The sequence below is a fragment of the Panthera onca genome, chromosome E2 (assembly GCF_046562875.1).
Source record: "Panthera onca isolate mPanOnc1 chromosome E2, mPanOnc1 haplotype 2, whole genome shotgun sequence".
Taxonomy (NCBI): Eukaryota; Metazoa; Chordata; class Mammalia; order Carnivora; family Felidae; genus Panthera; species Panthera onca.
Window position 1 is genome coordinate 12,084,413 of NC_138353.1, and position 102,622 is coordinate 12,187,034.

Below are 102,622 nucleotides of genomic sequence, written 5' to 3' on the forward strand. Positions count from 1 at the left end.
AGTCAGCCTGAGAATCAGCCCAGCAGGTCCCTCCCCAAGAAAACCAGCACAAACAATTCCCTGGCACCAACTCTACTGATTATAGAGTGCTACAAAGCTTCAGCTCTAGGGGAAATAGGATCTAGCTTCCTGTTTACTTTTTTTTTTCATTTATTTTCTCATTTTTTTCACTTTCTTTTTAAATTTTATATATATATATATACATATATATATATGTATATATATATGTATATATATATATATATACATATATATATACATATACATATATATATAATATGTATTTGTTTATTTTAATTTTGTTTTATTTTATTTTTAGATCAAGATTATTTTAACAAGCAGACAGAAACACATCCATGATCTAGTTTTTGGGTTTTTGTGGTTGTTTTTGTGGTCTCCCTCTCTCCCTCCCCCTTTCCTTCCTTCCTTCCTCCTTTGTTCTTTTCTTTTTGGACAAAATGACAAGATGGAGAAATTCACCCCAAAAGAAGGAACTGGAAGTAGAATTCAAGGCCAGCGATTTAATCAATACAGATATAAGTAAGAGGACTGAAATAAAATTTAAAACAAAGATTATAAGGATACTAGATGGGCTTGAAAAAAGCATAGAAGATAACCTGAGAATTTCTTTCTGCAGAAATAAAAGAACTAAAATCTTATCAGGCCAAAGTTAAAAATGCTATAACTGAGATGCAAATTTGAATGGATGTCATGAAGGATGGATGAGGCAAAGGAGCGAATTAGCAATATAGAAAATAAAATTATAGAAAATAATGAAGCTGAAAAGAAGAGGAAAACAAAGGTTATGGATCACGAAGGCAGACTTAGGGAAATCAGCAACTTATTAAAACATATTAACATTTGTATCATAGGAGTTCCAGAAGATGAAGAGAAAGAGGGGCAGAAGGTTTATTTGAAAAAAATTATAGCCAAAAACTTTCCTAATTTGGGGAAGGACACAGATATCAAAGCACAGAGAAGCATAGAGAACTCCCATTAAATTCAACAAAGCCAACCATTGCCAAGGCACATCATAGTCAAATTCACAAAATACTCAGACAAGTAAAGAATCCTGAAAGAATCAAGGGGAAGATAGTCCTTACCCTACAAGGAAAGAGAGACCAGGTTTGCAGCAGCAGATCTGTCCACAGAAACTTGACTTAGCAGAAAGGAGTGGCAGGATATATTCAACGTGCTGAATCAGAAAAATATGCAGCCAAGAATTCTTTATCCAGCAAGGCTATCATTCAGAATAAAGGAGAGATAAAGACTTTCGTAGACAAACAAAAACTTAAAGGAGTTCATGATCACTAAACCAGTCCTATAAGAAATTTTAAGGGAGACTCATTGAGTGGAGGAAGAAAAAAAACAGAAAAGACCAAAAGCAACAGAGACTGGAAAGGACCAGACAACGTTACCAGAAACACCAACTCTACAGGCAACACAAACAAAATTCGTATCTTTCAATGATTATTCTGAATGTAAATGGACTAATTGCCTCCAATCAAAAGACAATAGAGTATTAGAATGGGTTAAAAAATAAAAACAAGACCCATCTATATGCTGCCTACAAGAGACTCATTTTAGACCTAAAGACATCTGCATACTGAAAGTGAAGAGATGAAGAACCATCTATCATGCCAATGGCGGTCAAAAGAAAGCTGGAGTATCCATACTTATATCAGACATACTAGACTTTAATATTTTTTAAATTTTTAAATGTTTATTTATTTTTGAGAGACAGATGGAGACAGAGCATGAGCAGGGAGGAGCAGAGACAGGGAGACACAGAATCTGAAGCAGGCTCTAGGCTCTGAGCTGTCAGCACAGAGCCCAATACGGGGCTTAAACCCATAAACCATGAGACCATGACCTGAGCCAAAGTCAGATGCTTAACTGTCTGAGGCACCCAGTTGCCCCAGACAAACTAGACTTTAAAACAATTGTAGACTATCACAAGAGATGAAGAAGGGCATTATATCATAATTAAGGTGTCTATCCATCAAGAAGATCTAACGATTGTAAATATTTATGCCCCCAACTTTAGAGCACCCAAATATAGAAATACATTAATCACAAACATAAAGCAACTCGATAATAATGCAGTAATAGAAGGGAACTTTAACACCCCACTTACAACAGTTGACAGATCATCTAATATCCCTGATGAAACCAAATGCAAAAATTCGCACCAGATATGAGCAAATCGAATTCAATAGTATATTTAAAAAATCATTCACCATGATCAAGTGGGATTTATTCCTGGGTTGCAGGCCTGTTTCAATATTCACGAATCAATCAATGAGATACACCACATTAATAAAAGAAAGGATAAGAACCATAGGATTCTGTCAAGATGTAGAAAAAGCATGTGACATGGGGCGCCTGGGTGGCTCAGTCGGTTAAGCGTCCAACTTCGGCTCAGGTCATGATCTCGTGGTCCATGGGTTTGAGCCCGGCGTCAGGCTCTGTGCTGACAGCTCAGAGCCTGGATCCTGTTTCAGATTCTGTGTCTCCCTCTTTCTCTGACCCTCCCCTATTCATGCTCTCTCTCTGTCTCAAAAATAAATAAATGTTAAAAAAAAATTTAAAAAAAAAAAGAAAAAGCATGTGACAAAAATACAGCATCCATTCTTTACAAAAATCCTCAAGAAAGTAGGAAAAGAAAGAACATACCTCAACATCATAAAGGCCATATACTAAACACCCACATCTAATATCATCCTCAATAGGGAAAAACTGAAAGCCTTTCCCTTATGGTCAGGAACAAGACAAGGATTCCCACTCTCATCATTACTATTTATAGTACTATTTATAGTACTGGAAGTCTTAGCTTCAGCAATCAGACAACAAAAAGAAATAAAGGACATACAAATCAGGAAGCAAGAAGTCAAACTTTTACTATTCGTAGATGGCATGATACTCTATGTAGAAAACCTGAAAGACTGCACAAAAACTGCTAGAATACAAGAATTCAGCAAAGTTGCAGGATACAAAATCAACACGCAGAACTTGGTTGCATTTCTATACACCCAATAACAATGCAAAAGACATGAACAGACACTTTTCCAAAGAAGACGTGCAGATGGCTGACAGACACAGGAAAAGATGTTCCACATCACCCATCAGGGAGATACCAATCAAAACCACAATGAGATATCACCCAACACCTTTCAGAATGGCTAAAATTAACACAAGAAACAACAGGTGTTGGCAAAGACGCAGAGAAAGGGGGAACCCTTTTGCACTGCTGGTGGGAATGCAAACTGGTGCAGCCACTCTGGATACCAGTATGGAGGTTTCTCAAGAAACTAAAAATAGAAGGGCACCTGGGTGGCTCAGTCATTTAAGCATCTGATTTTGGCTCAGGTCATGATTTCATAGTTTGTGAGTTTGAGCCCCATGTTGGAATCTGCTTGGGATTCTCTCTCTCTGTGTCTCTGCCCCTTCCCCCATTTCCTCTCTTTCTCAAAATGAATAAATTTCAAAAAAAAAAAAAAAAGAAAAAAACTAAAAAGAGAACTACACAATGATCCAGCAATTTCACTATTAGGTATTTACCCAAAGGATACAAAAATACAGATTTGATGGGGTACATGCACCCCAATATTTATAGCAGTATTATCAACAATAGCCACTTGGAGAGAGCCCAAATTTCCACCGACTGATGAATGGATAAAGATGTGGTGTAAATATATACAATGGAGTATTACTCAGCCATCAAAAAGAATGAAATCTTGCAATTTCCAATGATGTGGATGGAACTAGAATGTATTATGCTAAGTGAAATAAGCCAATCAGAGAAAGACAAATACCATATGATTTAACTCATATGTGGAATTTAGGAAACAAACCAAATGAACACATGGGAAGGGGTGAAAAAGAGAAGAGAGAGAAACAAACCACAAGAAACTCTTAATGATAGAGAACAAACTGAGTGTTGATGGGGGGAGGTGGGAGAGAGATGGGCTAGATGGGTGATGGGTATTAAAAAGGGCACTTATTGTGATAAGCACTGGGTGTTTTATGTAAGTGATGAATTCTACTCCTGACCAATATTGCACTGTGTGCTAAATAAAGTTTAAATGAAAATAAATAATACATAAACAAAAAATAAAATATAAAATGGCAAAATGTAGTCATACAGAAAAAAATTTAAAAGCAGCAAGAGAAAAGAAAACAGTTATATAAAAGGGAAACCCCAGAAGGCTATCAGGGGATTTCTAGCAGAAACTGCAGGGCAGAAGGGAGTAGCATGACATATTCAAAATGCTGAAAGAAAAAAATCCTGCAGCAAAGAGTACTCTAACCAGCAAGTCTATTATTCAGAATAGCGGAGAGAGAAAGGGTTTCCAGGCCAGCAAAAACTAAAAGAGTTTGTGACCACTAAACCAGCCCTGCAAGAAATATGAAAGGGGACTGTGCAGAGTCACAGAAGTGACCGTATGAAGGTAGGAAACACAAAAGCAGGATTGATAAATATTTCTGTAAAAATATCAGTCCAAGAACTCACAAAGAAAGGAATGTAAGTATGACTCCATAGACCTAAATGAGAGGAGTAGGAGAGTAAAGAATGGTTTCAAACTTAAACGACCATCTACTTAATATAGACAGCTATATGCAGATGTTATATGCAAACCTAATGGTAACCACAAATCAAATACCACTAATAAATATGCAAAGAACAAAGAGAAAGAAATCCAAATATATCATTAAAGAAAACCAGCAAACCATAAAGAAGGGAAAAAGGATCAGAGAAAAACTTCAGAAACAACCACAAACAAGCAATAAAATGGCAATAAACATACATCAATAATACTTTGAATGTAAATTGACTATATGCTCCAACCAAAAGACATTGGGTACAGAATGGATAAAATAACAAGACCCATGTATATGCTGTCTACAGAGACTCATTTTAGACCTAAAGATACCTGAAGATTGAAAGTGAAGGGATGGAGAAACACTTATCATGCAAATGGACGTCAAAAGAAAGGCAGAGTACCAAAACTTCTATTGGACAAACTAGACTTTAAAAAAAGACTGTAATAAAAGACAAAGGACACTATATAATAACAAGAGGGACAATTCAACAAGAGGATATAACAATTGTAAATATTTATGTATCCAATATAAGGGCACCAAAATGCATAAAACAGTTAATAACAAACATAAAGGAACCAAACAATAGCAATACAATAGTAGGGGACTTTAACATCCTACTTACGTCAATGGACAAATCATCCAATCAGAAATCAACAAGGAAACAATGGCTTTGAATGACACAATAGATCAGGTAGATTTTTTTTAATGTTTATTTATTTTTGAGAGAGACAGAGGCAGAATGCGAGTGGGTTAGGGGCAGAGAGAGAGTGAGACACAGAATCCAAAGCAGACTCCAGGCTCTGAGCCGTCAGCACAGAGCCCAACATGGGGCTCGAACTCATGAGCTGTGAGATCATGACCTGAGCAAAAGTCAGCCACTCAACCGACTGAGCCACTGAGGCGCCCCTAGATCAGGTAGATTTAACAGATATATTTAGAACATTCTGTTATAACACAGCAGAATACACATTCTTTTCAAGTACACGTGGAACATTCTCCAAAATAGATCACACTTTAGTCCCCAAGTCTCCACAAATTCAAAAAGATTGAAGTCATCCCATGCATCTTTTCTGACCACAATGCTATGAAACTAGAAATTAACCACAAGAAAAAATTTGGAAAGACAACATATACATGGAGGTTAAATAATAAGCTATCAAACAATTAATAGGTTAATCAAGAAATCAAAGAAGAAATCCAAAAGTACATGGAAACAGATGAAAATGAAAACATAATGGTCCACACTTTCTTACACCATACACAAAAATAAACTCAAAATGGATGAAAGACCTAAATGTAAGACAGAAAATCATCAAAATCCTTGAGGAGAAAGCAGGCAAAAACCTCTTTGACCTTGGCTGCAGCAACTTCTTACTCAACACGTCTCTGGAGGCAAGAGAAACCAAAACGAAAATCAACTATTGGGACCTCATCAAAATAAAAAGCTTCTGTACAGTGAAGGAAACAATCAGCAAAACTAAAAGGCAATGGACAGAATGGGAGAAGATATTTGCCAAGGACATATCAAATAAACGGTTAGTATCCAAAATCTATAAAGAACTTATCAAACTCAACACCCAAAAAACAAATAATCCAGTGAAGAAATGGGCAAAAGACGTGAATAGACACTTCTCCAAAGAAGACATCCAGATGGCCAACCAACACATGAAAAAAATGCTTAACATCACTTATCATCAGGGAAATACAAATCAAAATCACAATGATATACCACCTCACACCTGTCAGAATGGCTAACAATAACAACTCAGGCAACAACAGATGTTGGCAAGCATGCGAAGAAAGAGGATCTCTTTTGCACTGCTGGTGGGAATGCAAACTAGTGCAGTCACTCTGGAAAACAGTATGGAGGTTCCTCAAAAAAGTAAAAATAGAACTACCCTACAACGCAGCAATTGCACTACTGGGTATTTATTCAAGGATACAAGTATGCTGTTTTGAAGGGACACATGCACCCCAATGTTTATAGCAGCAATATCAACAATAGCCAAAGTATGGAAAAAGCCCAAATGTCCATCAATGGATGAATGGATAAAGAAGATGTGGTGTTTATATATACAATGGCGTATTACTCAGCAATCAAAAAGAATGAAATCTTGCCATTTGCAACTACATGGATGGAACTAGAGGGTATTATGCTAAGCAAAATTAGACAAAGATAAATATCATATGACTTCATTCATATGAAGACTTTCAGACACAGAACAGATGAACACAAGGGAAGGGAAGCAAAAATAATATAAAAACAGGGAGGGGGACAAAACATAAGTAACTCTTAAATATGGAGAACAAACAGAGGGTTACTGGAGGGGTTGTGGGAGGGAGTATGGGCTAAATGGGTAAGGGGCATTAAGGAATCTACTCCTGAAATCATTGTTGCACTATATGCTAATTAACTTGGATGTAAGTTAAAAAATAAATTTAAAAAAAAAGAAAAAAATTTAAACAAAAAAAAAAAAAAGAGAAAAGAAAAATATAAAAAACAAAAAACAAAGCAAAACAACAAAACATAACAGTCCAAAACCTTTGGGATGTAGCAAAAACAGTTCTAAGAGGTAAGTCTATAGCAATACAAGTCTACCTCAAGAAGCAAGAAAAAGTTCAAATGAACAACCTAACCTTACACCTAAAGGAGCTAGAGAAGAACAAAACCCCAAACCAGCAAAAGGAAGGAAATAATAAAGATTAGAACAGAAATAAATTATACAGATGATAAACAAACAGTAGAACAGATAAATGAAACCAGGAGCCAGTTCTTTGAGAAGAAAACAAAATTCATAAACTTCTAGCCACATTCACCAAAAAATAGAGAAAGGGCTCAAATAAAATTACAAATGTAAGAAGAGAAATAACAACCATCACAGAAATACAAACAATTGTGAGAGAATATTATGAAAAACCATATGCCAACAAATCGGAAAACCTAGAAGAATGAATAAATTCCTAGAAACACATAAAACTACCAAAACAAACAAGAAGAAATAGAAAATTTGAATATGCTGATTAACAGCAAGGAGATTGAATCAGTAATCAAAAATCTCCCAACAAACCAGAGTCCAAGACCAGATGCTTCACAGGTGAATTTTGCCAAACACTTAAAGAAGATTTAATGGTTTTTCTTCTCAAACTACTCCAAAAAATAGAAGAGAAAGGAAAACTTCCAAAATCATTCTGTAAGGCCAGCATTACCTAGATACCAAAACCAGATAAATACACCACAAAAGAGAGAGAGAGAGACAACTATATGCCAATATCTTTGATGAACATAGGTGCAAAAATTCTCAACAAAATGTTACCAAACTAAATCCAACAATGAATTTTTAAAAATCACTGCAATGAAGCAATCAAGTGGGATTTATTCCTGGGTTGCAAGTGTGCTTCAATATTTGTAAATCAAGCAACTGGATATATCACATCAATAAGAGAAAGGATAAAAAGCTGTATGGTCATTTCAATAGATGCAGAAAAAGTATTTGACAAAGTACAGCATACATTCATGATAAAAACCTTCAACAAAGTAGGTTTAGAGGGAACAAACCACAACATAATGAAGGCCATATATGAAAAACAGCTAACATCATCCTCAGTGGGGAAAAACTGAGAGCTTTCCCCCGAAGGTCAGGAACAAAACAAGGCTGTCCACACTCACCACTTTTATTCAACATTGTACTGGAAGTCCTAGCCACAGCAATTAGACAACCAAAAGGGAAAAAAAAGGCATCTAAATTGGTAAGGAAGAAGTAAAACTTCCATGATTTGCAGATGACATGATACTCTAAATAGAAAACCCTAAAGACTCCACCAAAAAACTATCTGAACTGATACATGAATTCAGCAAATGTCGGGATAAAAAAAATCAACATAGAGAAATCTGTTGCATATTTTTTTTTACATTTTTTAAACATTTATTCATTTTTGAGAGAGTGCGAATTGGGGGGAGGGGCGCAGAGAGAGAGGGAGACACAAAATCTGAAGCAGGCTCCAGGCTATCAACACAGAGCCCAACGTGGGGCTCAAACCCACCAACTGTGAGATCATGACCTGAGTTGAAGCCGGCTGCTTAACCAACTGAGCCAACCAGGCGCCCCTGAAATCTGTTGCATTCCTATACACTAACAATGAAATAGCAGAAAGAGGAATTAAGGAAAGAATTCCATTTACAGTTGCACCAAAAGTAATGAGATACTGGGCGCCTGGGAGGCTCAGTCGGTTAGGCGGCCAACTTTGGCTCAGGTCATGATTTCACAGTCCATGAGTTTGAGCCCCATGTCAGGCTCTGTGCTGACAGCTCAGAGCCTGAAGCCTGCTTCAGATTCTGTGTCTGCTTCTCTCTCTAGCCCTCCCCCGTTTGCACTCTTTCAAAAATGAATAAATTTTAAAAAATTTTTTTTAAATAATGAGATACCTAGGAATAAAGCTAATCAAAGAGGTGAAAGATCTGTACTCTGAAAACTATAAAACACTGATGAAATAAATTGAAGATGTCACAAAGAAATGGAAAGACATTCCATGCTCATGGATTGGAAGAACATATATTGTTAAAATGTCTATATTACCCAAAGAAATGTACACATTTAATTCAACTCCTATCAAAATACCAAAAGCGTTTTTCACAGAGCTAGAACGAACAATCCTAAAATTTGTAGGGAAACAAAAGACCCCAAATTGCTAAAGCAATTTCAAAGAAAAGCAAAGCTTGAGGCATCACAATTCCAGACTTCAAGTTAAATTACAAAGCTGCAGTAACCAAACCAGTATGGTACTGGCACAAAAATAGACATATAGATCAATAGAATAGAACAGAATAGAGGACCCAGAAGTAAACCCATAATTATATGGTTAATTAATCATCTACAAGGCAGAAAATATCCAATGGGAAAAAGACAGTCTTCTTCAACAAATGATTTTGGGAAAACTGGACAGCTACATGCAAGAGAATGAAACTGGACCACTTACACTATGCACAAAAATAAATTCAAAATGGATTAAAGACCTAAATGTGAGACCTGAAACCATGAAAAACCTAGAAGTGCACATAGGAAGTATTGTCTCTGACATTGGCTATAGCAACTTCTTTCTAGATAGATCTCCTGAGGCAAGGAAAACAAAAGCAAAAATGAACTATTGGGACTTCATCAAAATAAAAAGCTTCTGCCTGCACAGTGAAGGAAACAAGAAAACAAAAAGACAACTTACCAAATGGGAGAAGATTTTTATAAATGACATATCTGATAAAGGGTTAGTATCCACAATCTATAAAGAATTTATACAAATCAACACCCAAAAACCAAATAATCAAATTTTAAAATGGGCAGAAGACATGAACAGACATTTCTCCAAAGAAGATATACAGATGAACAACAGACACATGAAAAGATGCTCAACATCACTCATCATCAGGGAAATGCAAATCAAGTCTATAATGAGAGGATGGCTAAAACCAAATAAGTCAGAGAAAGACAAATATATGATTTTACATATGTGTGGAATTTAGGGAACAACATATGAACATAGGGGAAGGGAAGTAAAAATAAGATAAAGCAGAGAGAGAGGCAACTGTAAGAGACTCTTAAATACAGAGAACTAAGGGCTGCTGGAGGAGAGGTTGGGGGGGGGAATAAGCTAAATGGGTGATGGGCATTAAGGAGGGCACTTGTTCAGATGAGTACTGGGTGTTATATGGAAGTGATGAATCCCTGGATTCTAAACCTGAAACCAATACTACACTGTATGTTCTAACTTGGATTTAAACTAAAAAATCAAATAAAATGCAAGAAACAACAAGTGTTGGAGAGGATGTGGAGAAAAGGGAACTGTCGTGCCCCATTGGTGGGAATGCAAACCAGTAGGGCAACATGGAAAACAGTGTGGAGTTTGCTCAAAAAGTTAAGAACAGGGGCACCTGGGTGGCTCAGTCAGTTAAGCATCTGACTTGATTTCGGCTCAGGTTATGATCTCAAGGTTCATGAGCTCAAGCCCCATGTGGGACTCTGCACTGACCGTGTGAAGCCTGCTTAGGATTCTCTCTCTCCCTCTCTCTCTGCCCATCCCCAGGTCATACTCTATTTCTCTCGAAATTAACAAATAAACTTTTAAAAAAGCTAAAAACTACCTTACAATCCAGCAACTCCACTACTGGGTATTTATCCAAAGAATACATAAACACTAATTCAAAGAGATACATGCACCCCTGTGTTTATAGCAGCATTATTTGTATAATAGCCAAGATATGGAAGTAGCCCAAGTGTCCATCAACTGACAAAGAAGATGTGAAATACACGCGCGCGCGCGTGCGCGCGCACGCACACACACACACACAAACACAGTGTGATAGCTTTGAAGTAAGATTTGAAGGGATAATTGACTATTTGAAACATAAATAAAATTTCTGGAAGTTTATCACACACACAGTAAAATGTGTAATCATGGCAAAAGGATAGAAGGGAGGGATGAGAAGTGTACTGTTGTAATAATCTGACACTATACTTTAAACAGTATTGTATTATTTTGTAGATTATGATATTGCATATTAGAAACGCTAGTCTAAAAGCAAAACAAATGGTTATAATTAGTCAATAGAGATAAAGTAGAATCACAAAAAATAATCCAACAGAAAGTAGGAGAAAAGGAATAAAGAACATATGAAATATAAATATAGGAAGATGCTAGATTTAAATCCAGACCGGTCAATATTCACATTAAGTATAAATGGTCTAAACAACGAAATAAATAGGCAAATATTCTAATATTGTATTTTTTAAGTTTATTTATTTATTTTGAGAAAGAGAGAGATTGGGGGAGGGAGCAAGGGAGGGAGAGATAGGGAGAGAGAGAGAATCCCATACAGGGCTCAAACCCATGAACCATGAGATCATGACCTGAGCTGAAATCAAAATTTGGATGGATGGATGGATGGATGGATGGATGGAGAGATGGATGGATCGATAGATAGATATATAGATAGACAAATAAATAATTAGAGTTGCATGCTTAAATGAAAGAGTCACTTGGGTGCCCCTAATATTGTATTTTTTAAAAAGCAATACCCAACTATATGTTGTATACAAAAACATATTTTAAATACAAAGATGCAGATGGGAAAAATAACATAATGGAAAGAGATGCAAATACTCGTGGGGGAAAAAAGCTACAGTGTCTATATTATTATAAGAGTAAAGTTTAGAACAAAAAAATATTAACAGGTATAAATAGAGACATCCCACAATGATAAAGGAGCAAATTTATCAAGAAGACATAACCAATGTAAATGTGTATACATCTAATTAAGGTACTTAAAGATACATGAAGCAAAAGAAGATCTTGACACAGCCAGGATTAGAGTTAGAGACTTCCATTCCAACAGAATAAGTAAATAGATAATCTGTAAGGATTTAGAGAACCTAAACACTACTATCAACCAATTTGACATAACTGGCACTTGTAGATCACTGTGCCCAATAGCAGAAAAAGTTCCTTTAAGAAACAGTGCAACTTTCAAAAGAGTTGAAATCAGAAATAAGAGATGGGACAGAAAAGAAATCACAAAAATTAAAAGTAAAGTAAAATACAGGGGCCCCTGGGTGGCTCAGTCGGTTAAGTATCTGACTTCAGCTCAGGTCATGATCTCATGGCTTGTGGGTTTGAGCCCCACATCGAGCTCTGTGCTGACAGCTCAGAGCCTAGAGCCTGCTTCAGATTCTGTGTCTCCTTCTCTCTCTGCCCCTCCCCTGCTCATGCTCTGTCTCTCTCTCAAAAATAAACATTAAAAAAATTTTTTTAAGTAAAATAACAAAAACATTAAAGTAAAATACAAAAGTAACTTATGCAATTAAAGTGATGCAAGAATTTATAACATTAGGTGTTTATATTGCAATAGAAGAAATCAACCACCTAAGCTTTCACATGCAGATACTAGAAAAAGAAAAGTCAATTAAATCCCAAGTTTAATTTGGAAAAAAAAATAATAAAGTGGAAATCCATGAAACAAAAACCAGAAACACAATCGAGACAAATCAGTGAAACAAAAATCTGATTCTCAGGGCACCTGGATGGCTCAGTCAAACTTCCAACTCTTGATTTCAGCTCAGGTCATGATCTCATGGTTCATGAGAACTGAGCCCCCCATTGGACTCTGTGCTGACAGCACACAGCCTACTTTGGATTCTTTCTTTCCCTCTCTCTCTGCCCTTCCCCTGCTCATGTGCACACACTCTCTCAAAATAAATAAACATTTAAAATTTTTGTTATTCTTTGACAAGACCAATAAAGTCAAATCTCTAGCCAGTCTAATTAGGAAGAAAGAGACAAGACAAAAATTATCAACATCAGGAAGGAGAGTGGATATCACTTCAGATATTAAAGCCATTAAAAGATAAAATATTATTAATACCTTCGTACCCATAAAACCTAGATGAAAAAAAAATCCTTGAAAGATATAAAATGTCCGTAACAAATCCAAGAAAAAATAGAACAATGGAATAGCTCTATATTTTATTTTATTTTTTAATGTTTGTTTATTTTTGGGAGAAAGAGAGAGAAAGAGAAAGTGTGAGCAGGGGTGGGGGAGGGGCAGAGAAAGAGGGAGACACAGAATCTGAAGTGAGATCCAGGCCCTATGCTGTCAGCACAGACTGTGAGATCATGACCTGAGCTGAAGTCAGACACTCAACCAACTGAGCCACCCAGGCACCCCTCTATATTTTAAAAAAGGAATCTATAGTTAAATATATTCCTTAAAATAGAAAAAAACTAATAAAAATTTCAAGTCTCATATTGCTGGTGAATTCTACCAAAGAGTTAAATTAGTATGAATTCTATACAAAATCTTTTGGAGAATTGGAGGAAATTATTTTCCACTCATTTTATGAAGCCAGCATTTCTTTGATACCCAAACCAGGCAAATATATTACAAGAACAGCAAAATATTTTTTTTGTACAGCAAAGGAAACCATCAAAACAAAAAGACAGCCTACTGAATTGGAGAAGATATTTGCAAATGATATGTCTGATTAAAGGTTAATATCCAAAATATGTAAAGAACACATTACACTCAACACCAAAACCACAAAAAATCTGATTAAAATAGGCAGAAGACCTGAATAGACATTTTTCCAAAGAAGACTTACACATGGCTAATGGACACATGAAAAGATACTCAACATCACTCATCACCAGGGAAATGCAAATCAAAACCACAATGAGATATAGAGGTCAGAAGAAGTCGCACGTTTTCCAAGTGCTGGAAAAACAAACAAAACTCATCTTGAAATCCTATATCCAGCAAAACTATCCTTCAGGATGAAGGTAAAAGACATCCTTAGATGAAGGAAAGGAAAACTAAGAGAATTTGTTGCTAGCAGACCTATATTTAAAGAATGGCTGAAAATTTTTCAAACAGAAAGGAAATGGTACAAGAGGAACTCTTGGAACCTAAGAAGGAAGCACAACACAAGGAACAGAAATTTGGCTACAAAAAAAGACAATCCTCTTGAGTTTTATAGACATATTAGATGATTGAAACAAACACTATACCACCACCTGATACTCAAGACAATGATATTTAAAAGTGGGGAAGGTAAAGGAACATAAATGGAAGTAAGGCTTCCACACCTCAGAGTGGTAAAATGCCTGTGTCAGCAGACTGTTTTAAATCACATATGTATATTGTAAAATCCAGAGCAACCATTAAACATATAAAGAGATACCCTTAAAAACGCTGTAAATAAATTAAGATGAAATCCTAAAAGCCCTGTATATCTACTTGGGATTCTGCGCATCAGATAGCTAAGTGTATGTAAGAGTATAAAGTCATTCAGGGAACAAGGTAATATATGCTATTGGAGCATGGACTGTTTCCACTTAGAGGAATTATTCATTGCTTTCCCACCACTAGTGGGGGAACAGAAGCAACCAAGATGGAGTCAACCACTTACTGCTGTTTATTTAGCATTCTTCTGGGATCAACCTATATCAAATCTCTGAAACTAAAATTATGTGAAAACTGATCAATACCTTATCACAGTACAACAACTCAACATATTTTTACTTCTTCCTCAGCTCACCACTCTACCTATTTCATTCGCATAAATAGCCCAAAGGTAATTTATCTTCGGGAAGTGCTAGATCATATATGGATAGTTTGGTGTGTTAGACAAAGAAATGCATTTAAAACACAAGTATGAACTCACTATGTTTTATAAATAAGTATAGACAGGGGCGCCTGGGTGGCCCAGTTGATTAAGCATCCGACTTCAGCTCAGGTCATGATCTCACAGTCCGTGAGTTCAAGCCCTGCATCAGGCTCTGTACTAACAACTCAGAGCCTGGAGTCTGCTTCAGATCCTGTGTCTCCCTGTCTCTATGCCCCTACCCCACTCCCACTCTGTCTCTCGCTCTCTCAAAAATAAAATAAAAACAAAAAATTTTTAAAAAGTGTATGCTTGGCACTATGTATGCTTGGCACTATGTATGCTTGGCACTATGTATGCTTGGCACTATGTATGCTTGGCACAACAGGACACTATGTATGCTTGGCACACTATGTATGCTTGGCACTATGTATGCTTGGCACAATGTGAGGACACAGCAATAAGGCACCATCTCCAAGTCCAGCAGAGAGGCCTCAAAAGAAGCCAAACCTGCCCACATCTTGATCCTGGACTTCCAGCCTCCAGAGAAAATTAATTTCTGTTGTTCAAGCCACCCAGCCAGTAGTATTTTGTTATGCTAGCCATAGCAAACTAATAGTGCTGACTTTTATTATGTCTAAGTGTAATATTTTATGTGCTAAGTGAAGTTTTCTGTATTGCCTTCTGGCAGTTCCTACAGCCCTTAGAGATGCACCTGGAATACTAATTTCCTGAAGAGGATCAGAAGAACAGAGATTATCCACCCCTTTTAACCTGAATATTCAGGTAAGTTTTTAGGGGTAGTAGAAGTTATGCTCAGATGGGTCCCAAGAGAGTACACACCTTCAATCTGGTTTCCAGGCCTAGAGGATGGAAACAAGATCAAAAATTTATGTTTTCTGCTTAGATGATCTGTCCATTGCTGTAAGTGGGGTGTTGAAGATCCCTACTATTATGGTATTATTAACTATGTGCTTCTTTCTTTGTGATTAAGTGATTTATATATTAATAAGTCAATTGGGTGCTCCACGTTGGGGCATAAATATTTACAATTGTTAGACTTCCTTGGTGGATAGATCCCTGAATTATGATAGAATTCCTTTCTTCATCTCTTGTTACAGTCTTTATTTTAAAATCTAGATTGTGTGATAGAAGTATGGCTACTCTTTCTCTGGGCAACCATTAGCACGATAGATGGGTCTCCATCCCCTTACTTTCATTCTGAAGGTATCTTTAGGTCTAAAATGGGTCTCTTGTAAACAGCATATAGATGGATCTTATTTTCTTATACATGTCATTTTCTAGGTGTGAAAAAATAGTTTGGTCCTGATCTAGTTGCATTTCAGCGATGAGAGAAGCTGAGAACTTCCATGTTGCTCTGCCATCTTGGCTATCATTCAGTTTCTTAATTAAATTAGCATTCTGGGACCTGTCAGAAATATGAAAGTTTTATCAAATGCCTTTTTCCAAGAGCTAGCAATGCATCTTTGGGGAAGTGAAATGTGTGCCTTGGTAACTATCAGTAATTTCCAGAATTCTAAAGAGAAAAATGAGTATCCTGGCAAGGCCATATCTTATGGCTTTAGTATATGTAGAGATGTATAATTTGATTTCTACTTTGGATGGAAGAGATTACCAGAGTCCTTTATGCTAGGCAGGGACAATTTTTAGGCAAAGGTCCAATAGTTGGTGAGAAACATGAAGATGGGTCATTTATTGGTCTGGGCATCAGTGCTAAGATGACTTTCTCAGATTTGGCCAGGTGTGTTGATGCCTGGATCCCATTTTTCTTAATGTTTATTTTTGAGAGAGATGGCATGAGTAGGGGAGGGGCAGAGAGAGATGGGAACAGAAGATCGAAGTGGGTTCTGGGCTGACTGCAGAGAGCCCAATGCAGGGCTCAAACTCACGAACCACGAGATCATGACCTGAGCTGAAGTCGGATGCTCAACCAGCTGAGCCACCCAGTTGCCCCCTGGATCCCATCTTTTATCAAGGACATCCTGGCTAAGGGATGGAAAGCAGCAACATTCTATTGATCTCCATAGGGTAGTTCTTTTGAAAAAGCACGGAGTTAGAAGACTCACACTACCTAATTTCACAACTTACTCTGAAGCTAGAGCAATCAAGACAGGCTGCTATTAGCATGGAGGCAGATATACAGCTCATTGCAACAGAGAATCCATAATTAGTACCACACATATACTGTCAGTTAACTTTTGATAAAGGTACTAGGGTAATTCAATAGAGAAAGGGTAGTCTTTGAACCAATTTTACTGAAACACTTGAACAACCACATGTTAAAATATATGAATCTTCATCCTTTGTACCCTATTTATGAAATTACTCAGAATGCATCATAGGCCCACATTAAAACTGGAGATATGAAGCTTTTTTAAGAAAACATAGGAGAAAATATTTATAAACAGGTTATTCAAAGATTTATACTGGATACAGAAAGGATAAATCAGAAGAAAAACTTGATCAATTCACTTTCATTAAATTAAAGGCACTATTAACAGAATTTAAATGTTAGGCTACATAGTGAGAAATGATAGAAAGTGAACTGAAAGAACTTGCATCCAGAATTTACAAAGAAGTCTTAGAATTCAATGAGACAAATGATCGATTTTGTAAATGGAAAAAATGTGCTCAAACACTTTCAAAAGATAGAGGAATGGCCAATAATCACATGGAAATGCTCGGTATCATTGGTCCTAGGGAAATGCAAATTAAAACCACAATGAGATACTACCATACACGCATTAGAATGGACCGAATTAAGCAAAAAAAAAAAAAAAAAAAAAAAGGATAATACCAAGTTCTATTGAGGATACAGAATTGAAACTGTTGCACAAAATATAACAGCACTTTGAAAAGTAGTTTGACGCTTTGCTATACAAAGTTGACTAAGACTTGCCTCAAGACCCAGCAATCTCACTCCTAGGTAGTTACTCAAAAGAAATGATAACACATCCAAAAACTACAGTGCAGGTGTTTACAGCAGTTTTATTCATAAGTGACAAAGGCTGGAAATAAACGATTTGGAGAAACTGGAGCCGTCATACATTCCTGATGGTCCTCCCCCATTCATGCTCTGTCTCTCTCAAAAATAAACATCAAAAATTAAACACACACACACACACACACACACACACACACACACACAGAGGCCAGTCCTAAAGTACTACATGTTAGAGGTTTCCATTTTTAGGAGGGGTGGAGCAGGGAGCTAAATGGTACAAGGTTCCTTTCTGAGGTGATGAAAATGTTCTAAAATTATGGTGATGGTTACACATACCTGAATATACTAAAAACCACTGAATTTTTAAATAGGTGAATTGTAGGATATGTGAATTCTACCTCAAACTCGTTATAAAAATAGGGAAAGAAAGTACCTATAAAAATCATACTTTTTCTATTATTGCTACTGTAGTTATCAAGGTCTATTTTTATTTTTATTTTTTTTAACGTTTATTTATTTTTGAGAGAAAGAGAGTGTGAGGGGGGAAGAGACAGAGAGAGAGAGGGAGACACAGAATCGGAAGCAGGCTCCGGGCTCCAAGCTGTCAGCATAGAGACCAATGCGGGGCTCGAACTCACGAACCGTGAGATCATGACCTGAGCTGAAGTCAGACGCTCAACCGACTGAGCCACCCAGGCGCCCCTATCAAGGTCTATTTTTTAAAAAGCATTGAAAACAGCTGATTTGTAGGCAGAAGAGTAACACAGACATTTTTATTCACTTTCACACTATTTGTGAAACAACAGTGAGCAACAAAAAGTATAAATGAAATTCAGTCATAAAAAGCACATGTTCAACATATTACAAACACCAAATATTTGGGGGTCATCTTTTAGTCCTCATCAAATTGACAAAAGATGTGCCCGCTCATTGCCAAATGAGGGAAAAAAAAGCACAACTCACCTGGAACTTGGTCATTGCCTCCTCCTTTTTCTGGAGAAGGACAGAGTCCCAAGAAAACGCAACTAGATAAAGGAAAAGAAGTCATGAGAGAAAGGCCAGGAATTCTCCAGCCTGTTTGGCATCTTTGTGAAAACTGGAAAAAAAATAAAGAGCCCCCCGTACACGAAACAGACGCAGCCCCAAGTGCCCTGGTAAGCAGAGTATGGGCTGGGTTCCCGTTACCGCTAGTTTCCTCTGGGATGAGAACAGCGGGGTCTAATAATGCCAACCACCGTTCCTCAAAGCTCCCTCTCCCCCACCCCCCATCCATCCTCAGTTTGTTCTCAGTATTTAAGAGTTTCTGATGGTTTGCCTCCCTCCCTAACTTTTCCCCCTTTCCCCTCTCCCATGGTCTTCTGTTAAGTTTCTCAGGATCCACATATGAGTGAAAACATATGGTATCTTTCTCTGCCTGACTTATTTCGCTTAGCATAATACCCTCCAGTTTCATCCACGTTGCTGCAAATGGCAAGACTTCGTTCTTTCTCATTGCCGAGTAGTTGTGAGGTTTAAACATGGGGGTAGAAAGAAAGCTGTTATAATTCTGTTTGTGGGGGTTGGGGACCCCATCTCCTGCCAACTGCAGAGAACCAGAGGCTATATTCTCCATCAGAGAGCTATCCTTGCAAATGGGCTGAGAAGACACCAGAACACCAGGGAACTTCATCTTTGAAAAGTGTGAAATCTTGACTGGTGCCTTTACTTATTATTTGTTGCCTCGTAGGTGTTTTTTTTTTTTTTATGTTCATATTTGTTTCATAAAAAGGGATAATTCCTGGTGGGTTTTCTTCTGGAAGCCGCAAGAGGCTCAAAGGCACATTCTCTTCTTTGTTCCTGGACCAATGAAAGCTTTGAGTTTTATTCATCATATTAGCAAAAACTCTGAGTCCCTGTTTAACAATCCTTAAATAGCGACAATAAAACTCAACCCACAGAGATGTTGGGGGCTTTTTTGAGCTTATCTCTGTAAGGCCTGGCACGTTAGATACATTCTCAAAAAATAATGAGGATTTTGATGACTGTTGCTCCTGAGAGATAGGAAGACAGAGATTCAGTGAGAATAGGTCACCCAAGTCATAAAGCTGTCAAGTGGCAGTGGCTGGACCCAAATCTGGCTGAGTCTAGAACCTCTCTGCTCTTTGTCACTGGGCTGCTGTAAAGACAAAGAGGAGAGGGGGAATACTCACCGATTCAGTAAAAGGACAGTCCTGGAGTGGATTCGTTTCCTATGGAGGCTGTAATGAGCTAACTTTGTACTAATTTAAGGGAACATATATTTATTCTCTCACAGTTCTGGAGGTCAGAAGTCCAAAGTGAATCTTACAGGGCTAAAATCAAGATGTCAGCAAAGCTGACTCCTTCTGGAGGCCCCACGGGGAAAATCCGTTTCTTGCCCCCTCCAGTTCTAGAAGCTGCTTGTGGCAACTTCCTCCACCTTCAAAGCCAGTCGCATAGCATTTTTTCTTCCCTCCAATCACCTGCCTTCCCCTTCTAAGACCCTTGTATTACATTGGGTTCACCTGGATAATGCATGGTACTCTCCCCAAGACCCTTAACTTGATTACACCTGCTAAGTCCATAGAAGAGAACACATTCACAGGTTCTAGGGATTAGGACACGAACATCTTTGGGAGACACTATACCGCCCACTGCAAGGAATAAAGGACAAACACGGAAAAGAAAGAAAGCTCCTGCTGACAAATGCTCTTTCTTTTCTCTGCCAGATAATACAGAATAGGGAAGGGGGTGGCTTCTGGAGCCCTATCTTTGAGGCTCTACCACCAACCTGCTACCTGTCTGTGCCTTGTTGCCTCATCTGTGTAAAAGGAAGACAAGGTGTAACTTCCTCATAGGCCTGCGGGGAGGCATAATGCAGTAAATATACATCAAAACACACAGAACCGTGTAGGGCATGCAGGAGGAAGTCTTTGAGACATGCTACCTGCTATTGTTAGTTTCTCCTCCTACTTGGAGACATTCCTTCCCAAGTAACTTCCTCTGGCCGGCTCCAGGATCATTAGATGCCTTCTTCTCAGGCACTGGGAGTTGCATGGAGATCTGACTATCCCAGATGTGTAGGGGATAACTCTACAGGGGAAAAATGAGAGTGGGGAAAACTCTCCAGGCCAAATAAGGGCCTGGTGCACCGGGCTCAGTTTCATCCATGACGTCCATCAGGGTCTGTTTTCTAGACCCAGCTTTCCAGACATGACCTCTCCCAAGCCAAGTCCTTTCACCACTTTGCTCAGGATATTGGCTCCACCTGGGGGGCTCTCCTTCCCTTCACGTTTGCAGGGCAGGCATGAGACCTTGCACGTGCCCCTCAAAACCTACTCAGGTGATACCTTGATGAAGCTTCCCCTCACCCTCCAGGGATATTTTATTAATTAAGCTCCTGCACTGCCTGAGAGGCGATTAGTTCTTCCTGTTTCGTATCGACAGCCCCTCAAACACTTGAGGGGCGGACTGCACAATGAATGGCGGGACGGGGTGAACCCATAGTTGGACGGGGAAGGTGTGACTGTTGAGGTTCCCAGGTAAGGGGACTTGGAGAGCAGCAGCGTCACTTTCTGGGTGCTGCTTCTGGGTTTCTCCCCTTATCTACTGCTCTCAAGCACCTCGAGGACATCTTGGGATATCTTTGAAGACATGAAACATTTCCTGTGACACCCTGCTTTGGCCACCTACTCCTCCCCCACAAGGTGCCTGCTAGATCTTCTTACCCCACCTGAGAAAAGAAAAGCCCTTTTCTGTCTCCGTTTGAGACACTTTCAGATTTGGGAAATCGGAGCATTCGCCCTAATGAAAGTCCCTTTGAACGAAGTCTCTCCTCACTGAAGTCCAGATGTGTTTCTAGTTGACAGGTCCCATGAGCTAGGGATGCAATCAGTCTATTGACATCTAGTGTGGATCAGCGAGCACCTCAGTGTCACATGACTCCATCAGGAAATAAGCTTTTTTCTGGGGGTGTTTCTGTGCGATCCAGAGGGCCCAGCGGCACCCATAAAGGGTTTTCCACTTTTTAAAAATTTTTTTAATGTTTACTTATTTTTGAGAGAGAGAGAGCACGCGAGAGAGCAGGGGAGGGGCTGAAAGAGAGGGAGACACAGAATCCAAAGCAAGCTCCAGGCTCTGGGCTGACAGCACAGAGCCCGACTTGGGGCTTGAACCCACAAACCGTGAGATCATGACCTGAGCTGAAGTCAGGTGCTTAACCGACTGAGCCACCCAGGTGCCCCAGGGACTTATTTATCTACTAGCTGCCAGAGGTAGCCTTAACCAACATCTCTCCCATTACCCCACTCCTAGTCCCTGGTAACTGCCATTTTACTCTGCTTCTATGACTTTAGTTTTTTTGTTTTTTGGCTTTTTTTAGATCCCACATATAAAAATTATACAGTATTTGTCTTTCTCTGTCTGACTTATCACACTTAGTATAATGTGACTGATCCGTGTTGTCCCCAAATGGCAGAATTTCCTTTTTTCTCATGGCTGAATAGTAGTTCATATCTACATCATGTCTTCTTTATCCATTCACCTGTCGATGCCACTTAGGTCGCTGCCATAGTTTGGTTATTGTGAGTAATGCTGCAACATACACGGAGGTGCAGTACCTCTTTGGTGACCTGTGTTCATTTCCTTTGGATATATATACCCCGAAGCTGGAGTATCCATGATGTCACAATTTAGGGCCCCCCAGAGGGGTACACAGTGGCACAATCTGAGTCAGTTTCCTGAGTGGAGCGATCCCAACCCACTTCAATTCAACACAGTCCATGCTGGGGCTGGAACAGCTCGGGCGGACGGTATCAGATTTCAGCCCAGAGACGGTCCAGGCAATGAGGACCTGTGATTTCAGCATTCCAAAAAAGCCACCTGCTTCTCTCTGGCAGCAGCAAAGCTGAGACTATAGGGCAAGATGGCTGTGCCCAAGTCCAAATAAGGCCATCCTGAGCCCTTTCTACCTTGTTATTCTTAGAGTCCAAACTGACCTCTCAAAAATATGCACACCAGGCTGGAGAAGCATCTGCCTCTTGGGGTTAGACATCTGATTCTCCGAGAGCTCATTAGCAGCTAAAAACTGCTTTTGAAAACTCCAAAAGTGTATCTCCACAAGGAGATGGCCTCTCTTTTCATGTTGCCTCCTTTTTCCCAGAGGCTCCAACAGACAAGACTCATAGCAAAAATCATCAATTACAGAGACTTATTCTGTTCCCAAAATTCAAAGTTTAATTTTTTTTTAATTTTTAAATGCTTACTTATTTTTGACAGAGACAGAGTGTGAGTGGGGGAGGGGCAGAGAGAGAGGGAGTCAGGGAATCTGAAGCAGGCTTCAGGCTCTGAGCTGTCAGCACAGAGCCTGACGCAGGGCTCGAACCCATGAACCGTGAAATCGTGACCTGAGCCAAAAGTTGGACGCTTAACCGACTGAGCCACCCAGGCGCCCCCAAAGTTTAAATTTTAACCTGCTGACAGGAAGCAGGAAACAAGGGAGTTGTGGCCTCTGACACATCTTCTGCAGCTTTCTCTGACTGAGATGATCCCTCTAGCGTTTAGGTTATAATCTTAGAAACTTGCATCAATTTTTATCATACATCCTAGCCACAAAATACAAAGCCATGTCTTTCAAAGTCCCCTTTGTTTTACCCCCTCTTTGTAAGCTTACTCAAACCCCGGGCAGTAGGTCTCACATTTACAAGGTTAGCAATGGCTGGGGAGGAGGGTTGTGACAACACCATGAAAGTGTGTTCTCTGAGGGAACCTCAGTCTTTCCCTCCTCCATCCACCCTCTTTATTTCTCTGGTTTATCTAAAATTTTGTCTTGTGGGGTGAAGACACAATTTTCTAGAGAAAGAAAAAAAAACCAGTCCAAGCTTCCAAGAGTCCTCTCCATGTGGGTCAAACAAGACACTCTTGATTCCCCAGCAATGGACTGTCACAACACATGTGAAGTATGTCTACCAGGGGACACTCAGCACCATTAGACATTCAGTACCTGAGATTTAATTACAGGCTAGTCACATAGACACACTCTGCCTACAATGCATTCACATTCCTGACATCCAAAAGGAAAGCAAGTGTTCGGCCTACACCACATTGTTTGTACAGTTTAGGCCCAGTGAACCACTTTTTTATCACTTAAGGAATGGTGGAAAGCCTACAGAAATCCCAGGTCGCAGATGTCAGAGGTAATGAATATCTTTTACAATATCTGCCCTCTCATTGTTTCCTTATATTTGACACAGAGAAATGGGCAGTGCCTACTATTTGGTAATGGCATAGGGAAACAGGTTTCTCATGAGTCTTTTGTCAGAGTATATTGGCATAGCCTTTCTAGAAGACTCTCAGACAATGTGGATCAAAATATAAAATGTGGGGTGCTTGGGTGGTTCCATTGGTTAAGAATCAGACTCTTGATTTTGGCTTCGGTCATGATCTCACAGTCATGATATCAAGCCCCATGTCAGGCTCTGTGCTGGTCATGGAGCCTACTTAAGATTCTCTCTCTGGGTTCCTCCCCCACTCATGCACACTCATGCTTTCTCTCTCTCAAAAAAACATATAAAATGTGACAATGCTATGCTAGGAAGGGTATGAAGAAACTGAATCACTCATACATTGCTGCTGGGAATATAAAATATCAGATACTCTGGAAAATAGTTTGGGAATTTCTTTTAAAACAAAACATGCAGGGTGCCTGGGTGGCTCAGGCAGTTAAGTGTCTGGCTCTTGATTTTGGCTCAGGTCATGATCTCGGAGTTCGTGAAATTGAGCCCTGCATGGGGCTCCGTGGTGACAGCTCAGAGCCTGCTTTGGATCCTCTCTCTCCCTCTCTCTCTGCCCCTCCCCTGCTCACACTGTCTCTCTTTCTCAAAATAAATAAATAAACATTAAAAATAAATAAATAAAACAAAACATGCATTGGGAAGCCTGGCTGGATCAGTCAGTAGGCCGTGCAACTCTTGATCTCAGGGTTGTGAGTTCAAGCTCCAAACTGGATATAAAAATTACTCAAAAACTAAATCTTAAAAAAAAACAAAACAAAAAAAACTAGGCCCATCAGTTACACTTTTGAACATTTATCCCAGAGTAACAAAAATTTATGTTCATGCAAAAACCTGTGAGTGTTTACAGAAGCTCTATTCATCAGATCAAACAGGTCAGAAAAATGTTTTTAGATTTACTATGCAAATTTAGCAAGGTCAAGATACAAAAGCCAATTATATATCTATATTCTAGCAACAAACAGACACTGAATTTCAACAATAACAGCACTTAGAATAGCACCCCCTAAATGTCAATCCCTTAGAGATAAATTTATCAAATACATGTAAGAAACCCACATACTGAAAGCTGTGAAACATAGCTGAGGGAAATGAAATGACCCAAATAAGTGAAAGAAGATCTAAATGCTCATGGGTCAAAATGACTTGTATCCAGAATATTAAAAGAAGTATTACAATTCAATACACAATCGCTTCTCGGCCATTTGGCTAAGATCAAGTGTAAAATTCAATACAAAATAACAACTTAGCTTAAAAATTGAGCAAAAGAATTGAACCTTTCAAAAAGAAAATATGCAAATGCCCAAAAGGCCAAAAAAAAAAAAAAAAAAAAAAAGGTAGTCAACATCTAAGGCATCAGAAAATACGAATGAAAACCACAATAATATATCACAACACAACTGTCATTAGGATGACTAAAATTTAAAAGATTGAAAATATCAAATGTCAGAAAAAATGTAGAGTCAACTGGAACTCTAACATATTGCCAAAAGGAATATAAAGTATGCAACTACAAATGAAAAATTATTTGACATCTCTTAAAAAGCTAAGCATATGACCCAGAGATTAGATTCTCCTCCTAGTTATTTATCAAAAATGAGAAAGAAAAGAAAAGAAAAGAAAAGAAGAGAAGAGAAGAGAAGAGAGAAGAGAAGAGAAGAGAAGAGAAGAGAAGAGAAGAAAAGAAAAGAAAAGAAAAGAAAAGAAAAGAAAAGAAAAGAAAAGAGCTCAGAGCCTGGAGCCTGCTTCAGATTCTGTGTCTCCCTCTCCCTGACCCTCCCCCCTCTCAAAAAGAAAAAAATTTAAAAATAAAATAAAAAGGCTACTAACTTCACTAAACTTTTCAGAAAGGATATAGAGGTGGTGAAAAAAAAGCACACTAAAAAAAAAAAAAAAGCACATGACTCAACATCATTTATCATGAGGGAAATACAAATCACAATCACAGTGAAATGTCGATTCATTAGACTTTTATATTTGCTAACTTGTGATTGAGATTGGGACACTGTTAGTGTTATGCCCAGAATTCGTGATCCCCAAAGACCACCAGGGAGCCGAGTCCAATGCAAAAGCAAAGAGCCTTTATTCGAGCTAGCTCGAGCTCAATCCTCTACCTGCACTGACACAGCGGTGAGATGCTGGAGAGAGAGCGAGTTTCAAAAGCACAAAGGTTTTATAGGGATCTAGGGGCAGTTGGTGGGGTGATGGTCATGGCCTTAGCCGATTGGCTGGGGAAGGGTCAGAGTCCCTTTGCGCAGGTTGCCGGGCATGGTTTGAATGGGAAGTTTGAGCGGATGAGCGGGAAGTTACTCCAGGGGAGGAGGCGTGGTCTGAGGTTTGAGCGGGAATTTCTTTCTGCAGTTTTCCTGGAAAGGGGGCCATGTTGGGGACATAGTCACTCAAGATGGAGGACACAGAACAAAATGGAGTTGGCTGACCTAGGTCCAGGAGGGGTCTGCTGGCCGAACGTGGGTGTGATGGACCCAGGTCGCAATGCCGTCTACTTTGAGACCGGTGGGGGTTGTCAGCACCACGATGTAGGGTCCTTTTCAGCGCGGCTCGAGGGTCCCTCGGCAGTGCCTCTTGACGTAGACCCAGTCTCCCGGCCTGTACTGATGAGGTGTCAGGGTTGGGCCAGCCTTGTAGATGGCATGGAGGCACGGCCAATTGTCCTCATGTGCCTTCTGGAGCCCTCTCAAGGAAAGAAAAAGTTCTTGATCTTTAAACTCAGCAAGTTCAGCTCGAAGGTTGGGAATAATAGGGGGTGGCCTGCCAAACATGATCTCGTAGGGAGTAAAACCCAGGGTGTAAGGAGTGTTCCTAACCTGGTAAAGGATATACGGTAGGAGAGTCACCCAGTCCCCGCCAGTCTCCATGGTTAATTTGGTAAGGGTCTCTTTTAGGGTTCTATTCATTCTTTCTACCTGTCCTGAGCTCTGGGGCCTATTAGCACAATGCAATTTCCAGTTTGCCCCCATCACCTTGGCTACTGCCTGCGTTACCTGCGAGATAAAAGCTGGTCCACTGTCTGATCCTATCATGGCACAAAAACCATACCTAGGTAAGATGTCTTCTAGTAGCTTCTTAGCCACCGTCTGAGCCGTTTCATGCTTGGTTGGGTATGCCTCCACCAAGCCAGAGAAGGTGTCTGTAAATACTAAAAGATATTTATAACCATACTTTCCTGGTTTGACTTCAGTGAAATCGACTTCCCATTGGGCTCCCGGTCTGGTGCCTCTGAGCCTGGTTCCTTTTTTATTTGATGTGGCTCTCGCGTTGGTGAGTTGGCAGGTCTTGCAGACAGATACAACTTGCTCTATTTTGGTGTCCTGTTGGTGAATCTTGATTCTGGCATGTCGGATTAAGTCTTTTAATTTTCGGGCCCCCATGTGAGTAGACCGATGTATGTGTTCTAATATTGAGACTCCGAGCCGGTCTGGCAGCACAAGCTCCTTGTTAGGTGTATACCACCATCCCTTTATCTCCTGGGCCGTGGGGAGTTTATTGATCTGCTGTAACTCCTCCTGGGAGTATTTGGGCTGGTCTGGTAAAACCGGGCCTCCCGGGTCCGGTAGTTATATGGTCATGGTGGGGACTGAAGTAAGGGCTACTGCCTTGGCTGCCTGGTCAGCCTTTTGATTACCTCAAGCTACTGGGTTATCAGTTTTCTAGTGCCCTTGGCAGTGGATAATGGCCAGCTTGGCAGTAAGCCATAAGGCTGTAAGCAGGTCAAGTATCTCCTGGTTATTTTTTATAGTCAGTCCTTCTGCCGTCAGTAACCCCTTCTCCTGATAAATTGCCCCATGAATATGAGCTGTGGCAAATGCATAACGGCTGTCTGTGTAGATGTTAAGCCGTTTTCCAGCTCCCAGCATCAGCGCCTTGGTGAGGGCGATGAGCTCTGCTCATTGGTCTGATGTTCCAGAGGGTAGAGCCTCCACCCATACGGTGTCCGTTTCAGTGCCCACCCCTGCACCCGCATACCTGTGTCCATCCCGCACAAAGCTGCTGCCATCAGTGAACCAAGTAGCCTCAGCATCGGGGAGGGGCCGGTCGGTCAGATCCGTCTGGAATCCATGTACTTGCTCCAGGATCCCCACACAGTCACGTGGTAGAGCATCTAGGTCAGGGTCAGGCAGCAGGGTTGCAGGATTGAGGGCTGCACTGGGGCAGAACTGCACCCGTGGAGGGTTGAGTAGGAGGCTCTGGTAATGAGTCATACGTGTGTTGCTCATCTATCTATCAGGAGGCTGTTTCAGGACCCCTTCAATGGTGTGTGGGGTCGTGATCCAGATCTCCTGTCCTAGGGTCAGTTTGTCTGTGTCCTTGACTAGGAGTGCTGTCGCCGCAATAATTCTTAGGCATGGCGGCCAGCCGGCAGCCACTGGGTCTAGCTTTTTGGACAGGTAAGCCACGGGGCGGTTCCAGGGGCCTAAGGCTTGAGTTAGAACCCCTTTTGCTATTCCCTTGTGTTCATCTACAAAGAGGTGGAAGGGCTTCGTAATGTCTGGCAGGCCCAGGGCTGAGGCACCTAGGAGGGGCTTTTTTAACTGATTAAAGGCAGTTTCTTCTTTTTCAGTCCATTCAAATGTTTTCCCCTCTTTGGTAGCTTCATATAGGGGCCTGGCGATCTCAGCAAAACCCAGAACCCAGAGGCGGCAGTAGACGGCCGATCCTAGGAATTCCCTTACTTCCTTTCGGGAGGTGGGAGTAGGAATCTTCAGGACAGTTTCTTTTCTGGCATCTGATAACCGCCGCTGTCCGCCCTCCAGGATGTATCCCAGGTAACTTACCCTCTCCCTGCATATCTTAGCCTTTTTCGTGGATGCCCAGTACCCCAAGGCCCCCCAGGGTAGCCAGCAGATCCTGGGTCCCTCGCTCACAGTCCTCGGCCGTCTCAGCAGCAATCAGGATGTCATCTACGTACCGTAGAAGGGTGAGGCCAGGGTACTCCTTTCTGTACTCACGAGGACCCAGGTCCTCGTGTAGTGCCTCGTCGAAGATGGTGGGCGAATTTTTGAACCCCTGAGGCAGCCGTGTCCAGGTGAGTTGTCCGCTGTAGCACTCCTCTGGATCATGCCACTTGAAGGTGTACAAGGGTTGGCTTTGGGGTGCCAGCAGCAGACTGAAGAGGCATCCTTTAAATCTAGTACAATATACCAGGCCCTGGAGGGCACCAAGGAGCTCAAGAGAGTATATGGGTTGGGAACAGTTGGGTGTATGTCCGTGACCCTCTTATTTACTTCCCAGAGGTCTTGTACCAGTCGATAGTCATTTGTGTGAGGCTTTTTGACCGGCAGTAGGAGGGTGTTCCAGACTGGCAAGAACTAGTACCCCTAGGCTTCATAGTCTCCGGATGTGTGGCTGGATCCCCTTCCGGGCCTTCCGAGACATGAGGTATTGTTTGATCCTTACCGGACCTTCTCCTGGCTTGAGCTCTACCAGGACTGGGGTCCTGTGAGTGGCTAGTCCTATCCCCCAGTCTCTGCCCAAACCGAGGGGAATTCTTGTAGCCATCTGTCTATATTATCCTCTCTCGGGAGAGCCTCCTAGTGGAGGCGGTATTCATCCTCTAGTTTCATGGTCAGGACCTGGATGGGGTGGCCCTTGCCATCGGTGACCTGAGGCCCCCCCTTGTCTGAAAGTTATCTGAGCTCCAATCTTGGTAAGTCCTGTCCTAACAGCGGGTAGGGGTATTCTGGTATTACCATGAAGGAGTGGGATACCTGGCCCGTTCCCAAATCTACTGTTCTTCGGGTAGTCCATGAATACTGGCTCATACCAGTCACCCCTTGTACCCAGGACTTCTTGCTGGCTAGTTTTCCTTGTGGGGTGCAGAGGACCGAATGTTGCGTTCCAGTGTCAACAAGGAAGTCAACAGGGGTCCCCTCCACTTTAAGAGTTACCCTGGGCTCGGGGAGAGGGTCCGAACCCCGACTCCCCTAATCACTCAGCTCATCTAGCTCTAAGACTTTTACTTTATCAGTCTTGCTTCCCTTCCCGTTGGCCTTTTTCGGACAGTCTTGGGCCCAATGCCCCATCTCCTTGCAGTATGCGCACTGATCTTTCTGCAGCCTCTGCTTCCCCCCCTTGGTGGTTCCTTTACCTCCTTTTGAGTCGTCTTCCAGCTGCCAGAGACAGCGGTCTCGTTCCTCGGGGGAGTCAGCAGTGGTAGCTAGTAGTATTCTGGCCAGGTCTCGAGTCTGCTTACTGCTGGCAGCCGCCATGGCGTGAGCCTGCTTGTCCTCAGGAGGCTCCCGGTTATTATATACCTTTTCGGCTACCACCAGTAAGTCCTGCAGACTTTTTTCTCCTAGTCTATCTATTTTCTGTAATTTTTTCCTAATGTCTATGGCCAACTGGTTTACAAAGGCCATGATAACAGCTGCCTTGCTTTCCGGAGCCTCTGGATCCATGGGGGTATAGGTACGGAATGCCTCCATGATCCGTTCTAAAAAGGCAGCCAGAGATTCATCTTTTTCCTGTTGCACATTTCCTACCTTGGCCAAATTGGTTGGCTTCCTAGCAGCCATTCGGAGACCCCCCATTAGAGTCTGGCGGTAGACCCGGGGCCTCTCCTTAACTTCTGCCGTGTTGAAATCCCACTCGGGCCAAGTTAAGGGGAAGGAGGCATCTATCTGAGCCTGGTTGGTGGTGGGATTCCCGTCTGCGCCCGGAACTAGTTTTCAGGCCTTATTGAGGATTCTGTCTCTTTCCTCAGTCATGAACAGGACCTGCAAAAGCTGCCGGCAATCGTCCCATGTGGGCTGATGGGTAAAAACAACAGAGTCTAATAAATCAATAAGCCCTGCCGGTTTCTCGGAAAACTTAGGATTCTGAGCTTTCCAATTGTAGAGGTCACTAGTGGCGAAAGGCCAATAGTGATAGGGCTGATTCCCCTCCACGTCTGGGGGTCCGGTGGCTCGCAGAGGCAGAATAGTAGAGTCAGCAGCAGAGGCGGATTTCTCCCTCTGAGCCCTTTGTCTGGTAAAGGGCGGGCTTCCCACTGGAGCGTTTCCACCTCCCGCTCTCGGAACAGCATCTGCTTCCCCTGGAGGGGGAGGATGGTGTTCTTCCGGCATCCTAGAGGGGGTTATACAGGAGAGGAAAAATTAATTCTTCTTTAGTCCCCCCTTGTAGGACAGGGTAGAGGGGTGCTGAAGGCTGGATAAGACTTTTCTTGTTCTCCTTCTTCTCTGTCCCCTGCAAAGCAAGAATGGGTTTCGGCTCCAGAGGGGCGTGGGGCTAGGAAGGGCTTAAGCCAAGAGGGTAGGTCTTCTACAAGGTCCTGCCAAGTGGTAATGTAAGGGAGCTGATCAGGATGGCCCGTCTTAGGCCGAGAGATGGTACCCCTGACTCGGTGGATGGTAGGGAGGTCGAAGGTTCCCTCTGGCAGCCATCCGACATTGAAAGCTGGCCACTCGCTAGAACAAAAAACCTGCCACTGACCCTTTCGGACTTCCACACTGAGGTTGTTAGCTCTTCCCCTGACATCCTTAAAGTGATCAATCATAATACTTAGAGGAGTAGTCTGAGTCTGTCCCATAACGTCCGTCCAGTAAGTCCACAGAACAAAACAGAGAAACACAGAAACAGACAAACAGAGGGCCCCTAGAAACAGTCTTCCAACTCCATGGAAGCAAAACTGAAAGCTAGACGATGGCCTCACACTGACCGGCGGGAGCGACCCGCCTCGTCTCAGACCTTTGAGGGGAATCCACGTCCCTTCAGAAGGGAGGATCGGAATGTCTTCCAGAACTCCCGGCCCGTGGTCCTCCAGTGCATCCACTTAGACCGCACCAGGCACTACCAGAATTTCAGAAATGAGCTCACACAGAAGAGACAGGGAACGAACAGACACTAACCATGGCCAGTCAGGCTCTCCGGGTCGGGGGTCCCTCGGGGGTCTTGGGGATCCTGGACGAGCCCCCAAATGTTATGCCCAGAATTCGTGATTCCCCAAAGACCACCAGGGAGCCGAGTCCAATGCAAAAGCAAAGAGCCTTTATTCGAGCTAGCTCGAGCTCAATCCCCTACCTGCACCGACGCAGCGGTGAGATGCCGGAGAGAGAGCGAGTTTCAAAAGCACAAAGGTTTTATAGGGATCTAGTGGCAGTTGGTGGGGTGATGGTCATGGCCTTAGCCAGGCTGGGGAAAGGTCAGAGTCCCGTTGCGCAGGTTGCCGTGTGTGATTTGAACGGGAAGTTTGAACGGGTGAGCAGGAAGTTACTCCAGGGGAGTAGGCATGGTCTGAGGTTTGAGCGGGAATTTCTTTCTGTGGTTTTCCCGGAAAGGGGGCCACGTCGGGGACATAGTCACTCAAGATGGAGGACACAGAACAAAATGGAGTCGGCCGGCCTAGGTCCGCTCTTCCAGTTAGCAGGACGCTGGGGGTCACTTCTCCTCTGCACCCCTGAGAACTTGGGGCAGAGACAGGAAAGGAGGCTGGGAGAGATCACAATTTTGTCTCTGGTCCAGGATAAATCACGGAGGACAATCACAGGCCCGAGCTGGGAGTGAGGCCAGCCCTTCTTTTAAAAAGGGGGTGGGGTGGGGTAGTGAAGAGTCAAGAGGAATCCTAAAGGGCCCTGCTTCGTGCAGGCGTCAGAGAAGGGCCAGTGACGCTGCAGCGCTGAACTCACCCCGGGCTCACAAGCTTCCAGGAACCGAGCGCTTCTTGGAAATAAATCCTAGATTGGTAACCACCGGCCACCGTCCCTGTGCCAGGATCGCTTTCCAGCATTCTTACATCTACTTACTTCACGTGAACCCCACTACACTAGTGCCTACTAGAAAGGTACTACCCTTAATTCCACTTTACAGAGGACACATGGAGAAAGTAAACAAGTCCGCGAAATGTCGCTAGAAGGCGGCAGAGCGTGTAGGAGTGGGGGAGGCGAGAGAAACCGAGGTCGCGACCCCCGCCCGCCCGCAACGCCAAGGTGACACACCCCGCCGCCCCGGCCCTCAGCGGCTTCTATGCCTCTTCTATTCCCCGAGCGAGAGGGCGGCACTTGCGGGCTCCGCGCCCAGGCAAGCTTGGCAGAGACGCAGGGGCTCGGCACCGACTCACCTCCCAGAAGGTACCGATGAACGCGGCTTCGCCCTCCCAGGGCGGAAGTGCCCTGTCGGCCACCGTCCCTAGACTACTCTTCCCAGAACCCCCTGCGGTACAAAGGGCTTATAGCTTCTTTCCGTGGCAGTGGCTGAGACTCCCCCAGGCCTGGACTACACTTCCCAGAATCCTCCGTAATGCGGCTCTAAAGGTTGCCACTTTTCCCCCCCTTAAATGTCTAACAGTTGCAGTTAAGTCCGTTCTCAGGTGCTATTAGCGTTTGACCTTTCTTTTCTTTTTCTTTTCCTTCTTTACTTGTTTAAAAAAACCTTCATTAGGAACGCCTGTGGGTGGCTCAATGGGTTGAGCCTCCGACTCTTGATTTTGGCTCAGGTCATGATCTCAGGGTCTTGGGATTGAGCCCAGCTTCCGGCTCTGTGGCTCTGCGCTGAGCGTGAAGCGTACTTAACATTCTTTCTTTCTCCCTCCCCCCTCCCCCTCGGTCTCTCTGCCTGTCTCCCCCACTCGTTCTCTCTCTAAAAAAAAAAAAAAAAAAAAAAAAAAAAAAAATTATATATATATGTAAATATATATATTTTTTAATTACAGTACTAATAGGTGCGACTGTAAAGAAATGTAGCTGTATAGGAGAGAGAAGTGAAGCTAGGCTCTCAAGGCCGGTTTGATGCTAGTGTATGTGGAAGTGTCGAGATCTCTGACGACGTTTACCTGATATGAGGTTTTCTTTCCAATGATAATAATTTCCGCAAAAACAAAGAGTAACTTCTGATGGATCCAGACCACAAGACAAACAACTAAAGTTTCCCACTCCTCTCCGTTTAATTGGGCACTTGGAAATGAGGGTATTTTCTGATAAATGAAAAAAAAAATTGTAGTGGCAGGGAAGTAAAGGAAGTACCGCAGTTTGGAAAAGAAAAGCCTGAAATACATCTTGAAAATGTCTCTTTAGTTTGCTTTCAGCATATCACCTACTGTCCATTCTGCACTTGACATCATAAAATACAATAAGATGTTTTATTTTTCTACAGGGTGGTTGAAATCAATGAGCCATGATTATTCAAAATTAGGTGTGAAAGTGGGGGATCTTGATCCGATAATGGTAACAAATTCAACTTTTTTTCAGCTTCATTGAGATACGATTGAGAAAAAAGTTGTAATATATTTAAAATGTACGTGGTGAACTGACATGGGTTCATTGTGAAAGGATTTCCACGATGAATTCGCACATCCATCAACCTAACTCTGTTTGTTTTGGTGAGAACCTGTGAGTTCTACCCGCAGCAAATTTCAAGTATGCAATAGGGCACTATCAAATCCTCAGACCCTATTCATCTTATAACTGAAAGTTTATACCCTTTAAACCAACCTCTCCTCATTTTCCCCACCTTTCAACCTCAAGCAACTACCATCATTCTACTCCCTATTTCTATGAATTCAGCTTTTTATTTTCCCCCCTCCTAGATTCTATACGTAAGTGATAACAGGAAGTATTTGTCTTTCTCTGTCTGGCTTATTTCACTTAGCATAATGCCCTTCAGTTTTATTCATGTTATCACAAATATTTCTCCATACATTCCATATGCCAATGGTTAGAATTAGAGGTTCAATTTGATTCAGATTTTTTTTAAAGAAAGAATACTACATAGATGGTTCTGTTTGTATCTCTTATTACCCTTACTGGAAACTGCCAAGACACCCTAAAAGAGAACAAGATGGGAAGACATCCTTCCTTTACCAAATATCAAGACTCACTGCTAAGCTATGGTAACTAAACCAGTGTGTTACTGATGAAAGTATTGAAAAAATAGACCAAAGGCAATTGAGAATGAAGATATACATCTATATCCATATATGACTAAGATAGATAGATAGATAGATAGATAGATAGATAGATAGATAGATGATTGATACATAGAGAAAAAAGAAAGAGAAAGAAAGAAAGAGAAAGAAAGAAAGAAAGAAAGAAAGAAAGAAAGAAAGAAGAGAAAGAACGAAAAGAGGGAGAAAGAAAGAAAGAAAGAAAAAAGAAAGAAAGGAAAAAGAGGGTAGGGGGAGAAAGGAGGAAAGAAAGTTTATTCATTTGTAAAAAGTAAATTCTCTACCTATCCAGAGGTTTCAAGGAAAGGAAGTTCATGGCAACAAAGGTGGGGTTTCCCTGGACCTTTATTCATATGTGATTGTAATCACATTACATTTACATTTAGGTTAGTGCAGGACACTAGGCTCTTTGATTCTAAAGTGAGTCGCTTGTAGACAGCATATAGTTGGATCTTGTCTTACCCATTTTGCCAAACTCTACCTTTTAATTGGGAAGCTTAATTGACATCACATTAATAATCCATAATTTAATTCACATTTAAATTAATTCCTAAGAAGATTCCTTCTGCTATATTGCTACTTGTTTTACATACATCTTACCATTTTTGTTCCTCAGTTCCTCCATTAATGCCATATCTTGTGTTTGATTTTTTTGTATCGTTATGATTTCCTTCTCATTTTCTGCATGTCTTTTAGTTATTTTCTTAGCAGTTACTCTGAGGTTACAGTTAATCTCTTAAATGTATTACAACTTATTTTGAATTAATACCAACCTAGCTTCAATGGTATAAAAGACTCTGCTCCCATATATCTGTCTTCTTCTCTTTAGGTTATCACAAATTACATCTTTATACCTTGTATACCCCATTAATATAGGTTTATAATTGTCGTTTCATGTTTTTTTGTTTTAAATCATATAGGAGTTATCCATTGCCTTCTGGATTCCATGGTTTCTGATGAGAAATGGGTTGTGAGATAATAGAAATATATATTTGTTTCTGCCCCCCCCCCATTCCTCTCATAGAGCTCCTGAAACCCTTGTAATTTTCATCTTTTGTTCCAATATAGATGGAACAAAATCAAGCACATGGCATCAGTCCTTCAGGTAGCCCCCAGATGATTCTGAACAGACAAAACACAGTTCTTTGGGAACACAGTTAGCTCTGGTCCCTCTGAAGCCAACGATCTGGTTCCTACCAGATGTGAGTGTAGGCTGTCCCCGTCAAGACCATCGCTGAGTAGGGGAGGTGGGTGAAGCAAGGGCAAGTAAAATACCACAAAGCTCCCCTACCATATTCAAGTTGCTGTTTTCTCAATTCACCATTCACTGGGTGGTTGTACATCTTTAGCCATCTTCCAGGATCCCAGTGAAGTTGATTCTGAGCTTTTGACATTTTATTGTTGTTTCTGTGGAAGCTGGGCCCTTGGAACTACTTTCTCCATAATTTTTGCTGACATCACTCTGCAGTTCTTAAACAGTGCAACTTTAAGGGGTTAAAAATGGGAATATTTTCTTTTTCTTTTTTCTTTTAATTCCAGTATAGTTAACATTCAGTGTTATATTAGTTTCAGGTGATTCGTATAGTGATTCAACAATTCTATGCATTGCTCAGTGCTTATCATAAGTGAGACTCTAATCAAATAATTAAACTGTTCAAATGGAAACATGAGCTCCAATATTGCAATTTGGGGAGAATTTTTAAATTGAGTTTTTTCCTACACTTGGTAGTATGATCATATGGTTCATAAAAAATTATACAAATATACATTGAGAACTCTTATCCCATCCTGACCCCAGGTTTGCCTTTACCAAATGTCCATGCACTAAGTTTTGTTAGCTTTTGTGTGTGTGTGTTTCTAGTGGTTCTTCATGCAGATAACACAAATTCAAGAGGTATATATTCAAGTTAAAAATCAATTTTAAATATTCCATAATATATGACTATTCTTTGTGAAAGTGTAAGTTAATTTTTGGAACTAGTTCTTTGATTATGTATTAAAGTAAAAGGGTTTAAAAGTGAAGGACATTAGTGAGCTACAAAATATAACCAATGACAAAGTGTATACAAACAAGGCCTTCTAATGCTTTAAAAAATATATCCTTCGACATACAATGGAATGTTACAACATGGATGGACCTAGACAGTGTTATGCTAAGTGAAATAAGCTAGACTGAGAAAGTCAAATACCATATGATTTCACTCATAAGTTTAATCTTTAGGGGCTCCTGAGTGGCTCAGTCAGTTGAGCATTGGACTCTTGATTTTGGCTCAGGTCATGATCCCATGGCCATGGGATTGAGCCCTGTTTAAGATTCTCTCCCCACTCTCCTTGTGCCCCTCCCCCACTCATGTGCACGACTTCTCAAAAAATATATATAAATATATTAAAAAATTAAGTCTTTAAAAAAAATGAACAAACAAAAAGCAGAATCAGACCTATAAATATAGCAAACAAACTGATGGTTGCCAGCAGGGCAGGGGTGGGAAGTTGAGAAAAATGGGTGAAGGGGAATGAGAGATACAGACTTCCAGTTACAGAATGAATAAGTCATGGGAATAAAGGCCACTACATAAGGAATAAGAAGGGTAATAGCAATTTATCAGGACAGATTGTAGCTACACTTGTGGTGAACATAGCATGATGTATAAACTTGTCAAGTCACTATGTTGTAAACCTGAGATTAATGTAACATTGTGTGTCAACTATACTCAAATTTAAATACACACACACACACACACACACACACACACACACACACACACTTCAGTCCTTTCATTTATTACATGAAGTGTCTTACTGATAAGGGGTAAAAGAGTTTCTAGGTGAATGAGTATTTTTCTATGGGTTTTTCCTTCGTTTTTTTAATTAAAGGTTAAAATAAAAACACAGCTAGACACATTATATTGAAACTGCAAAATATACAAGATAAAGAGAAAATTTTGAAGATAGCCAGAGAGAGGGGGAAGGACACAACACACACTCACACACAAGGGACAAAGAGAGAGAGAATTACAGAACAATTCTTATCAGAAACTATGCAAACCAGAAGACAATACAATATAGAAAAAAAAAAATCTGTCAACCCCAAATGCCACACCCAGCAAAAATACCTTTCAAAAATGAAGTAGAAGGGGCATCTGGGTGGCTCAGTCGGCTAGCGTCTAACTTTGGCTCAGGTCACGATCTCACAGTTTGTGAGTCTGAGCCCTGCATCAGGCTCTGTGCTGACAGCTTGGAACCTGGAGCCTGCTTCAAATTCTGTGTCTTCCTCTCTCTCTTTCCCTTCCCTGCTCGCACTCTTTCTCTGTCTCAAAAATAAATAAATATTTTTAAATTTTTAATAAAAAAAATTTTTTAATGAATAAATACTTCTTTATTTATTTAAATACTTTATTTATTTAAATACTTTAAAGGAATAAATACTTCTTTTTTTTTTTTTTTTAATTTTTTTTTTCAACGTTTATTTTATTTTTGGGACAGAGAGAGACAGAGCATGAACGGGGGAGGGACAGAGAGAGAGGGAGACACAGAATCGGAAACAGGCTCCAGGCTCCGAGCCATCAGCCCAGAGCCCGACGCGGGGCTCGAACTCACGGACCGTGAGATCGTGACCTGGCTGAAGTCGGACGCTTAACCGACTGCGCCACCCAGGCGCCCCAGGAATAAATACTTCTTAAAACCAAAACAAACAAACAAAAAAACTGAGAATTCATTAGCAGACTAGCACTACTAGGAATCTTAAAGGAAGTTCTTCAGGCAGAAAAATAAGATAGTACACAGAAATTTGGTCCTACAAAGAAATAAAGATTGCCAGAAGCAGTTAAAATTTTAATTGGTATTTTTAATTGCTCTAAAAGATAATTGTCTAAATCAAAAACAGTAGCAATGTGTTATGGCTTTATAGCATGTGCAAAAGAAAAATATTTGACAAGTGCACAAAACCTTGGAGGAAGGAATTGTGGGTATATGGCTGTATAAGTAGAATACATTATTTGAAGGTAGACTGTGATTAATTAAAGACGTATATTGCAAGTCCTATGGTAATCACTAAAACAATTACAAAAAGTGATATAAATAATAGGTCAATATTGGACATTATATGAATTCACAAAAAAACTTCCAATTAACAAGAAAAGGAAGAAAAAACAGTAGGCAATGAAAATATAGATTTATATCCAAGCATATCAATAATTATATGAAATATAAATGGCACAGACACACCAATTAAATATAAATGGCATACACACAACAACAGAAATTGTCAGATTGGAATAGGATATACTATATGTAGTCATGCACTTTGTATTAATATATTAGAAATCTACAAATCTTTTTTGTACTTTTTATACTGTTGGATACTTATACTCAAAACTTTTACTAGGGGGGCCCCTGAGTGGCTCAGTCGGTTAAGTGTCCAACTTCAGCTCACGTCATGATCTTGCAGTCCGTGAGTTCAAGCCCCACACTGGGTTCTGTACTGACAGCTCAGAGTCTGGAGCCTGCTTCAGATTCTGTGTCTCCCTCTCTCTCTTCCCCTCCCCTGCTCATGGTGGGTGTGTGTGTGTGTGTGTGTGTGTGTGTGTGTGTGTGTCAAAGATAAATAAACATTTAAAAAAAACACTTTTACTAGGGTATTGAATAAACTTAGTCTTACTAAAAAAAAAAGAAATTGTCGGATTGGAGAATAAAGCAACAATAATCAAAAGAAAGCTGGAATGGCTATGTAATTTTAGGCAAACACTGATTTTTAAAAAGCAAGAGTGATTATATGATAATCAAAAAAGACATCAAGACACAGAATATTACCAAGGAAAAAAGGAACATTACATAATAATAAAGGGGTAATTGGACCAAAAAGGCATGAAACATGTATGCACAAAGAAATAGAGCTTCAAAATATATTAACAACTGAAAGGACTGGAAGGCTAAACAAATCCACAATCACAGAGACTCCACCACCCTCACCAATCAATAGGATAAACAGAAAGAAAATCAGTTAAGGAAACAGAAGAGCTCAACAACATTATTAATCAACGTCACTTAACTGACATTTATAGAATGCTCTACCCAACAATAGCAGAATACACATTCTTTTTTAAGGGCATATGGAACAGGCACCAGGATGGATCATATCCTGGACCATGTAACTAACTGCAATGAATTTAAAGGAAGTGAAGCCACATAAAGTACATTCTCAGACACAACAGAATTAAATGAGAATCAATCACAGAAAAAATTAGGAAAATCCCCCAAATCTTGAAATTAAATTAACCATGGGTCAAAAAAGGAATTACAAATGGAAATGGGAAATAAATTAAATCGAATAAAATCAAAATATAAAGACAATATATAAGAACTTGTGGAATGCAACTAAGGCATGCTTAGAGGGAAATTTTAGAGTATTGGGAGACAAAAGCAGAAGGAAGAAAATAATAAATGAAGCAGAAGTCAATGGAACTGAAAGGTGAAAAACACCAGAGAAAAAACAATAAACTTCGAAAAGAGGTTACAAGAAATTACCAATGGCAGGACTGCAAGACATTTTAATAGATCCTAAAGATATTAAAAGGATAATAAGGGAATTTTATGACAGCTTTGTGCCACAGGTGACAACTTGGATCAAATGGACAAATTCCTTAAAAAGACACAAATTACCTAAATCATTCAAGAAGAAATAGACAACTACAGTATTCCTGTATCTATTAATGACATTGAATTCAAGTTTTAAAAGCTTCTAAAACAATGAAACCAGCCCTAGACTGCTTATATACTACTAACCTTTAAGAAAACAAAACAATTCCTCAAAAAACTGAGCAAACAGAAGTGGAGAGGGGTGCCTGTGGTTCCATCAGTTAAGCATCCCACTCTTGATTTCAGCTCAGGTCATGATCTCACAGTTGTGGGATCGAGCTTTGCATTGGGCTCCATGGTGAGCATGGAGCCTGTTTGAGATTCTCTCTCTCCCTCTCTCTCTAACTCTCCCCAGCTTGTGCACATGTGCACACTGTTTCTCTCTTCTCTCTCTCTCAAAATAAATATTTTTTAAAAGGAAGAAATAAAATAGAAGTGGACAGAACACTTCTCAACTCATTTTATAAGGGCAACATTACCTTGTTACCAACGCAAGAAAAAAACATTACACGAAGAAAGACCATAGGCCAATATCCCTCATAAACATAGACGCACAATTCCTCAACAATTACTATTAACAAGCAGAAAACAACAACTTTTGAAAAGAGCAATACATCATGTCAGGCGGGTTTATCTCAGGAATGCAGTATCATTCCAACATTTGAAAACTAATGTAATTTACCATATTCATAGACTACAGAAGAAGTGTATGACATCTTAACAGATGCAGACAAAAAGCACTTGAGAAAATTTAACATCTGTTCATGATGAAAAAATTTCAGCAAACTGGGGATAGAAGGATTGTCCTTAACTTTATAAAAGACATCTACAGGGCGCCTGGGTGGCGCAGTCGGTTAAGCGTCCGACTTCAGCCAGGTCACGATCTCGCGGTCCGTGAGTTCGAGCCCCGCGTCAGGCTCTGGGCTGATGGCTCGGAGCCTGGAGCCTGTTTCCGATTCTGTGTCTCCCTCTCTCTCTGCCCTTCCCCCGTTCATGCTCTGTCTCTCTCTGTCCCAAAAATAAATAAAAAACGTTGAAAAAAAAAATTTAATAAAAAAAAAAGACATCTACAAAAACCTACAGTTAATGTACTACGTAAAGGACTAAATGCTTGAAGAGAAAGGCAAAGATGATTTCTCTCAACATTCCTATTCAACAGCACTCTGGAGGATCCAGACAGTACAAGGAAAATAACCAAACAGACACAAAACCAGATCGGATAAGAAATAACGTTGCAGACAACAGACAAATTAGAGGCTATAAAGAATGAAAAAAAAAAAAAATTCAGGAAGTACTTAAGTATAGGTCTAACAAAAACACAGGCAACATCTGTGTACTGAATAACAAAAAGTACTGATGAAATAAAAGATCCAAATAGAGCTATGCCACATCCACAGACTGGAAGATTTAAGATGTGAAATATTCCAACACACTTCCCTTGAAAGTCCCAGCAAATACTTTTTTAAAGAAATCAACAAGATACTTCTACAACTCAAAGCAAAAGAGCTAGAATAACTAAAGCAAATTTGAAAAAGCAAAGCTTCTCTACTTGATTGACAGGCTTATTATAAAGCTAGAGTAATTGGGAACAAGTGGTATTGATACAAGAATAAACACAAAGATCAATGTGACAGAACAGAGTCCAGGAAAAGAAAAAACCCATTCATATATGGTCAATCAGTTTTTGACAAAGATGGAAAACCCAATTCAATGGAGAAAGGATTGTCTCCTGAACAAAAGTGGTGTTGGAATAACTGAGCATCCACGTTTTAAAATGAACCTACATTTTGTACCATGTACAAGTATCACAATGAATGATCAAACATGATCAAAATGGATCAGAGACCTAAATGTAAAACCTAACTTATAAAACTTCTGGAAGAAAACATAGGAGAAAATCATAGGGACCTTGGATTAGGCAAAGATTTCTTCTGTATGACACCAAAAACATGATCTATAAAAGAACAATTTCAAAATTGACCTCATAAATATTTAAAATTTCCACTTGAGAACTTGGTGAAAATCTTTGCAAATCACATACCAGATAAAGGATTTGTACTCAGAATATACAAAGAATCTGCAAAACCGAAAATGGTGTTCAGTTTGGTTACAAGTGGCAAGTTAAAGCTTTCAACATGGCTGTTCTTTCTCAGTTTGAGTTAATTTTCAGAGTTGGCTCTTGAGTCACCAAAGAAAAATGTTAGAAAATTAATGGCATTAGTGAGGTCAGAAACAGTCAAGGAAATACAGAGTATAAAACGTATCCCTTAGGTTATTGATTTACGATAAACAAAAAAATAAAAGCCTGAGTAGAAATGTAACAAAGGCTTCCTAGATAAATCTGGTATTTTTCTATGGATTTTCCATTCTTACCTTCATGATTCATTCATGTGAGACAGGGAGAATGCTCTATAGAGCAATTTTAGGGGTTCTGGCCCTGCAACGTAATTCATGCAGATGGCAGTTAAAAGTAGCTTCAAAGTCTGTCAGAATGGAGTTCAAACTCTGGTCGTGCTATTTATTATCTACTGTCTTGGGGGAAATAACGTCTTAAAGCCTCAATGTTCTTACATGCAAAAATGGAGAAAGAAATAACGTGTATTCTTAGCACTGCAGGTTAATCAGACATTAATAATAGCATAATAGCATATTGCTTCTTCATATATGGCCAGAACCTTGTATTAAAAAAAAAGTTTTCTGATGTTGCTTTGGGCATTTTTTAGACTTCCTGAAGGTTTAAAGTGCTCAAAGTTTTAAATCCTGTGGTTTGAGAAGTGCTAAATTGAGCTAAAACTCTTCTGTATTATCACATATTATGTATATATCTCAGAAGAGTTTTTGAGAAACTGAAATTTGCTCAGACCAGACGATGGCAAACTTTTTATAAAGGCCCAGACAGTAAATGTTTGAGGCTTTATGGTCCATACTCTTTGCTTTCTCCTTACAATTCTTTACAAATGTGAAATTCCAAGGTCTCAGGCCATACAAAAATAGGATACAAGCTGGCTTTGGCCAAGAGCCTATAGTTTATTATTCTCTGGCTTAGAATTTAAGAATATAAATATATAGTAATACTTTCATCTGTCGAAGATAATACCTAAATACCTACAGCTCTTACTATTATAGTTTTAATCCCCATAACAGAAGAGCTATTACCCACACTGAACACACAAGCTGCAGAACAGAGAGGTTAAGCATCTTGTCTGCACTTACTCAACTAGCAAACAGCTCAACTGGACAAGTCTGGTTCCAGAATCTGCTTTTTAATTACAATATACTGCTTTGTAACCAACATTCTGGTTTGGTCTCTTTAACATTAGTTTCTCCTAAAATACTTTTTTTTTTTCAAGAAGCAATGGAGGAGTGTGGTCCTCAATGGCCTGAAAATTGTCAAGCTCCTTCTAAGTATAGGGGGGAATGGGAGGTGAATAGATGACTTAATGCAGGGCTGGTCAATGGCCAGAACTGCTCCCCAACTTACCCTTCAAAGGAACTATTCCTTTACATTCGCTATCCTAGTATCTGCAAGGGATCATTAACCGGGTGGGTTCTCATCTGGATATGCCCATCTTTGGATTAATGTTTCTATCAGATACTTTTCTTCATGGTCCAACAAGGATATTTTACTTGGTTTAGAGTTGGTGACCTGAGACTGGGAAAACTTATGGTAGAGACTATGCCATTCAAAAGTCACTTCTAGCTTTAGTTGTCCAATACTCCATTCTTTTCCCGTGAACAACAGAACCAAGTTGTAGCTGGGAGTGCATGTCCATACTCTTCAGTTAATATGTGGATGATACTGGGAGTAACATTTTTTATGCTTAGAGAAAGAAGATGCAATTTGTAATGGGGCAAGGCTAGAAAGAACACTATACTGCTGAATTAAGAATTGGTGGTTCGAACTCATGGTTCATTCTTTCTACCTGTGAACATCCTTATCTACCTATCATTTCCATCCCCACAGTAATGAGGGGCATATCTATTTCTCAGGCCTTAATTTCTAAATACCATTCCACACTGTGAAGAACAAGGTCTCCTAAAGAAATAACAGATTACATGGCTGGGGTGGGGGAGTACAAGATAAGTATGGGACATTATATTGTGCCAGAGTAAGGATGTGCTCAAATTTATGAAGAGTAAATAAGTAGGGGCACTGGCGGCTGGGGGTGGGGGGGGGGAATATGTCAGTTAAGTCTCACTCTTGATTTTGGCTCAGATCATGATCTCACAGTTCATGGGATCAAGACCCGCATCAGGTTCTATGGTGACAGTGCAAAGCCTGTTTGGGATCCTCTCCCTCTCTCTCTGTCCCCTATTCACCCGTACACTCTCTCTCAAAATAAATAAATAAACTTTAAAAAAATGAGCAAACAGTACAGATACTGGCTAACATATGTTGAGGGAATGATGATGGTAGAAAACCACTCTTTTGCAACCATCAGTAAGTCGATTTAGGCCACATTTAGCAACGGATGCTAAAACTAGTGGACGAAAATTTGTTGAAAAACAAGCTATTTACAGAACCAGAATATACCTCCCCACAAAGTACTAATTACAAAGGTAAAAATGGTAACTTTGCAGTGGAAAAACCCAGCTTACCTACCTTAATCGAGTTAACCAAGTTATCATCACCTATAATAGGACTAACATACCATGTTTCCTTATGTGATACACCAAGGACACATCACTTATGGAATCCTTATGCCAAAAAATGCATAATTTAAATCCAATAATGAGAAAACCTCACACTAATCCAAACTGTGTAACACTCAAAAATATCAAGGTCATTACAAATAAACAATAAGGCAGTGATCCAGATTAAAGGAGTCTAAATGAAATGTATAAACCTTGACTAGATTCTAAACCAGAAAGAATGTGATACATTATCAGGACAACTGATAAAATTTGAATAAGGTTTGTAAGTTAAATAGTGTTATGTATCAGTATTAAATTTTCCTGATCACTATACTTGTAGCTGTGTAAGTAAATTAAATATCCTTGTTCTTAGCACATACACTGATGTATTTAGCTGCAAGGGGCAAGAGGTCTGTAACATACTCATGGTTAAAAATTCTATGTGTACAGGGACACCTGGGTGGCTCAGTCAGTTGAGCAGTTAAGCATCTGACTTTGACTCAGGTCATGATCTCATGGTTTGTGAGTTCGAGCCCTGCATCGGACTCTGTGCTGACAGCTTGGAGCCTGGAGCCTGCTTTGAATTCTATGTCTCCCTCTCTCTCTGCCCCTTCCCCACTAGTACTCTGTCTCTCAAAAATAAATAAACGTTAAAAAAATTTTTTTAAGTTCTATGTGTACATACAGATATCAATATGTGTGTATATACACACATTTTTGGAAAGTTTGATATTATTTCAAAATAAGAAATTTAAAGAAATGCAAAAATACATATGAAACAAAATATCATCATTTAGCGATAACCAGAAATACCTATTCATCTATACCTTTTCTAATGAGATCACACAAAACCCCATGCCTTGTTTTTTTCAGGTTAATATATTCTGGACATCTTCCAATATCCCGAACTATAAATTTACCTTTTCCCATCTGATGTTTGCATAGTGTCCTACTGGATTAATAAATCATAAAATACTCTATCCAACTGATTGTTTCCTATTACAAACAATGATGCAATGACCATTCTTTTTTATACATCTGTAGCAAATACAAATTTACTTCTGAATATCAAAGCTTCATCCCAGGGGATCTATTCCTTAATTTTAATCCAATATGCCATATGAAATAAAGCAATCATAGTATGAATTCTTGGTTATAGGAAATTTAAGTCAGTAATTTTATTCACTTTTCACAGCTTTACAGCTTTAGTAAAAATAATGGTCACTGTAAATAAGTATAAAATATAAATTAAAGTAATCCAGAAACCTCCCTGACCACCTCCCCGCCCCCCCCCCCCCGCCAAAAAAACTAGCTAGTATATATATGGCAAATATCCTTTTCACACAGTATCTTTAGGCATGTATTTACTTTTAAAGACTATAGCAGATGGATCTTGCCAAGAGGGTTACAAGCTATTCCTCCCCCTTGATATTAGTTCCATTCCTGGTATTATGGTTCCACGTCATCATTTTAATGGATGTTAGAAAGATCCCATCTGAAGAAATCCCTTTCCACTCTCAATACTTGAGTTTATCACCCGCAACGACCCTCCAAAAATGTGACGACGTACGTCCTGACAGAAGCCATTAAGACATTCTTCACTTTCAACGATTCTTGCCAGTGTGGACTTTCTGATGGTACGTAAGACGTGAAGGGTGACTGAAGTCCTTACCACATACGTCACATTTGTATGGTTTCTCACCAGTGTGGACTCTCTGATGGGCCCGAAGACGCGAACTCTGGCTGAAGCTCTTACCACACTCTTCACACTTAAATAGTTTTTCCCTAATGTGAACGCTCAGATGGACTCTAAGATTTGAGGGGAGACTGAAGGCCTTTCCACACTCTTCACACCTATGGGGTTTCTCTCCTGTATGGACCCTCTGATGATGGCGAAGGTTCAAGCTCCTCCCAAAGCCTTTCCCACACTGCTCACATTTGTAAGGTTTTTCTCCAGTGTGGCCTCTCTGGTGGTATATAAACTGTGAACTGTATCTAAAACCCTTTCCGCAGACATCGCATTTGTATGGCTTCTCCCCAGTGTGGACCCTCTGATGGGACTGGAGACCAGAGGACTGACTGAAGCCCTTACCACATACACCACATTTGTATGGCTTCTCTCCAGTATGGACTCTCTGGTGTACCCGAAAGTCTATGGCCTGACTGAAGCTCTTGTCACACTCCTCGCATTTATAGGGTTTCTCTCCAGAGTGGACTCTCTGATGAGCATGAAGATTCGATCGCCAGCTGAAGCCCTTCCCGCACTCCTCACATTTATATGGTTTTTCTCCAGTGTGAATTACCTGGTGCAGTTTAAGATTTGAACTGTAACTGAAGTCCTTACCACACACATCACATTTGTACGGCTTCTCTCCAGTGTGGACTCTCTGATGGGTTTGAAGCTTTGAGGACTGGCTGAAGCCCTTCCCACACGTTTCACATTTGAATCGTTTCTCCCCAGTGTGGACGTTCTGATGGACTTGAAGATTAGAAGCCTGACTGAAGCCCTTCCCACACTCCTTACACTTGTAGGGTTTCTCTCCTGTGTGAACTCGGAAATGGATATGAAGATCTGTATTACGGGTAAAGCCCTTCCCACACGCCTCACATTTGTATGGTTTCTCTCCAGTGTGGACTCTCCGATGGCATATTAGCGGTGAATTATGACTGAAGCCCTTACCACAGACGTCACATTTGTAAGGCTTCTCCCCAGTGTGGACCCTCTGGTGTATGTGATAGTGTGCAGCCTGAGTGAAGCCCTTACCACACTCCTCACATTTGTAGGGTTTCTCACCCCTGTGGACCCTCTGATGAACACGAAGATTAACACTCCAGCCGAAGCCCTTACCACACTCTTCACACTTGTATGGTTTTTCTTCAGTGTGGACCCTCTGATGGCATTGAAAATTCGAACTCTGGCTAAAGCACTTACCGCACTCTTCACATTTGTAAGGTTTCTCTCCGGTGTGAGTCCTGTAATGAATGATAAGGCCTGTGCTGCTACTGAATCCCTTGCCACAACTGTCACATCTGTAGGACTTCTCCCCTGCGTGGTTAGACTGATGAGGATGAAAAGCGCTCTTACCGAAGCAATTGCCAGGTTCGTGACATTTATTGTGTTTCTCTCTTGGGCGAATTCTCTGAAGAGCCTGCAGGTGTGGACGCCGACTGGAGCATTTCTCTCCTGGGTGAGCGTTGTGAAGTGGAAGCACTGAGCTATAACCGAAACCCTTTCCACACTCACGACACGGAAAGAGATCCCCTCCTGGGGGTACATGTCGGCTGAAACCGCCGCAAATGCTTTTGCCGCATTCGTTGTACTTACAGGGTTTCTGTCCTGTGCCAGTGCTAATACGATCACTACGTGATTGCTTCACGAAGGCCTCACATACACTCAGGTTATTTTTCACATTAACTTGCTGACCTCTACTCTGCTCCGGTGACTCACGCGGGTAGGTATTCCCACAAGAATCCTGAGTCCTCAAAATAGATACACCTGCAGTGTAACTGGCGCTACCTGCTTCAGGATTCATTCCATTATTCTCGTTTTCAGAAACCTGAACAGAATCACCGTGGAGTAACTGGGAACGCTTCCTCTGAAGACAGCTGGTTAAATCACTTGCCACCTGCTTCCAGATCTGCCAGCAGGATAGTTCTTCGTGTGAAAGGTATTTCAATGCAACTTTTCGAAGAGTCTCCATCTCCTTTTGATTCTTGCTGCCTATAAGAAAAAGCAATATTCAGAGATAAGGACAAGTGAATGCTTAGGTACAGAAACGTCAGGATTTCACATGTAGGCCCTACGATAAGGCCTCCACAAACCATGGGGAGGGTCACGTCTATACAGGATCATGTAACCTTTTATGCGTTTCCATGCAAGTGGAAGCAAAAAATGGGGTCAACAGACTCTTAGCCACTAAGTGTAAATGTAACCCATTTTAGAACCATAAATTTCATAGATTAAAATGAGAGCTTTAAGTTTGAAATCAAATGACTGCAGGGCAACAAAGACAAGCCACATTCTATCCTACAATAACATCAATTAAAAGCGTACTCACCTTTGCCCTAGTAGGCTTATGGTAAGAGGCATCCTCCCCAGTAAGATTATAAAAGCTTATAGGCATTAGATAGTATTTTAGGTCCTGGCAGAAATCACACATAGTAAGGACACCACTGTATGGAATGCTTGTTTCAAAAAAAAAAAAAAGAAACAAAGAAAGAAATGCTTGTTTCAGTTCTAAACACACACCTAAATATTATATTTATGCTGGATAAAGATGTAAAATATCTGATCGAAGGTCATGGCTAAAAATGTATGGAAGCCACTGGCTTAAAATGTTTCAGTGGGGCTGGGTACCAAAAGTCCTTCATTAATTTGCTTAAGTGGAAAGTTACATTCTAATAACATAAGCTGAAAAATCTCAACAGGTATATATACATTTCTAGGTATGTTAAGTGAAGATGTCCATGCCCTAATCCCTGGAACCTGTATGTTCACGTATGTAGCAAAAGGGCTTTAGATCTGATTAAATTAAGGATCCTGAGATGGGGAAGTTATCCTGGATTATGTGGATGTGTCCAAAGTCATCCCAAGGGTCATTATCAGAGGGAGGTGGGAGGGAACTGTCCCGGGCCTCACCCTATGCATCTCTGCCTTTTGCTGGTTCGGATTTGTATTCTTTTCGGGGCACCTGGCTGGCTCAGTCGGTTGAGCACGTGACTCAATCTCGGGGTGTGAATTCAAGCTCCACGTTGGGTGTAGAGATTACCAAAAAAAGAAAATCTTTTAAAAAATAAATAAATAAATAAATAAAAAGGCTGAACCTCACTCCTGAGGCTAAGTCTGCAGGTGAAAACGAGACCCAGTGAAGGGAAGCAAGTATCCAACACCCTGAGCGCATCAACCATGAAGCGACATAGGAAGGGGAAAGGACAAAAGAAGGGGTACATCCATCACTCGCTCACAGAATTCATTGCCTTTGTATTCCTTTGGCTATAATGCAGTTATAATTGTAAGTACAGAGCTTTCCTGTGTTCTGTCATTCTAGTGAATGCCACCTGGGTCCTAAGAGGGTGGCCCTGGAGAGCCCAGCTGGTGTCTGACGTCTTGGTGGGTGGTCTCGTGGAGGTCTGTGCCCTTAACCTGTGACGCTGGAGCTAACTTCGGGTGTTTCGTATCAGGACTCACTACAGCATATCAAAAGGCTTCTCACATTGCTCTATCAGCTAGTTAATATCACTAGGATGCAAATTACACTGGAAAATTTAGAAAGTCTGTGATTTTCTTTCCTGTCAGGACCCTTCTCATGTCCACAGGTACATATACCAGTCTTCTGATGCCTGGAAATGTCCAATTTGAACCTACTGAACATCTACCATATATGCGTTCTGTGATCGTTTAGGTGTCAGCGAGAGGGGCAGGCGCTCAGCTGGGAAGCTGGTGGCTTCCATTCATATGTAGACAACCCGAGCCTCTTCCCTGAGAACTGATGAACTGAAATGCCTTGCGTCCTTGGCACTGATAATCTCTGATAGTTTAGTTATCCATTCTGATAACTGGGAATAGCTTTTATCTTCTAAGTTTACTCAGTATAAATCTTTACATATTCCAAGACATCTTAGAAATGAGAACTATGTTAGACATTCACTGGGAGACGATGTTCCAGAACAATCCATTAGTCACATTAGTGTGCTCTAAACCTATGAGCCACCTCTAGGAGCGACAGAGATGGGATGCCCACTTGTCTCCAGTATCCGTAAGCTTTTTGTTTTTAAGAATCTACAAAAATAAGCCCTTTAATTTGTCCTCTTGTGACCTGCAAAGAGCACTTTAGCACAGTTTTTGTATGTGGGGCATGGCTGCAAAATCCTGAAACATGCTGATGGTGAAGAGGTCAAAAAACCTTTGAGACAAGGTGACAGCAAATGCTACAAGATCTGTTAAAAGACAGACTTGGTCTATTATGCAAAACTGAGAAGTGACAATACTTAGGGTCGGCATTCCTGAGGGTGAGTCTGCACGTAAAAACGAGACCCAGTGAAGGGAAGCAAGTATCCAACACCCTGAGCGCATCAACCATGAAGCGACATAGGAAGGGAAAAGGACAAAAGAAGGGGTACACCCATCAATCACTCGCAGAAGTCATCGCCTAATTTATCACGTTTGCAGACAAGCTACTGTTTCATTTTCAGGCAGAGGGAGAGCCTATGAATTTACTTGATCTAGGAATATCTAATTTTTAACTTCTAAATGGGTAGAACTGAGAAATATGCCAATTAAAGACAAAGGGCACTAGGGGAGAGAAAGGAAAGGAGATCAAAGAGTGAAGTGAAAGGTGAAGGAGAGAGAGAGAGGGCAGGAGAAAGGAGGGCGGTAAAAGGCTGGGCGGGAAAGTAATCAGCCTGTCTGGGGACACGGACAAGGCATTCTTCCCATCCGGGAAAGGCTGCTATTGAAAGGCTGGTACTGTAGCTCACTTCTACAAGAACAGTAACTAGGTAATTGACTTACTCACTTAACAAGCACGTATGGGATCACCTTCTGTGCAGAAGGCCCACCCGAGGCTTTGAGTAGACACAGCAGATAAAACTGCCCAAACTCCTACTTCCTGGAGAGATAGAGGACGCACAAGTAAATAAAACTGTGTTACCAGGTCAGGAAGCGATTGGTGCTTAGACACAAAATAAGGCAGGGTGAGGGGACGGAGAAGGGAGAGGATGACACATTAAACAGCAGACGCAGAAGGCCTAGCTGATGTAGGTGAAACCCGAGCAAAGACCTGAGTAAGGGAGTGGCTGCGGACTCTATGCCCAGGCAGAGGGGGAGCCAGTCAAAGGCCCTGAAACACTCCAAGGGGGAGAGACGACACTCCAAGGGGGCCAGGACACCAGAGATGATGGAATCCAGGGTAAAAGCAAGGCTAATCATAGAGGAATCCGGTGAGGCATCCAGATGAGGTAGGGCCTTGCAGGCCACTGTGAGGACACGGAGAGAAATGGGAAGTCTCTGGAGGGTTTTCAGCAGGGGAACGGCGTGATCCCACTTGCTCCCTAAAGAATCACTCAGGTCCCATGTTGAGAACAGATGATAGGAGTGCAAGGGAGGAGGCAGGGAGACCAATGTGGAGGCTGCTTTCCCAGTCCAGGCAAGGGATGACAGTACTCGGACAAGAGTGGTAATCACGGGCGTGGTGAGAAGCAGATTAGCTGGTACCTGAAGGAACAGCCACATGGTTCTCACTGGAATATCCATTTCTTTGGGTTTCTCTTTCCATCATCCAAAGCTTTTCTTCTGCCTCCAACTGGGACATCATATCTGGCTTGAAGGGAACATGTCCTATGAAAAGGCAGATACATATTTTTAAGATGAACGCAAAGCTGTATTTTTGTCCAAATTCTACAATCCTTAGAACCTCTAAAGTGACAATTTAAGAACTTTTTTGATCACAAACCATAAGAAATGGATTGAGGTCATGACCTAGTCCGTGTCTAGACAGAGATAAAATTAGATCTAGCCAATGGCTGTTCTCATCCTATTTCCCACTCTCACACCACTCACTGCAAATGGTCAGTTTGTGCCTCAACGTGAGCATGTCTTCATAAGGAACTTTGATGGTTTCTGCCCTTATTCTTGTTTATTCTATTTCACTGAAAACTAAAACTCCAGTACAATGTATTAATTCCATGACCCACCAATGGGTCACAGCCATAATCTGAAAGATAAAGTATTTGAAAAACATAGAAGCCAATTTATAATTTATAATTCCCATTTATAGTTAATTTTTTTTAATTTTGTTTTTAATGTTTATTTATTTTTGAGACAGAGGCACAAAGCACGAGCAGGGGAGGGACAGAGAGAGAGGTAATACAGAATCTGAGGCAGGCTCCAGGCTCCGAGCCGTCAGCACAGAGCCCAATGCAGGGCTCAAACTCACGGACCATGAGATCATGACCTGAGCCGAAGTCGGCCGCCCAACTGACTGAGCCACCCAGGTGCCCCCCATTTATAGTTACTTTAAAGAGGATTTCTCAACTGCCCCACTATGAATATTGTGGACCGGCTACTTCTTTATGGTGGGGGTTGTCCTACACGCTGTAGGTTTAGAAGCACTGGCAGCCACTAGGTGGCAGTAGCACCCCTCCCCTCTAGTTGTGACAATCAAAACAGTCTCCAGACATTGCTGGGGGGGGGAGAGGGGGGGGTGGAATCATCCCTGGACAGAACTTTGCCTGAGCAGAAAGACCAGGAAAAACTATGCCTGCAGTCCCAGGGATTAGAAAAACTTGTGCTTTCAAGGTCAGGGAACCATTTTAAAAGGTCCAAAGCTTTGAAATGAGGACACGGGCTCTCAATAGGGGTGAGGTTCAGTGTCACAGTGCGCCTGTACTCACCCACTGAAAGCAGGTTCTCGAAGTTCTCCACCATCACATCTCGGTACAGCTTCCTCTGGGCAGAGTCCAGCAGTCCCAGCTCCTCTATAGTGAAGACCACAGCCACGTCCTTGAACGTCACTGCCTCCTACGACATCAAACACACACAACCTCGATCCCATAATCTCCACTGGAAAAAAGCCGGGATTGAAAAGGGTAAAAAGGATTACCAAAAATCTTGTTGCTGATTTGAAGGGAACCCAGGCAGATTTCAGTCCCAGAGCTGTCCCCCATTCACTGTCCCCTCCCGATCGCCCCATAAAGCTTGGATTCTGTCCCCGCAATTTTCACAGGCCTTTGGCAGTCCTCCAGGACAGGCACACGGCTTCCTGTGTTCAATGCACATGCCGTATCCACCTGCAGCATTCACAGCTGGTGAAGGCACAGACTGAGTTCAAATTTCAAAGTTTTAATTACAGGACCTTGGGGGAAATTCCATAACTTGCCACTATCTCAATTTCCTCTTTTCTTTAATGATGTCTAAACCACAAGGTGTTTGAAAACATTAGATAAGTAAGTGCATGTAAGCCACAGAGAGTGGTGCCTGGCACATCTCAAAGTGCTCAATAAATCTGAACAATTACTATTATACGGTCTCATTCCATTTTGCGACAAGAGACTCTAACATTCCTTAGAATTTATGATTTGTCTTTAATCAATACAAATCATGTATAATTAGTTCCAGATTTTTATTTTGTATTTATTTTTTCAGTTTATTTATTTTGAGAGAGGGAGAGCATGCACACCCGAGTTGGCAGAGGGGCAGAGACAGAAGGAAAGAGAATCTTAAGCAGGCGCCACACCCAACACGGAGCCCAACACAGAGCTCGATCTCACGACCATGAAATCATGACCCGAGCCAAAATCAAGAGTCAGTCGCCCAACCGACTGAGCCATCCAGGCGTCCCATAGTGACAGATTTTTAATTTTAATCAATGCTGCAAAGATCCTTTTACAGAGATTTTGGCTAAGAGCAGCAATTGCAAAGTCACAGAATAAACACTTCCAGATTTTTCAAAGAATAGCAGATTTCCCTCTCAAAAGGTTTTCCCAGTTCACCTTTCATGCAAGAGTACAAGTGTTCCTGAATCTCTAGACTCTGGCCAAAGAGGACAGAATTCCTGTTTAAAAAAATCTTCGACAACCTAAGTGATAAATACACAGAAAGACTTTGTTCACATCTGCATACGTTTACTTATGAGTGACCATTATTTTCTCCACAAATTTGCCTTTTTTAACACTCCATTTCTTTTACTCATATACCAATTAGGTTTTTCTTTATCATACTAGTCTTTTTTTTTTTAATGTTTATTTATTTTTGAGAGAGAGAGAGAGAGAAAGAAGAGCATGAGCAGAGGAGGGGCAGAGAGAGACAGAGACACAGAATCTGAAGCAGGCTTCAGGCTCTGAGCTGTCAGCACAGACCAGAGCCCGACACAGGGCTCAAACTCACGAACTGCAAGATCATGACCTGAGCTGAAGTCAGACGCTTAAACAACTTAGCCACTCAGGCGTCCCTCTTACTAATCTTAATAGAGTTATTAAGCCTTTCTTTAATGTATGTAAGTACAACTGACCCTTCAACAAGGGTTTGAACTGCATGGGTCCACCCTATACACAAATTTTTTACAGTACTGTAAATGTATCCTCTCTTAAAATTTTCTTAATAATGTTTTTTTTCTTCTAGCTTATTTTATTGTAAGAACATAGTATATAACATATACAAAATATGTACTAATCAACTGTTTATGTTATTGGTAAGGCCTCTGGTCGACAGTACGCTTAAAAGATAAGTTTCTGGAGAGTCAAAAGTTTATATGTGGATTTTCAACTGTGCAGGGGGTTCAGCATAGTTTGAGGGTCAACTGTAGATCCCACCAATGCCAATATTGCAAATACAAAGTTAAGAATGCAAGTGAAAAAGGAATGCGGGAAAGTGCAAAGAGCTGGTTTGTAAGCAAAGCAGGAGTGTACATTACTTTTGTCTATTTCAAATTGCTATTACTTTTTTCAGAGATCGTTTTGTGAAATAATAAAGATAAAACAGCACACACACATGCACACAGAATCTGGCCAGAACATGCACTCAAAATCTGTTGTTTTCCACTAACCTTTCCAAGGAAGAGAAAAAAGGATGTGCCTAATCTCTGAAAGGTAAAAACACACCTTGGGAGCCACAAAAGAATGCCTTATTTACCTGAAACTTGGTCATTTTCTCCTGCTCCTTCTCGGAAAGGTCAGAGTCCTGAGAAGGCATAACTGGGGAAGGACAAAGAAGCCATGAGATGCAGGCCAGGGCGGCCATGAGCCCATGTGGATCTTTGCAGAAATTACACGAGAGTTCTCCTACTTCCAGGCAGTTGCAGTCACATCCAGCATGGTAAGGAAAGCATGGAGTAGATTCCAATTACTAATAAGTTTGTTAGTCAGGGGCCACTGGACAGTCAATAGCCTGCAGAATCAAACGCAGTAAGCCTACTATAAGAATTTTCCATCCTGGGGACAGTAGGAAATGAAGGGCATTGTTAACAACATGTATAGGCTTAAAAAAAAAATGTGGTTCTAAGTCAAAGGCCTCAGTTTAAATCCTGGAAATGATACTTGCATCGATGTAATGTCAGGGGTGTTAAAGAAAAAACTCTGTGCCTCACTGTGGTCATCTGCACGTGAGGACAGGATACGAACTGCAAATCATACTCACCTCATAAGGTTTTCCCCGGATTAACAGCAGATGGAAAGTTCAAAGAGCCAGGAATCCTTTTTTCCTGCACCTGCAAAAAAGCAGAGGATACTTTGCATTATAAACTGTATTTGCACAGGTCTTTTCTCAAAGCAGCAAAAAAGACCAGAAAAGTACCTGGACTTCATAACGCTCTCCTATGAAACTCACCTTTCTTCTCTGAAAATCCTAATTCTGACTTAAAATTTTCTCTTACTTAACAATTCTTTCCCCGGGGGTGCCTGGTGGCTGGGTTGGTTAGACATCTGGCTCTTGGTTTCGGCTCAGGTCATGATCTCCTGGTTAGTGAGTTCTAGCCCTGTATCAGGCTCTGCGCTGACATGGCAGAGCCTGCTTGGAATTCTGTGCCTCCCTCTCTCTCTGCCTCTCCCCCACGCATGCTCTCTCTCTCAAAGAAAAAATAAAATAAACATTTAAAAAATAATAATTTGTTGCCCAGCTAGTAACATTTCATCGACACTGGTATTAGTTTTCTAAAAAGCATCATTTCGAGTCAATTTACTTCATGAAGTCAAAAAAAGGCTTATTGGTAAGAGCCTTTTAATCCTATGTGCATAGAGATAAAGAAAGATACAAAATAAAAATCAAGAAACACAGAAGACAGATTGAGAGGCTCCAACATTTGTCCAATAGGAGTATGAGGAAAAGAGAATGAAAGAAATGGCAGAGAGGTCTTACTTCAAAAGACAATTGTGAGTTCATACATAGAAATTCTGAACAGTATAAATAAAAATATTCTCTTAAATCATACTGAAACTCAAGAATGCAAAGAACTAAAAACTGTACGTAAATAAGAACTAAAAACAACAACAAAAATCCTTAAAGCTCCCAGAAAGAAAATACGGTTTACCTAATAGAAATGACCATTAGACTGACAGAATCAGGGAAACAGAATGGAGATCTGAAACAACTGAACGAGATCTCCAAAAGGAAGGAAAAAAAAAATAATGGTCAACCTTGAATTCTATGCTGGACAGAGTGACTACTGACACAAGGGAGGAAAAAAAAAATTTTTCAGCTGAACAAAGATGAAGAACATTTATAACTAAATGAGCCCTAAAGAAGCAATGGTAAAATAACAAAACAAAACAAAACAAAAAAACCCCAAAACAAACAAAAAGACCCTTGTAAGTATGTTGGTAAGGTCTTTGTGATTTAAAACAAACAAAAAGCCCAAGAAAGATCTGACCAATTTGGAGGGTAGTTAGAACAAAAATATAACCTACCCCACAGAACCTACCCTACAGTTTAAAAAAAAAAAAAAAAAAGGTGGTGGTGTGGGGGTGCGTGGGTGGCTCAGTCAGTTGAGCATCAGATTTCGGCTGGGGTCATGATCTCACAGTCTGGGTTCGAGCCCCACATCCGGCTCTGTGCTGACAGTGCAGAGCGTGGTTGGGATTCTCTTGCTCTTCCTCTCTCTCTGCCCCTTCCCTGCTTGCTCTCGCTCTCTCTCAAAAAAAAAAGAAAACATTAGTCTCAGAGACAGATAACCGTTTTTCATCCCAAAGCAGTTGCGAGTAAATAAAAGAGGAATAAGGAGAAAGGAGAGCAAAAGGAAGAAATGTAAAACGTGGTAAACTGAAAAATGAAGACATATTTAAAACACATGCGCGCGTGGTATAAAATCCACACTCACACCTACAAACGGGGAGATTAAACACCGGCAGGCTGATGCGACCAATATTTGCGCATTTTCCTACTGCGAATTTACTGACTGAAAGAAACCTGATGAACTGGAAACAGAGGACAGGACAAGAAAGTACCTTCGCTGGTACGTACCCGGGGCTATGCCGTGGGCGGCCAAGAAGTCCGTCCTTTCTCCCCTTTGCGACCCCAGGGACGCGGAAGAAAAGGACGCGGTGGGACGGCTCGGCTGGCTCTGTCTCCGGGATCAAGCGTAGCGGACATCCCCAGGCGCTAGCGCGGGGTGCCTCGGGGCTTCCTAAAAGACATCGATAGAGCTGGGGAAGACCTCGGTGCCCGGGACGACGACAGCAGGGCCACGCTGTCGATGCCCCTAGAGCCCTGAGCTCCCTGTCTTCACTGGGGCTTCCAGGCAAAGGGGCGCTGGTGACCGAATTACTCTATCACGAGCGAGAGCCAACCCGTCATCCCGTGCCCCGCCGTTCTAAGCTCTGGACACGTACTGTCTTCGTTCAGTTGGAATCACAACCCTACCCAGTAGTTTCTCGCTCGCTCGCTCGCTCGCTCGCTCGCTACCGTACGGAGGAGGAAAGTAGAGCGCAGAGAACAACTCGCCGGGTATTGTACCGATAGAAGTAGCAGCGCTGCTCGGTAAGTGGGGGAGGAGAGCTGAGGGAATCCAAACTTCTGCCCTCCGTCTCTCGGCCTCCGCCGGCGGCCGCGACTCCTCCATCCTAAAAAGGCCGCCTAGGTAGCGACTAGTCCCACGCTCAGGCCGAAAAGGCTCGGAGGGGTGGGGGGGAGCAAGGCTGACTCACCTCCCGACCGAAAAGATGGTGGCAGCCTCGCTTTTCCGGGGCGGAAGTGCCTCTGCCTACACGGCGCCCCAGAACTACACTTCCCGGAAGCCCCGGGGGGGAACAGGAGGCGCAGCGGCCCCTTGTTTCCGGAAAGAGTTAAGGACTACATTTCCCAGAAGCTCCAAGAGGAGGAAGAACTTTGCCCGCCCGCCTTAGGCCACTCCCTTCCCTCCCAGCAAATCTCCCAGCTGGTAATGCGAGGACTACAACGATCAGAAACCGCTTTATGGCTTCCCATTTTGCCGCCCTAAAGCTGTTCTGTGACGGCAGTGAAACTGAGTTTTTCCCACTGACGAACAAAACGTAATTAGCAAATATTTGAAGAGTCAGAGACTTTAAAACAGTTTGTAAGAAGATCACGTGATCCTTTAATAACGAAACTGTACCTACTACTAGACGAGAGAAAACGATAGCCTTTATTTTGCAGTTTCAGACACTTTTTAGATATAAAAACGAATGAAAGACCAAAAACAAAAAATGGAGGCAAAACGTATTGTAGATTTCAACTTTTGTGAATAGCACAAATAATTAAGAACTTGGCTACTGAGGACAGCCAGACATACTCAAGAGCAAAAAGACAAGCTTCAGCATATTTGTATGATCAATTTCCCAAACATTCCTCAGAGAAATTTCCGAATTCGAGGATGAATACATTATTACTTAATGTATTAATACATTAATACATTAATAATGTATTAATACATTATTAATTAGATTTTTATGCAACAGTCACTGTAAAACTCTTGTTTGCTGATATCTATGATAGAACAGATGTTTCAAAGAAATGAGGGTGGAGAGCAGAGAGGAATACCTAAAAATATCCACATATCCACTACAATATATGTTTGCATTTCTTATTTACTGAACATGTTAGGCAGGAAAATAGGCATGAGCGACAGGAGGATGGACCTTAGATGTCCTGACAGAGACCCCCAACCAAGGACCGCCCAGGGACCACCCCATTCCATCCACCTAGCAGTAGGTTTGCGTTACAACATCCCAGCAGAGGAAGAGTTAAGTTTGTTGCACTTGTGCAGAAAGCAGCCTGTTGTCCTTATTTAGCTTAGATCTCTAGAAATATGAATAGAAATAATGTTGCGGTTTCCTTCCCCTGCAAGCATTTCGAATACATACTGGGAAAGGACATGTGTAGCTAATTAGCATGTAATACAGGCCCGTCACTCAAATGTTGAGATCCAAGGACCCTCCAAAAGAAAAATTGATATAAGCACATAGCCCAGAGTTTCTGTGGGGCCATTCCTTCTGTTATACACCACTGTTTCTTGTGAAGTACTTTGTGCATGCTAGGGACTATTCCAAACACTTGAGACTCTGGGATTCTCCATTCACAACTGTCTTTTTGAGGTAAATACTATAATTTCCTCCATTTTACAGTTTAGGAGGCAGAGGCAGAGGAAGGGTAAGTACTTTGTCCACGTTACTAAATTAGTAAGTGCCAGCGCCAGGTTTCAAAATGTGGCATTTGGCACCCAGAGCCTGAGTGCTAACCACTGTTAGCCACATCTGGTATAACCAACACGAACAGATACTTAATTTCAATCAATTTTTTGGCCTCCCTGATGCCAAAGAGATAGAACATAACATGGAAATTCAGTTATCTTCACCTGCATTTCTATCCAGTGCCCTCAAGGCAAGTCACACAACCAGGAATCTTCTATGTCGTTTTCCTCTTCAAACCCGTCTTCCACTCATGTCCAGCCATAGTGAAAAACTTGTACTCTTACAAAAAGCCTCTTTGTATCTACTGTTCATTACGTCACACCCCACTGCTCTATTCCCTTCTAGGGCTTAGTCTTCATCTACAGCTTAAATCTTCCCTGTTCCCGTAAGACTTCTTGTGGGTTTTGTCTCATACATGAATAAAAGCCGTGTGTAATAACACAGACTACAGATTTGAAATCAAGCTGCCTGGGTTAAAATTCAGTTCTTCCACTTATTCTGTGAACTCTGTTCCATTTTTATTCACTTGCAAAATGGAAATAATACTATGACTGATATGATAAACAAATTAGTAACTACACTGAAGGGCACTGGAAACTCTACCTGACTCATAACCACCCTATAAAAAGCAAATATTATCCTCAGGTGACGGGAAACATGAATAAGGGATGAGTGGTTTAGCAACTTTGCTTTAAGATCATTAAAATTAAGAGCAGGGCGCCTGAGTGGCTCAGTTGGGCATCCAACTCTTTTTTTTTTTTTTTTTTTTGAGAGAGAGAGAGAGAGAGAGGGAGAGAGAGAGAGAATCCCAAGCAGGCTCTGCAGTAGTAGTGGGGGGCTCAACTCAAGAACTCAAGAACTCAGCTCAAGTTTGGGGGGCTCAAACTCAAGAATTGTAAGATCATGACCTAAGTCTAAATCAAGAGTCAGACGCTTAGCCAACTGAGCCACCCAGGCACCCCAAACTCTTTATTTCAGCCCAGGGCATGATCCCAGGGTCATGGGATCAAGACCCACATTGAGCTCCACGCTGATAATGAGCCTACTTAAGATTCTCTCTCTCCCTCTGCCCCTCTCCCTGGCTTGTTCTTTCTCGAAAGGAAAGGAAAGGAAAGGAAAGGAAAGAAAAAAGGAAAGGAAAGGAAAGGAAAAAGGAAAGGAAAGGAAAGAAAAGGAAAGGAAAGGAAAGGAAAGAAATTTTTAAAAAGAACTATTTCCTATGTTTGTTTGTTTTAATGTACAGCATTGAGATTAAAAACACAGACTTGAGGCTGTAACACCTTGGGCTCAAATGGCAGTTCTGTCTCTTAAAGCGTTAAGTTTTGGGCAAACAGTGTAAACTCACAAAGAGTAAATGAAAAAGAAAAAAAATAATTTTCCTTGTCCAAAAGATGCATTTTCTCTGCCCTTTTTCTTAGAGCATTTCCATAGGAAACCCAGTGCTTTTTGGATCTTTTTTCTGACTTTTAAATACATATGTAAATCTTGTTAGAGGCTAAGTAACTTCTTACCAAGTTTACAATCCAGAAGTGTTTTTCAAAGGTCTGGGCTTTGTCCCTTTTAAATGTAAATGTCCGGGCAAATAATCTAGTGTCCCTATCACTGTGGGAGTTTAACCAAGGTTTCTTTCTCTGCTAGCAGGGGAGATAAGATACATTTCATTATTCCCTCGGATAAGGTCAAATAACTACGAAAATTCCCAAGAAAAATTAGCATAAATTTATCAACGAATTTGCAGCAAACGGTGTAATCAAGCCCTCTTATAGGAAGACAAGATATCGTTAATCCTGAGAATACGTGTACCTAGTAGTTAAACATTTAACAGCATAAAAAGCTTGTAACTGCTTGCCTGTATACACAGGGCGAAGCTTCTTTATTTGTAATCTCTTCCCGCAAATTACCTACAATACAGTACTCTGAATATGAGTATTCAGTAATAAGCTTACTTTTCTACATTATGTAGCGAGAACTTTGTGTTAGTAGGAGGTTGTATTTCCAGCTACCTCTGCTGAAAAAATAAATAAAAGGCGAATAGCATTACCTGGCTCATAAGGCTGTTGAGGTCATTTCATAAATTAGTTCGTATAAAAATGATGAGGGACCACTATACCAATGACACTACTTGAGAGATGAGCATAATGAGACCAAGAGAGATTAGGCAACTCGCATAACGTTGTTCTGCTAGGAAGTGGCAGCGCTGACTGGGAGGTGAGGAAAGCCGGCTGGAGCGCCGGGAGACCTGCAGACCAGGCGACACGGAGACCTGGGCCGCCCCGACCCAGGGAAGCCAGAGGCGCTGCAGACGGGAGGCTTGGCAGAGGGGAACGCAGACCTCTTCCAACTCCACCCTCCGCTGCCTGGGGCAGCTCCGGGCTCGGGGAGCTCCCTGGGAGGGAAGACTCCTCTACTGGACAGGAAGGCGCGCACCAACCTCGCCCTCCTACCGCGAAAGCGGCTCTTTCCGACTAGAGGGAGCTCATGGACCACTTCCCAGAATTCCCTCGCCAGGCCTTCCAGAAGCGGAAGTGCTCCAGGCTACATGTAGCCCAGACTACATCTCCCAGAATGCCCGAGATAAACGACGCCCTCAGCTCCGCCTCCGAAAGCGGAAATACTTCCGGGTACCCTGAGCGGCTGGGTATTAACTCCTTTAATGCCAGAGTGAGTCTTGGCGGAATTGTGTCATTTTAGACTGCAAGGGTCTTCCACGGTGGCTCCTACAGCTTCTGTTGTTGAAAGCTGATCAGCACTTTAGTCGCGTTCAAGGCGCTCACAAGGAGGTCGGGGTAGGGCAGTGAAGAATCCCAAAAAGCTGCCCTGTAGGAGTAAAAATAAGAGGGAAATGGATTGTCTTTGGTAGAGACCTAAGACAAACTCCAAATCACCTCACTAATTGAAATTGGATTAGAGTGAAACGTTTGTTACTGTCTTCAGCCACCTAGCAAAAACAAATGAAAATCTTTTCTAGAGAAAGAGAGCATCATCCTAGGCTTCAAATTATTTCTATAATACTAAAATATATTAATAGTGGGCAAAATAGCCGTTGGAGATAAAACCATTATGAGGCATGGAAAGAAACACTTCATAAGTTTCAAATTATCAAGAATAACAGCTTTGCATGATCAAAAGCAAACTTTAAAAAGCAAAACTGACAGAATTATAGGGAGAAAAACATTCACAATTAGACTGGGAAGTTTTAACACATATTTAGGAAGAATGTAGAGTCTGGAGAGCATTTACTAAAACAGAAGAGAAGCTGAAAATTAAAATGGAAACATCCATCTCAGGAATTTAATAAACAGAAAACAAAAACTGTAGTAAGTAGATGGAATGAAATGATGAAAATAAATTCATGAAATAGAAAACAAAATAGACTGAAGTTTTTGTGAAGGGCCAAAAGACGATTCAATGAATAAACCAATAAAATTGACAACGTCCAGTAACAGTGGCTAAGAAAAAAAAAAAGACAGAAATGACATACTACCAATTTCAGTGATAAAAATGGAAACATCAATAAAGATATTACGAAAACATCGTGCAGAACATTACAATGATAAATTTGAAAATACATGTGAAATGGTTATCAACTCCTAGAAAACTCCAGCTTAAAACTAAAATCAGTTTCTACTCCTGAAACCAATATTACACTATATGTCAACTAACTTGAACTTTTTTTAATGTGGAAAGATACCTAAAATAAACGTATACAACAATTACACATAATACTTAGTGATAAAATGTTGACATTTTTATCTTTGAGAACAGAAAACAGAAGAGAATGCTAAATACCACCCCTTTCATCAAATTGTACTGGGCCTTGTATCCAGCAAACTGGTCAAATTTACTTGTCAATTCCAATAACTTTGTTGCAAATTATTTTAGACTTCCTAAATACATAAACACACCATTGGTAAATAATGACAATTTTGTTTCTTCTTTTTCAATCTTTACATTTCTTATCTATTTTTCTTTCATTTGTACGTTGAAAAGAACTCTTGTTCCTTTTAGCCTATTCACACTTTTTAAAAAGATTTTTGCGGGAGTATTTTAAAGCAAATTGCAGAACGTTTTTTCAGTAAAATTAAATTGAAATCCTGGACACATGTGATAAAATAATTTTGTATTTATTCCTTTCTTTTCCCCATCGAACACTTTCATTTGCTCCTCTGACCCATAGGATATTATTTCATCTGAAGTACAGTTGACTCGAACAACACAGGTTTGAACTGTGCAGGTAGACTTATATGTGGATTCTTTTTCAATAAATACAGTACAGTACTATAAATGTATTTTCTCTTACGATTTTCTTTAAAAAAATTTTTAAAGTTTATTTTTAATGAGACAGAGACAGCAGGAGAGGGGGAGAGGGAGAGAAAAAGGGGGACAGAAGATCCCAAGCAGGCTCTGCACTTCCAGGACAGAGCCTGACTTGGGGTTCGAATTCACGAAACCACGAGATCATGATCTGAGCCAAAACCAAGAGTCAGACACTTAAAGACTGAGCCACCCAGGAACGCTTCTCTTATGATTTTCTTAATAACATTTTTTTCTCTAGCTTACTTGAAAATACAGTGCAATATTCAAAATACATGTCACAACATATTTGTGGGGAATAAGCTTAGGAATCCCCTGGGCTTACACCAATGCGTTAACAAGGCATAAAGAATTACAAAGCGATATGATGCTCACACCCGAGTTTGGGTAAACAAGATTAGCAACCCAGAATAGGGAGGTGTAAAGGCACAAAGAATAGGGAGATGCAAAGGCACCCCAGAATAGAGAGGGGTGCAAAGGCTCCCAATACAAAGGTATATGAGGTAAGCAAGATTAGGCATTCAGGGCGAAAACGCCCCCCAATTTAGTGCTATAGCATAAAGCTGCTTTCGCAGGAGGGAAGGAACAAATTAGGTAAACAGGTAAATTGGGTTATAGACCACTGTGCTACGAGTGAAGTTGCCCAGAGTGGAGATGATTAACAAAAGAAAAGGTGCCTTGTTAACCTTGAGGTTATTTCCCCTATCTGTCTTATCCCCTAGGCTAGCTAAGATAAACATATACAGCACCTCCTGTCTGCCATTAACAACCATCTGCCAATCTTCCCGGCACCAGGATTTTGTTTTATATTGACCCAAGCCCCAAACACTGTGTATCTTCAAAACCCCCTTTTCCCCTCGTGCCCATGAGCTAATGTTCACCGATTCAATATCTCTTTGTGCACACCCATCGTGTTTGTAAGCCTTTTGATCTTAATAAATATGGGGCAAAGACACTTATTCGGGGCTCTTGTCTTTTCCTGGACATTAACCATCTCTCACTTTTTATCCTGCATCCTGCTCTCTTGCTAGACGAGAGAGAACTTTAGACCCAGAGTCTATGACAGATATTAATTGTTTATTGGTAATGCTCTGGTCAATAGTAGACTATTAAGTTTCGGGGAAGTCAAAAGTTATACACAGATTTTTTACTGGGTGGGTTAGTGTCCCTAACCCCTGTGTTGTTCAAGGGTCAGCTGTATTTCTTTTTGTGTGTCTTCTTATGCAGAATATGTGTGGTGTGTTTTTGTGTGAACATATTTTTAATTTATGTAAGTAGTATTGATGAGGGAGCCAAAGGCAAGCTGAGGGTAAAGCTAACACCATGCAACTCTCCCCTCTCCCCCGAGGTGGGATATGTGTAACATTTCTCAGGTACCCCTAGCTGCCCAAGAACAAAGGAAAGGGAAAAACAAATGGTTAAATGATGGAGATCACGATCATGCAGGGCACGAATCTCCATCAGTTTGCAACTGTCTTAATGATTTATAAGAAAAAAGGAAATCGCCAGAAACCTATAGACTCAGTTTCCTGGAGCCCCAACGTCATTCTCCCCTCCATAGTGATGTGGGTAACGAAGGCAAGAAGAAAATGTACACAAAATTAAATTTGTTTATAACCTGCAGCCCACTGACAAATACTTGAGATAGGCAGAGTAAAACATTCCTCCAAGAAACTCCCATCTTTCTTAATGTTAATGCCTTACTAGAGGGAAAAATAACTTTGGCTCAACCATAGCAAGATCTCCAGTATCTTGTGAGTCTTCTTTAGCATATGAAGATCCTTTTGGGAACTTCCCCTTGCCTTTACCCACCCCCTCAACTCCCAGGTATACAATCAGTCACTCCTCACAATCCCAGTGCAGCTCTTTCTACCCACTGATCATGTCCCCTTTATTTAGTAAAATCATCTTTTTGCACCAAAGACATCTAAAGAATTCTTTCTTGGTCGTTGGCTCTGGACCCCATCATCACTCCAAAAACACATCAGTATTGTGTTATAAAACTTAATTGATTTTTTTAACTTTCTTCATTCAGTATTATATCTTTAAGATTTGTCCATGTTTTTAGCATACATCTAATTTATTTTATAAAATTCACACACAACATCTTATCTATTTACTCTTCCATGAAAGATACCCAGTTTTCCATTGGCAATAATGATGTGATATGTCTCCATACTCCTATACAAATGTATGATAATTTACTTAGGACACATATCTAAGGAGTGCATTTGATGGTTCACAGCATATTCATATACTTATATTTATAAATAATAGCTAGTTTAATCTTTTTTATTTTCAAGAGAGAGAGAGAGAAAGCGTGTGTGAAGGGGAGAGGGAGGAAGAGAGAAAAAGAGGGAGAGGGAAAGAGAGAGAGAGAGAGAGAGAGAGAGAGAGAGAGAGAGAGAGAGAGAATCTTAACCAGGCTCCATGGCCAGTGCAGAGCCCAACATCAGGCTCCAAACAGGGCTCAGTGTGGGGTTTTGATCCAACCACCCTGGGATCATTACCTGAGCTGAAATCAAGGGTTGGATGCTCAACCAACGAAGCCACCGAGGCGCCCTGCTAATTTAACCTTTTGAAAAAGTGCTGGACTGATTTTCCAAAGCCTTTGCACATTCCAAAACATCTCCACTCACAGCGTATGGCAGTTTCAATTTCTCCACTTCCAATCATTTTATTATCAAGTTTTGTTTTGTTTTGTTTTGTTTTGTTTTGTTTTGTATATAGCCAATCTGATGAATGTGGAGTGCTATCTCATTATGGTTTTGATTTACATTTTCCTAATGTTGACCATCTTTTCATGTGCTCACGGGCCATTTGTATATCTTCTTTGGAAGAATGTCTATTCCCAAATGTTTTGGCACATGGTTTAATTGGGCCATCTGTCTTTTTATTGATGATGTGGGCTATTTGTCTTTTATTACCAAATTGTAAATGATCTTTATATATTCATTCCAGTTATAACTTCATTATAAGAGATACAACTTCATATATGATATGAAAACAAATATTTTTTTCTCCCATTCTGTGGATGTCTTTTCACTTTCCTGGTGGTATTTTTTGAGACACAAAAGTTTCTAATTCTGATGATGTCCTATAAATCTATCTTTTATTGTTGTTCCTTGTGCCTCCATGTCATATCAAGAAACCACTGACTAATGCTAAAAGTTTTATAATGTTTGGTTCTTACATTTAGGTCCTTGATCCATTTTGAGTTGGTTTTTGAAAATTGTGCGTGGTACGGGGTGCAACTTCATCTGCATGTGTATATCCATTGTCTCAGCGCCATTTGTTGAAGAGACTGTTCTTTTGCCATTGAGTTGTCTTGGCACCCTAACTGGATTTTTAAAATTCATTTATCGTGTCCTACATTGGATAAACAACCTTAATGATGAAGAAATCAATTTAACAAACTTTGTCTTAATTTCTGTGCTTTTGAAACTCCCAAGTTTCAAATTTTTAAAATCAACTTTATAATTTATCCTTTATATGTAGGGCCTTTAATCCTTTTGGAGCCTACCAATGCATGTGTTATTAGGTGAGGAACCACTTTGTTTTTCTGCATATACAAAAGAAATGCTTAAAAACGAGTAGTGCTATTTATGGATAGAAAATTCCATAATTTAAAATATGCTAAACTACTATAGTGATCTACAATATCAGTGCAAACCCAATAGAAATGCTGGCTTTATGGGGTACCTGGGGGTCTCAGTCTATTGAGCATCCAACTTTTGAGTTTTGTTCAGGTCATGATCCCAGGGTTGTAGAACTGAGCCCCATGTCAAGTTCTGCACTGAGCATGGAGCCTGATTAGATTCTCTTTCTCTCTTCCTCTGCCCCTCTCTTCCACTTGCATTTTATCTCTCTCAAAAAAAGAAATACTGGGGTGCCTGGGTGGCTCAGTCGGTTAAGCGTCTGACTTCAGCTCAGGTCATGATCTCACGGTCTGTGAGTTAGAGCCCCGCGTCGGGCTCTGTGCTGACAGCTCAGAGCCTGGAGCCTGCTTCAGATTCTGTGTCTCCCTCTCTCTCTGCCCCTCCCCTGCTCATACTCTGTCTCTCTCTGTCTCAAAAATTAAAAAAATTTTAAAAAAACATCAAAAAAAAAAAAAAAGAAATACTTTTTTTTCCTGGAAATTGATGCAGTAGTTATAAAAATTTTGTAAAGAAGCAAAGGGCTAAAAATAGTTAAGATAATGTTAAGACAACAAAATGGAAGCCTGATCAGATATTAAATAATATTATACAGCTAAGTATCTGAGACAGCGTGGTGTTTGCTTAAAGACGGCCAGATAAAAAAGGGAGGAGAATAGAGACCAGATCAAAGCAGACACTTTCACCTGATTCATGAAAAGGAGACATTGCAATAGAGGGAGAGAGAAGTATTTTTATGTATGTTCCTCCATCAATCGGACATCCATATGGAAAAGTATATTTACTTCTACTTCACAGAATCTACAAATATAACTTTCATAAGGACTGTAGATCTAATTTTGAGAAGTAAAATAATGAAGCTTTTAAGAATAAAACCTTAAAAAAAATTTTATGTTTATTTTTGAGAGCAAGAGAGACAGAGCTCAAGCAGGGGAGGGGCAGAGAGAGAGGGAGACATAGAATCCAAAGCAGGCTCCAGGCTCTGAGCTGTCAGAACAGAGCCCAAAGCAGGGCTCAAACCCACGGACCACGAGACCATGACCTGAGCCGAAGTCAGACGCTTAACCGACTGAGCCAGCCAGGCGCTCCTTAAGAATAAAACCTAAGAGAGAATGTTTGTTACCTTAGAATAGGGCAATAAAATTCTTAAACAAGTCCAAAAGCAAACTACTAAGTGTTGACAAGGATATGGCGCAACCATAACTCTATCACTTTGCATGTGAGAGTGTACATTAGTTCAGCGACTTGGAAAATGTTTGGCAGTGTCTGCTAGAATTAAATATATGCATCACCCATGACATGCAATTCCACTTCCAGCAAGCAGAAAAATAAACACACTACACACACATCCCAAAATATACGCAAGATTTGGCCCCTAGGATGTAGTTTGCCTACCCCTGCTCTACAGTAAACACGTAAACAATTGCTTATAAACAGCAACATGGCTCAAGCTCACAAACACGATGTTGAGCAAAACAAGCGGGGCACAAAAGAATATATGCAACGTAATCCCATTTATGTAAAGATAAACAAAAGGAAACGTAGTCAATAGTAATAGAAGTTAGGGAAGTGCACTTGAGGCGGGTGGGTAGTAACTGAAAAGGAGCAGCAGAAATGGTTTGTTGTGTCTGTTAGAGCCTACTGATGGTAATGGTCTTGGTTATGGATGCCTGAAGTACTGGCCCAGACTCTGTATTACTTGTATAGAGCCCCACAGACATTTCCCCAACTGGGGCCAATGTTGTGGCTGGACCAGCCCTTATTGGTTATTATGATCACAGGACACACTTCAGCAAAAAACCAGGAGTAAGATTTATAACTCCCATGTCCTGGAGGGTACATGGTATGCCAAAGGACCACACAGCGAGATCAGAGAGAAAGAGCAAGCTGAGACCTGGGGCTCTGCGTTTAATTGGGTCCAAGGGTGGGGTGTCTGGGGTTTCACAAGAGTTCACTTAATTATTTGAAACATACAAGTGGGATTAGGGGATGGGAGAGTAGAGACAGGGTCACCCAGGGTTTCTGAAAGGGAAGTTCATGAATGTGGGTGGCCTAGTTCCTTATCTGGTTGTTTTGCTAGAAACTGCCATATAGCTGGCAATATGTTTATTCAAAATGAGTATCTTTTTAAGCGGATGCCTCAGGAATCAATAGGCTAATGTCAGGCACTTACACTGCAGGGTTCAATATCACCCAGGGTTCAATCAGAAAAGTTGTGTCATTATGACTTTAGAGATAAGTGTATTTTAAAAAAGAAATTAGATTTGGGGCATTTGGGTGGCCCAGTCGGTTAAGCATCTGACTTCAGCTCAGGTCATGATCTCGCATTTCCTAAGTTCAAGCCCCACATCGGGCTCTGTGCTGACAGCTCAAGTCTGGAGACTGCTTCGGATTCTGTGTCTCCCTCTCTCTCTGTCTCAAAAAGAAATAAACATTAAAAAAAATAGGAATTAGACTTTACACAAATGTGGGAGGAGAAATCAGAGTTTAGGAATTCTGAGAAGCCCAGCTCATCCAGCTTCTGAAGCAGAATTGTTAATGGGGAACATCGTGTAAGATCAGTGAATCCTGTGAACATTAATTTTGCTACAATTCTTTTTTCTTTTTGTAAAATTCTTTGCCTGGTCACAAGCAATGGTGGATGGAATATCATGAGAGAGAATAAAGCAGTTTGTGAGGTCCACAGATGGTGTTTCTGGCAGAAGCACTGGACCGGGAAAGGCAGTTCCATATCTAAAAGCAACTTTTCTCCAGTGAAAACAAAATGCTGTCCCTTCCATGATGGAAGTGGTCTTGTGTAATCAAATTCCTAGCAGGGGCCTGGGTAGTTCTCTTTGGAGAACAGCACCAAAATGTTCCCTTCTCATTCAGCTGATCACAGACACCTCCTCATGAAGCCACAGGCATGGGTTGAAAGATGGGACTCACAGTAGCAAGAACTGGAGCTATGGAAACCTGAGTCACTCGTTCATGCAGCTTACTTGTGACTTCTGTTTAGGCCCAACCTCATATGGATCACTTCAACATCAGCACCAGTATAGCTGCTGGTATACTCAAATTTATGGCTTCATCACATGGTAATTTTATGGCCAGATAGTTTCAATTAGGGATTGAAAAACCCAGAAGTTGCTTTCTCAGGATTAATGCTATCAGCAGAGAATGGCTTAATTTTGTTCCCAAATCCTAAATATGTATGCTGTAAGCTCCGTGCAGTGACCCTACCTGTCAGACACTTCATACTTCATCAGATATATATCAGGGGTCACAAAATTACTGCAGTCAAGAACCAGATAGTAAATATTTTAGGCTTTGCAGACCACACAGATCTCTGTCACAACTACTCAACTCTGCCATCTTAGCATGAAAGCACTGTGGACAATATGCATAGAGTCGTCATGGCTATGTTTCAATAAAGTTTTATTTACAAAAAACAAGTGGCAGCCAGATTTGACCCATGGATTGTAGTTGGCCAATCCTTGGAACTAAACTATGAAGACTGGAAAGTCGGTGTAGCCCTGAGCTGGAGCTATGAGAGTGTATTGATGGCCCTACCAGATGAAACTCAACTTCTTTGAACGTTTACTAACATTCAAACAGGTATAGGAACAGGTATAGGGAAAAAAAAGAAAAAGAAAGCATGTTGGTGTAATGGCTGCATATCAGGTGCCAGCAGATGATTGACGTGCTCCAGCAATAAAACCTCATCTGACGCTACAAGTGATGTCAAGTCCTAATTAAATTTACAATAATCCCAGGTCATTCCCCCAAGATCCATCTGTCTTTTTGCACAGGTCAAATAAGTAAATTAGGGGCGCCTGGGTGGCTCAGTCAGTTGAGCATCCGACTCCAGCTCAGGTCATGATCTCACAGTTCGTGGGCTCAAGCCTTGCATCAGGCTCTGTGCTGACAGCCCGGAGCCTGGAGCCTGCTTTGGATTCTCTGTCTCCCTCTCTGTCCCTCCCTGACTCACACTGTCTCTGTCTCTCCCAAAAATAAACATTAAAAAATTTTTTTTAATGAGTAAACTAGAGGGATATGATAGAATAACAGGACTCCTATCTATGACTTTCAAGATACTGCTGTGGCACTAATCTCTAGAATCCCTTGAATAATATGGCATTTCTTTTGTTTTTCTATTTTGGTACATACAAGGCAGTTACAGTGTTTATTTGTCCTTTCTTACCAAAATAGCCTTTGTCTCATGGGTGAGGGAACCAACGTGAGAATTCTGCCGGTGGTTGGGTATTTCTATTGCAATTCGGCATTCTGGAACTTGGGAAATAACAATACAATGGGTTCAAGGACCTATTCAGATCACCACATATGGACCTGAGCAAAAGTTAGGTTATTATTTGTTGTTTATAAGCCCCAACTACTAACTGGTGGGCACAATGCATTTGAGGTTCCAGGAATTAATGTCATGTCTACTGTCCAGTAATCCCTCCGTATTCTACTTATTTCCACTTATCTAATGCAAAATTTCCATAAATATGGCTGCAAGTCACTTTGAGGAAGTCTAGAACAATTTATGGTATATACTTTTGGCAGTATATCGGATGCTTTCCTCAAGGGAACCTAGCCTGGTCTTTAAGATGCTCTGGAAATGGGAATGGACTCATTCACCAAGACTGCCAATGCTCCCCTCACCAATGAACTTCTTAAATCTTTGGCAAAGGCAGTGTTCTTTAAACCCTCCCAGGGCACACATGTTGAGAGGGTCTTACATGACAAATTCACTTCAGCAGTCTGACATTCCCATGTCTTTGTATACCTTCTACAGCAGTTCTTAGCTGGGGACAATTTTGTCCCCCACCCTGGGGCATTTGGCAGTGTCCTGAGACATTTCTTATTGTTACAGCTGTTGGGGGGGGGGGGTGAAACTGGCATCTAGTGGGTAGAGGCCAGAGATGCTGCTGCAGAGATGCTACAGTGCACAGGACAGCCCCCAACACCAAAGAGCTATCCAGTCCAAAATGTCAGTTGTGTCAAGGTTGAGAAAATATTTTACAACATACTTATAAAGTTCTAGCATTTTGGGGCGCCTGGGTGGCGCAGTCGGTTAAGCGTCCGACTTCAGCCAGGTCACGATCTCGCGGTCCGTGAGTTCGAGCCCCGCGTCAGGCTCTGGGCTGATGGCTCGGAGCCTGGAGCCTGTTTCCGATTCTGTGTCTCCCTCTCTCTCTGCCCCTCCCCCGTTCATGCTATGTCTCTCTCTGTCCCAAAAATAAATAAATAAAAAAAAAAAAAAAAAAAAAAAAGTTCTAGCATTTTGACTTTAGTGTATATAGGATAACTTTAGGTTCAGGTTTTAGTCATTTTACTGAACAAACTGTTGAAGGCATTCACAGATGCTCAAACAGTCTGAAATTGATGTTCAGTGCACTCATATCAACAAATCCAGGGGCGCCTGGGTGGCTGTCGGTTAAGCGGCTGACTTCGGCTCAGGTCATGATCTCGCGGTCCGTGAGTTCAAGCCCCGCGTCGGGCTCTGTGCTGACAGCCCAGAGCCTGGAGCCTGTTTCAGATTCTGTGTCTCCCTCTCTCTGACCCTCCCCCATTCATGCTCTGTCTCTCTCTGTCTCAAAAATAAAATAAATGTAAAAAAAAAAATAAAAATAAAAAAACAAAACCAAATCCACCCTACTCCAATATTATATTACTTCCGCCTGATTCCATACCCTTAAGACCCACAACCATATAGATTTCTCAGGTTTCTATTGATACAAATTATATAAAAATATTTTGGCAAGGTATAGCATCTCCTCATGGTTATACTTTATACCTGATGGCTCCCTCCACTCCCACTACTTTCCCCTTCCCTGCAAGGATTTAGTTATGATTAACAGGTCTAGAAAAATGAGAGGCAGTAGAGAAAAGTCTTAAGGATCTAGTTTCCTGCAAGGAACCCATCTTGGGGGAGATCATAACAGGTTCTTCAGGCAAGAAAAAACTACATCAGAAGAGAGAAAAAGGCTTCCTTCTAATGGCAAAGGAGGCTCACCTAAGTTTAGAGATCAAAGGCCTCCGTTTTGTTGGGATCTACCCATATATTTCTTCCTCAATTTTTCAGGATTCTAGTCCTTCCCTTTGATGCTCTGTACCATAAGAGAATCTACAAGTTTGTGAATCGATGTGTTATCATTCAGCTGCTTACTGAATTTGACTTTGGGTCTCCTTTTTGTTAAAAAAAAAAAAAAAAAAAAAAAAAAGAAAGAAAAAGAAAAAAGCCAACTCTTTACAACAAGCCCTCAAAGTATTAATATGTAGCCAAGTTCAAATCTAAGATAGGAAAATCCTCCAGAGGCCATGAGTGTGGGCCCATGGTGTCAAGTGGGAGTTGAAACCGAATGGCCTACAAAAGCCAATGGAACTGGATACACAGCTAGAGGTTTAATCTTTATGTAGATGGGAGTCAAGGTCAGAGGAGCCAGGCACACTGGGAGAGAGTAGTGAACTACCCAGTATTACAAAGGAAATTCTCTTTCACTGACTGTGAAGAAACAGGTAGTCCCCACTGCTACCAGCATCTTTGGGCCAACCCAAAAGAACAAGATCAACCAGAAGGGCAGATAAAGAATCAAAAGGAAACCATTCTGAAATCCTGACTGAACCAGGTTTAAGTTCTGTTCTACTTGTAGTCTTTCCAGGTATGGGAGACAAATGTCTTTGGTTTAACACAGGGATTAACAGGCATTTTCTGTATAGGGCCAGAAAGTTCAGTATTTTAGGTTTTGTGGGCCAGTGTTTGTCACTACTAAAGTGTCACTGCAATGAGAAAACGGTCACGGATGATATATAAATGGGCGTTGCTATGTTCCAATAAAGCTTTCAATACCTTGCCAAACTTTGGTTTAACCCATTAAACTACAAATTACCTTGAAATGACAGGCTATCCTGGTATCCATTAAACAAAACAAAACATGCAAGGCCTAGGATTTCTCATATCTAATGCAATTTGAGGCAGCATGGACTTCACATAGCATGTGAAGGTGTGGTCCAAGAAATCAACTTGGAAACCTTTCACATTATATACATTATATATACATATAGGTGTATATATAATGTATATGTATATATACATATGTATGTGTGTGTGTATATATATGTGTGTGTATGTGTGTGTGTATGTATATGTATATATATATATATATATATATATATATATATATATATATATATATATATATAAAATCTCCATTGCTGAGCAAAGCCATTTAACCAAATAAGCATTAAAAATCAGAAAAATTAGGGGCGCCTGGGTGGCGCAGTCGGTTAAGCGTCCGACTTCAGCTCAGGTCACGATCTCGCGGTCCGTGAGTTCGAGCTCCGCGTAGAGCTCTGGGCTGATGGCTCGGAGCCTGGAGCCTGCTTCCGATTCTGTGTCTCCCTCTCTCTCTGCCCCTCCCCCGTTCATGCTTTGTCTCTCTGTCTCAAAAATAAATAAATGTTAAAAAAAACAAATTAAAAAAAAAATCAGTAAAATGACTAAGTAGAAATGATATTCAAACCTGCTCACACAGCTTGCTTCCATCATGCTAGAGGCTCCCCTATGCACATCTTTTCCTTAGGAAATCTTTGTTAAATTTTACCTCAGAACAGATGTACTTTCGTTCTCCATCGTCAAGATTTGCCCAGTTGCTCCGTAAACAAGTTTTTCATCATCCCTTTTCTCCCACAGCTCAAGGTTCTCTGTTTCATGGTGTCTGGAAAGAGCCAGCTACCACCCTAATCAGAGCAAGCCAGTACTGTGGGATTCCGTTCACCCAGTAGGGAAGTCTGACAAGAAGTAGGGGATGTACAAATCTCCACTGTTGGAATTACACTAGAATCTTCTAAGCCACATGGATTTACGCCTAAGCTTCAAATATATTAATTACAAATACACAGTTACGCTCACTATATGTATCTGTATCTTTGAATGACTACAGAATTTTTTTTTTCTTTTTACAACTGATTTCCAGGGTTCTATTCCTTAATTTTGGCCTTACATGCCACATGATGATATGATTTTACTGTAAGAGATATGTTCTTAGAAATTTTTAAAGTTATATTTTACACAGCTTACTCTGCTGCTGTAAAATAACAGTATTTTACTATAAAACTGATGCTCAACGAAAAATCTGAGTTAAATACTATAAAATCTCTGAGAATCTCCTTGCCACTATTTACATAACATAAATATCCCTTCACATGACTGGATGCATTATTAACACATTCATAGACACACACACGTTTGATTAAGGTACTTGATGTCCCTAAACTGCCTTAAACTGTTACATTCTTGTCTTGGCTTTAAGCCTTAGCCATCATTTTAATGAATGTTATTGTATATCAAAACATATTTATATAAATCCCTACTGATGAACATTTATTTCCACTTTTAAAAAATTTAGTTACGGGGCACCTGGGTGGCTCAGTCGGTTAAGCATCCGGCTTCAGCTCAGGTCATGATCTCGCGGTTTGTGAGTTTGAGCCCCGCACCGGGCTCTGTGCTGTCAGTTCAGGGCCTCCAGCTTGCCTTGGATTCTGTGTCTCCCTCTTTCTCTGCCCCTCCCCCACCCTTGCTCTGTCTTTCAAAAAATGAATAAATGTTAAAGAAAAAAAAAATTTAGTTAACAGCACTGATGTGCTACTGACCTTTTCTATTTGAAACTCCAAATCATAAGTTCATATTCTACCTTCTCCAGATCAAAGGGATTCCACATTCTACATTTTGATAAATACTGACCAGTTTCAAAACAAAAAGCAATTATTCAATCCACTGCTAGGAAAAAGCGTGAAAGTCAGTCATGCCTCAATGGTCAATGTGTTTGAGGAAATTCTCAAATTCCAACAAATAATTTTTCTTTCCTTCTTTCTCAGGGTGGGGAGAGGACGCAGTAATGGGATAGAGAACTTGACAAAAGTAATCTACTTCAAATAGCCTCTCTACCTAAGTTTTGATGAAAGTAATGCTAAAACCCTTAGAAGGCAATGACGTCAAAGTCTGGATGGAAATATGGAGAATAAGACACCAATGATCAATTCAACATTTACTAAGAGATGTGTGTCATTAGTGGAACTTTGACACTTAAACCCCTGCTTTGACCTTCTTGAAAATAATAATCGACAGTGTTAAGGTCTTATTATTGTAAGATCAGCAATTTTTTGGTCTATGCTGTCACAAAAGGTAACTGTCTGGGATTCTATTGATTTTATGCAGACTAAGTTCAAGGTCCAATGATAAGACCCAACCTGATGAGAGGCTGAAGACAGGAGCTCATCACAACAGGGCAACGTCAAACTACCAGGACAGACCGCAGTACTGAGTGGTCACAGTTCAACTGCCTCCCTGAACTAATTTTATTAAGGCCGATTTTAGGTCACCTCTTCTGAATATAAATTCTTGTGAAATTCCGGAGGTGATCTCAACACAATTTTCAAATATACCATTTCCCCCATTCATTAATTTAACAAACACTGAGCACCTCCAAGGTCCCCAGCATGTTAAGACTCTGCAGATCCAGAACAAGTCGCTGCATTTATGGAGCTTACATTCTAACGGGCATTCATTCTAGCATGTCCATCAGACTTTTGTACAAGGCCTGATAAAACTCGTACTTTCCAAAGCCTCTCCCCTGAATAGTATTTAATAATAAAGCTCAAAGTTCAAGCTGTATTTCGCTATACAACCCACAAGCATCCTCTGCTGCATGGCCTCCTGACTACTGGGATATGTTAAGCTGGGGCTGAACACGGACTTTAGTGAAACAAACAAGTTCTTTTGAACTTCATGATTGGAAGAATTCACGGGACACTGGGGTTTTCTTTTTAAAACATCATTTTATGCAACTATTTTCCTGTGTAGATTCTCTGCTGTTCTTACCACTCCTACTGCTTTTATAAGATTTATCACCGGCGTGGATTCTGTGATGAATGGTAAGGTTGGATCGCCAGCTGAAGCTCTTACCACAGGTCTCACACTTGTAAGGTTTCTCCCCCGTGTGAACTCTCTGATGAGACTGTAGCTGTGAAGAGCGGCTGAAGACCTTGCCGCACACATCACATTTGTACGGTTTCTCTCCGGTGTGGACGCTCTGATGCAGCTGAAGACTCGAGGCCTGACTGAAGTGCTTCCCACACTCCCCACACTTGTAGGGTTTCTCTCCTGTGTGGACCCTCTGATGCATGTCCAGATTCAAGCTCCACTTGAAGCCCTTCCCACACTCCTCACACTTGTACGGCTTTTCTCCAGTGTGCACTTTTTGGTGGGCTTGCAGGTGTGAACTGCGACCAAAGCTCTTCCCGCACTCCGCACACTTGAAAGGTTTCTCTCCGCTGTGGACTCTCTGATGAGCCAGAAGATTCGAGGCCTGCCTGAATACCTTCCCACACTCCTCGCAATTATACGGTTTCTCTCCTGTGTGGATTCTGCAGTGAATTTTGAGATCTGCTCTACGACTGAATCCCTTCCCACACTCTTCACATTTGTGTGGCTTCTCTCCGGTGTGGATCAGCTGGTGAATCTGAAGTCGGGAACTCTGATTGAAGCCCTGCCCGCATTCCTCACACTTGTAAGGTTTCTCCACGCTGTGGGCCTTCAGATGGATTTGAAGATATGAACTCTGACTGAAGCCCTTCCCACATACCTCACATTTGTAGGGTTTCTCCCCTGTGTGGACTACCAGATGAACTTGATAATGGGAGTTCCTCCTGAAGCTCTTCCCACACTCATTGCATTTGTATGGTTTTTCTCCTGTATGGACTCTCTGGTGGGCTTGAAGATTTGAACTCAGAGTAAAGCCTTTACCACACACGTTACATATGTAGGATTTCTCTCCAGTGTGGACTCCCTGATGGGCCTGAAGACTTGAAGGCCGACTAAAGCCTTTACCACATTCCTCACATTTGTAGGGCTTTTCTCCTGTGTGGACCCTCTGATGAATGTATAGATTTGAGCTACAAATGAAGCCCTTCCCACACTCCTCACATTTGTATGGTTTCTCTCCTGTATGGACTCTCTGATGGGATTGAAGATGTGAATTCCGACTGAAGCTTTTACCACACGCATCACATCTGAATGGTTTCTCCCCAGTGTGGACCCTCTGATGGTCCTGCAGATGAGAGGCCTGACTGAAGGCCCTCCCACACTCCTCACAACTGTAAGGTTTTTCTCCTGTGTGGACTTTGCAATGAACAGTAAGTGCTGATCTACGACCAAAGGCTTTCCCACAGTCCTCACATCTGAATGGCTTCTCTACAGTGTGGACATTCCGATGGGTTTGCGGAAGTGGGTTCTGACCGAATCCCTTGCCGCACTCACCACACGTATAGCCTTTCTGTCCCACGTGAACTCTCTGATGAATACGAAGAACTGAGCTATAACGGAAGCCTTTCCCACACTCACTACATGTATGAGGCTTCACCTTTGAGTGTAACTGTTTATGAAGATCAAAGGTGGAGAGGTCACTGAAGGTTTTTTCACATTCATTACATCGGTAAGGTTTCTGTCCTGTGTGAATCACACTATCCTGGTTCAATGCTGAAACCTTCACGCCGTCTTTCTCATAATCATCGTGGCAATAAGATTTGTCACTTCTGTGTATTCCATGATTAAGGGGATGGGAAATCCAACCGATCGCGTCAACATCTCGTTTACACCGACACAGATGATTTTTCATGGACGTTTGCTGATATCTGTTCTGATAACTCTGCGACTCAGTCAAAGACGTTTTCCTCCAAGAGTCCTGGACTCTCAGAATTGGAAACTCTGAGTTTTCAGTACCACCGGGACCAGCCACTTTACAATTTAGCATACAGTTCTCATCTTCAGAAATTTGAATAGACAGTCCCGCTCCAAGCTGGCAGGGGGAATCACCCTGCTTGTAAAACTGAGAACTATTTCTCATGGAGTTCTGCCATCTGGTTAGGTCACTTGCGATGTGTTGCCAGATTTGCCAGCAGGAAAGCTCTTCACGTGGTCCTCTGTCTTGAAGAGTCCTCAGCTCACTTTGACTGTTCCCTCCTATAGGGACAGAATTCAGACATGAGGACAAGTGAAAGCACTGTTCAGGGTCAAGATTTCACACTTAGGACACAGTACAAGACTTTACTGAACCTCAGGATGGTCCGGCTTATCTTTTCACCACGTATGAAATACTCTGGCTTATATACTGATAGAAACCAAGAGGTAGTCCATTAAACTCCCAACCGCTTAGCATCAATGAAACCTACTTGAAACAAAATTACTGCCATCTGACATACCATTTAAATCATGTCAGAAATGACAGGTCTTTCCCACCACAATGCATGATCAGTAAGGACAAGCGTGTTGCAGTGTTGACAGCTTTTGACAGTGCGTCGCAGTTAGCAGGCACTCGAGAAGCGCATGCATAGATGAATCCCAGTTTGAGGTCTGAGATGATGATGATGATGATGATGATGATGATGATAATTAGAATTATAAATCCCAGTTTAAGTGTGAACAGGACAGAGGAGCCAAAGAACTTTTACAAGTATTTGAAGTAAGAAAAGAAAGGGCACCTGGGTGGCTCAGTCGGGTGAGTGTCCGACTTCGGCTCAGGTCATGATCTCATGGTTTTTGAGTTCAAGCCCTGCATCAGGCTCTTTGCTGACAGCTCAGAGCCTGGAGTCTGCTTTGGATTCTGAGTCTCCCTCTCTCTCTGCCCCTCCCCTGCTCACACTCTTGTCTCTGTTTCTCTCTCTCAAAAATAAATAAACATTAAAACAAAAAAAATTGAAATAAGGGGTGCCTGGGTGGCTCAGTCGGTTAAGCAACCGACTTTGGCTCGGGTCATGATTTCACATTCGTGGGTTCGAGCCCCACCTCAGGCTCTCTGCAGACAGCGCGGAGCCCGGACCCTGCTTTGGATTCTGTGTCTCCCTCTCTCTCCGCCCCCACCGCTTGTGCTCTTTCTCTCTTTCAAAAATAAACATTTAAAAACATTTTTGAGGGGCGCCTGGGTGGCTCAGTTGGTTAAGTGTCCAACTTCAGCTCAGGTCATGATCTCCCGGTTTGTGGGTTCGAGCCCCACATCAGGCTCTGTGCTGACAGCTCAGAGCCTGGAGGCTGCTTCAGATTCTGTGTCTCCCCCTCTCTCTGCTCCTCCCCTGCTTATGCTCTGTCTTTCTGTCTCTCAAAAATAAGTTAATGTTTAAATAAATAAGTAAATAAAAATTAAAAAAAAAATAAAAATAAAACATTTTTTGAAATAAGAAAAGGACGGGTAAATATAGATTACTAAGAAAGTGAAAGGCAGCACCAGAGGCAGCAGTACACCAAGGGGGTAGTGAGGAGAAAATCAAAGGTGCTAAAGAAAGAAAAGCATGAACACTTATGCACTAGATCCTTCTGAGACTTTTGTATTATCTAAAATTTTTTTTAATGTTTTTATTTTTTGAGAGACAGAGAGAGAGAGAGAGAGAGCGCGCGAGAGAGCACACGCGCATGAGCAGGGGAGGAGCAGAGAGAGGGGGAGACACAGAATCTGAAGCAGGCTCCAGGCTCCGAGCTGTCAGCACAGAGCCCGACGCGGGGCTCAAACTCACCAGCCGTGAGATCATGGATGACCTGAGCCGAAGTCGGACACCTAACTCACTGAGCCACCCAGGCGCCCCTGTACTATCTCTCTAAATGTACCCTAATCACCCTCCCCACACTACCCTGCCAAGTAAGAATCAAATTTAGAGGCCAGGGACGAATGCCGACTCTTTGAAGACAGCGTGGAAAAATTGTGGATATAGATCCATTGGTCTTCAACAAGAACAATTTTCAAAGTGAAGAATGGTTTCTTAGTGAGCTGGGAAATCAATTCCATAGCTTACAATATTTAGAAGAAACAGATCAGAAACGATTAGAGAATCATCACAAGCAATAAAGGTGTCATTATACGAAACGCCTTCAAAAGTCATACATTTAAATACATACACAAACACAATGTCTGAGGTAACAACATTAAGATCCACTTCTTATTATATCTGTGGATTTTGGAAGCAGCAAATGGGATGCAGTTGGGCAAATCTTTTAAGGGAAAGGCTAACTCACAAGCTTGCTATTTTCTGAGACCTTTCATTCTCTGATACAAGAGACACGGAAACTGAATATTTTCCCTTCTATGGAGGAGCTGCCTAATTGGACAGAAGAATTCACAATTAAAAAAAATTCCTCCCCAAACGAATATGCTCTGCTACTAATGGAAAGTCACAGGGAAAGAATGTTATTCAGTTTGGTTATAATGACAGCGCTGCAGGTTCTGTATAGGGTTCTGTACAAGTTGGTGCGGGTCAATTTGTACAGAAAGGCAAACACACACATGCACACGCACGTATACCAGGGGAACCAGAAACATCGGAATTAGGTCAGGAATTTATTTAAAGACAAAAAATGGTTTGCAATATCCCCTATTCATGTGGATCTGTTCACCACCTATCAGCTATCTCCATGGAAGGCAGGTTTCCCTCTACGGGAACTCATTCATTTATTCAACAAATATTTACAGATCCCCTGCCATGTACCAGGACTGTTCTAAGCACTAAGGATAGTGAACAAGAAACAGAAAAATCCCCCCACTTTTAAAAATTACACTCTAGTGAGGAGAGAAAGGTAATAAGCAATGAACAAAAATATATGTGAGGTGAGGACCAGGGCTCAGACACAGAATAAAGCAGGGCACAGAGAGTAGAGAGGGGAAGGCATTTTTGACAGGGTGGTCAGAGCCCAAACATGATATTAAAACTGAGTGACCCAAAAGAAGGAGAGAAGGGGCCTGAAGGATTGGAGGTGGAAGAGTATTCCAGGCAGAGAGGAGAACGAGTGAAGGGCTCTGAGGCAGAAGCTTCCTTTGCGGGTCTGGGGAACGGCAGAGCGGACGCTGTAGGCAGAAAAGATGGGGCAAGAGGGAGGACGGATGTATTCGGAAAGGCAGTGGGGGATGAACGGCAGACCACAGAGGACGTTCCGGAGGCTGTTGTCAGTGGTTCTCATTCTACGTAAACGAAGCCGTAAGAGAATTCTGAACAGAAGACTAGCCTAACCTGGCCTGAAGTTACAAAGGATCACTCTGGCTGCTACTTGAAGAACAGACTGTAGGAGGAGTCACACAATCCAGGAAAGAGCTGTGGCCACTGGACACGGACAACAGCACAGGGGTGGCGAGAAACAACAAGGATGGTCAGGAAACTGTCAGAACTCACACGTGCTTGGTTCTTACCCACATTTCTCTCCATCTGGGCTGCGGTCTTCATCGACCAAAGCTTCTCTTCTCTTTCTATACGCCATTTATCTTGTTTCAAGGATTGGTGTCCTAAGAACATGCAAAGTCACGAGTTAGAACGAACACACGAGAGGGGCGCCTGGGTGGGTCAGTCAGTTAAACGGCCAACTTCGGCTCAGGTCATGATCTCACAGTTCATGAGTTCGGGCCCCGCATCGGGCTCAGCGCTGACAGCCTGGAGCCTGCTTCAGATTCTGTGTGTGTCTCTCTCTGCCCTCCCCCCACTCTTGCTCTGTCTCTCTCTCTCTCAAAAATAAATAAACGTTAAAAAAAAAATTAAAAACAAAGAACGAACACACGAGGGCTAAAATTTACTGGAAACTTTTTGAGTTCCAACTGCATATTCGAGGCATCGAAAGTTGTGTTTTTCCAACCTGTTTTAAATCATGACCCAAAAGCTAAATACATAGCATTTATTTCATGACCCAAATACATACCTAAAGATATGTACTATTGAAACAACGTTTGAATGCTCTATTTCTGACCAATGTCCGTATTCACTAAATCCCTCCCACTGGCCCTCACACAGTCCTGCACTCAGCCAGTTTTTGCTGCAATGCGTCCTCAGAAGCTGATATCCTATACCTTATTTATTTCATTCAAAGTTGCTCACAGACCTCAATAAACCAGTTTTATAATGCATTAATGGGATAGGAGTGAAATCTGAAATCGAATAGGCAAAGCGTAGCAGTATACATAGTCCATTTATAGTTCTTTACCAAACCCAAAAAAAAAGACCTGAAAGATCCCGTTCACAAAGACCAGAGACATCCTATGTCCCGTAGGAAATGGAAAAGTTCACTCCCCAAACTCAGAGAACCATCTCAAGAGCCCCCAAAGGTCACAAAGATACTCCAGAGGGGGGCTGTCCTCACCCACGGAGACCAGGTTCCTGAAGTTTTCTAACATCACATCCTGGTACAGCTTCCTCTGGGCAGAGTCCAGCAGTCCCAGCTCCTCCTCCGTGAAGGCCACTGCCACATCCCTGAACGTCACTGCCTCCTACGACAAACACACACGACCTCCATCTTACACCCGATGTCCACTGCGAGAGGTGGGAAGGATGGGGGGGGGGGGGGGGGAGTTGCTCTGGCCCCTGAGCAATGTGTAGGTTTCCCAGCGCCGCTCCTACCCTACCAGTGCCACACGCGGATTTCCCGCAGCCTTGTCACAAGTGCTGCTATGAGGGGCACCTGGGCGGCTCAGTCGGTTACGCATTCGACTTGATTTCAGCTCACTCACGGCGTTTTGGGTTCGAGCCCTGCATCAGGCTCTGCACGGACAACGCGGAACCTGCTTGGGATTCTCCCTCTCTCTCTGCCCCTAGCCCGCTCACACTCTCTCAAAATAAACACAGAACCTTAAAAAAAAAAAAAAAAAAAGTGTTGCTATGGAAAGGAAAGCTTGTCTATTCACCCGGCCCTCTCAGTGAACACTATAAAAAGCAAACTCCCTAGAATTTGAATCGCTGCATCCTATACTAAAAAGGTTTTACTTTTTAACTAACGTTGCCAATTACCCCAGAAACATTTAAGAGTTTAGCCGCAGGAGTGTTTGATGGCACCTGCCGTCCCACTGAGGTGGGATCAGGTGAGGAGTAGCATTCTATGTGGAAATAACCCAAATGGCATGCCAGGTCCCTGGATGAAACACTCTCTCCTCCTGTACCTGTCTTCACTTGAACACCACACTCTGCCTCCGGATCCCTGGTTTTCTTGTGTGAACTTAAGCAGGTACCTTTTTCCCAACCCCTTTTCTTTATATTTAAAATGAAGATGGGGATGCCTGGGTGGCTCAGTCAGTTAAGCGTCCTACTCTTGATTTCGATTTTGGCTCAGGTCATGATCCCGTGGTTTGCGAGTTCGAGCCCCACATGGGGCTCTGTGCTGACAGCTGAGCCTGGAGCCTGCTTCGGATTCTGTGTCTCCCTCACTCTCTGCCCCTCTCCCGCTAGCTCCCACTCACTCTCTCAAAAATAAATAAATGTTAAAAAAATTTTTTTTTAACAAATTTAAAAGACAAATAAAAACTAAAGAGAGAAGAACTTATGTCCAGCCTTGGAGGACTAAAAGGACATTTTTAACAGCAAAAAAGGCAAGCCGTACTCACCTTGAACAAGCTCATTTTCTCTTTCCTTCTGGAGAAACCGAATCCTAGGAAGACAGACTGAGAAAGGAGAAAGAAGTCAGTGGCAATCAGTCAGGTACGTCACTAACCTAGGGGACGGCTCACTGTGAATCAGCAAGGGCACTCCTTCCTCGGCACGGCGCGGGTGAACAAGCTTCACAAGCAGAATGAGACAGGTATACCAGATATGCGCCCTCTATCCCTTCCATAGTAGTTCAAGGAACACCTGTCCAACCACAAAAATGGCTCCACCACTGTGCCCCTGCAGCTTCCGCTGTAGGAATTCTTATCCCGGGTATGATCTAAATTGAGACCGCACCAGTAACAGCTGGCTCTGGAGTCAGTGTGCATGGGCTGAAATCCCGGCTAGGCTATTCAGTAGCAGTGTCATCTTGGGCAGATCATTAACGTCTCTCTGCCTCGGTTTTGTCATGTGCAAGTGGGGGAGAATAACGCTACCAACGTCCTGGGACCACGAAGAAGTGGAAAGCTCCCAGAGCCCTGCCAGTTCCTTATTTCTTTGCAAATGCAGGGACACATTCTGCAGAATAAGACTCTATAGTTTAGATTCTCTCTACCGAGAGAATATTGTTAAAATACACAGAGATCAAAGGTTGTCGCTCTGTCGGGTGAGAGTCTTATTAACTGCTCCACATCTCCGGCTGTCTTCCTAATAATTTGAAACCTCAATGACAATATTTAGAGAGACATGGCCAACCTTTTATAAAAGTTACAAAAATAAGTGAAGTTTCTTTCTTTTTTTCTTAATGTTTATTATTTATTTTTGAAAGAGAGAGAGAGAGAGAGTCTGGGCAGAGAGAGAGGGAGACAGAATCCAAAACAGCCTCCAGGCTCCGAGCTGTCAGCACACAGCCTGAAGCAGGGCTGGATCTCACGGATCGCGAGATCGTGACCTGAGCCGAAGTCAGATGCTTAACCCACTGAACCACCCAGGCACCCCAAGTGAAGTTTCTTTTTAAGCAGGAAGTGCACTTTTGGCAAGTATGCATGGAGATGAAGAAAACTAATAAAACCCAAGCTTCTACAACAAAAAATAGGTTGACAGTCCTGACCTAATTTAAATAAAAAAGACAGACATCTGAGTTGTAACCATACTGTTACAAATAAAGGAATGTATAATAAATAAATAGGTAGGAAGAAAAAGTTCCCCCTCTGGCAGAAGGCAAGGTAAAAAAAGAATGAAAGAAAGATAGTTAGAAAATCATCAATGGATGCCAAAAAATGGTGAAAGTTTGGGAATAAATAAATAAAATATTAACTGCAAAAGGGAAAACAGGAACCTGGCAGACACCTTACCCAAGAAAACAAATTTGACACCAGCAGTTGGGTCAAACCAACAAACTGACAGGTGCCTCCCGTGATGCACCAAGAAGGTGGCCTTACCACTGACTTCTGTAACATCCCTGTTGCTAACGTACAGCCTGAATCAAATCATAAACAAATATCAGATAAACCAAAAAAGAGGGACATTCTACAAAATAATTTGCCAATATTCTTCAAGAATACCATCATCTAAATTACATAAATGAAGTCTGAGGAATTATTCTTTTTGTTTTAGGTAACCTTTAAAAAATTTTTTCAAACGTTTAATGTTTAATGTTTATTTTAATGTTTAATGGGGCGGGGGGAAGCAGAGACACAGGTAAAGAGAAAATCCGAAGCAGGCTCCAGGCTCCAAGCTGTCAGCACAGAGCCCGACGCGGGGTTTGAACTCACGGACTGTGACATCATGACCTGACTCAAAGTCGGACGCTTACCCAACTAGCCATCCAGGTGCCCCGAGGTTTTTAAAATTTTTTTTTTAATGTTTATTTTTGAGAGAGAGAGAGACAGCATGTGAGCAGGGGAGGAGAAGAGAGAGAGGGAGACACAGAATCTGAAGCAAGCTGCAGGCTCTGAGCTGTCAGTACACAGCCTGACACGGGGCATGAACCCACGAACCAAGAGATCATGACCTGAGCCGAAGTCAGACACTCAACTGACCGAGCCACCCAAGGCGCCCCAAGTTTTAAGTAATCTTTATATCCAACAAGGGGCTCAAACTCATAACCCCAAAATCTGGAGTCGTATGCTCTACAGACTGAGCAAGCCAGGCACCCCAGAATCATTCTAGAATAAAGACTAATAAAACAAAAACTAAGTTCAACGCATATCATAGGACTGAACCCTGAACTAGAAAAAGGAAATTGCTCTCAAAGACTTTCTTGGAAAAACTGAAAAAAACTGAAATTTGTACTGTGGATTAGATAACAGTACATTATCACCATAATTAATTCCATATTGATCAGTCTATAGCTCGCACTCAAATGGTTCAGCAAAAAAACATAACAATATACAAGTATGATAAAGCTGGGAAAGAGAAAAAAAAGGGGGGAGTCCTTGAAAGCTAACAGCAGCAAATAGCTAGAGTTTGGTGTTTGCCACCGATCAGTGAGAATCTGACAGGGCCACTCAGTGATCATGATGAACAGGAAGAGGACAGGACACAGGACGCCTGGGTGGCTCAGTCAGTTAAGCGTCCAACTTTGGCTCAGGTCATGATCTCACGGTCCAGGAGTTCAAACCCCGTGTTGGGCTCTGTGCTGACAGCTCGGAGCCTGGAGCATGGAGCCTGCTTCAGACCCTTTGATCCCTCTGCCCCTCCCCTGCTCGTGCTCTCTCTCTCACTCTCAAAAATAAATGAACATTAAAAAAAAATTTTTTTTAAAAAGGATGAGACACTTTGGAACACAGACACAAAGACATTCTTTGTTGTAGCCCACCCCCAGCTAACGTGAGTGACTAGTTTATTAACAGTGACAACTGCAGTCTCATTTTGTTTCTCCCATCTACTAGACAAAAATTATTACAACATTCAGTCATCAAATTGCTTCTGCTTCCTGACAGCATCCAAACCAGATCAAACTCTCACTGCTTAAAACTCCCCAACTCAGTTTACACAAGGCAAAAACCCTGTAAGCAGCCCCACTTAACAGCCTCTTACCAAGACACCCTGGGTGTGTGGGCTTCCTTGCTTCCCACAAGCTGAAACCAACCTAATGCTTTGATTACAGAGACATCCCTGGTGGTTTGGGGCTGACACTCACTGACAGAGCAAATAGACAAAATATAAGTTAGTAACTGATGAATCTGATGAAGATATGAGACTTCGTTATGCTATTTTTGCAACTTTTCTAGAAGTTTGAAGGTACATAAAAAGAAAAAGTGAGGGGTGCCTGGGTGGCGTAGTTGGTTAAGTGTCCCACTTTTGATTTCAGCTCAGGTCGTGATCTTGCGGTCCCTGAGTTCAAGCCCCACATCGGGCTCTGTCTGCACTGGCAGTGTGAAGCCTGCTTGGGATTCCCTCCCCCCCCCCCCCCCCTCTCTGCCCTTCCCCGGCTCTCTCTTTCTCTCTCAAAAATAAATAAACATTTAAAAATTATATTTTAAAAAAAAAGTGAAAGAAAATAGGAAATAGTCATAGCTATAAGAACGGTAATGGGGCTCCTGGGTGACTCAGTCGGTTAAGCGTCTGACTTCGGCTCAGGTCATGATCTCACAGTTTGTGAGTTCGAGCCCCGCGTCGGGCTCTGTGCTGACACCTCAGAGCCTGGAGCCTGCTTCGGATTCTGTGTCTTCCTCTCTCTCTGCCCCTCCCCCACTCACACTCTGTCTCTCAAAAATAAACATTAAAAAAAAAAAAAGGATAGTAATAATAATAGTTCTGATAAAGGTGACTATAACAAAAATATCTTATGTTAACAGTAACTACTAGCTGATCTTCAAACTTCCGGAAGAATTTCTCTATTACAAAAGATGGCAACAAATTCACTCCCCAAAGTACACACATCCTCCAGTTCCCTCCAGTTTGACTCTACACTTGCCAGCTGCCTTCTGCTCAAGTCAATACACTCCAAGCAGACACGACAGCTGACAAGAACGAGTGGGGGGGGGGGGAGGGTAGAAACCACTGGACTGAGCAGGGCTATGGTGTACCCAGCTCAGTTTTATCTGTGACCTCCAGCAAGGTCCATTTTCCAGGTCTCAGCTTCCAGACAAGAGCCTTTTCCTGAGCTTCTGGAATTTTCACGTGCACAGGAATCTCCCCAGAATCTTGCTGGAATGCAGATTCCTGGGTCCCATGGGCAGAAAGTTTAAATAAAAGGTCTCGGAAGGGGCTCAAGGATGAGCATTTCTACCCAAGTGATGCCAAGGCCACTGCTCTGTGGGCCACAGTTTCAGGAGCACTGCAGTATCCCATCTGGCCCAAAGAAAGCAACCTCCACTAAACACAAATATACATAGAGCAACCAGACAGGCTAAAATGTTGTTGTTGTTACTGTTACATTCCAAGGTTATGGGTAGTTAACATTTGTATTTATACGCATTTCTGTATTTTCCATAATGACTAGGTTACTTCTATGATATAAGTATTATTTAGGGGCGACTGGGTGGCTCAGTTGGTTAAGTGTTTGACTTTGGCTCAGGTCATGATCTCACAGTTCGTGAGTTCGAGCTCCACATCAGGCTCTGTGCTGACGGTGCAGAGCCTGCTTGGGATTTTCTCTCTCTCTTTCTCTCTCTCTGCCCCTCCCCAACTTGTGCTTGCTCTCTCTCTCAGATACATAAGCTTTTAAAAATTAAAAAATATGTATATTATTTAAAACAAACGACACAGACAAAAATCTACTTTAGAGATTTCGGACACTGAGGTGGCTCAGTAGGTTAAGCATCAGGTTCTTGGTTTCAGCTCAGGTCATGATCTCATGGTTTGTGGGATCAAGCCCTAAGCTGGGCTCGGCGCTGAAAGCAGGGAGCCTGCTTGGGATTCTCTCTCCCTCTCCCCCTCCCCCACCTGCGCGCACGCACTCTCAAAATAAATACACTTAAAAAACGGTTTAAAAAAATATAAGAAATTCTTAGAATACCCTAAACCTTGCTCTCAAGGTCCCTGCAGTCAAGTCCCAAAATGTTTTCACAATGATTCTAGCCAGTTCCTTATGCTCAAGGAGAATATATCAAAGAGATTCATGAACTCAGGTGATGGCTTCAGAATGTCCCGCTCTGCCTCCTACTACCTGGATGCCCATGGACAAATGGGCTATGTTCTCCACCTCAGTCTCTCCTCATCTTTAAAGCAGGAAAAACATGGGGGCACCTAGGTCCGTGAAGCATTTGACTTTGGCTCAGGTCATCATACCCAGGGTTCGTGGGTTCGAGCCCCGTGTCAGGCTCTGTGCTGACAGCTCAGAGCCTAGATAGAGCCTGCTTCGGATTCTGTGTCTCCCTCTCTCTCTGCCCCTCTTCCTGCTCCTGCTCTGTCTCTCTCAAAAGTAAATTAAAAATATTAAAAAAAAATTTTTTTTAAGTAGGAAAAACAGCAGTACTTCAAAGAGCCATTGTGTGAGGGGGGAATGTGTTCATCTGTGTAAAGCTTTTAGAACGGAACTCTGCAACGAAGGCTCAGTTGTAATCATCACCCATGCCCAAGTGCGTGTCCCACACTTTCTCCAGTTTAGGTGACTATCTTGGTAGAAGAATGGCAAGTCCTACTCACGTGGGGCTCTGTTGCCTCCTCCCTGCAGTGCTTGTTGAGAAGTCAGGGCTGGGGAAGGAAAGGAGGTTGTGAAATACCAGTATTCTTTCCATTCCCAATAAATCACATTCCCCGGTATCAACTAGAAGCAACCCTCTCCTTCCAAAAAAAGGTCAGGAGTCCAGGACAATTCAGCATCCTGGGCTCGCAGAGTCTGAGAAACGGGAGCTTCTCGGATAATTACAGTAGTATTAATAACCACAACCCTCCCGCCAGGTAGTTTTAAATCTTTTGCTTGTACTCTCTTGGTTTTCTCCCCACGGCACTGTATTAGGAAGGTATTACTTTTACTCCCCTTTTACAAAACAGCAAACCGAGACATAGAGGGATTAAGTAACTCACCCAATGCGATACCGCATGAAGAGGGGGTGGTCGTAGGTGGGGAGCCAGGACACAGGTGCAGAGAGCCCGGGAGACCCTCTAACCCGGGGAAGCACAACCAGAACCCGCCCCATCCCGGGCACTTCCCCAACGCGAAGAAGCTCCGCCCAGGAAAACGCAAATCACACCCCCTCGACCATCTAACCTCCGTTTTTAGCCGCTGCTCCTCTTTCTCTCCCAATGAAAGGCTGGTGGCTGCTGGCCCCGGGGGCGTTCCGGGGAAGTTTGAACGGGTCGTGAACAGCGGACCCGAAACCCTACAATCAGAGAAAAGATGGCTGCTACGGCGTCCTCCTGGGGCGGAAATGCCTGCGGTCACCGGAGCTCCTGGACTACACTTCCCAGAATTCACAAGCACCACCGTGTTGAATGGAAGTACCTGAGACTACTCGGAGTTCCTGGACTACACTTCCCAGAATGCCGCAGGGAAAAAAAACCTTTACAGCCGGGGCTTACAGTCGCTGCGGAGTGCGAGACTATACGGAGGTCTGGACCGCAGGGGCCAAGCTGCGTCGCGCTGCGGCTACGGTGACAACAAGGCTCTCCAGACTACCCTTCACCTAAGGTCGGAGCGGAAAACAGACAAAGCCACGCCCCTGATGCGGAAGTGCTCGACTATTCTATTTCACTTCCAGGGATCCCTGCGAGGGTCTCCTGCAGTTGCCTTGCCATTTTAGCACGTCATCTCAGCACTTAGAAGAGTATAGATTCTGTTCACGAAAAGCCCAGAAGCTAAGTGGCACTTTCGATATGCTCAAGGGACTAAAGCACGTAAATCCTTTTTTTTTTTTTTTTTTTTTTAACCACAGATGCTTCCTAGTAAATCCCAAAGAGCTCCACCATAGGAATAGGAGCAAAAGGAAACTGGGCCTTCACTGGCAAAAGTTAAATCAGCTCAGTCCTTGAAACTGCATGAAAGTGAATTGTTGGCATCTTCTGACCCTTGCAGAAGCGAGTGGAAATCCTTTGTACAGGAAGATGTCGGTCATCATCCTAAACCTCAAATTATTCCTATCATTATAAAATTTGTTATATCAGTATTAGGCCAAGTGAACTTTAAGGGGGAAAAACATTACTTGGCATAGGGCCACTTTTCGTAATGATAAAAGTTTCGAGGTACCAGAAAGTAGTAACTTCAGTTTGTATTTTATAAAGCGAAAATTGAACTATGACAGAGAAAGATTCAAACTCAGTTGGAACTGGAGATTTTAACAGGTACACACATAGGGGGAAAATGTTGAGCCTTAAATGCATGTATTAAAATAAAGGAGAAGCTGAAAATCCCTCTGGAAAAAACTAATCTCAGACATTTAATTAACGAATAACAAAACCAAAGAAAGCAGATAGAAGAAAATAAGAGCAGATTAGCGAAGTACCAATAAAATTAAGTGGATCCCGCCTTCCACAGAAGGTCAAAAGATCACCCCATGGGGAAAGCAATGAAATTGATAAAAGTATGGTAAGAATGATTTTTAAAAAAGACATATATGAAAAATAGCAAGTATCAGAAATTAAAGAGAACATCATGAGATACTATGATGATATTGTAAACACCTTTATAAAAATATATTTGTAGAGGTGTCTGGGTGGCTCAGTCAGTTGAGCGTCCAACTCTTGATTTTGGCTCAGATCATGATCCCAGGGTCATGGAATCAGGCCTGGCATCAGCTCTGAGCTGAGTGTGAAACCTGCTTAAGATTCTCTCTCTTCCTCTGCCCTTCTCCCCTGCTTGTACTACTTTCTCTAACAACAACAATATATATATATATATACATATATATATATATATATATATATATATGTATATATATGTATATATGTATATATATGTATATATACGTATATATATATGTAATATATACGTATATATGTATATATATGTAATGTATACGTGTATATATACGTATATATATGTATATATATGTACATATGAAATGTATATATGTATATGTATATATGTAATACTTGAAATGACAGAAACTTCACTTGCCAAACTCATCTATAAATTTCAGTGTTAACACCACATTCATCTGGACTTTCTATACACTTAATCATGTTAATTTAAGTGGGGTGCCTGGGTGGCTCAGCCGGTTAAGGGACTGACTCTTGGTTTTCGCTCAGGTCATAATCTCAAGGTTCCTGAGATTGAGGACCGAGCTGGGCTCTGCAATGACAGCATGGAGCCTGCTTGGGATTCTCTCTCTCTCCCTCTCTCTCTGTCCCCTCTCCTGCTTGCTCACTCTCTCTCAAAATAAGTAAACTTAAAAAAATCATGTTAATTGTAAGTAACAACCATTTTATTTCTTCTTTCCAATTTGTATACCTTCTCTTTATTTTTCATTCCTTCTTGAACTGGCCAAGACCACTTATTTCCTCTAACACATTCTCATTTTTACCTCGACTATTTTAAAGCAAATTGCAGGGATGTACTTTCACGTATAAATATATTAGTATCTATCTCTTACTGATAAGAACATGTTTTTTAAGTAGGCTCCACCCCCCATGTGGGGCTTGAACTCACCACCAGGAGATCAAGGGTCACATGCTCCACTGCCTGAACCAACAAGTACCCCTGTTAAGAACATTTTTAAAGCCTAAAGATATTGTGCAATTACGTTTAAGAAAAATAAAATTAGGGGGCACCTGGCTGGCTCAGTCAGAAGAGCGTGCAAGTCTTGATATCAGGATCATGAGTTTAAGCCCAAGGTTGAGTGTAGAGATTACTTAAATAAATAAACTTAAAAGAAAAAAGGAAAAGGAAAAATCTTTGTTTAATAACAATTTATATTCAAGCCGGGTTAAAACAAATTTTACTATTGTGTGAAATATGCCTAAATTTTTTTGAATCCAGATATTAAAAAAACCGATCCATATATTTGAATTTATTGGTTATCACTATTAAATAGTTCTAGAGTCATGCACTCTTCCTTTGTTTTTCTTTAAGTATGTGACTGAATTCATGGAAAATCACATTATTTTCCTGTAGGAAAATAATGCAGTATTTTGGATTTGGTTCATTGCTTCAACAACATTGAAACCCAGAAGTCAGTGGAATAATAACTACAGTATTCTTGTGTCTTTTTTAATGTTTTCGTGTTCCAAATTCTGGGAAATCATCCTCTAAGAACTGTGCCTGGCTTAATGCAACATGGCACACAGAGCAGACACAGAAATTCTTCCCAATGTACAAGTCAATTGAAATCTTGAATGTAGTATGATGCAGTTTGTGCACATGTGTTTTTACTTATTATATAAGTGATACTGTGTCATAAAATTTATCCTGGTGTTTATATTATCCACTCAGCTGTATGCTTTTAAGATTTATCCACCCATCTTATCTAGTTTATAGAACTCCATTTTCTGCACCCACATTTTTTTAAAGTTTGTATTTAAATCCGAGTTAGTTAACATACAGTGTAATATTAGTTTCGGGTGTATAATTTAGTGATTCAGCACTTACATACAATACCTGGTACTCATCACAGTAAGTGCACTCCTTAATTCTATTCTATTCTATTCTATTCTATTCTATTCTATTCTATTTCTATTCTATCCTATCCTATCCCATTCATTTAAGATTTTATTTATTTTTTTTAAGTAGGCTTCACACCCAACATGGGGAGTGAACTCAACAACCCTGAGATCAAGAGTTGTATTGCTCTACTGACTGAACCAGGCAGGTGCCCCTTCCATCACCTATTAAACCCATCCCACACACACCTCCCCTCTGGCAACCATCAGTTTGTTCTGTATAGTTAAGAGTCTGTCTCTCGGTTTGCCTCTACCTTTTTTCCCAACATTTCTTTTTTTTTTTTTTATTTTTTTTTTAATTTTTTTTTTTTCAACGTTTTTTTATTTATTTTTGGGACAGAGAGAGACAGACAGAGCATGAACGGGGGAGGGGCAGAGAGAGGGAGACACAGAATCGGAAACAGGCTCCAGGCTCTGGGCCATCAGCCCAGAGCCCGACGCGGGGCTCGAACTCACGGACCGCGAGATCGTGACCTGGCTGAAGTCGGACGCTTAACCGACTGCGCCACCCAGGCGCCCCAACATTTCATCTATCTACTCTTCCCATTCCTACTGCCAGAAACAATGAAATGAACACACATGTTCACTTACGGACCTATGTGAGAATTTCTTGGGAAGACCTATCCAAGAGGGAAATTACTTCGTAGCATACATGTATACTTAAATTTAGTATCAGCCAGATTGAATCATTACACCAGTCCACATTAACAAGAGCTGTCTTTTTGTGTAACTATCTCTTCACCTCCATTTGGAAGACTTGTCACCCTAACTTTTGCCAGTTGTTACTACTGGCAGTATAACTATGATACTATTAAATGTATAGTAGTATCACACAGTTTTAATTAAGTTTCTCTAGTTTCTAATAAGTGTGATAATTTTTTCAAATGCTCAGGAGCCTCATTTGTAAATACCCTTGGCCCCTTTTCTCTTGTGGATGCTACCTTTTTCTTTCCTCATTTTCATTGCACATTCTGATTATTGATACCTTGTCAGTTTTAGAAATTATAAATATTCTTTCCTAAGTGGGCATGTGTTTTTAAATTGTGTCTATTGTGTCCTTCATTGAATAGAAATCATTCATTGTAAGATAACTACTAAATTTCTTCTTAATCTCTGTCCTTTGAAACTCCTAAGGCAAAGGTATCTATTTCTTCCTGCTTAAAATAAATTTCTAGACCTGTCTTTCATATGTAGGTCCTTTAAATGTTTTGGAGTCTATGTATGTGCATCTTATTATATGGGGATTCACTTTTATGTTCTCGAAGAAATACTCTTAAAAAATAAATAATGATATTCATGGCTTCAAGACTCAGTATTACAAAGATCTCAATACTCACCAAAATGATCTATAGTATCAATCAAACTCCAATAACAATATCAGCATTTTCCCCTAGAAAATGATGATTAGAAACATTACAAAAGAGCTAAGAAGAGTCTAAATAAGAATAAAACAGAGGACTTATTTATATTAGTATACACTAAATCTTAAAAATCTGTAAGTCTGGAGTTTGCTCAAGAATAGACAAATGAGTGAATAGACATCAAAATCTATATTGAAACAGACATTACACCTTGATGTGTATAAAGAAAACACTACAACAGAGAGGGTAAAGAGGTCTCACTAATATACAGTTCTCAGTCAGTTGGATATGTCTACAGGGAAAAAATGCTGATCACTGTCTCATAGAATATAAAAATACAAATTCCAAAAGGTCTGCAGATTTAAATTTGAAGAGCAAACAATGATAACTTAGGAAAGAAACAGGGGCGCCTGGGTGGCTCAGTTGGTAAAGCGTCTGACTTCAGCTCAGTTCATGATCTCACGGTCTGTGAGTTTGAGCCCCGTGTCAGGCTCTGTGCTGACAGCTCAGAGCTTGTTTCGGATTCTGTGTCTCCCTCACTCCCTGCCCCTCCCCTGCTCATGCTCTCTCTTGCTCTCAAAAATAAATTTAAAAAGATAAATTAGAATAAGTTTTTTTAAAAAAGGGAAAGAAACAGAACTTCTTTCTTACTCGGACTGGAAAGAATTTCTCCCTCCCTCTTTTTAAGCAGGAAGAATTTCTTAACCAAAAAAAAACCAAAAATAAACAAAAATCACACTGTGAAATAAAAAATTGAAAAATTGTACTATTTTATATACTTTTTAAACTTGTTTTATTTTTTTTTTAATTTACATCCAAATTAGTTAGCATATAGTGCAACAATGATTTCAGTAGATTCCTTAGTGCCTCTTACCCATTTAGCCCATCCCCCCTCCCACAACCCCTCCCATAACCCTGTTTGTTCTCCATGAGTCTCTTCTGTTTTGACCCCCTCCCTGTTTTTATATTATTTTTGTGTCCCCTCCTTTATGTTCATCTGTTTTGTCTCTTAACGTCCTCATTTGAGTGAAGTCATATGATTTTTGTCTTTCTCTAATTTCACCTGGCATAATAACCCTCCAGTTCCATCCACGTAGTTGCAAATGGCAAGATTTCATTCTTTTTGATTGCCGAGTAATACTCCATTGTATCTATATACCACATCTTCTTTATTCATTCATCCATCGATGGACATTTGGGCTCTTTTCATACTTTGGCCATTGTTTATAGTGCTGCTATAAACATGGAGGTGCATGTGTCCCTTTGAAACAGCACACCTGTATCCTATGGATAAATGCAATTGCTGGGTCGTAGGGTAGTCCTATTTTTAGTTTTTCGAGGAATCTTCATACTGTTTTCCAGAGTGGCTGCACCAGCTTGCATTCCCTGGTACTATTTTAAAGTTAAGAAACACTGCTAATCAAAACACACTGAAAGAATGAAAAGGCAAAAAGAGAGATTTTCTTTTTTTTTATAATTTTTTTTTTTAACGTTTATTTATTTTTGAGACAGAGAGAGACAGAGCATGAACGGGGGAGGGGCAGAGAGAGAGGGAGACACAGAATCGGAAGCAGGCTCCAGGCTCCGAGCCATTAGCCCAGAGCCTGACGCGGGGCTCGAACTCACGGACCGCGAGATCGTGACCTGGCTGAAGTCGGACGCTTAACCGACTGCGCCACCCAGGCGCCCCAAAAAGAGAGATTTTCAAAATGTGTGCAACAAAGGACTCTTATGTAAAATCTAAGTCTTCCGATCAATAAGACAGGCATCCCGACACAAAATATGGAAAAAAGACTTGAGTAAATTCAGAAAAGAGGATGTCAAGTGAGCCAGTAATCATGAAAAGGTACTAAACTCCATGTCATAAGGGAAATACAAATTATGTTGTTATGAGATACCAGCACATTCTGATTAGAAAGGCTAAAATTAAAAAAAAAACAAACAAAAAAATATTGAGTAAAGATGCCAACACTTGCATATCACTACTGAGAAAGTATGACTACACTGGTGTCACTACTTTGGAATATTCTAAGTATCTACTAAGTTGAACATTTACCTCTCATGTTTTGGTTCCATCCATATAAATATTCCTCAAGTAAATGTATCATATATTAAGCACAAGACACATTTTAGTTCATGTCAGTACTAAATGTGATATCCAAAAATTAGAAATTACCCGATACCCATCAACAATAGGATGAATAGATTATGCTATGTTTACACACTACAATGATCTCCACCAATTAAACAAAGTCCTCGGCTCCCAACAATGTTGGTGAATGTCATAACGTGATGTTGAGTGAATGAAGCCAGCGTGTATGTATTTTGTGTATACTGTATAATTCCACTTATATAAAATACAGAACAGGCTAAATGAATCTGCGCCATTGATTGAGTCAGTGGCTACCACCGGGAAAAGGAAATAACGGGAATGAGCCCGAGAGGTGTGTTTCTAAGATGTTGGGTTTGTCCTGGTTCTCCAAGGAGTGGACGCCAAGATGTTAAGCAAGACTATTAAAGAACAGATATTTTATTAGGGGGAAACATCTGAGAGAGAAAATGGCTGGGAGCTCAGGGAGGGAATCATCAGAATCATCAGATCATGGTACAAACGTGACCCTGAGTGAAGGAGTTTTGGAACATTTGGTGATCATCCTAGACTGCCTTATATCTGAGTTCTTGAAAGCTGTCAGGGGAGGGGGTCCCTGAAGAAAAGGCTTTGGACAGAGGAGTCCCAGCCTCGAAGAATGGATCCGTTTTAGGACCCCTATTGTGTTGACGGGGAGCAATCATGGGAAGATTGGCCTCCATGTAAATGTGGCGTGGTGGTGCATTTTAGAGCACAGCAGCTGGGCCCTTTGGCCGATTATACTCCTGCAGTCGGGCAATTGTGAAGAAACTATCAATTTGGGTTTATCTGCTATTCCCTCAGAATGCAGGATACAAAAACACAAAAATATTGCATTGGCAGTAATAACAGTGAAGCAACATCATGTCCTTCTTGGTACATATCAGACCTAAAATGTAGGTTTGTTCTATTATCAATAATATGAACATCTTGGCTAAGGGAGTGTTCACCCAGATTTCTCCATGATATACCTACATTTCCTTTAAAAATTTTTTTTAATGTGTTTTTATTTGTGAGAGAGACACAGAGTGTGAGCAGGGGAAGAGGCAGAGAGAGAGGGAGACACGGAATCCGAAGCAGGCTCCAGGCTCTGAGCTGTCAGCACAGAGCCCAACGCGGGGCTCGAACTCACAAACTGTGAGATCATGACCTGAGCCAAAGTCGGAAGCTTAACCAACTGAGCCACCCAGGTGCCCCTATATTTCTTTTTATAATAATACTGTACTTTGTGGAGATATTTGGGCTCTGTAGCACCCATCCTGTTTTTCAGTAACTTTCAACCAGTAAGCCGTACCTGCTGTCTTAGAAGTTGTGAGGGCAACTCTTCTTTTTTTTTCATCTACTGAGTTTTCTGTCACAAATTCCCTGACGACACATTATGGTATGACAGCAAAAAATGGTAAACAAAATACAAAAAAAACAAAAACAAAGAAACGAAACCAAAATGAAGGCACTGGGCTTCTGATGTCATGTGTACAGAAAAGTTTAACATAGAGCTGAGACTGAGACCCTTAGAAAGGCCGGTGTGCAAGGCTGGCTCTTGACAAATACCTGGGTAGTTGGATTGGTCAGGAGGATTCCTACCATTTAAGTAGTTCACAGTCCCTAAGCTCTTTGTGCAAAGTGATTTATCCTGAATATCTCTTTTCCTTCCGAGAATCTCTAATTTTGGTACATGCCAGGCAGAGAATGCCTAAGTAACCGGCCTCCAAAAAAAACCCTAGGGCACAGAGTCTCTGATGGTGACACTTCACATGTTACCACAATTCAGTGCCAAAGGAATTCGGTACACTGTGATTCCACAGGGAGAGAACTTTTGGAAGCTTGCACCCAATTTCCTCCTCCGGACTTCATCCCATGTACCTTCTCCTTTTGCTCATTTTATTTTGTATCTTTTCAGTTAACAGATCAGTTGTTGGGTACTCCTAGGGAATGAAAGAACATGGAACAGCTTTAGGAACCCCCAATGCACGAAACTGAAACAGCATGGACCTAATTAAGTACCTAACATCCGAAGAAGGTGTGGTCCACAAAATCAATCGTGGGAATCTGTCTCCAGTAAATAGAGTTTGCTGAGGAAAGCCCCTTTAATCAACTATAATGAATAATCACTATCATATCTATGTAACAGCATCCAAACCTGGTCTTCACCTTTACTGGTTCCACAGCCAGAGGGTCCACATTGCTGTTACGTTCTTCCTTCACGCATACCTTTTCAAAAGGAAATGTTTTGTTTTCTAATGCCTCCACAATGCATTTATACCAATGTTGTTTGTAGCTCCAGGATTTGCCTTCTCCCTGTTATGAATTTATACTTAAAGCACGGCATGCGTTAACTACAATTGTTAAAATTCATCCAATTCTTTGTATATGCAAAACCACCAGAGAATTCTTTGGTTTTGCAACTGGCTTCCAGAGACCATACCTTAATTTTGATCTTATACGCCAGATGACAATACAGAACATTCAGAGCAGCTTAACTGCAAGGGATAATTATTTGGTACTTTCCTAAATTCCATTGTAATTTACTGCTTTGGTACTATTCCATGAAAACCTGAAACATAACTTAAATGGAAGAATATGGGGGGGGGGATGAAAAATGCGAAAATGCTATAAAATGTTCCTTGCCAAGGAAAACCACTATGAAAAAGGATCCCTTTACACATTATCTATGTATGTAGATACATACCTTCCCACAAACACACTCACAAAGATTTACGTGTGATTATGCTATGAAGGCTACAATCTATGATTTCTCAAAGCCCGTATATTTCTCCTCTCGTCACAGATATCTGCCATAATCTTAATGGCTTCAAGTTAATATATGAATATAGCAAAATTCAAGTTCCTACAGACGTGCACTTATTCCTATTAAAAAAATCAGTGATATCATCAGTGTGGTGCGCATCTTCTTGGTATTTTAATCTCATAATGTTAACTTCTGATTTTATGATTTACAAATCAGAGATGTACAACCTATATTCTGACATATACTCCTTTCCAAGAACCATGCTTTAGTGCTGCCAGTAGGGAAAAGCATGTATCAATTTCCCCTCAAAAATACATTTGATCAGGGGTGCCTGGGTGGCTCAGTCGGTTAAGCGTCCGACTTCAGCTCAGGTCATGATCTCACAGTTCGTGAGTTCGAGCCCCGCGTCGGGCTCTGTGCTGACAGCTCAGAGCCTGGAGCCTGCTTCACATTCTGTGTCTCCCTCTCTCTCTGCCCCTTCCCTGCTCATGCTGTGTCTCTCTCTGTCTCAAAACTAAATAAACATTAAAAAAATTTAAAAAAAACATTTGATCAAATTATCAAATTCCCACAAATGTGTGTGGGGGGGGGGTATTCCTTTCATGAGCATGAGGGAGAAAGAGGGCATAGACCCCACATGAAATTTTGATTTAAAAAAATTGTTACAGTAATTAGAAGGCAACATTTTGAGTTGGATGGAAATGCAGTTATAAATCAACAATAAACTCAAGGTCAGTTAAGAAAATTGTTATTGGTAATTAATTGTGACATTTTCAAAGTGTTACAGTAAATTCTTGCCTTAACATTGATAGATAAAAGCAGCTGTGTGAAATGTAGTTAAGTCCTTGCAAACAAAACAAAACTTTCTCAGTCTGTAGTGTCAGAAAAATGACAAAAGACAGTTCAACATAACTGTATACAATGCTTGGAAAAGTACACAGGGCCCCAGATAAGAACCCAACTTGAGAACAGAGGCTGTGGGAGGAGAGGAGCCATTTATAGTAGAGGAGTAACATTAACGTTGTGAATTGTAATATCCAGTGGTTTTCTACAGTTCAACAAATGTACTGCTTTGTACTGAAATTTACTTTGCAGGTTTCCTCCTCTGGGTACAATTTTCATATGTTGTTTATTTAACATACAGGTGGAGAGCACACCTACAAGGGCTAGTCAATATTAAGGCTGTGCAGACTTTTTTTTTTTGTAA

The 102,622-nt window shown here is 41.3% G+C and overlaps 3 protein-coding genes, 1 long non-coding RNA gene and 1 other non-coding gene across 14 annotated transcripts; 2 read left to right on the forward strand and 3 right to left on the reverse strand.

Moving 5' to 3' along the window:
• Positions 1-26,068: 26,068 nt before the first annotated feature.
• LOC144614534 (uncharacterized) lies at positions 26,069-33,146 on the reverse strand. The gene is made up of 2 exons (XM_081791499.1): positions 33,076-33,146; positions 26,069-31,085 (listed from the first exon to the last, which is right to left on the reverse strand). Exon 2 carries the CDS (start codon positions 30,548-30,550, stop codon positions 29,945-29,947), a length of 606 nt encoding a protein of 201 aa, XP_081647625.1. The 5' UTR covers positions 30,551-31,085; positions 33,076-33,146; the 3' UTR covers positions 26,069-29,944.
• A 12,739-nt stretch (positions 33,147-45,885) lies between these two features.
• Positions 45,886-58,965, reverse strand: ZNF227 (zinc finger protein 227). Of its 5 annotated transcripts, XM_060651375.3 has the most exons (8): positions 58,798-58,965; positions 58,115-58,277; positions 56,297-56,366; positions 55,793-55,854; positions 54,655-54,740; positions 53,557-53,683; positions 52,379-52,501; positions 45,886-48,886 (listed from the first exon to the last, which is right to left on the reverse strand). In XM_060651375.3, exons 6-8 carry the CDS (start codon positions 53,588-53,590, stop codon positions 46,770-46,772), a joined length of 2,274 nt encoding a protein of 757 aa, XP_060507358.1. In that variant the 5' UTR covers positions 53,591-53,683; positions 54,655-54,740; positions 55,793-55,854; positions 56,297-56,366; positions 58,115-58,277; positions 58,798-58,965; the 3' UTR covers positions 45,886-46,769. The 5 variants fall into 5 exon arrangements, with proteins under 5 accessions (XP_060507358.1, XP_060507353.1, XP_060507361.1 ...); XM_060651370.3 differs by lacking the exon at positions 54,655-54,740; XM_060651378.3 differs by lacking the exon at positions 54,655-54,740 and having other exon boundaries at positions 53,557-53,725.
• On the forward strand, positions 58,503-77,928 carry LOC144614536 (uncharacterized). The gene is made up of 2 exons (XR_013552334.2): positions 58,503-58,630; positions 77,133-77,928. It is a non-coding gene; the product is annotated as an uncharacterized LOC144614536 (long non-coding RNA).
• Positions 77,929-78,072: 144 nt separating this feature from the next.
• Positions 78,073-91,953, reverse strand: LOC144612691 (uncharacterized). Of its 6 annotated transcripts, none has more exons than XM_078438336.2 (6): positions 91,792-91,953; positions 91,227-91,274; positions 85,652-85,708; positions 84,418-84,544; positions 83,480-83,572; positions 78,073-80,274 (listed from the first exon to the last, which is right to left on the reverse strand). In XM_078438336.2, the coding sequence occupies exons 3-6, from the start codon at positions 85,664-85,666 to the stop codon at positions 78,089-78,091; spliced, it is 2,421 nt and encodes an 806-aa protein (XP_078294462.2). In that variant the 5' UTR covers positions 85,667-85,708; positions 91,227-91,274; positions 91,792-91,953; the 3' UTR covers positions 78,073-78,088. The 6 variants fall into 6 exon arrangements, with proteins under 6 accessions (XP_078294462.2, XP_060507355.2, XP_060507356.2 ...); XM_060651372.3 differs by lacking the exon at positions 91,792-91,953 and adding an exon at positions 91,608-91,763; XM_060651373.3 differs by lacking the exon at positions 85,652-85,708.
• TRNAQ-UUG (transfer RNA glutamine (anticodon UUG)) lies at positions 81,021-81,104 on the forward strand. Its single transcript has one exon. It is a non-coding gene; the product is annotated as a tRNA-Gln (tRNA).
• Positions 91,954-102,622: the final 10,669 nt, after the last annotated feature.

Coding starts and splice junctions, on each gene's coding strand:
- LOC144614534 (XM_081791499.1), bottom strand. CDS start 30,550: ATGGGGGGTCTCCGAATGGCTGCTAGGAAGCCAACCAATTTGGCCAAG.
- ZNF227 (XM_060651370.3), bottom strand. CDS start 55,852: ATGCCTTCTCAGGACTCTGACCTTTCCGAGAAGGAGCAGGAGAAAATG. Junction 53,684..55,792: donor AGAAAATGACCAAGTTTCAG/GTAAATAAGGCA, acceptor TTGATGTCGTAG/GAGGCAGTGACGTTCAAGGA. Junction 52,502..53,556: donor CGAGAACCTGCTTTCAGTGG/GTGAGTACAGGC, acceptor GCCTTTTCATAG/GACATGTTCCCTTCAAGCCA.
- LOC144612691 (XM_078438336.2), bottom strand. Junction 83,573..84,417: donor CAGGAACCTGGTCTCCGTGG/GTGAGGACAGCC, acceptor GCATGTTCTTAG/GACACCAATCCTTGAAACAA. Junction 80,275..83,479: donor CCAGATGGAGAGAAATGTGG/GTAAGAACCAAG, acceptor CTGTCCCTATAG/GAGGGAACAGTCAAAGTGAG.